Source organism: Battus philenor, unplaced genomic scaffold (genome assembly GCF_028537555.1).
Source record: "Battus philenor isolate CCGP_79_NKW_IND1 unplaced genomic scaffold, ilBatPhil1.0.hap1 SCAF_15, whole genome shotgun sequence".
Lineage (NCBI taxonomy): Eukaryota > Metazoa > Arthropoda > Insecta > Lepidoptera > Papilionidae > Battus > Battus philenor.
Genome location: NW_027181677.1, coordinates 6,868,931 through 7,012,498, shown reverse-complemented (window position 1 = coordinate 7,012,498; position 143,568 = coordinate 6,868,931). Strand labels below are relative to the sequence as shown.

General features: G+C 32.0%; 7 protein-coding genes across 9 annotated transcripts; 3 read left to right on the top strand and 4 right to left on the bottom strand.

The window, feature by feature from the left end:
• Positions 1-33,887: 33,887 nt before the first annotated feature.
• gsb (gooseberry) lies at positions 33,888-52,603 on the top strand. Of its 3 annotated transcripts, none has more exons than XM_068761561.1 (6): positions 33,888-34,452; positions 44,580-44,752; positions 44,898-45,156; positions 46,265-46,464; positions 46,892-47,502; positions 51,979-52,597. In XM_068761561.1, the coding sequence occupies exons 1-6, from the start codon at positions 34,398-34,400 to the stop codon at positions 52,097-52,099; spliced, it is 1,419 nt and encodes a 472-aa protein (XP_068617662.1). In that variant the 5' UTR covers positions 33,888-34,397; the 3' UTR covers positions 52,100-52,597. The 3 variants fall into 3 exon arrangements, with proteins under 3 accessions (XP_068617662.1, XP_068617665.1, XP_068617664.1); XM_068761564.1 differs by having other exon boundaries at positions 33,889-34,452; positions 44,898-45,000; positions 51,979-52,561; XM_068761563.1 differs by lacking the exon at positions 33,888-34,452 and adding an exon at positions 42,389-42,421 and having other exon boundaries at positions 51,979-52,603.
• A 39,685-nt stretch (positions 52,604-92,288) lies between these two features.
• LOC137919051 (acidic juvenile hormone-suppressible protein 1-like) lies at positions 92,289-96,357 on the top strand. Its single transcript, XM_068762014.1, has 8 exons — positions 92,289-92,378; positions 93,228-93,361; positions 93,441-94,262; positions 94,342-94,511; positions 94,585-94,838; positions 94,923-95,135; positions 95,232-95,411; positions 95,818-96,357. Exons 1-8 carry the CDS (start codon positions 92,303-92,305, stop codon positions 96,072-96,074), a joined length of 2,106 nt encoding a protein of 701 aa, XP_068618115.1. The 5' UTR covers positions 92,289-92,302; the 3' UTR covers positions 96,075-96,357.
• A 3,444-nt stretch (positions 96,358-99,801) lies between these two features.
• LOC137918990 (uncharacterized) lies at positions 99,802-112,212 on the top strand. The gene is made up of 17 exons (XM_068761949.1): positions 99,802-99,889; positions 100,149-100,282; positions 100,362-101,183; positions 101,447-101,616; positions 101,690-101,943; positions 102,028-102,240; positions 102,649-102,828; positions 103,259-103,512; positions 105,033-105,138; positions 108,849-108,944; positions 109,175-109,308; positions 109,388-110,209; positions 110,293-110,462; positions 110,536-110,789; positions 110,854-111,078; positions 111,175-111,354; positions 111,762-112,212. The coding sequence occupies exons 1-17, from the start codon at positions 99,808-99,810 to the stop codon at positions 112,016-112,018; spliced, it is 4,353 nt and encodes a 1,450-aa protein (XP_068618050.1). The 5' UTR covers positions 99,802-99,807; the 3' UTR covers positions 112,019-112,212.
• Positions 112,213-116,048: 3,836 nt separating this feature from the next.
• Positions 116,049-120,129, bottom strand: LOC137918922 (arylphorin subunit alpha-like). The gene is made up of 5 exons (XM_068761857.1): positions 119,069-120,129; positions 118,771-118,883; positions 117,579-118,400; positions 117,326-117,471; positions 116,049-117,189 (listed from the first exon to the last, which is right to left on the bottom strand). Exons 1-5 carry the CDS (start codon positions 119,169-119,171, stop codon positions 116,334-116,336), a joined length of 2,040 nt encoding a protein of 679 aa, XP_068617958.1. The 5' UTR covers positions 119,172-120,129; the 3' UTR covers positions 116,049-116,333.
• A 91-nt stretch (positions 120,130-120,220) lies between these two features.
• TpnC25D (Troponin C at 25D) lies at positions 120,221-123,374 on the bottom strand. The gene is made up of 5 exons (XM_068761858.1): positions 123,266-123,374; positions 122,815-122,986; positions 121,594-121,696; positions 121,119-121,267; positions 120,221-120,565 (listed from the first exon to the last, which is right to left on the bottom strand). The coding sequence occupies exons 1-5, from the start codon at positions 123,266-123,268 to the stop codon at positions 120,537-120,539; spliced, it is 456 nt and encodes a 151-aa protein (XP_068617959.1). The 5' UTR covers positions 123,269-123,374; the 3' UTR covers positions 120,221-120,536.
• Positions 123,375-127,710: 4,336 nt separating this feature from the next.
• On the bottom strand, positions 127,711-131,452 carry LOC137918989 (arylphorin subunit alpha-like). The gene is made up of 5 exons (XM_068761948.1): positions 131,326-131,452; positions 130,857-130,969; positions 129,986-130,774; positions 129,779-129,903; positions 127,711-129,427 (listed from the first exon to the last, which is right to left on the bottom strand). Exons 1-5 carry the CDS (start codon positions 131,450-131,452, stop codon positions 127,711-127,713), a joined length of 2,871 nt encoding a protein of 956 aa, XP_068618049.1.
• Positions 131,453-138,944: 7,492 nt separating this feature from the next.
• LOC137918930 (basic juvenile hormone-suppressible protein 2-like) lies at positions 138,945-141,667 on the bottom strand. Its single transcript, XM_068761867.1, has 5 exons — positions 141,548-141,667; positions 141,326-141,459; positions 140,413-141,246; positions 140,157-140,329; positions 138,945-140,052 (listed from the first exon to the last, which is right to left on the bottom strand). The coding sequence occupies exons 1-5, from the start codon at positions 141,627-141,629 to the stop codon at positions 139,026-139,028; spliced, it is 2,250 nt and encodes a 749-aa protein (XP_068617968.1). The 5' UTR covers positions 141,630-141,667; the 3' UTR covers positions 138,945-139,025.
• Between the last annotated feature and the right edge of the window lie 1,901 nt (positions 141,668-143,568).

Here is a 143,568-nt window from a genome sequence, read left to right as displayed (position 1 = left end):
TCGAGGCATTTAAGAAATAAGCCACAAAATTTTATTTTAATTGCGATAAATATCTTACATTGTTTTAATAAAACTATTTTTCAGCATCACGGATAAAATTCTGATTTATGGAACTTGGGGCGTCAGCAAGAAACCGTAAAAGACGGTGAGGTTTAGGGTTTCAAATTTAAAGAAAACAGAGTTTTAAAGTACTTAAAAAAAATAAAGATTATTGTATAATGAATGGATGTTATTGTATAATGCCATGAAAAAATGCATTAATTGTACATAATTAATTTAAAAATTGTTTAAACTAAATTATATTCGTGACCATGCTTATACAAAAAAATTGAAAAACTATATTCCAATCAGTCATGTTTGAAATATTATTTATTAGGTAATTAATCAGGATAAATAGTAACGGAATCGCTTCGTATTAAGTTATATTGTCGATAAATAAATCCATTGTTGAATAAATTCTGTTAATCATGTCTCCCAGTTATTAAAATTTTGTATTTTCATATAAAAGGTTTGTGAAAATTTTTGTCACCCCAGTGCCGTACGAAAATAGGCGCTCGCGCAATTGGAGGGGACGCAGTTCTGCCCACTCATTCAATGAGAATCCACAAAACTATACACATCTCCCTCTAACTAAGTAAAGAATACAGATTTACACAATTTTATTAGTAATAATTTAGAGAAAATTGGAAAAACTGATTGTACATTGCCGAAAATATTTAAGGTATTTTTCTTTTTACAAAAGGTTTATTAAAAGGTGATCGTCATTGTGATCCTTTTTTGCCGTATTCTTTAAGGTTTTATGAAGATTGACATTATTTTGCAAGGACTGTCCTGGGATCCGAGTAAATGTGCTCGAGGTCGCAGGGCTTAATTTACTCATGAAAGTGTAATTAATTTTGTAAAGTAAAATTGTTATGCAAAAATTATTACGTATGCGTGAGCTTTTTTGAGTATATAATTTTGTGTAAAAGTTATTCAACACATACTTTTTTATAACACAGGATGCGGTTGGTTGTTGTAATTTATTATGCTCACAAGCCTTCTTTCTCCTAAAGTAAATTTACAATAGTCATCATAAAAAAGTACCTGTCAAATCACCTGTCAACTTGGATAAGCTTAAAAAAATTGGATAGTTTGAAAAACATACAGTAGTATGTTTTTAGGTTAAGAAAGGCTATAATGATATGTGTATTGATTTTGGTTTACTTAAAAGAGGACATTTAATTAAAATACATAATTGAACTTTATAAGCATATACCAATAAATAGCACAATTAAAAAATATACAGTTAAAATAAAGATCTAGGGTCTCTAAACTTTATTTCAAAATAAATGAAATCAATTAATTTGGATATAATTATTTAATAGCATAAATATCTTCGTTAAGATTGAAATTTAGATCAGATATCTTAATAAAACATCTGACGTTGTCAATCATGTCATTCGAATAACAGTCAAAAGAAAAAGTATTAAAGAAATCTTAGAATTCATTTTTGATATTGATAAACTGCCTTGATTTTCGACCTTCCTTGTAATTAAATTGTATGATTCTGTCAAGCACACGATCTTCTGTCATGGATCAGTCTCTGTTTTATTGTATTACTATATTTTTATCATTTATTAAGTAAATAAATTTTTAAAATATTAATGTAAATTTAAGAGGAGAAAAGAGGACGTTAGATACTTTTATAATAGTTTAAGTACTTTTGTATGATATATAAGTAACCATTGTATATAAACCTCCTTCAAAGATATCTTATAAGGGGATAAACCATAATCGCTACGATCACAGTGTTGTGTTATTGTACGCAGAGGACGCTGCTGCCCATCTATGGAAACTTTCTTATGAGCAGTGGCAACTCTATATAATTAATACATAAAATAGAAATTACAGACACATTTAGATTGTGTCCCGGGAATTGAACCCGTGACCTACGATCGCAAGTCTCAGTCCTCTACCGCTGTGATACCACTGCTAACATATAAGGTATCATAGATTTTAATTTTTGTAACATTTCAGAAAATAACCTAGTTTATTAATATTGGTGCCAAAAGTTATAACTAGTTTAACGTCTTGTTCCATCTAGTTTAAAAGAAATAATATTTTTTTAAATCGCAAAACAATCGTAGGAGTTCTCTGCATAAATAGTTAAATATGTGCCTTACATTATATTATTTATAATATATAATATACAAGTTATTCAATTAGTTTAAAATTTACTTATCTGTATTTTATCAATATAAAAGCTTTGTGCCACACGAATAACCAAATTCCAGTGACTAAGATATGTTATTAAGTTATGTCTGTAATTTAATGCAAAGCAAAAGCATCTTTGATGCTGCTTTGAGAACATTCCGTGTCACGATTTACATTGAGGTTTCATCTAGAAAATGTAAGATTAATGTTTAAGTTTATGCTTGATAATTTTGCCGTAAATTTGTTAAGATATGCTCCCAAATATAAATATTACTTTTTTTAACGGCAAACATCGGCGATTCAATTCATGAGAAGTTGATTAACCCTCTTAACAATACTATGTTATATAACCAAGGATGGTCCATTTAGCAAAACCGTTACACCGTGTCATAAAGCCTTTCCACGCTTGGGTGGATCGAGCGTAGAAGTGAACGTTTCGGACTTCATCAGAGCTGATGACTGACCGCCGTGTAGTTTCGATCTTAATATGCTGTTTTATGATTTATGGTCAGTCTAAGATAGTATAGCATGCTCTAAACGCCATTAAGCGAAATTCTTGAAGCGATCCATAAAACTGACAGAATTATTCCACAAAGAGAGTGCAAGTTTTATTCGATAACATGACAATCTTTAAAGACTGTACTAAACCTAATGGATATGATTTTAAATGAGCTTCAATATTATTTAAGTTGCTGTATTAATGTATAAACTTACAAACATTACATTACTAAATATTTAATGTAACAGAAATATGAATTTTTCCCTGTAAACTTTTTTTTATTTGGAATAACTTTTAAACATTTTAACTTAACTTAACTTTATTTATGTTTGGACTAACTATTAAACACTATAGACAGTTATGTTACTAAAGAATAACTTTTGTCTAATGTTTGTAATTTATAGATCGAGCAAATAATAATAAATAGACGAGGCTATATAATGCGTATGACATGTGACCGCTGGCGCCATAAGGTTCTGGAGTGCAGACCATGGATGCCGCGTAGACCGAGAAACCACGAGGTGGACAGATGGCTATGTTAAGCTCGTCACAAAACATTTGATGCAGGCGGTTTTAAATCGATCTTATTTGAATATTTAAATGATGATGATAAAATGAAAGTATATATTATGGTCAACTAAAAATAAGAATATACGCATGGTTATTATTTTTAAAATAATTTATAATTATTTATGTATTAAAGTTGATATAAAACTAATATTCTATTAGAAAGTTTTCATTGAAATTGTTTGTTCCATGCCTCGGGACCATAACATACACCACATGCGTCATCAGTGTTTAATAAGAAAAAGTAAAGAAATATTTATAACTGTTGTAAAATATGGAATTGGGTCGTGTCTCGAATTACCTATTTGTTGTATATTTGTCAATGTTAACTATTAAGAGGACCGGAAAGAAATGTCGCTTTCTTAAGTTAGATTTACACGACTACATATTTAACAAGTTTTTATTTTTAATCAACAATATATTCACCTTCGTTATTAACAACCTTTTGCCATCTAATATACAAATTTTCAATGCAGGAGCGGTAAAAATCAATCGGTTCTTCTGTAAAATATATCGACTGAAACGATATTACTTTCCGATCCTCCTAATTTATGCCCGGAACACATATAATCTCATTCAAATACATAAAATCTTTTTGTTTTAAATAAAATTGTTTGATGTCATTCCCACTTCTTCACGACACGACACTTGTCGACATTGATATTTTTTTATACCACAAATAAAAGTATAGCTTGATAAACACTTTAACGTTTAATTTGTTTCTGTTAACTATTATTCGTATCTATATTTAGAATATATGTATCAGTCTTCAAAGAAAAGAGAATTAATTATAGACATGAATAAATTAGAAGTTGGAAATCGCAGACATCTAAATTACTTAGCAAGTTTACACCAGGCCTCCCTGAATGAAATCCAATATGTGTTTACTACCACCAAGTTATAAAGATAGTTGTTTGTGTTTAAAAGGGATTTGTTTTATTATAAAAAACAGTAACAAATTAATAAGATTTGAAAATATAGTTAAATTAACTTCTTCATTTTCGCACACATTTGTCGTGCTACATAAATTAATTCTACAATTAAGACCTGCTTTTTAAAGTATCGATTTTTTTAGTTGTAAATATTAATTAAACAGTTGTTATAACAAGACTTTCGATTAATAAAAATAGGTGGTTAGGTTTTACGGAGGATTCGATACCGATATCTAAAAGCAGAATAAATTCTAATTTGTACAGTGTGACCGGTAAGGGGCAATGGATAATCGTTGTAAATCTCGTTAATTAATTTATTCCAAACAGAATCGGATCCGCGGAGTGTTTTCGTGTCATTCAATTTCGCATTAAATTGCTTATTTCCACGGCACAGTAATTTGTAACTGTATCGGTTTAGTTTACGGTTTTTCTCTACAACAGATGAGGTACCTGTTTGACAACTTAGATGATAAATATTTCTCACGGTTTCTGGAAAGTAAAGTTCACTTAGCTTTCATTTTTGCCATAAAAATTTTAATCTATAGAGCTAGATTAAGAGGCGCAAGGAAGGTCAAATGATTTAAGAAGGATTTCTATTCAATTAAAAGTTTCATTGAATCTTAATAAGACTTTAATATAGTTTCTACGAAATCAACTTGTAACAAGCAGGCGAAGGTATTGTTCTTGTAAGCATTACCCATAAACTATTAATTTTAATTACATTATAGAACCTTGAATTAATTTGTAACTACAAACAATTTGTTCATTTACAGTTTCTGTTAAAAAATGTTAGAAATTTGCATTAGAGTTTTTTGATTTGAATTTTTTTAGTAATTGACTTTCTCAACGCTCGTGAGATCAGCTTCTTGTAACACTGGTAGCATCAAACTTATCAATGGATTCCACGGAATGAAATGCTATTGTAAAACATCATTCGGTTACAAAACGAAGCAATGAAAATTTAACGAGAATGCTCCTGCTTTATTCCTTTTCAGTTAAGATATAAATTTGCTTGGCGCGCGTCGATGGGGTTTTTTAGAGACAAACCTACGTCAGAGGCTATCAATGAAGTCCACTATAGTGTTTGTGTTAAGTCATCGTATTTTAATGAACCGTCGATGACATGCTGTACGAGTAATAGACTCACGGCGTTATTCTTTTTAGCGCCGAATTTTTTACTTCTGTCGGTCTGTTCTTGGGTTGTGTCGAGGAATCAAAAATAAAAAAACAACTGTCCCATTTTTTAATTCATTTTTTAGCGCACATTCTTAGATATCCTCAAATTTGGAAGTATACATGTTTAAATTATATCCTGTAATAAATTTTTTATATGCAGATATTGACATTTTTATGGTAATGTTTTTTAGTTGTTGGTCAATTACTTTAATTATGTTATGATTCGATCATTACAAAGGAATATTCGGTCTTGACACATGTTTTTTTTTATTTTAACGTTCCATTGAGAGAGGTGTTCTTAGTTTAAGTATACTCGCTAGGTGGCCTGTTAAGTGCTTAGTTTTTCGTTCAAAAAATCTTGAATCTCTGCTTATTAATGTAAGTTTCTGGTCGTAATTTAAATCACAGCAGGTGTGTTTTGTTTTAAGTTAGGTCTTTACCAGCAAAGCTCGGTTACAGGAAGTCCCCTAAAGTGCACTGGAGCGACAAAAGCTCGTTACTATCCCTCTCTTGATGATTCCTGACTCATTTCCTCCATGTTTTTGTCAGGGATTTTTACAATCTATTTAGATGTTAATGTTATTTCTCACAGATTTGTTAAAAATTGTTTTCTAGATGACTTGCTTTTTAAAAATAATTGCGTAAGTTTTTGTGCATTTTTTAAAAATCGATTTAGACGAAATTTTTGTTAAATAATATTGATCGTATATTTATTTCAAATTGTGCTATCTTTGTATGAACTCTGTTATGCAATGAACACATATTTAAAAGTAACAAACTTTTTTTTTACTTTTCTATTTTTAAAGATGTAAAAACGTAACCAATGAACAAACATAAAATATTTACTGTTTGATATCACATAGATATAGAATAAATCTTTGGCTATTATACCAATGTCGAAATTATTTTAGAGTAAAATAAAAATCTTTGAATGATGTTTTATTTCAATCCATCACAAGAATTTTTAATTTCCGGTGCATAACGGGGTAAAACATTCTTTTTAAAATGGAGGGGATTAAAACTCCTTTGTTGTAAATCTTAAAGGACTTTCATGACTAAACATAGTTTTAATATATTTGATATGTTTTAAATAAGATATACACTGCCATAAGTAACGTGAAAAATATCAACTCAAATTTATAATGAAATAAAATTATTTTAGTACGTATTATAACGTAGTTATCAAATCGATTTCTTCTAAAAAATTAGCTAGATTGTAATAAAAGTAGGTTTGGAGTGCAGGTACCGCGTAAGATCATTAAGACAATCTATAATTACAAACACGAAGTCACGGGAGGTAACGTATTTGTATATGTATAAAAAGTGTTCTATCGGCCGGCCCGTCCTTTGTTAAATAAATTAGTTTCGGTGTCTACCAAATTACGCCTCGATCCTACCTATATGTATAGCATACGCAATCTTGGCAGGGAAATATGCTCTACCTATTATTTTACAGCGAATACATTAACATACGTAAGGACCCCTTAACAAAACGAAGTTGAAACAATAGCAGATTATACATCATTTAAAAAAGTTTTTTCAAACTCTGGTAGCCGAATACTATTTGTTTTCATTGATTTATTCATGGTCACACTGTGGGTACAAGGCGCCGGCAGAGACGGCCTTTTTGAAAACATCTTATTGGAATTGGTAATGAGGCTTTCTATGAGCCTTTATAGAAATAAGTCGTCACGTGTAAGCTCTGGGCAAAACTGAATGCCTGTTTGAAGAGTTTGGAATTTGACATAATTTGAAAGAAAAGAAGCTTAAAGTATCGAATGAAAGGAGGTACTTATGAAGGCCATTGTTTCTTTTAGTTTATTTTCATGTAAAGTTTATCAGTGCGTTCTGTGATAAGGGCGCATGTGATAAATTGCCTGTTTCATAAGGCGTTCATTAGAAGCGTGCAAAATGCGCTCCGTTGCGCAGCGATAACTCCGCCGATAACGGTTTTATTACTTCAAATATTACCTATATGCATCTACCACGTTGCATTTTGCCTCCACAAACGTCATGGAGACAGTGGAAAAACCTAGAAAATATTCGTTGATTATGTTACAATATGATTTATGCTTACTTATAAAGTGTATTGGGTCCATCGTAATTTCAATTCAATTGTTTCTGGTGCGTGAAATAATCGTAACTTTTACACGCAACTTTTCGAATTTACGAATAATTAAAAATAATGTCGCGGATTACAATACAAATTAATGTTAAGCTAATTGCGCGTTGCACGTGCCTTGTCCTCGACGGCTGTATTCAAATTTTTAAGAAAATACGCAAGTTATAAATAAATGGTATTTAAAGTAAAAAAATATTTTACAGATTATTTGGATATGGTTGTAAAAGCTTTGAAAAAAGGTAAACTTGTATGATAATTGTTAGGTTGTTTGGTTAAATATAAAAGACTTAAAGGGATGAAAATTCATTTGCCAGCGAAAAGCTTAGCCTATTGCCAATCAAACATGCAAATTAATAACGATGACATACGATTCCTTTTTTTTTATAGCAACGCGACAGGCTTTTGATCTTCTGGAAATCTAAGTATGTAGAGACATATAGTGAACAATAATTAATTAAAAGTAACTAATTATTAATTACAATTTTTTTTAATAAATATGTATATTTTTAATTTTTTTTTATAATTTACCGGAATTTTTTATCACACATCCATAACAAATCATCTTGTAGTACTTTTGCTGTATTATTTCATGTATTTAATAATTTCTTATTTTAAAGTAGTGACATTAAATACTGACATCTAAATATCTATTATTTTTAATCCGAAATCGATACTGATCGTCAAAATTTTTCAAATTGATACTTTCACTTTCTATAAATATTACATATTAATCTAATGTTGGTTAATACTTTCGAAATCATATAATACTGTTTAATGTTAAGAAGTACTAGCAAAGTTTAATATCATCTAGTGCCGCCATCAAAACTATAGACTACCTTGAAAAGCATGAAAACTTTATAGGAAAATTTATTGTTAATTTTTCATTTCAAAAATATATGGGTCCATACAGCAAACATGTCTGTAAATAGAATAATATGCTATATATATGCAGGCATCTGTGACTTTTTGTTAAGTAGACAAATATACATAGTCATCAGAAATTACTTATTTTTGTGGAATATAGACCACACATTATCCACAATAAGATTGAGCTGGTTTGTTTGTAGTAGCAGTGTAGTTTACTTCTCGTTTTGATTTTCGGAAAGTTGTGTTTTCATTTTTTTTACCTTTACATGTTTTTATGGATAACATAACACGTTTTTTTATGCAAAAAAAGACTATTTTTCAAGCCTCATAATGTAATGAGTTTACTTTTTGTTTATCACTTGTTACACGAATTGTTTTATTTAGTTTACACCCAGTATTTATTTATTTTTGGGACTAAGAGACAATTTCACCCCTAAATAAAATTGAATACATAAAAAGTATGGGTAGAATTTCGCTGCAAGATAATGATTAGTCCAATTTTGTACAGTGTACTAGGATATCGAATCACAAATCTCCTTACAGTAAGTATATTTAATTTTCTAAAAATCTATAGCTAATTAATGCGCAAAGTAGCTAAGCTCGTGTGCTCCCGGAAGTGGTTCGGCACGGGTCGCTAAATACTATTATTTCATCGTTTGGGCGGAATTTGGCGACCTCTACTTGGGCTGTCACTCGTTGATAATATTAGATACACGGGTACCCGAGAGGGCTGAACCTGGACTTGGTCGATCACCAATGCCTGGCTAATAATACTACCACATCAAAAAGTATTTGCGCTGGGAAAAGAAGTGATGGAAAAACTTCTAAAAATTTTCTATCTAGTATGATCGGGTAATGGCGTCTCATGTGATATACGATCTAGCTTCGTTTCCGACGAGACCGGTTGGTTATTAAATGGCGACGACGTCGGCGTGCAGTAAACGTAATAGGTCTGAATGTCGTCGCGTCGTCCGGAAATTCGAGTGCTTGTCTTGGTCATAAGACGGTGCGGCGTTTGAATGCATTGGGTGTAATTGCATTGTAGGCGGCATCATCTACAATCAGTGAATTTTAAGTGGGAAATTTTAAGCTGTAGTGAAAATAAGGTCGAAACCTTCCACTTAAAATATTTTATTTATTTGCAACGTTGTGGTAAATATATTATAATTTTTTGTCATAAGTCTCATGACTTCGTTGTATATTAGAGGTTTTTAAATTTCGTACTCTACGAGAGTGAATCAGGGATAGAGAAAAGCGTTGGCGTACGAAAGTAGCCAATTATAGCCCAGTTGATTGGCAAGTTGAAGTAGTAGTTGGCAGGCCATATAGCACGCAGAACAATGAATACTAGAGCCTTAAGATAGAGCGGTGACTTTGGATCGACAAGCCCAGCGCAGAGTTCACCCACAAGGTGGATACTCAACGTTGTCAAGGTCGCTATAAAACCCTTGTTTGTTGGTCGTTTCCAACGACGGAAATGTTGATGATAGTTTAGTAATCATCATTTGATTTGGTATTTCAAACAAATTCAGTAGTATTTTTAATGAAAAATATTTCCACCGTGGTTAATGAAATACCGGGTACAATAACATAATTGACGTATATGACTTGAAAAATAGTTTACATTTGTTCACAATTAATTAATATAACAGTGAGGTACACAACGTTGGCACTAGGAATAAAGTTAATCTTGTTGTACTAAGCTTCATAAAATTAGTAACTTTTTGTGGGCAGCTATACTGCACTCGCGGATAAAGTCTCTTAATTATCTCGCAAATAATTTAAGAAGCTTGTTAAATAAATACTAGTATAATATCCTAGTGCAGTGTGAAGGACTTTCAACTAACGATGAAGTTGGAGAATGAATTGAATGATGATTGAATGAATTGAATGATTGATGAACTACTTTGATCAATATCCTTATACATTGCTGATTATGATCAAAGTGACGACAAAAAAACTATCTGAGTTGGTTACTATTACTATTCTCAGATCGGGCCGCTTTTGGTATCCTAGCAGCAGGTTTACGGATATCATTACAGCGAAACCACCGTCCACCGAAGCGTCCACCGAAGCGATCTAAGTGCTCAGTGGCCTCCTAATACGTTGTAATTAGTACGTAGCAGTCTAAGCTGATGCTTACTAGGGAGCCCTTGGCTAAGCACCCACAGCGCCCCGCCCCCACGAACCGCTGGAAACTGCAAATGCCACTTGGGCAGGAGTGCAATATAAATACGCCGGTATAGGAGAGCTTAGTCGGATTCTAGTTTTTACCAAGTTAGGCTTTTATATCATTCACGCATAATCTATGCAAGTGGTCGTTATTATTTATACAATCTGTATAATAATATTATGATTAAAATATCAAACAATGTAACTAATAGATTTAGTGTAAGTTGACTAGTTGCATAGAATTAATCCTATTTCGTCTAAATAATGACAACCGACAACTTCCCATCTCATACGATGTCAAAGACAGCGGCCGACTTGCATTACGTTATTCATTTCTTTAATTAACTATCACACAGAGGGCTCTCGATTATAAGATGCGGCTACTCGGCTTTTGTATTAATCAAACACGATCGAAAAGCTATAAGTACGTGGTTTGAGGTAAGCAAATTCCTACCTTAACAGTACGCGTTAAGAAAGATCAAGTAAATCGAAGTTATCTTGGCGACTAGCTGTCTCGCCACATGAAAAGTTCCAACATTAATACTCAAGTATTAGATTTAATTTTATACTGATTATTGTTATAATAAAATTATATTTAAGGGACTATTGAATAAATTGTTTTGACTGCTTTCCATAATAACGTGTTATTTTTATAAAAATGTCACGTAATTTATCATTAAGGCATAACTTGTGACAGAAATAAGAAATATGAGTTACATACGTTTCCAAAAAATTACCAAATAATAGTGGTTAGGTAATAGAAACGTTTCTAATAATACTTAATGTGATCTTAGGCCGCGGCATTGTAACGTTTTTGATGCAGATTTTTGGTACACGTGAAATTAAAGGTAAAAATTTGAAATTGAACCGGTTTAATTAATAAATCACGATACTTGCAACGATGTGTAGCCAGTATACAGAGTGATTCTATGTAATAAAATAAAATAAAAGATTTTAAGGAAGCAAATAAATAGCTCATTTGTCAGCAAATAGTTTTAGAGGTTTTATTACTATTTCTAATCACCCTAGCTTAAGTGATCACTCTGAAATATGTTGTGTTTATTTTTTTTCTCTTAGAAAGTTACAAGCCAGAAATATATGACTACATAGCTACAGACCGATAGTAAATAATAATTATTGTATTTATGCAGTTGTCGAAATTTAAAATCGCTTTTTCGTACTATTTTGTTGTTAAGATATTTATTATCCCTCAATAGTATTTTTATCTATAACCAATGATACCGTATAATTAACAGTTGGAACGCGTGATTCCATTATATTTAGCGCTTCAATAATATATTTTCTATAAAATTAACCTCTAATATGTTACATTGGTAAAAATGAAAACATAATCGCAACACAAATTCTCCCAAGACCATACTGGAACACGATTAAAATAGAATCGAAGTAGACGGCGATGTAATCAAGTGCTCCAGTCATTCATAATAATGTGTTTCAGATAATAACAAAAAGGATTCATATATCAAAGGTGACAAATCAAAATAAACAAGTCACGCATTCTCGTACGGTTGTGGCAGCAAGAAAGCTGAAATCAAAGATCGAGGTCTGAGCTCCTAATGTATATTAAATATGAGTAGACGCCTCTCCACATGGCATTCAAGTGAAAAACAGTGCAAAAACAAGATGGAATTGCCATTATAGCTTATAACTCAATCAGTCTTGTCCTGGCGGTGCGGCGCGATTGGAATTTTACACTTTTTCAACCATTATCTGCATTCTTGCTGTGACAAATACTTTAGCTATTAGAACGAATGTCTCGGTCGAGTTTCGAACGCGCTTGTAGCTTTTAGCTTAGACGCAAAAGAAGATAAATGTAATAATATAAATTCCGCGCATTTCAACGTTTGATGCTAAAACTTATTACCCGTCTACAAAGGAGAAACAAGTCTGTACGTTTTATTGCTTTTTTATGTAGTTTGTTCTCGTTCAATATTAATTTGCATTTTTATCATAGCTGTTGAAAATAAAATTGTAACTAAGGACTTGGAAACTCTTAGTGTTTCCATAAATTACTTTTCGTTATGTTTAATTAGTTTCTTCTTTTGGTAATAAAAAATTAAACATCTATAACTACGAAATATTTCATTAATTTTATATCCTATTGTATTTAATAATGACTTATAGTACTAAATGATTTGTTAAAAATACATTAGATCAGTGTTTCTTCATCACTAACGTTCATGTTTTATTTAAAAATTGACTATTTCGAATCCTCCATTTAATCTTGAATTATAATTATTAAATTTAAAAAAAATATATCCTTTAGCAACCTTTATTAATGGTTATGTTTTGTCTTTTTAATATTGCGATTTAAATTATTTTTAATTTAACGGTAACATATGTGTGAAAAGGCCTTATGCAGAAAAAGCTAAAGATAAGTAATTTATCACGCGTACATCGAAAGGAAAGAAATTTCTCATTGTCCCCTTCATCAGTGCGAGATTTATCAGGTGCCGCAAAAAGTGGTTGCAAATCAACAGCTCCCGAACTCGCTCATATGTACGCGGGCATGTTAAGACAGTTTTGAAGGCATCGTGAAATGATGGACGGTCATTACGATGTCATTGACTTCATTTGTTTCATCCGTTTTCTTTTACTTCGTTTTGGAATGAAATATAGCAGGTATTTGATTGTTTTGGCTGACTTTCAAATATTTTGGACTGAATTAGTATAATTAAAATTTTACTGTTATCTTTGACTGTATGAAATAAATGAACGTCAATTATTTGTATATTTTTGTTAAAACTTTCATCACATTATTTATTTATCGTTTGATGAAGTACATTTATTATTTTAATGTAGATTTATAGCAATTTGACGTTGCATTTTAAGAGACTTCACTTTATTTTGTTCAACATCAGAGGTAAACGTTTAAAATTATTAGATTATTACACAAAACCTATGTATATGAAACTGTTATTGAGTTTAATGTTTAGACACAAGTAGAATTTTGTATTCCAATTTCGGATCAGTTATCCAGCAGTGCTGCATCATCGGTGAACTAATCATGTATCAGACAAGATTAAAACAGGCCGGTCGGATCGCATCAAAGGCGGTATCACACTGTTATTTTGACTGATTGATCTCCTTCGACAAAAAAAGGTTGCAGCGCTACCGAGATCGACAGTAGCCGAGAAAAAACAAATTAGTTGGCTAAACCTTTTCATAAAGCATTGTTATTATCGCCACCTACCCAGACTTGCGCGTCACAACCACGTTTATTTTGCCACAGGCGTTATATACATTACTTTTACTGCGCCCACGTAGAGTTTAAAATGTCTACGATATATTTTTTATTATCAGAGACTTTACAAGTGTATCGGCTTGTGATGCGCTAGTCGAAAGGCAAAAATCATGCTGCGTTGGTGACCTTGGGTCTGTTACAAAAAATGCGATTTATTTTTTGAGTGAAATGATTTTCGGTGTTAGATATAGCGGCTTGAGCTTTGATTGTCGATATTCTCATATTTAGTTTTAATTGGTGGCTTTATCGAGTTTACATTTTACGGTCGGACTCGATGAGAGGTTAATAAGCGGCTTTTTTAAAGGTATCTCAAGTTTTTAGAGTTCCGCACCGATTTACTAAGATTAAAGTACGTTTTGTTTGTAATGAAAAGGTAAAAAAACTGTAGGTGTTAGGCGTTACATAAGCTTTATACAAAGGATTACAATTTTGAAATAAAAATTGTACACCTACTGAAATTACATTAAGAAATATACGCATTATGTAAAACTATAAATGGATTAATTTTTACGGAACCACATATGAAATATAATTGTAATGTGCTGTGCCCAATTTTTTATTGTTTAGGCAATAGCCGATATTGATTTCGGGTCTTTGATTCTATCGCATTATTGCTTGTTTTATTGGTACCTGGGAACATTGTAATTAACCATATCGGAACTTTTTTCTCATCTCTCTGGATCCTTTCGTGTCTATTGGCCATAATATTGTGGGACTCACCTTGAAAGGCGTATGCGCCGAAAATTGGTCTCATATTGTTCATGGAAGATGTGGTTCTCGATGAGTAATCCATTCCGAAGTTTTAATTGCGATCCAATTTAAACATTTTTTTTTCACTTCACTATTCACCGAGAATCACGACCACTACGAAGTATAAAACTGTTGTATTATTTACTGCCTAACAACAACGTTAGTATTATAGCGTTCCTCAGCGCACAAAATCACCAAATCAATTACAAAGTCAGTGGTGGCGACTACATGCATTATTTTGGAACCCCATTCGTACCCCACATTTCAAAAGAATTTTGCTCCACCTCTATGTTCCCCTTCCACTTTTTATGTACTGGTAATAATACTAAATTACACGAAACTGTCACGTATGTAGCGAACCTAATGTTTTGAACAATAACGCATTAAATACTATTATTTAGTTAATTTTGTTTCTTTAAATGTTCATGTTAATTTCTTTCACAAATATATCTTTTGTATGTTGTTCTTTAAACATTTTTGATTTTTTATTCTGAATCAAACAGAATTACTAGATAGTTTAACATGCATCTATCTATCTAATAATATTAAACAAAAGCTTACGTCAAGCTTAAGTCGTTATCGTGTAAATAAATATTAGTTACGAATGTGGTAAAAAAAGTTTTTATCTTTTATTTGATTTTTTTGTTGCAAATGTATTTTACTTGAATATATTTTTTGTTCCACTATTAATGCAAGAGACACTGGCGTTGTAGCACAAGTTATAACTTGTACTGCAGCAAACGACATAGCTGAATTTAATATAATTTTAAATGAAAAAATAAGTCTATTTAACGATGTATTCAATGCATTCGATTCACTCATGTCATCTGTTTTTAGTTCGAAAAGGACGGCTTTTTTAAACAGTGCTATTATTTTACTTTAAATCATTTAAATTCATTAGATTTTATGTTTTTTTTCAATTCAATGTTAACTTTTATAGATTATCTTATATAAATAAACCGCGGTGAATTCTTATGCGATCTACTATCACAAATCTGCAGATAACTCATTTTCGTAATGTTAAATATATGACAGACTTTAGATACTAAGTACATAGAATAAAGTATTACTAAAATAATTATATACACAAACATGAGCTCGACGAGTATTAAGTATAAGTGTCGTTAATAAGCTGGTACATTACCGCTGCAGCTGCCAGTATCACGCTGTCAAAAACTGATAAAAAACCGTCATGCAAATTATCGTCTATTGTAAAAGTGTATTGTGCGAATCAAAAGTACGTATGTGAACGTCCTGCCATTGCTGCTTGATTCGATCCGCATCAAATTTTTAGAGAAATAAATGGAAATTTTCTTAAACAGCTGTTAAGTCCATGCTATAAACATAACACAATGTTTCATACGACATTACGCATTTGATTTTATTTAAATTTTAGTGACGAGTAGTAATTTATTGAACAGTCGTAGTCTAATGCTAAAGGGCTGAGTGAAGTTATGTTTGCAGGGTACGTGTTCGATGATCATGTTCCGACAGATGTACCACGTTTAAAACATGTAACATAGAATCCAGAAAAAATTCGAAATATAAATAACATCCACCAATCTCGTCTAGTCTTGCATTAACCCTGTGTGTACATTTACGGGCCAACCTATTCTCTATCTCTAAGAAAAGCCTGTGTTTCGAAAGTGGAAACATTACGAAGTATTTATTATTATAAGTAATTTATATAATAATAGTTGCCCCTGCCCGCTTAGCATAGCGCATATTAATTTAGTAGAAGACGAAAGAATTATTTATTTCAAATTTCAAGTCTTTTAGCCAATAAAGTTTTATGAATAACTTCTTGTAACTAAAGTTTCAAGCTCAATGAGTTTCAACTCAATGATTTGGTTCCAGCAGGGCTACTTGTTACACTTTTAATGCACGTATAGAGGTCTTACGAGATGTGGTTTGAAGAAAAGTAATAAAGAAGAGAGGGTGACATTGAGGGGCCACCAGTAAGAGCAGATTTGACATATTGACATTTTTATGTGGAAACATCTTAAGAGCAGAAGCTATATATTGTAACATCTTGTGTATTGTATGTAATATGTAATATGTAATATCTTTTATATTGTAACTCTACGAATACTTGTTGTTGAATTTTAAAATAAAACGTTAAGCATTTTTAGTAAAGTAATAGTATACGTATATATAGTAAGTATACGAACTATTACTTACTAATTTTGTCGACAAAACTTAACTGGCTCTGATATCTATTACTTACTTTTTTGTCTATAATATACGTTTAAACAAATGATTTTGCTAAGTTATAGTTGTCCTTAATTATTTTGTTGTTTATAATTAACCTGTTGCTTAGATACATATTAGTTCCATCATATTCTTTAGATAATTTGCCCGTCAATGTAAACTATCCAATTGATGTTGTACCTTGCTTTGGCTATGTCATTTAAACAAGATTTAAGTGATAAATCTTATTACTTTAATGGAAATCGATAGTATTTTTCACAAATTACAGTTAACTTTAAAAATTTACTATTAGGCTTATTACCAATATCATATTTATTTAATTGTTCGCATACTTGTTTGCAATATTTTAATTCGTATATCTTAACGTAAAAGCGCCTTTTGTTTTTGAGCCAAAATTTATAATTCATTCCCATTCCTACACGCCGATTATTGTCAATGTTATGAGAAATATTACATTAGGTTGGATTTGTGGTCAATTGGACCACAGATATGTCAGTTCCTATTTTTTTTATCTCGCCTTCGTACGTCTATCGCCTAATAGCAGAGCCTTTCAAATTAAAGATAATAATTAAGTTTATCGGTTTTATTATTCCTATTTCCACGAATTTTTTTTGATATTAATGATTTTTACACTAGTTTATCAAATTTTAGTATCTTTTTTGTAAAAACCAGCGCTCTATTATTTTTATAATTTTAGATGCTGTTATCCATTCCTTAGAAAATGGAAATGTAGAGTCAACGTTTTTACTTAACTTTTTTATATTTCTACCTTAATTCTATATTTACAACACAAAACTTATGTTGTTGTCTTCTACTAATAATAACGATGTGCCTCAGCCAGACAATATATTTTAGTGAAAGACCTGAATTTGACTTTCTTTATAACCATTTTTTGGGAATAATAATGAATAATACGTTTTTTATGATCTGTGAACTCTGTTTTTACAAATCTATAATGTTTCATGAGTCGCGTCGACAGTATTATTAACACCCTATCTGCAAGTCCTGCCACGAGATTGGCATTGTTTTCTTTTTTATATTTCGTCGCTTAATATAGGTATCTTTGCCTAAGTGTATGTGTTTGTAGAGCAATATTTAGGTGTTTTATTAAGGCGTCCACCATTGCCAATCCTCGCGGAACTAGAACATCATTTTCGCACAAAAATCGTCGGAGGAATCCTTTGCTAAAAAGATTTGCTGATTACAAACACATTACAGAAAATTTTTTTCATACGGTTAAAAGTTATTATGTATGACATTTCTTATTAGTTATGTATGTCAAAGAAAGTAATTTGTTGTAAGCCTTTGTTTGTAAGTCTATGTGATATGTGATTCAAATAAAATCTTTTTAAACTTAATTGTAAACCTCCTGTTGAAAAACATCACATAAGTTGTTATATTATATGTATGTACGCGTGTAATCAATTGGTATTTATCAATTTTGGAAGTTTACGCAGACACAATACTTCCAGGGACGCACGCCACCGACTTGAGGTCGAGACACGTTCCCGAGCTTCCAGACGACGCGACGACAATAATATAAGCAAAAAATAATTAACAGCTCTTCAAAAATAAATCATCCTCGTCGGCGAGGTCGGTTCATAAACAGGGGACGAAAACCACAAATTATTGTAGAAAGAAGCGTTGTTTCTGCGTGTTCGTTAAGGACATTTCTTATAAGAATTGCATTTCTATGCTAGTTTTATTGTTTAAGTAATACTGAAATCAAATAAAACACTTACAGTTCTGAAATACCTATTCGCAAAATAGTCGCTTCTAATCTGTAATACCTAATAAATGCCATATAGGCTAATTAAAAAAATCTTACTTTAAAAATAAACTACCAATTTGTGCGAAGTCATGTTTCGTTATAACTTCCCATTCATATTTTGGAAAAAAAAATGAATGTGAATGAGCATTTCGATGATGTTTTTGTTGTCATTGGAATGTATCAAGAGGCATATTCAGTGGCGACATCGTTTCTGACAGCTTGGCGTGTGTCAAAACAAAATCGAGTGGTGCCTGGGGACGGCTTGAGTGGTTATGTGAAATTTGCCTACTGTGTCGAATAACAATTTCATCGTATATTTGCCTTTGGTTTTGCTTCTACTCAGTGTAATATTTATAGAAAAACGTTAGAATATTATTATTCTACCTTTCAAGTAATACAAATTACATTTCTGAATACACTGATTTTTTTCAAGATCCCACTATAGACAATTTTTATTTTAATTTTGGATAGAGTTTAAGTCTTTCTGTATTATACTAAATGATTTATTTCTTCTTCCAAGTTTATTATTAATATAACATAGAAACTAACAAACATTAGTACGGTACAAATAAAATTGAGAGTTTTAACTATTTTTGAATAATCGTTAAATTTATGAATTTGTTTGATATTTTCTTCAATATTAATAATTATCACCATCATCCCAGCTGTAGGCTAAAATTGGACACGGAATTCCCCCATAGTTTTCAAATAGGACCAATTAGAAGCGGCTTGCATCCAGCGTCTTCCTTGTGAGTGGAGTTCATATGGTTCATTCATATGGTTTGTTTACAGGTTCATGGTCTCTACTTCAAAACCTTAACGCTCTAGCAGCCATCTGTTACGTACGCTTTGTTGCCTACCCACCGCCACTTCGAAATGCCCATCCGCTAGGCTATATTCGTTACTTTCGTTCGAATAAGAATCTCCTTACTAATAATTTTATCTGCAGGAGAGTATCCACGTCTTGTTAAGCGACAGTGAGCTCGCCAATGAAGCTCGAAGTGTTACAACGTTTCACTGCCGTTAGTCATCGCTTTAAGATTAGCAAACTTTCTTAAAAAATTAACATCAATACGCTATATGACCACCATATTTATAGATAATATATCGGTCTATAAATAATAGTTATAAGTATTCATTTGTCTTATTCCATGTTTTACTTGCTGTACTGATGGTATTTATATTATTTACACCACAATCAGTTTTTGCAATAAATAAACATATTTGTAAATAAAAATGAATCAATTGTAACGCTAAAAGCAATGGTCACGGACTCCGTATATATATATATATATATATATATAAATATATATATATATAAACGAATACATATTCACGTACGTTTTTAAAATAAAAATCCCTATTGATACTAATGTGTATCAATTTAAATAAAAATGTTAAGCCTAAAAATCGAAAACGTTTTCTAAAATATTTAAAATTCAATTGTAATTTATTTATTTAATGATATTATATTTAAGGATAAACGCAAAATGTGAAAAAAATTGAAATATAAAGTTTTTAAAAGAAACCTGTAACCAATTATCGACATAAGTAGACTGTCGTAATAACGTGTGCCTGGTGCGGTTTATATCTGTGCAAAGAGCCGTTTTTCCATTGTTCTCTTACGTGCCCGGCTTGCTAAAGGTACACGAAAGCCGGACAACTTTCACCGTTTCATGCAAATCAGTGGAGCTACGCCCGCATTACTGCCATTATGGTTTCCTAGGCCGCATGTTTAGTCGCTATGGATTATGTTAGAACAAAGGATAAATTCCCTTGTTAGGGTACCTAGCCGAGACGTAATCCTTTTTACGTCATTATTTACTTTGATGTAGCGAAGGATTTTATCTTAGGAAACTCATGATCGTTATTTTTTAAATAGCTTAGCAGGTTTTATTGTTTGTTGAATATTAAGAGGCAGAAAGAACGATTATTTAGTTCGCTCCGAAGCATTCAATAAATGTTAAATTTGTTATCTGTTATATCATGTCAAAACATTAACAACCGCGACCTAACTCAACGCACCTAAATTACAGCAACACATAGACGGAATTAATAAAATATGGGAATGTTAATTTAAGTCATTAGCTAAGAGCAAGTGGAGATGCCGAAGTAATAAAAAAACTCAACAAAAAACTTGTGTGATCCGGCCGCTAACACCCTGCCTCCTTTAACCCGTGTTTGAGGAAACAAGTCAAGTCAAATTTACTAAATATGGAACAACAATGATTAAAAATGAATCATTCCCACTAGAATAGCCTCCGCTTTTTAAATAAAACTATCTATAATTATAAATTAACTTTAATCTACTTTTATAAATCTCATGACATTAATAATGTTTATTGCGTACTTACTTAAGCAGAAATTGCGTAGAAGAGTTTAAGTCATAAATAAAACAGCCTCTGCAAGACGTTTGATTTGTCGCTTCCAAGTTTCTATTTCTTTGTGGAACCCATTAAGTTATTCAATTCTCGGCGAGTGAATAGGATTTTCTTTGCTATAATGGACTCTAATCCGTCGTCGCACATGTCTTGCGGGGCGGTCTAATGCCGCTCTTGCATGGCGCGAGTTATAATTTTTCGTAACGGATCATTACAATATCTCATCGTGACACAGAAAAATTTAACATGTCATTTGGGTTCATTTATACGAGTGTTTGTTTTTCACTGAGGACGGTTACCGATTTATTTAGCGTTAAATTGTCGGTCGCAATATATGTTATGCTTACACGAAGATAAAATATTAATTTAAATATTTTTTTAGCTCACTGTCTTATAATTTAGAAATATTTTTAAAAATTATTAAGAACTTATTAATGTTAATTGTTAATTACAAGTTCGAATCTTTGCAAAAAGTGTACTTGCTTAAATTACTAATGTTAAGCTTTTTAAAAACAAGTGTTGTTTTAAAAATTTCCTCCAGCTTCTTTTTCTCAACTTGAGAAGCAGAGTACGGCCAAAAATAAAATTTAATTTAAAAAAAGTTGACGATCAACAAGAGTCTTGCTAAAAGTAATAATTTATCTTATCTTTAAATATTATACCAGCTTTTATATCACCGTGGTGGCGAGAAGGCGCGAGAACTTTCTGGAAGCGGGTAGCGTAAGATGGATCATCGTGGCGATCTTTGGTTGAGGCCTATGCCGCAGTAGACATCTATTGAATTTTTCTGGATACTTATATTGTCACAGAACGCTGAAACTATGTACTAAAGATGATTATTCTGGAACAAAAAGTAATTTTATTAAATAATTCGTCTTATATGCAACAGTTTGTTGTTTATGTGGTTATATGCAGACATTTCTATGTTCTGGCGTGTAGAGCGGTGTTGTTGACTAACGAGACACACAATCTCAGTGTCGAGCGCAGCAAATTTATCCTTCAGATGAAATTAGTATTATTCTCAAAATCTTTGTTATGTTGTGAGAGAAATTCCAAAAAAATTTGCATAGAAAATGCGATTCTTTGTCGATATTACCAATTGTTGTTGTTTTTAGCTTTGTAAAATGTCCACTAATGGGACACATACTTCCTTATAGAGAATGTCTAAAATTAACTATTTACGACGCGTTTAATATTGATTTATTAGATTTTCCATAGGACCGATTGGAACTTGTGTTCTCTACTCTAGAACTTTAAAGGCTCAGCTGCCATATGTTCAGGTCTACGTGACATGCCAACTTATCAATCCGCAGGGCTATTAGTCTACATTTTTGATAATTCCTGATTCCATCTTGTAGAAACAATGAAATACAAATTGACGAACATATTATACAATATTTTTAAATATTGCAACAAAACTAAATTAAGATTTTGCTTATATCTTCTGGCTTTAATGACATTAATTTTGTGCCTAGATTTATTTTATTTTGAGCAGTTATAGAAATATGGTAAAGATTACAAAGTATGATTCTAACATAACAAGGTGAATAATTGCAATACAAAAATAAAGTACATGTATTGATGACATGAGATGAATATGCATAGTGGCGATGCTACATGATTCCCAAAAATTTACTGCCTAGAATAAAAAACCGCAACTAATAATAGTAAGTAACAAGTCCTTACAGCTAGACCAACACCATTTTGCCTAAGATGCCACTAAAACAGGTCGCCATGATCGATATCGACTGATGTCATTATTATTAATAATTTTGTTATTCTCTCATGCTATAAAAATTTAATACAGAGTGTAATTAAAATATTATTTTAAACTGGTATATGCGTTCGATTGAATGAAGCCGGTGTATCGTATCCCCGGAACTCATGAGGCATATCGAATTATTCTAATTACCGGCAGAGCCCACAAAGGCGGTGCGACATGTGGCCTGTGTTGCTTTTGACTTAACGTACGATCATTAAAATTGGATTAGAATTTGTTGGGAAACGCAAATACAAACAAACATGATACAAATTAAGAACATGATACATTAATAAGTTAGATAATTTATCATAGCGCCAAGTTGTAAATTTCACGCTTATTGGTTACTATTGTATGATGTTAGTAAAATTGAGTCAAAAAATTAAGCTGTCGATATACTTACAGGTAATTTAAAAATTGTCATTTCATAAATAAAAGATTAATTGTTTGCGTTGTGTACATTTTTTTATTAATTTAATTAGACAATCAAATTTTCATATGCATACTAGAAAAGACGACAATAAAATATTTTATGCGGAAATTAAATTTTAAATATTTATATGTATATCTCAAATATTGGAATAATCATAGACAAGAGAGAAAACACTACGTGCATATAGAGCCTTTTTTTTTAAATTCACTGTATCATTTTTTTAAAACGTGACATTTAAACAAAAAGTATTATTTTTTCTTTATCTGTTCTCTCACTTCGGGCCTCATTTACAAGTTCGCAGTTTCTCGATGGGCGATGAAGGCTAATGGGCCATGCAAGGTGCGCTATGCGCAGCATTTCTCTACAAGATCGAAACAGGACTTAGGAGATCCGTGGATGAACGACAGGAATTGATATAGCCTAGCGATTTAATTAGTAGAAGTGGCAGTGGGTCGCATAGCGGGCAGAGCAAATGGTCGCTGGGGCCTTAAGGGTCAGAAAGCGACGGTTAACGCAGCGTAGGATATTCACACACAAGGTTTTTAAGGTAGTCGTATAACGATATACAGATTACTTCCAACCGGTCTTATTTAAAATATTAAGACGAGGCCTATGTCCAGAGGTGGACCTCTTACGGCTGAAATTGTATTCATGAACGATGACTTTTAGGACGACAATTGTGGAAACATATCTAAATAAAGTCCAAAATTAAAATGTTAAGTCAAATTATTTATAAATAAAGGAGTTGTAAAGATGAAAAGAAATGATGAATGAAAAGGCAGAATTTGTTACTTTATTAGGTTCAGAGTTTATAACAATGCTATTGACTATTCTGATAATATTGATTCCAGCTTTGTGGAAAACATTTAATTGTATTTGCCAAAAAGTAGAGTCTGGTGTAGCGAGACAGACGGAACGCGCGAGCACGCTAATGGAAGAGGTATTTGTGTGACCCATTACCGCTGCACTAAAAGCTTTGGATTTGCGAACGCTTAAACTAACGGAATGGATTTATATTTTAATCGCTAAAAATGTTTGAACAATGGAAACTTTGTTTTCGTTTAACAGCGACTCAAACAACGCTGTCAATTTTATTTGTATCATTATTATTTTTTATTCATACACAATAACATTTTGTTCTAATTTGTAATAAAACTGATGTACTATTATCGTCATCGGTCACATTTAAAATAGAAAGTTTGATCGAGACACAAGTCTCTCGTGTCATGAAATTTTAAAATTTTATGACTTTTATTACATATTTGCTTTCTTTTAGTTAAATAAATATAAAATTATTTTTAATTTAATTTAAATTAGTAATATTTGGCTATTTACTGAATAGAAGAAGAAAATTTCATTGTTGTTTTTACCTATATGAATTGTCTTTTACGATTAGCTTACCCGTTGAGGGTTATACGCGAGCTTGATATCCCATGAATCTGGCGTTAAGAGTCCTTTACAGAAAATTGCTAGCGGTTAGGAAATTAGACGCAGTATTAAGGTAAAGTCGATTAATTAAATTACTATACAAGTAATACTAACTTCATGTTTTAATATTAAGAAATATTGTTATTTCACAATCTACAAACTTATATAAATATAAAGATTTATACTTTTCGTCCTAATAAAAGTTCACAACTTTTTTGGTTTCTTTGATCCAACTTACTCTGTACAATGTTCGATTGAAGTTTACAATCCTTTTAGAGGATTATTTCGGGATTATAAAACTTTCCAATAATTCTTTCAATTAATGATATGTATTCAATTGCTAAATAATTTTCTAATTATTAGCAAACAACATCAACGTTGCACACGAGTGTTTGTGAGAACGCTCTATGTTATTGGCTACTGCGTTCATCACTAATTTTTAAGTGCTGATTTATTATTGCTCGTCCGATTTCAAATTCGAACGCCGATTTGACTTCGGAAGCTGACAATGATCTTACTGTCAGCTTGCCGAAACGGTTAACCACGATTATAAATAGGCATGTTTACATATATCACAAATAACGTTTATTTTTGAAGAATAAAGAAGCGGGAGGTATTCGTCACGATCATCATGTCAGCCGATAGATGCCTTCTGCAAGGCATCCGTTATTCTCCGGGAGGCTTATCCCGGAGAATAACTTGTTTGCGCTGCCTGCATCCAGCGATTTCCCGCGACCTTGACTATATCATCGATCCATATAGTAGGATCATGGTCGCAAATCAAGAATCTTTTGGCCCCACGGGCCGTCGGTTGCTCATTGATACTCGCAAGACACACATGTTATATATATATATACACATATATATATATGTAAGCAATATATAGTACTTAGTGCTATTACTATTAAAATTACAGATTTGTTGTGTTGCTTTTCATATTTCATATTCAATCCCGGGCTGTCGTTTTTTCTGCAAGTTGGCAATTAGCACATAGTCGCGTGTCTGCGTCAACGCATCCGCGATGATAATTTATTGCAGCTTTGTTGGCCACCGCCCTCATTAGTGCCGTCTAAAAAACTGCTCAATGGTTTTATTTTTGCGACGAGGTCCGCCACGTGTTTAACTCTTGTTCGGACTGAGCCTCTTTGGTTTTGAAATTAATGCATCGCGCACAATGTTCCATTTCATTTTAAATCATCTTCGAAGTGTATTTGAATACTTTAATCCAGATATGAATTTAATATATATATAGTCATGTATATTTATGTATTGTCTTAAAATTAATTACCGTATTTAAATTAAGAATCAAAACATTTGACGTCATTTTTAATTTGAAGCCGAAAGAGTTTAATTTTAATTTGATAGAAATTAGAATCAGATTGAGTTCCACTATTATGGCATTCTTCAGCTTAAAGCCTCGATGGTTCCAAACACGTCTTGAGTATAGAAGAGTTCACAACAAGCTCAGACGGTTTCCGGACTGGAGCCTAGTTCAAAATATCTATCATTCATTCGGATGGGTTTCAAATAAACCGACTGCCTTTTTAGTTGTCACTTTTACAATATTTTTAATTCTTAGGCAACAATATCTTTCATTAATAATTATAAATCATATATTATAATAATTCATTTTAATTAAATACAGTATGTACAGTTATTACAGTTAGTACAGTTATTTCCAAATAGTAATTAATTTATTTTATAGGTATTATAAAGCAATATTATTTAAAAAATAAATTGTTAAATGATTGCATTTTTATATAAAAATTTGACAAACGTCGAGCTACTAACAAAAAAAGCATCAAGTCCGTGAGAACTCAAGATTCCTGGCCTCCCATCTATGAGTCACTAGCCATTCGATTTATTCGATATCGGAGATTTCAAATGACGTCTAACCAGATGCTATTTGTGTCGTTTTCATATTGTTTAAAGTGTCTTTGAACGTTTCGTAGTAATATGATGAACGGTGTACAAGATCGAGAATCATGTATCGTTATACCGAAGCGAATGTTATTACCGGCAACCGATACCTGTATTTATTGGGACATAACTTGATGATGACTTGCAGGCTATAATGCTATTGCGATACTTATGCTATTTTCAACTTAGTTTTAGTTACATATCAAATTTAGTTAGCAATATTCACATTAGTAACATTTACTTTATATTAACTCGGACAAAGATATATGTTTGTAAACATCTTAGATTATTAACAGTAGGGTAATTTCTCCACAATAATTTAAATTTAATAATACAATAACAACACTTTTCTCACACTTATGATTTGTTTATTTGACAAATATTTCCGTGTTGGAAAAATTAGGTGAACTATTTTATGAAGAGTTTGGTTCTATAAATAAAAAATGGTAGTGAAAATGAACATTTACCAAGAGTTAAAAGCATCTTAGTTCTGACCAGATGTTTATGATCGTTAGTCTGCGAGGAAGGCCCATGGCCAACAGCAGATGACTTTCGGCTAAAATTATGTTGTTAAAATCTTTTGTGCTGGAGATTGCCGAGGCGCTAAGACCAGATTTTTTTACAGTAACTAAGCCAGAGGGATTCATGAGGAACTCCGAGAATTCATTTCATTATTCATTTGGAGACTGTATTACTCTTAGATCGCTCAGGCCAGGGTTCGGTATCTTGCGGCTCGCGAGCCACATGCGGCTCTTTGAATATGGAACTGCGGCTCTTTAGTTCTATATGCAAATATTATATATTTTATTAAATTGTTCTCTAAATCGACAAATGAGGATTGGACACCATTTATATCTCTCAGCCCTTGACACGTGTCGTCACTGTCGTCAGTATGTCAGACGTACGATTCATTGTCAGAAAGAAAAAAATTTGTGGCTCTATAAAAATTTTGGAATTTTGTTATATTTGGCTCTTCCGACTCAAAAGTTTGCCGACCATCGCTTAGTCATATATACCATAGAGTAACAGACTTGGGCTGTCACTTCAAACATCAAGACTATGTATCGACCTTATTGAATTATCAAGAAGATATAAACTGCGGTCAAATTTCTGTTACCTTTAGTGTAATTGCATGCTCTATATATCTCAAGGTGGCAAGCTGATATAGTATTTGAAAAAAGATTGGTTTAAATGAGCAATATAAGATTAAGTACATTCTATAATTATCGACAGGTATTCATCTCATTAAGGGGGTATATGCTAATTCTGGCCACGCTTGGTATGCGAGGAATTACAAAAATTTATCTCGATATTATTAGTTAAAAAAGACGATATTTGCAGTCTTCAAATTCAAGTGCAACAACAAAGTGCGTAATATAAATTAAAAGTTTGGCCACCGGCTCACTCTATATCTTATTTGAAGGCTATAGTTATCAACTTCAGTGTCGATACAACAGAAATGAGTAAAAACGTAAGTAAAATCAATATGATCATTTTTACTAATTCATTCTTTATACTAATTTGTTTTCTACGACAAATTAAGACATAATGTCTTAATTTGTCGTAGAAAACAGATTGGAGAAAAGTTTCAATGATTGTAATAACAGTTTTGTTAGCCCATCCAGGCCGTCTGACTCTAAGAGGCAATAAACTTTTGTGATGCCTATTACAAAGGCCTTATTAAGACCTCTTATCTGTACTAAAGTTAGTTTTTTGTAAAGTTATTTAATTATATCCGCCAATGTGTTTTGAACTGTGGTAGATTACGGCACTATCTTTTAAGAGGCCGGGATGTCATAAATATTACAACAGTAACAAAGTAATAATTATCCATGTATTATTTCTGTGACTGTGCAATTTTACTTTACTAATATTTATTACATTTTGTTACTTGTGGTTATAGACTTACAGGATGATTGTATAAAAGCTTTAAAGAGTGAATTTATAGCTCATTACGTGACTATTAATTTATATTACACCTTATAAAAAAATCAATGGGCTTGAAAATTAATATATAACATAATGATAATACCGAAGATAAGGCGTTTTAATAATTTGAATTAACATATTAAATTGAATTGTTTGTTTCGTCAAATGATTTGTTTTAATATATTAAATTTAATTATTCTTTAATACCCTGCAGATTTTGTACTGCCAGAAGTTGTAAGCCTGTCGGAGTCCAATAGAATTTCAGAGTAATTACTTTATACAGAATGGTTGGAAATATGTAAAAGCGTTTTAAAGATACTTCCTGACAAATGAGCTAAACATTCACCCCTTAAAAGATTTTACACCTATAACTAATGAACCTATATACTTACATCCAAGTTTAATTTAGCAAGACGGTAAAACACATTATATATTTTGTAAATGTAATGTAAGTGTGGGTTAATGTTTTATTTTAGCTGATTTGAGCCACTGCTTCTTATCGACATTCTAATAAAAAATCTAAAAAAAACTCAAAACCTCTTTACTCTACATATACCAATATGTAGAGTAAAGAGGTTTTGAGTTACTTTATATATGTTATGTAGTATACATATATAAAGTTTAATTAAAATGTTTTAGTAAAAGTTTTCAATTTTGTTTCAGGGTAAGTTATACAGTAATTTTTTATTTGATAAATATTTGAAGCGGGCGTTGAAATAATTTTTAATAATATTAAACTATTAACTAGTTACTACCAAAAGGTGCGCGTGCGCGACAGATCTGTGGTCTCTACCAGTCTGCGCGAATGAAAAGAATGCCTACCAAAGGTTTAAAAAAGTTTTGTAAGACTACTTATAAGTAAAATGGGTAAATATAAGAAAAATGTTCTAAAAGTATAAATATCATCATTTATCAGTATATCTCATATTACACGTTTTTTGGTACATAGAAAGTAGTTTAGCATCGACGTATTCACTTATTCTATTTTCCTTCGTGTGCGGCCCATCAACGCTTATTTTCAGCGGCGTCTTTGCTGTGCAATGGGCCCTGAAGCGTTTACTCAGCGATTTCAGCGCATTTCACGGCTGTTTTTTTATTCACATAGCGTCCGTATGAAGATTCTTCCAGCGCTTGAAGTGTCAAGCAGTGTGTTAATTACACGGGTAGACAAATTAGCCGTGTGATGTTGATAAATATGTTAACCACACACATAGCACAACATTCTTTAGTGTTGAATAATAATTTGTTATAACGTAGAATTTTAGTAACTCTATTAATAATATAAGCTGACCCATAACATCGTTTTTATTTGCTTTTGAGGAAGCATAAATTTTATTTCACTAAATTCTTGTTGGATTACAGGACCACGGAATATGACTTCAGAAGAAAGGAAAAAACTGTAACTCTGATTTAAGAAGTAGCATACGCGTACATGATTTTTTTTCGCAAACTGATTTTCGTGAAACTGACATCATCATTTTCGTAAAAATTTCTGCCATAAAACTTTCAAGGTTGGACATAGGCTCCTTCTATAGATTTCGTATAATTGACAAATTGCATAAATTTAAGTCCAATCTATTATTTCCTTTGGGAATATAAAATAATTATATAAAATTACCGACGTTTCGCTACAAGAAATTTGTATAGCAACCAACGGTAGGTACACTCCGTAAAAAAATATTCCCTGGTAAACACAAATTACTATCGGGAAAAGCAGTGAATTTGGAAGAAACGTGCTTTTAGACGTATTTCGAAAAATGCACGTACTTTTTTGGACGTTTTAAAATGGACTTTCTTATTTATTGGGTCGATTAAATTTAGTTTAGTTTTAATAGCATTAGATCCATACTCTCTTTAGAGACATTCATTATAAATCAAATGAAGCAACACAAATACAACGGCAGGTGTTTTTTATATAATTATAATTTTGCTTATATTTTTATTAATGATTATCTAGTTATTATGTAAATGATAAATATTTTTCTCTGAAAAAATCCCTTGTTATAAAATAATGGTTTTATTTCATGTATTTTACATCTGTGATAATTTTAATTAAAATTTGTATGAAACGTTATCGAAAGTCAATAGTAGTTAATGTTTGAATCGGATTTCACTTTAGTTTGAGTTCGTTTAGTTTAAACAGAGTTGATGAATTTCTATAAATATTTGGAATTAAACAGGCCAATAACAAGTTAAAGGGTTTTGCAAGCTGTGTGCTTGCTGAAGCGTAACTTGATTTTTAATTAAAATGTTTCAAGAGGCGATCAAGGTTGTCGTTCTAATCATTAGCTATTTACTGTTCTCTCAACATTGCAAGCTTAGTTATTTAGTTTTTGCAAATTAATGGGAAATTACGCAATGTATTTTAAAACCAAAGTCTTACAAATAAATGTAGCGTAATTCGTACAGGCTAATTGTATTTGATTTTATACGATCAAAAAGGATTTGGGAATTTTAGGAATACAAATGTTCTATTGGACAGTAGTTAGTTTTATAATGATAACAGAAGCATCTGAAATTAATTACAATCTATATAACATCGATAATAAACAAGTAAACAGGACAGTCACCAAAAAAACTTTATTGGTGGTAGATAAATTTGCACGAGACCCTTCGTGTGAATGTTCTCATGACGTTCATTCTTATCCGAATCTCCTGCACAAGCAACGCCGTATTCTACATTAAAGGCCGCTGTAACAAGTGTTATCAGTTACAGTAGTAATGAACGTTACCACTTGTCAGAAAGCATCAGAACATAAGTATTGTCATCTCTAACTAGGAAAAATGTCTTTCAGAAGCTAAGTAACACAGAACTATTATTGTATCGTATCGAGCGTTATCATTGGAATGCCATATTTAGTTACTAGTGTAGTCGAATGTAAGTAGAATTAAGTTTAAGATAAAATTACAGGTCAGACGAACATCTAATGTATTAAACTTATTTCTTGTTGATATATACGAATGTCCAGTGCGGATCGGCGTAAGAGACGTCGTTGTTAGCCATGGTTGTGCTACATACATCTATCATACATACATATATATCTGTTTGTGATCCTGTATTGGCTTTTTGCGAGATATTTAATATTGTTCACTTAAGAACCTTAGTTACAATACTAAAATCAAATACCTGGTAAGTACCACTCGTTAAGAGTACAAGTTACAAGTACTCGATACAAGATTGTGTGAATAACATTGGTTATCAAGGAACCTAAATTCCCAGAATGTCATGTAAGAGGAGATCAAAGCTCACGTTAATGCTGTGGAGGTTTATACGTATGCAAATCATATTGTGCAGCAGGGTTTTAACTTCTGAATGTTAATTAAACATAAGCCGCAGAGTTGACCTAGCTGTAAACGACGCCTGTAAAACCTAGACGCTGTTATACATATACGAACTTAAATTCATAAATTTAAAAACTCAAATACTTATATTAGTTCGGAAGCAAAATCTCGAGAACAATTTTCGGACGAGTAGGAGAATATAATCGTAAAATAATTATTCACGAGCTGAACAAGTGGCATTTGCAGATTCCGCAGATGAGACAAGGTGAGTCGCTGAGCGCGCTTAGCTTAAAACCCCTATTATGAATATTTTGATTCACAAGGATACGAGGCTGAAATGAGCAGGCCACTTAGCAAGAATAACCTACTCTTGGGCTTCGAGTGGAGCCTGGAACTAAAAAGAACCTGTTGAAGACTGGACGAGGAAATCGTGGATGTCGGAAGGAAAACATCTTGACAAAGACCGGTGAAAAATAGAGAGAGAGAGAGAAGCCGTGATAGAAGAGGACAGTGGAGGAAACCAAGATTCGCCATAGGAACTAACTATGTAGCGTTGCAACATAACTAAACCTTAAAATAAAATGCTTTTCTAATTTTAATAGGGTGAGGTGCGTCTGTTACAGTTTAGTAGAGACTATGAGAAGGTGTATCATTATTCGAAGGAATGAAAACGACAAAATGTTTTTTGAAGTAAATGATTGAGTAGGTTTTACATTTGAAAAAAAGGAGTGTAAGTAAATATTACTGATGTCTCATGTTTATTGTCTTTTTTCATTGTTGGTACACTCACTTAATTCTGTACTTTTATTTGTGATTATACATTTTATCAAACATTGAAATGCCGTTTGGATCTGTAAATGACTAACAAGAATTAAAACAAATAAGTAATAAAAATTATGTTTCTTTTAAGTTTTTAATTCTGTTACATGGTTCGTACAAATTTAAAATGATATAAATAAAAAAGACACAAATGGTGGTTTTTTATATTAGTTCGTAAATCATTAAAAACTCTGTTGAACAGGTGTCCAAATACTGCATTGATTTGAGTTCCGTACATGATAATAGATCTCTGTTCCAATTCTACGAGTACGTAGGATGTTTCTTGTAAATCTACGATTTAATAGTATATAAAGTCGAAGTTATTCACACGCCTAAAAAAACACTAGAATTAGACAAAGTTATATTGTTAAGTTGTGTTATAAATAAATCTTTTTATATACACACACACATATATTTATATGTATATATATATAAACATACATATGTAATAAGACATGTTTTGATACATGGCAGTACTGTGTTTGAGGGTCAATAACTGATAGAAGCCACGACGTTTTTTAAATAATAACAAAGCCTTATTTGCGCAGAACTCCTTGAGGACGCAAATAGACGCCGCCAAGCTATCTATCTCCAAAGTACTTACCAAGGGCGGCGTTAAATTGAAACTCTGTTTATTTTCAATATTATTGTTAGCAATGGTCCATTGTATCTCTTCTTCTGTAACAGTTTACATGACGTAAAAAATTTAAATGTTTTAATATTATATTAAACTCATAAAACAGTTTCAATTTTATATTAAATCCATATATTTCATTAAAAACTACTCGTACGTTTGTTGCTAGTTTAAAGAATGTTTTAAAGGAAACTTAAGCTAGTAGAGCTTACTCTGTATTTCGGTTAATAGTTACGACTATTATTTTTTAGTTTTTTTATTTTCCTGACCCTGATGCACTTTAAAAGTAACTATTAATGGCATATTTATTCGATTTTTAAAACGACGTCATAATTTTACGTTATTTTTTTTTCATTGTCAATGTGTTCGGTAATAGCATGTGTAAGGCATGTTGGTTTTTTTGTCAACTAACGAAATTTAGTTAAAAGTTGTGGTTAACCGGAACTATTTAGTAAATAATATGTAATAATTGTAACAGAAATCGTAAAACATTCCAAATTGTATATTGTAGGAACACTGAACTACAATGCAATTAACTCACACAGAAACATAATTTTAATGTCTTATGTGTGCACACAAACTCCGCCCTGCACAAAATTTGACCAATCAACGTCCTCTGTAGGCATAGATCGCGGTGGCAACACGCCTCGTGTTTTTCGTCACGGAGCACCGACTCAGGCGCGACTCACACATTGTTAATATAAACGCTCTTCGTTGCGAAGATACTGGATCCGACGTTTCGTGCTGTCCCCCTTACACACCGGTTCGCTTTCGAAGCCCAATAGGGACACAACATTATGTAGATCATTGGAAAAATAACTGAAAAGTTGTATTTGGAGGAAATTTGGGGTTTATAATTAGATAAATCCATCCATTTGTAACTCTTACATGTGAAATTTGTTGGTGAAACAATAGCTTTTCATTTCGAAGTAACCGTATAGAATGACAGCGGTCGGGCAAAAGAAAGAGACAAGCGATCAGGTGGAGTGGTGTTGAAGGCTGCGGAGGCGGCCAGTTTAACCATTTTTTGTTGCACCGCTGATTGTGAAAGATTACACTTGAGAGTCGAAATACATCTTTACATCACACGTCAGTGGGCACTGGGCTGTCTTCAAAGTAACACGGATTAGATACACGCCGTTTACATCAATGTCATCATGCCTGCGTTCGACCTGTGATAGTGAAAGACTGAAATTGTGATCGTTTGGGACTATTGGCTGTGCATGGACTAGGTTGGTGCCTCTTGCTATTACTTCCAGCGTCGTTTAACACGTTTTTGAGTCAATGGCTGTTTCAACACTGAACATGACGCCGTATTTCACAGGATACTCTTTTCAAGGTACGTTTGATTACTACAAACATTATCTGTTTTTCGTCTAATATTACACATATAATATTCAAATTAGAGTTAAAGCTTCTTTATTTAAGCTGACCTTTATTTTTGTTTATTTAAATGTCAATGCATTTTAATTTTGACTTTATTTTTAGTTTATATTAGTAAGTTCTAGTAAAGATACGTGTAATAGAGGTCAGTCTCATTTACTTTGATTAATAATTACTAAACTACATTTATAAGAAAGACGAATAAAAATTTTATTCTCGGTTCTTAATAATAATATGCGATCACCGGTTGAAAATTCAGAAACAATCACAAACGATATAGAAAAACACAACAATTTGATGCTAGGCAAGAAACCAGCAATAAAACTATAAAATTACGAGGAAATTATAAAGTTAAAAGTGCCTTTTATTGCTGCTCATATAACAATAATTCATTCTCACGCGTCGGGACGGGGACTTGTTGGGATAAAAACACAATATATTTAAAATGTTATCGTCACTAAGGGGACATTGCTTAGTCTCAGTTTCTGGAATGGTCAAGGACCGTAAGTCGTAGAAAGCGGTTTGTGCCTATTTCAATGAACAACTTCTGACACGACAACTGTATTGTTTTGTGGACGACATTGTTTAAATGTTCTTGAACTTAAATTCTAAAACAAAAAATTGATTGATGGATTAATGAACCACTGTTAATATTGTGTAAAAAAAAGAAAATAATCTGTTGCAATGTTACTATGAGAGATAGCGCTAAAAAAGCTGATCTATATATATATAACCAAATTAAGCATTCGTTTTTTAATAACATTTAAAATAATTACTACCTAAAATGAAGGCGGATTAATATACTAAGAACACTTTACATTTCTATATTTTATGCTGAAGAGAATGATACGACTATATTCCTTATACAGGTTGTATAAAAGCTTCAAAGGGTGTGATTGAATGGCTCATTTGTCAGCAAAAAGCTTAATAAAATAATTAGTATAAAATATAATTTTATATTTTTTTTATTGTAAAGCGATAGGTCTATAACTTCTGATAGTGCAAAATCTATGAGGTCAGATAGTTAACAATAATTAACTTTTACATATTGTAATCCGAATTTTGAAACTGTTTTTTTACTATATTATTTTTTCGTTACGTAATATTTTCATATCTATTATTTTTTGGATTGTGTATACCATTCGTAATAAGCAGCAGAAGATGTCATAAATGCGCTTCGGTAAAACCATAACCAATTACATTTTTACTAAGTCTAACTTTAAAGTACAATGGTACAACGCATATAACTTTTGACTGTATTGTGACCAGTGAATTAAATGGATGAATTGTGTATTTAAAACTCAACTGTATGAGGAATTACGGATCAATTCCTTGGATTAATTGTATTTTCGAAAATAAATTCAAATTATGTTCGTGATAATTAAACGTTATTATAAAAAATTTAAAATCTAAAAAATCTATTCGGTATGTAATGAACATATTTGATGCCGTTAGTCAATATTTATTTTTTTCAATGTTTAATTTTGTATTAAATTAGTATCATCGTTCATCTTCTTCGTCGTTGTTTCACCCCATAGACGTCCATTGCAAGGTCTAGGCCTCTCCTACAGATATTTACAGGGGTGTACCATAATCGCCACGCTTGGCAGGCGGGTTGACAATCGCAGTGCGGTATTATGGAACGCAGAGGACGCGGCTGCGCATCCTCTGAAAACTTATTTGTGAGCAGTGACAATCTTATATAATTAATGTACAAAGTGCGACTTACATAAGATTGTATAATATGTATAAGGAAACGAATTTGTGACCTACGATCATCAGTTTAAGTGCTCAAGCGCTGGGCTAACACTATATAAGTATTAACTTTATATCTTTTTATGGAAGTTAGTGTTTAACGATATTTCAAGTAAAATGGTATTTTATATAGTTACGTTTATCTATCTACTTAAACACGCCAGTTAAATTAAACTGTAAAAATTTTACTTTGCTGAAGAGTGATTGTCTAGTGTTTAAGTATTGTAGATTGAAGGTTCGATTCCTCGTAGTTCCATATGTGGATTAATAAACCTAACGTAGTCATTACTCAAGAACTCTGAATAAAAATATCGTGTTGCAACTGGCGTAGACAAAAGACTCGAAACATCCGTTAATTTGCATGGATTATTCGAGATAGATTGCGTCTTGTTCCTTCTCTCTGTGTGAGGAAGCTCTTCTTATAATGAGGAAATTACATGTATTATAACAAAAAACAAGTTTTAACGATTTATTTAAGGTGACCTTTTCAAATTTTCGAATGGTAAAAGAAAACCTTTTCTAACACTTTTTAATTTTTTCCTTGAATCTTTGATGCTATTAACCTTGAAACTAGTAAAAATATTTTCTATTCTTTTTATAACTAATGCATTTTAATTTAAACTATCGACATTGTTAGATTAATATTTCTGAAAATGTGCATGTCAATTCTAAAACTGACTCCTATTTTTTCTATCTTCATTTACAAATAAATCATATCAAAGGCTTGCGATGCATAAAATAAATGTTCCTGACACTCACCATTTTACTCATAAATCATTACAATACGAAAACATTTCAAATGTATTGTTAAAAATGTCACCTCGACTTATGACCTTTTTCGTCTAAGTTAAATTAAAATGAAAAGGACAAACGAAAGGAGAGATCTCTGGAGGGCTACGCGGGAAGGAGAGAAGAAACATTAAAGAATGCCGACGACATTCAGATATGTACTTATTTTTCCTTTGACGTTTACGTCGACTTTACATCTGAGCTTAGTATAAGAAAAAGCGAGTTAATTTCTTTTGGTTACTTTACGTCAAGATGTGCATAAAACATAAGTTTCAGGAAAAAATCAACAACGTTTTTCTCTTTACTTTTCAGAGTAAGTTATTGTTTTTTATATATTTCTGTCTTCTAGTTAGTCTGCAAATCCTAACAAGAACAAATCGATTTTCATTTTTGTTTATGGTTCTTTATTTCTGTCCCTACATTAATGTTATATTTATATAATTATTACCATCCAAATTACCTGCTACAATAATTTTACCGTTATCGGTTGGAATGCCATGCATATGCATAGTCAACTGTATATATTAACTTATTTATTAATGTAAAATTTGCAGCGAATAAATATGAATTTTTGTAATGTCGTTTTATGTTAATATTCAGTTTAAAGTTGACTGTACATTTCTTAGCGTTATGAATTTATTACAAGAGTTTAGGATCTTACTCACGTACCGAGGATTACTTTTGCGATGAAAGATATTTACTCTTTACTTAGGTATAGTATTAAATCACAAGCCGTCTTTAAATGTAGCACGCGCCAGCAAGGCGGTCTGAGATACGTACGTTCTTTAGTCAAGTTATTACTAACCTTTATGTTCTTAACTCGTCTTCGATTTAAATATTTTTTAAACATAAATCGGGCTTAATGTCATAAGCTGCTCAGACGTCTCTCGATTGCCAGAAACATTTGTATAAAACGAAAAGCTGAAGGGTGATTATTCATAAATGCGCCGGCTTGTAGTTATTTGTTAATTCCTAATTTTAACGTCATCTCTTTTAAAATTTTAGTAACTTTTAAATATAGAATTCAATTTAAAATGCATTATTTTTTTTAATCTAATAAGAACTTTTTTATATCGTGTTATAAAGAAAACAATTAAATCTCTACTGTAAATTTTCTCCTGTATACTTTAAATTTCACATCTATCTGTGAAATAGATGCTGTAGCATTTTGAAAGGCACATTAGATACTTTTATAAGTATAAGTAGAAATATTTTTTTCTTTTGCAAAAAACATGAAAAGTTTCTATACTTAGTGGATGTAAAGTGGACATCGCAGTTTTATCAGAATTCGCACGTGGTAGATCATAATATCGCATATGGTGGATGGTGAACGGTTGATCAGATGAGCCCCGGGCGAGGTGACGGCGATGAGTTGCGATACGAATCGAGCCCGCGCTTGCGCCTTGTAATTTCTCCGCGAACATGGCTTAATGATTTCACCAAGAAATTTTTACAAGCAAAAATTTGATACGATCTATCTTTTGTGGTCTTTTAAGTATGGTTATCGTAAAAATCTTACAATTATCGTAATGTTATCGAGAAATTTAAATATTTTCAGCTATATGTATAATTTTACAGAATAAAATAAAATCACTATATTTACTCACTTTTATTTCAATTTACTCTCTTAGGCCTTAACGAGTTAAAGAGCGTATTGTAAAGTTGACAATTTATATTAAATTAGGACCAGGAATTGTCCTAAAGGAGCTTAAAGTCTGGTACGTCCTTAAGTCCTAAAGTCTAAAAGTTTGAACATTAAGCCTTCCTTAGCTTTACGAGAATGAAAGTTTATTTTCTTTTTATACATAGTGTCCTAAAATGTTCTTTATTGATTTATGTAGCAAAATGGAATACTTAAAGTACTTTTGATAAAGTTTTTTTTTCAAATATAATTTTTTGGAAAAGATATTATTAAAATTAAATTTTGACCTCTATAAAGAGTTCAGTACCATAATCAAGGTTTAGTCACATTCGTTTGACGGGTGGACAGGCAATGCACATCTCTGCGCGTACGCACACAGAGAAGCGATGCGCGCTCTGGGATCAAAGGCACCGACAGGCTCTTTTAGCCGCATAATATGACGTGGCCACTCCGCCCTCAACCCGCGACCCGCAAAATGCCTGCCCGAACCTCCGGGGCGCTTACTCGCCATTATTTATGCAGATCTATTAATAAACAAATTGATATAACGGAAGTTTAATTCATTTCAGGTGGAAAATCTTGCATAATAAACGAAGTTTTGCTAAATATCGCTCTGATATTTTTAAACCTGTCACATCTTTAGTCTGAGATTATATCTATTGATTTCGTCTTTAGTGATCTAGCGACGTTATAGATAATAAGTGATAACGTCACCAATGTCTTATTTATGTTATTTTCATAATAAAAAAATTGACATATTAAATATATTCAATAAAAAGTATTAACTACGAGTTGTTGCAGATATACATATGTATTATTTAAAATATTACAATTAGAGATAACATTAAAGATGTTTTTACTACGTTATTTTAATTTGAAATTGACAGCTTTTAAATCACAGTAATGAAGGGATCTTCAGTTTTAACCGTGTAACTTACATTTACGTATTATAATATTACGCAGTTATTAAAATGAATTTTAAAATCCCTTCTATAACTTAATGAGGGTCCGTAACTGTATCGGTCCCCTGGTTGTTTGGAAGAAATCGTTATTTGCAATAAGATTGCAGCCAAATCAATAAAATCTTTTAATAAAAAACAATATTTTTTGCGTTTTTTATTTAGTATTTTGTGGTTATATTAATTTATAGTAATGCGGAGGATACAAAATATTTATTTATGTAGAGTGAATATCGGAACAACACCCATCGGCGAATGGCCACGTCAAAGTGAACTATTTCTTAAATGAAAAGAAAAGAGTCCGTCAAATTAGTACATAACGCCTTATGAATACGAAATGAGGTCAAACGGGCATTCTCAAACACACCATTATAACGAAATAAAATATTCAGTTCCATTCATTACTGACGTAGGTACCCATATTCTGTTTGGCGGTGACAAGCCGAAAGGCGTTTCTCCGTTTGAACAGATGGCATTTAGTTGAATGTTAAAAGAGTTCCATGTATTTATAGGTAATATATATTTTAACTATTATTGATATCATATGTATTTTAGATTATTATTCATACTATTTTATACACAGGATCATTGGTTATAGATATAAAAGCTTCAGAGGAGTGAATGAATAGTTCATTTGCTGTCAATTAATATCTGGTAACCCTACCGAAAATCAGCAGTTTAAATAATAAACAATGACGAATATATAAATGAGCGTTTTTGAAATTTGAATTATTACATATTCAAGTTAATTCTTTCTTTATCTCCCTTCAGACTTTGTATTGCTAGAAGTTATTGGCCTGTAGTATTCCAAAAAAATAATGGAACCTATTTTAGAGTAATCACTTTAAGTAGGTTAATTGGAAACATGTAAAACCTTATTATATAATATTTATGTTGACGTATCAGCTTTACATTCAATACTTATAGATATTTTGAACCAATTACCCAGTACAGTATTTTTTGCAATAAAAAGTTTTGGCGTCATAAAGTTTATCAATATTTTTTACTGCACAGAAAATTAAGTAACACAAAATTAAATGAGTTAATTGAGATTAAGTTATGTCAGGAAAATAGAAATAATTTCTTTTTTTTATTACCTTTTACTTAACCTTGGAAAGTTATGATTGCACGTAAGTTCTAATGAAACTTTGTACAACTGAACTTGAGTTTACTAAGGTAACCGACCATTGTTCTCTAGACCTTGTGGCCCATATGTTTCATAAATACGAAGGAAATTCAACAAATGGCTAAGTGCAGTTGGTTTTACAATTTTTAACTAGGAGGCTTGTTGATGGATTTGTTAGTGTGACTCCAGTACTGGTATGAGCATTTAATCTTGTTTTGTATTTTTGTACACGTACAATCGTACAATTGATTACATATTCCATTGCTCTATACTTGAGTTTAGGCCGGGCCACGCGACCACGGGCCACACAGAATAGTTTGAATGCTTGAAGAAGGTTTAATGGAATGACGTAGCCTTTGTAAGTGCCGCCCAATTCTAATGCCCATTCAAATGGCATTTCTTCTCTTTGTTACTTGATTTTGGATAGCAACAGGTTACATTATTAGTGTATCAATGAATTTTAACATGTTACGAATGGGATAATAAATAATCGACAATACTTTAACTTAATAAGTCGTGATTGAATACAACAACATTTTTTCCAGTACTTGCTTTTTGATGGAGGATTTTTCATAATAATCGATTTTCCATAAGATTATAATTAATAATTGTTGTATTCATGAAAGAAGTATTAAACTGAAATAGATTTTCATTTCATGGTACTTCTTTTAATATTACTTTTGTTTAAAATCTCCATACATGTGTAATTATAATAATTCACATGACCCATCAATTCTTCAATTCACTCGGCTTGTAATTCAAACTCTTAATTAATTGCAAAGATACGTGCATGTGATCTTTATAATTAGTTGAAGCCTTGAACTACGACCGGTGTTCGTGGAAATTACTGCTTATTCTTACGGTTATCGCCGGCATAAACTCATGTGGAAGAAAGCGGTGTGAGGTATGACGTAAAGCCTCATATAAATTTTACTATAGGCACATTAATGTCGCTACGTGAAATTGATTTGCAAGCAGAAACATATTATGATTGTGAAAACGGGGTTTACGATTTATTTACACTACACGATATCGACTTAAAACATTTTAAACTGTCTCTGGAACGCTGCGACGAAATGCCTATAAAAAAATTGCGCTCAGATCTTTTTTTAAAATAAATACCATTTGTTTTAATTTTACCTTTAGCAATTCACTTCAATATACTTGAAACAAAAGATGCACGTTAATACAAAATTCGTACTTCGAATAGTAATAAAAACTATCGCTTAATTCAATAACAAACACGGACAAAAGAATCGAACAGCAATGTTATTAAATCTAAATCGGACGAATGGAAATTAATTCACAATTCACATGAAAATCGACTTTGAAAATCGAATCTTTGCTCGACAATGATAACTGGAGAGTACAGCGGAGGTTGATGAAAATGTGATTGCTAATTAAAGTTGACACAGAAATGCGTAGAGTGAATACGAAATCTTCATTTATTCGGTCACGGTTTTCCTCTTGCGTTTAGCATTAAATGATTGACTCTGTTTCAATTTCGTCTAACACGAATGCGGCGGTTGAACGAATCAGAACACGATTATGTTATTGTGAGAAAATTTTATACGTTCCACAGTACGGTGTCTTTATCTTATGCTTAGTTTGTGATTATGTTTCGAAGCAACAAGTCTTGCAATGAATAAAGCACGTGAGTACTGCTCTAACTTTGCAAAAAATAATTTATTGTCTAAATATAATGCTCAGCTACCTAGGTGGTCCTGTATGTGAGCGAATTGATGCATGATCGAAAACTGCTTCCGGACGATTAGGTTTGCCGCCATTATTTGACTTTGTTGTTAAGTTTACCTCCTTTTGCGTTAATAGTGTTACAATATTTGCGAATTCTATTACGCATTGTACACATTATACCTTTTTTGTAACCATTGTATGTCTTTCATCAATAGTACGATAGGATCTTGATCTATTCAGCAGGGAGTATTTGAATGAAATTTTATTTCTTATATACCAACGAATAAATTTCATAACGAGAATTTATTAACAAATTTTTTCTTCTCTAAAAAATGAAATTGATAAATTAGAGGATAGAAAATGTGGTTTATTTAATGAAGTGATACATTATTACAAAGCCACCCACATTTGTATAGCGAAGTTGTTACGGACAGGTTATGCGTCATAAATATTTCGGGTACATAAAATTAACACTCAAAAACATGGGTTTTCGAGGCACCGCAACGTCTGCGGGATCTCACAAAAAATAAAGGGATCGTTTGCGTGAGTCCAGCAAAACCACAAATCAAGAATTGAAAAGAAATATACTGAACTTAGTTTTCAGGATATAAGATTCAAATTAGATTGAACTGCGAAATATTACAATTATTGATTTGATATTTGTAAATCGCAATAGTTGACCATATTTCGTTTATGATACGGCTTATAATAAAACCTGTTGCTTTGAGGATGGCTATACTTTCTGGGAGACACACTTGTTGACATGTTGTTTAATTGATCGGTCGTTCGCGGTAGGGGGCAAGGGCTCTGAGTATAGCGGCTTCTTTGACGAATCATTTGATTTTGATAAACTGTAATGCTAACCTAGCCGAACATGCCACTGTATTTTTGTACAACAAAATGGAACACGGTTGTACCTTTTCAATATAATGCTTTTAATATTACCGTAAAGACATAAAAAAACTTGAAGGCTTGTTCATATTTATGATAATTTTCTGATAATTTTTGCAACAATTTTTTATGCCGTTAAACTTAAATTAATAGAAATTAAAAGGTACGACGGAGGCGTTGCAAAAATTGACGAACGGCGGCACCTTTGATGATAGGTGGTCTTGAACCAATGCCATGATGTGTTTATAATAGCTACACTTTACGCACGTATAAAAATACATATATACCCTGATGCACTTTATTCGAAATCAATTTCAAATGTGTCAAAGTATAATTTCATTTTATTACTAAATTCATTAGTTATGTTTTAAAATTTAATAGTATTTGAAGGAAAATTTAATAATATACAATGTGTATTTATATTTTTATTAGTATCTAAATTAAGGCGTACGTCAATTCGTTCAAAGTAACAGAAGCTGAAAAAAATCGAGTGTTATCGTTTCTGGTTGACTGTGCTCGTGTTAGAAGAAATAAGATCCTCTTGCTTGAGAAGATAGGCAATGGATCGTGAAATTATTTGAGGCCTACGATACGTCCAGAGCGACATAACATGAATGAATGCTATTGTAACATTTAATGTATTGTTGCCATTGATATTATACACGCTACTTGACTTTACTTGAATGGTTAGTTTGTCGATATTATTATATGATTGTACTTGTAATATTTTAAAAAAATTGCATCTTTAGTTTAACATTTAACAATAAATATCTATATATATGTATTAAAATATCACATATAAGATATAAATAAAAAGGACTTAAATCGTGATTGTGTACTTAAAGGTCCTTATAATTTTTAATAAAATATCGGTTAGTTTCAAATTAATGTTACAAAAAAAATATATAATAAGGTATACTTATTATAATTACGGTAAAACGTACTAGAATATTTTATTATAAACATCCGAATAGTACGAACAGTACGAACAGTACGATGGTATGTTTTTTTTTTAATGTGTTTTTGTAATCTATTCACACGACTGGTTAGTATAGTATTTTCAATGAAAAATAAATATAGTAGTATAAGAAAGTGAGTGTAACATGATACATTGAAACGAAATATTACACAAAGTAAAATTTGCAAAAAAAATTTTCGTGACTAAATGTTGATAGTAAGGTTTCATGATATAATTTCTTGTTTCATAAGCATATTTTTGTTTAAAGGACAAGGCCGCATGAATCAGTTGGGAGGGGTGTTCATCAACGGTCGTCCTCTGCCGAACCATATCCGGCTGAAGATAGTTGAGATGGCTGCAGCTGGAGTAAGACCTTGCGTCATCTCTAGACAGCTACGAGTTTCACATGGCTGCGTCTCCAAGATCCTTAACAGATATCAGGCAAGAATTTTTTTTTGAAATATATCGTATTTTAAATTTTAACAATATTTTTATTTTATTATCATTATTTATTATATGTATCTGTCATCAAATAATTAAAAGAAATTCTCCTGAATATTATTTAATATAGTATTTTTGTCCTCAGGAAACTGGATCAATTCGTCCCGGTGTAATAGGGGGTTCAAAACCAAGAGTAGCGACGCCTGAGGTAGAAAACAGGATCGAAGAGCTCAAGAGGCAAAACCCAGGTATATTTTCCTGGGAAATTAGAGATAAACTAATAAAGGAAGGCATCTGTGATAAAAATACGGCTCCGTCAGTCAGTTCCATTTCGAGACTTATAAGAGGAGGCAAAAGGGACGAATCAGACCCTCGAAGAAATCATAGCATTGACGGTATTCTAGGTAAGATATACTTACCTCAGATTTTCAAATGTTAACATTTTCTTTATTTTATATTTGTTTAATAATTTCTTTTTTAAATGCCTTTTAAGTCCATGTGGACTGTATGCTCTCCTCTATTATTATATCTCGCGAAAAATGTATAATATTTTTGAAGTTTGTACATATCGTAACATTTAGTACGCAAAAGTGAAAACAAAAGCTCAAAGGTGTTAACTTTGCCGTGTCAACGTAGAGCTCGTCGATGAGATGATAATCACTTAATTTAAACCAGAGTACACTATTATTACAAATTTGTTGATGTAATGAGACAGCCGGAAACGTTTACAAACTCCGCAAAATGGCGTATAAAGTTAATAATCCACGTAAAAGTAAAGCGGGCGCAGCGCGCGCACGCCACGGCAGCGCCCCTTGTGTCGGCTTCGAAAATTGTAGGTTATAAAAATGAAATTAGTACCCAAAGGTGTTATTATCCCATCGCGTTTGGCCGTGGGGCTTGCATTACGACAATCTGTCCGTACTGCACGTCTTGTGCCGTATAGCTATCCAATATAAAATGGCGCTCCTAATATCCCGGTTCAACGATGGAGTGCGGTTTTACCGGAGAGATTTTGCGCCGCGATAAGATTATGCATATTAAGTTGTGCGCGGCTAAAGTAATGTCTACACTGGGAAAGCGGAACCTTTACCCGCTTTTGTGTTCCAAAACATTCCTGGGCTTTAGTCGTATATATCTTAAAACCATGCTCAATCGGAATATGAGCCAGTGAAATATCTATCTCTATTGGAGTATAAGCAACCCTTTGTTACGTTCCTCTTTCTATTAATTTGAACCAAAGCAAAAATCTCATTAAGGTCCTTTTAAGTTAATGTACAATGTAACAACATCGAACTTAATCAAACTCGCGTGTGGTCCCGACAGCAGCCTAATAAAGTTACATATAATTAAATAAAAAGGGTGCACGTTGTATAACAATGAAATGAATGGGTTGATAACCTACGAATGTAATAATGTCTAGATACTTTTAAGGATTTTAATATCTTTTTAACTAAAGGTCATTGTGGAAACTCTGATTGATTTTCTTCCAATACATTTTTATTTTTCTGTTAGGGCCCTCGTCTTGCGAAGATTCGGATACAGAGTCGGAGCCGGGTATTACGTTAAAAAGGAAACAACGCAGATCAAGGACAACCTTTTCCGGAGACCAACTTGAAGCCCTTGAACGAGCGTTTACAAGAACACAATATCCTGATGTTTATACAAGAGAAGAATTGGCACAGAAAACTAAACTCACTGAGGCAAGAGTTCAGGTAACTGAGAAGTCGCTAATTCATAACGATCTAAAAAAATTTTCTCCAGATTCGTTATCAATTAACTTTCTGTCAATGGAATTAGTATAATGTAAAGGATACATTAATTTCTTTTGAAATTTATTATTATAAGAACGATGGTTAGCCTCCATATGTTGCGCCATGCTACCGTTTCATAATTATTTTGATTAATTATTAACTCCTTAGGCGTAGGCCTAATACGAAAAGTAATTTATTCCCCTACCGTTTAATTACAAGTAACGATTTGTGTAATTGTTTATGCGATTAATGATTTCTTTTAACAATTATTTATTAAATAATACTCCAAAATAATGGTACTATCGTGTGAACAAATAAATCTTAATTATTCTATACAATAAAAAAATACTACAAACCACTAATCTTAAGTATTAATTTTTTTACATAGGTTTGGTTCTCAAACAGAAGAGCTCGTCTCCGCAAACAACTTAATTCACAACAGCTTAGCGCCTTTAATACGATGTCCCTGCAATCTGCATTTCCTTCTGTTCATCAACAATACGAACCTCCTTCTACCTTTAATGCGCAGTGTGCTTCATGGCAGCAATCCTATTCGTCTGCTTTAGGTTCGAGTTCAGTTTTGAATTCCGCATTGGCTCCTTCGCTTCATCAATCACCATTGACACCTTCTGTTTGTCAGTCAGCTTTAGCTGCCTCGTCTCTTCACCCGCCGACGTCAACTGCCTTCTCTTCAGGGAATCTAACACCTCTTTCACACTCTTCAGACCTCCCTACACCTTTACAACCAGCTTCTGATGCAACTCCTCCCAGTACAAGCCCTATAACAAGCAGTCCCTCGGCGAATCAAACTAGTGGAATGAGCTATCAGCACTCTGCTTACGTAAACCCAAGTGAAGCTGTTACCCATCCTTACGGTTACGGAGATTATTCAAAACAAGAACACGCAATGTCAGCACATAATCATTGGACTACCAGACAATTCGGTGGACATCCACAAAATAAGCTGCCTGATGTTGGTGCATGGCCCGAAAATTATAGGTGAGCTATTTCACTTAACATAATTATTTCGCCTTTAAATCTACCGTAGGTTTTAACGGATTAAATTTTAATATTCTGTAGTTGCCTTTAAAAAATTACGATTTAATGATGTTTGACCACTTAAATTGATTTTCGGGTATATAAAACGCTTACGGAATTATAATAAAGTTATTCCTCCCATTGAATTCATTATATAGTTACATGGAAGACGGGTGTTCTAATTTATAATGATTAATGATAAATATATACAATCCTAGTGTCTCAAGAAATGAAGAGATCCGAATGGTAGGATTTAAGTACTAGTTGTCGGGCCACAGAGCGCGTAGAACTTATAACCGCAGGGGCTTTAAGGCTTTGGAGTGGAGACTACAGATCCACAACGAGGACAGATGACCTAGTTAAGGTCGTTGGAAGTCGCTAGAAGCAGAGCAGTTTCCTATCGATTCTTTTGGAAATATTCGGGGATGGCCTTTATCTATTAATGGAGGCTATACGGCTAAAATTATGATGACGTATGATAAATAGTAATTTATAACAATGTTTATTGGATATTCCGACATGGAGCGTTGCAGCGGGTCGTAGATTTAGATTTAGCATGTAACATCCAGTGGCTATCGGGCGGGCGCGGGGTTCGATCGCAAATCGGGGCGCGTTCGTTTTATTTCTTTTCACCTTCCTTTATCATTAGCCGGAGCGGCCGCTAATCAATTAAGAGTGTAAGAAGTCGGCCATTATATGCCGCGCGGGTGGTTATTATAGTCCGCTCTTCGTATAATACACGATGCGATCGTGAACCGAATAGGGTTGCGAAATTTATAAAGGTATTTGATTGATTATTAATCAGCATTTAACAAAAGTCACGTTAATATTTGAAGCAACCGGTTATTATTTTAAATGGATTTTGTGTGAAACATTCAAGTTATATCTTCGGTGAATTAGTCCTAAGAGAATGACATGTTCATTGTTGCTTTATATTCTAAATAGCGTCGACATTTATCTGTGTTATCGAAACAAAGCAGAACATAAACCTTACTTTGGACCACACACAATATGTTGCGTTGTACAATAGACGGCATGCTAGTGATATATGAGCTAGTTACGTTTATATAGTGTTCAGTAATTGCACTTATTTCTTACTAAGTTTATGTGTGTATCATTACAGTGGGGTCATTTTGATGATCGTCTCACTATAAGACCTAGTCCTCCCGAAAATGTCTGTGTGGGGATATAGTAATTGCCACGCTTGGCACGCGAGTACGCAGATGATGCTGCTGTCCATCCTCTTGAAACTTGTTTGTGAGCTAGATCAATCCTATGTATCGATATTTCTCATTCCGATAATTCTCTTATCCCTAGTCGGCCGTAACAATAATAAATCAATTGTTAAAATTTTCTTCATTAATGTAACATATACTCACGTTTCCAAAATTAAAGAAGGCAAACATTTTAAAAATTTTGTCTTAAAAAAATTATTTCATAAAGAGGACAAAATCCTAAACTGTGTCTATATGTAGTATCTTATTTTGAATAAATTAAATTTTAATTGTAATATATACGTTTTCTGTTATAAATATTTCTGTTTTAATAAATACTTAAAAATTAATACGGATCAACTTTTAAGTATTGCAAATCAATTTCTTGGAAATTTTGCAAACCAAATATTATATTTTTAATTGTAGTAAGTATTTATGAATAATTTGCAATTTTGTGAGCAACGAATGTATTAAAATTTTTAACAATAAAACGGTAGAAACTACAGTTTATTTCCTGATACCGTAAGCAAAACTGTACTCTGAAGTGAGGTATCATGTGTTCCAATGGGTACATCTACGAACTGATCAGTAGTTGGTATCGTATTGTCTTCCTATCATCGGAATTGCATACAATGTGTAGGTCGTGGTATACAGTTCCAGTACAATACTCATACATTGCGGAAAACAGATAAACACACGTTGCTTGTAGCGAGCGTAGGGGCAATTAATGAGAGGCCGAACGTGACATTAGTGCAGTGAACCCGAGCATTAAACTAACGCGAGCCTGGTATTAAAACTTATCTGCAGCTATTTGCATTCGACTTCCTAAACTGCAGCGGGGCTCGCGTGCACTCGCCTTTTATTGGTCACTTTATATCGATCGCTCTCGTTCGGTGCTTTGTTCGACGTACTTAGTAACGTTTGATTGATGGATGCAGCTGTGAGAAAATCAATTTTAAGTTTTATATTTCGTAGCTTTAATAGAATTTAGAGCCGTATTTTCAAAAGGTTATCATAACGTTTGGAAATATGTATAGCGTTAGGATTTTATTTGGTTTCTATTTTCGATGTTGGTTAATTCCAATTTATTCTATTAGAATCCTCTATGTTCTCCTATGTTCTGCTATGGACATACTACGGATGAAAAGATGATGACAATGATGACTATAATTTTAGCTTATGGATCGAGCTCTGTGTTCGACGAAGCTGTGAAAGTCGTAAAACAGCTACGAATATCATAGAACGTAAACAAAAATTACCTTAAATTTTATTTTAATGTGCTGTTGTTGTTTAGTTCTATTTTTTCTAAATATTCCGGAAAATTGAAAATTGGTAAATAAAAATGTTTTATAATGTTTTGTCATTGAGTTTTCTTTTAATTCTACTAAATTTATACGAGTTTTTAACCAAATAATCAATAAAACACTAACAGTTAATTTATTCTTAATTTAAAATTAAGATCGCATTAGGAATCTCCGAATAATCACTTTGTAGGTTTTTTTAATAATTAAATAATTGGCGTTGAATTCATGGTTCCTCTTGCGTGTGTTACGCCATTCAATTTAGGCGCATTCAGTAATGACGTAGTTAGTATGCTAATTACGATGTCTGTGTAATCTTTTGCTTCACCTGTTCTGTAGCATAAACATTAAAATTATATTTCCTTAATACAAATTCACGTAACAGTTTATACTTTAATATTAAAATGATTGTTTTTCTTGAATTGCAATTTTTTAAATGTTGAGGAAAACACTATCAAACTATTGTATTATGCACAATGTATATATGAATGTATGTTGTGAATATATGTTATGCTTAGTAATAAAAATACATATTTGCATACAAATATACATATGTACTACTGTAGTGATCACATCATAATTTGAGAACGAATATACCAATTTATTTATCTTTAATAAGTTTAATATTATTTAAATAAATGCAGATCGGGCAAGATCTAGAAAAAATCAAGAAAACTGGGAAATAATTATACAAAATAACCATTTCCTTATGCCTTTGTTAGTTCGTAGCGAAGTTCGTGTGTTTGGCAGTAGTTCTTTTAAGCCTCGCGCGTTTGACAGCTCTCTTTGAAGTTCGTACGATTGACAGTTCAGGCGTTGCTAATGTATACATCGTTTAACAGCTGCATCAATCGGTATTGATCTATCGATTTTTTTTATTTATTTCATATTCAATCAATAAATAAAATAATCATTGTTTTACGCTTAATTAATTAATTTATCGACTGCGAGAGACCAATAACTGGTGTAGTAGGTTGTCGGGACATCAATTTGTAAATGTATGTTAGATATAAAATCTATTAAAATAATTATTTATTAGGAGTTCTTGCTATAGATTACTGTTGTGAATAACTCCCACACAGTCTTCTGGTATATTATACAGGCTTTAAGAAAATTACGTATTTCGGTGGTCTGCAATTACATCGGTTCGAATCATAGAGTTACTACAAAGCCTTTACTCTATGATTAACGTTCTTATGTTATGTTTCTTGGTAGTCAATCGAAGTTTTTTTTACCGGTTGACTCATATTTAGATTTAGACACATTTTTTCTTAGCTATGCTAAAGTACAATAACAAACAGTTTTTTTTTTTAAATCAATGATAAATTTAATATGTTTTCCTATGTGTATAGAGCATGATATGGTAAAAACAGAAAAAAAAATCATACATCAGCCGAAAGACGTCCACAGCTGGGCATAGGTCTACCCCAAAAATTTTCTTTAGGGCTGGTTGGAAGCAGTCTACATACAGCGTTATCTTTTTAAAAGTTAAAGAATTAAAAATTTTCCTGAGAAGATCGTTATTTTGCATCATTATATATTAGTTACCATACTTTTTAATTTTAGAGGTATATGCGTATAAAAATAATCTTAGAAAATAAAATAGATAAATAGAAAATAGATAAATAGAAAAAAGTCAGGTCGCAACACAATTCAAAGATTATTTTTATACAACCTTTTTTGTTAAGGTTTAATTACTTGCTTATCGTAAATGAACAAATGATCGATTCGGATTAAACTTTATCGTTTTAGTGCTTGCAATAAAAGTGGTCTCCATTATTACTCTCTTGTGTTTAGTCCAGCATGGAGTGATTATGGCTATTATGTGTCAAATTGTTTTAAATGCAATGGGTCATTATATTAGGGTTTACACCAACCGAGATTTGAATTTGTAAAGAATAGTTGTTTTTTTTTTCTCGCAGTTCATTTTTCGGCACCAATGCATCACACTACGCGTCGCATGCGCATTCACCTACTGAAGCAAAATCCGGATACCCCTATTTGGGACAACTTGGAGGAATGGACATGGGTAGAGTACATTAAAAAACATATTTTAGTGTACAGACATCATGAAATTTATACATAAAATACAACAAAATTTTATTTTATAAATAATTAACATTAGGTCGTATATAAGAGCCTTTATTGGCACTAAGGCATATATTTGTGCCTTTTAGATTCTAATTGTAACTATAATAATGTGTACATAACATATTTTATAAATTGTTTTCTAATAAATGTACAAGTTATATTTTAATGTAGGCATAAATATTTTGTAAAAATTAGTTTAGTCGTAGTTTTGTATTACGAGCTTTATATATCAAGAATAATGTAGAAATAAATTACCTGTTCCTATTTTTAATGTTATCGTGTGTTAATTTTTAATCTGTTAATGGTTAAATAATAAAACATTGTATTTTCTGAACACATGTATATTGAAATTGATGTAGTATTAAAACATTGATATTAGAAAATCAAAAATGTATGTATGTATTTGTCAATTACGATTGCCTTAAATGAAGTTGTGATGTTTTAATATAGATATATTTATAAAAAATACTTATAGCACGTAGATTAATAATTTTACTTAGTAAGCACTTTGTGAAAAACTTTATTAAAAATAAATTGAGATTTAAATAAAAACATTTTAATTTTAACGATACCCTTTAATCCTTAATTACATTTTAAATCAATGAAATAAAAAGTATATAAGTGAACGACTATAAAAGAATTAGAAATAATTGTTTTTAGATGTTTCACCGGAGCCACTATACAACGTGTTAGGTATATATCCTTTCCTTATAAGTGGTTCCGGTCGAACTATAGCTTCACATATCTTCATCATGCCAAAAGACGCTTACTAAATGGTATATGCATAGTGGAAGCATTGTCTCTCTTTTATGCGACCATGAGTGTCACCCACCATTTCTGAAGTACTGTAAAAAACAATAGACGAGGTAATTGTGACAAATAAAATGAAGAAAATCAGATTATAAATACTAAAATTAATAAAGACATGGGTAAGGCCAAAGAAATGAAAAAATATTTAAGTATGGACAAAAAAGTACTAGAGATGAATAATAATAAATTCGTTGTAGAATATAATAAAATGTAGGATACAAAATTAAAAATACAAGACTAGGAATCAATTATGGAGCGATGATTGAATGACAATAATGCTTATGGAGTGAAAAATTTTATGATAGATAAAAGAAAGAAAAAGCATGATACTGTGAAAGAAGAAAGAAGATATATTATTAATAAATTAAGATATATTATTAATAAAAAAATATGTGTAAAAACTTATTACTCGAAGTTGTAATGTCCCTGTCCCATATCAAACGGGGGCAAGAATAAGAAAAATAGACATAAGCTTCCCGAAGGCTGTCTTGCGTTCCTCGACTTTCCGTGATCTTGACTCTGTCGTCGTTTCATATCATTAATGGCACATTTCACAAATAACGAATTTGTATTCGTGAATTAATAATGTACTCTGTCAATAATTACTCATACGACAGTAAGCCAAGGTTTATCCATTGGGTTATTATTAACTACAATTGTCATTAATAAAGTTATGTATAACAGTTACTTACAAACCTTATAATGATACTCCTAGACCACTGCAGGATAATCGTGACTAAGACGATGACATAACTCTAGCGTCAGTCCTTTGTCATAGTAAATGAATAATATGAAATCAGAAGGTGGCTACAAATTAATGATTACTAAAACAAATGATTGCTGTTCGTAAAGTGATTGTTTAATTAATATATAAATGTTAACTTATGACTGAATTGAGAAAACAGTCGATTAAGCGCAGATATTGCATAGTATAAAACCTTATATAATAGATTAAATTTTTTTGTTAATAACAAAAGTTGTAAGAATAAATTGAAAAAAATATTTTATAATGTTACGAAGAGATATTAGGTGAATATTTATTGAATTTAAGATAACAAAAGATAAGTTCTACTTACGTATAACAGTATACCATAATTGCTTATAGGTAGATAAAAAACAAGAAAAGCCTTTTATTTATTGGAGGATGAAGACCGATATTAGGATGTATAAATGTTTCATCATTATCATTTCAGCCGTAAGACGACCACTGCAGGATATAGGCCTCGTAGAGATTTCCAATAGGGCCAGGTGGAAGCGGCCTGCATCCAGCTCCATCCGACGGAAAGTAAATTAGGAGAGCATATTTTCATAAGCATCCTCTGACTTTTCTTTTTCTGAGTCTTATTCTCTTTAGCAAAGCAGTTTGTACAATTTTTTTAATATAGATTGCCAATTATTTTTACAAACATCAAAATGTAAAGTAGTGATGAAAGCTCATATGAAATAAGCGCCGTGTTTAAATTTATAAGATTTGTAAGGTATGCATAAATGTAATAAAAGAGCTAATTTATCATACTCCGAAAAGTAAAAGAAAAATATGGCTAGCTCATATAAGGCAATGACATATAGGATTTCTTTATATACCTAGTCGTACTCTGCCTATATGCTCACCAAAGATAACATATGTACGTTTCATTAACCTAATAATTCATATTTACTACCGCTTTAGTATTGAGTGTTAAGTGATCGGTTTAATAGAGCTATATTTCTTAATTTAAATATAAGATCAAGCAACTAGTAGTTAACCTTTAAAGACATTTGCTTTGATTGCAACTTGCCTACGTATTTTATGTGCATAATATCATTAAGTTCAATAGCATTCCATCTATAGTAATTTGTTTTGATTTTAAGTGGTAGTTTTTTGTTGTCGTTGCCTCTGTAATCTAATTTAACTCCTTCATTATGTCTTAACTAATTTTCTGCTACATAAAGGCATGCCCTATCTTCTATTTTATGCTGTCTTTTGATTTCTTTATCCTTCTACACCGACAACTGTTATAAGTTGTCGTCGATCTGTCTAAAAGATTGCCATACAACGTTTCTACCTATACATAGCTACATTAAGACTTTATTCTTTTATCTGTCTTGATTGATAAGATCGGTGAGGCCAGCTAATATTAGTTAGTAAATTTCGGTTCTTAATTAGTTTTAAATTTTAAAATTCTGCGTGCACTGTGATTTATGATTTCTCCTCTGACACTCTTCAAAGATTGTGTAGTTAACCGTATATTTTTCAAAGATATTAAAGAAATAATATTTAATATGTCTTACCTAAAAATAACTGTAAGTAGAACATTAAATTTTTAAACCAAAACCTGACATAAATAAAAGGAAAACAAAACAGTTTAAGTACCTATTTTATATAATTTAAAATGAATGCAATAGGTTAAAAAAAAAGTTTCTCAAAAAAAAAATCAGATGTGAAAAACAATCGTTTATTTGATTTATTATATAATGCAGTATTACTTTATTACATACCTCTTATTCTTTTGCATGTAAATTCCTGAAATTCTAGAGAGAACGATCTTAATTCTTACAACGATCAATACTAACGGTCTGAAATGAAGTTCGTCAGTCAGAAATATAGCAAGACTGTCTCATAAAGAGCGTATCTATGGAAATTCAAGACGATACCTTGCATCATCGATATCTCTGTGATACAAAGAATTGTAAAGTTGCAACAAATCCAAACTGAAAGAATAGTAAATAACATATATTTATTACTTTTAAATATAAACATACATTTTCACGGAATGACGTAAACATAATTTAGGCATTTCACTAAACGTTTTGACAATATCTGACGTTGTCTTTATGCACAGCATGGGGGATAATTAGATAGTCAAACGCACGCAGCTCCAGCTAGGACTAACGTACGAATTTGATGGAATTTATGAGTGTCTGCTGTCGCATACAAAAGACGTAAATGATTAATTTAGTTCTAACATTAAAAGTTTAAACACGGCCAAGGTTGACATAAATAGAAGTTTTACAGAAAAGGCGCTATCTTTCTTTAATTTTCTCTAATATTGTTCTCTATTTTTGTATTAAATTATAAGCGAAAATTAAATTTTATTCTGTTAAAATGTACGTAGCTAGTCAATTAATTGTACATATAAGAGAAGATACATACCGAAGACGAAGTCAACGTCACGTGAGTAGCTGGATACAGGCAGCGCCATACCGGTCATCGCAGCGATCGTTGGTGAACACCTATGCAGTGGGCGTCTATCGGCTGACATGATGATGACGACCAACTAGCGGAGTTGATCCGACGCGGTATCCCACCAAAGTTTTCGTGAAATGATGAACGGATAATTTTCTATTTGATCAAATTTTCGTTAAAACAATTGATTAAAGTATATGGTTAAGAAGAGATTATAGGAATTTTAATGATTTTCTTGAAGCAATTATTTGTGAAATAAAACATTTACAAGAGAATTAAAAAAAAATTCGAAATCATTTTCACTTAAACATGTTTCACTTGCCGCGAATTTGAAAAAAAAATTTTGAGTAAATTTAGTAAATAAACTGGACTTAAATTTGAGTATTTATATATAAATTTTCATCATCCGTGTTGTCAACCGATGACTAAGTTATATCCTCATCTATTTGAAAGAAGGTGAATAGAAAACGTGATAGTGCTCCGTTTTTTGTTCAATACCGCAATTTTAGTTTCAGAAAAAAATATCGGTAAGTCACACTCGTGGGAACCGAGTTGTCGCGTTCAGTATAAAATGGCCGCTTTAAAAACGTTTTAAGATAATTTAGTCTAGAAGAATGTTAAAAATCTTATTTTTTTTTTCCAATTAAAAAAAAATCGCAGTTTTTATAGATGGATTCTGAAAAATAATGAATTTAATAATAAATTTAGGATGTGTTATTATTATATTTTCTTTTTTCCAGCTTTAGTTCATAAAAACTGGAAAAGCCATTTGTAAGAAATAATGTTCTCAAAATATTACGTAAATCATTGAACAAACAATATGATTCCGTCAACAATCTGTTTAATGATGTTGGTTCAATTTAGTCATCACGACACGTCACTTTATATTGCGATAATGATCGCATTGACGTCGATAAATTATATTTTTCCTAACGCGCAAATTACTTATAGTTTAACCAGTTCAGCGTTTATATTGGTCTTTGTTATAAAAAAAATTGCCGAACAGAGAAATCGTGGGGTCTACTTTAATTGGACATGACGAATCAAGTCTGTTGGAAAAACTGGGCGGGGATTATTTGAGGAGGCGGATGTGAGCATAGTGCCACTTTTGTGGTCATTATGTGTTACGTCATTACATCTTTGTTGACACTTAGTTCTTTTCATAAGTATACTAAAGAGTTTAAGTACTTTAATCGCTTGTGAAATAAAACTGAGAGATGTTTAATTTATATTTATTTCGCTTAAAACAGCAAGCAATTTTATTTTATTATTGGATGTTGGGCAGTATGGGAGCGTTCATTGTGGCAATGTTTGGGAGAGGCCTATGTCTTGCCGTGAACGTCTGTTAGCAGATATAATGATGACGATGATAATAAAAAAATCGTAAATCAGCGATCACAAAGAGATTTTTAAAAGCAATAAGATTTTGTTTCATCTGTTATTAATGACCTTTATCGTTTTAATAATAAACCTAGTTCGTTACATGCGTTTTGATAGGGAAATAATGGAGGAATTAATTGCAACATACATTTACTTTTTTTTTTTACTATATGGTTCCAATAGAACGAAAGTAAACTATGATTATTTTTATATAGTTTGTTCAGACAGTACTTAAAGCAGTTGGGTGATAGACCAATAAGTTCTGTGAATTTGAAGTATTTTTGACCTCAATATATTAAACGCTACGTGAAAATGGTTTAATATTGAAGTAAATTGTATTTGCGTAACGCATAATAAATACTATTATTAATTCTCTCTTTCACACACAATAGCGCGTGAGAAAGAAATTTACTACAGAATTGAATTAAGGCTAACTGTTCGACAATTAAAACTTCAAATGGCAGCGACAGTTATAGCGGATTGAATGTGATCGCAGGTGGATCGTGGGTTTCGGATTTCGGGGCGTCGAAAATTAACGATTATCGGTCGACGACTTCGAAGGTTTTTCGGAAAAATCGAAACGGAATCTGATCGATTTTCACAGCGCATAGTGCACGCACGTGGCGGCGTCTACTGCAACGTGAATTCGATACACTACTGGTCCGTGATGAAGCTTAATTATTATAGACTTTGACAAGTTGTTTGTCAAGTACATTCTTCGGAAATACTGATTAATTATCGTTACCGATATTTTTTGTCGTTAAAGTACAAACGTTTTTGGATAACATTTTTTTATCTTGCAGTAATAACTTGTAACGTACATATATTCTAACAAACCCGCTTTGCTAGTTTCGAAAAGAGAATTCTTAATTCGTTATTGTTAATCAAAAAAGAATGCGTGTAAAGTGATGTTAACTTTATCAAACCGAGAGAAAAATGTTTAACCGTATATGTTTTCTATCATGACTCATTCGAGACAGAATTCCATAAGGTATTTTTAAAAATCAATTAAAGAATCGAACTGACACGATTCTCAGGACCTTTGCCATAAACTTTCATATTCCAGAAGACATTCAACTTACTAAAATTGCTTCCGAAAGCAATTAGCGGCGTGTCGAAAGCATTTGCTTGGCAAAATGTACAATCACCCAAGGAATATTTGACGACGGCACTTGTAGTCTCTCTGACCTCTTGTCTCTAACAGCCGTTCTCACGAGAATTGATGCGGCGGCATTCCGTCTGAATGTCCACAGAATTCTTTATCAAATGCGAAAGTCGTGCATGTCCATTGACCACTCGACCAAAAAAGTGTTAACTTTAACACTCGATCGGCTTCAATTTTTTCCTTCAATCAATGCATTGTTAAGTTTAGTACGAACAAGTAGCCTCTTATTTAGTTTTAAAGTATAATAATTTATAACAGTGGTCTTAAAAACAAATCTCGTCCGAAATTTTTAATTAAAAACATTTTGGTTATTTTTATCTCCTATGGTTTCAAATGATATGTAGGAGAATCTCTTCATAATGTACTTTAAAAATACGACAGCGATCAAAAAATTACCGCTAATTTTTAATTTTTAAGCTGGGCTATTTTTACTGGATATAGGCAGCACGAGACTGGTCGCCGTTGTGATTTTTTGGAAGATTGATATAGATGACGATGATAATATTTAATATATATAATATAAATAATAGTAATTATTTATATTATATTAAAATTTAAGTAATATTTGTGAGATTTGCATGTAACTTAGTGCTAACATATTTTACAATTTAATTAGATTGTAAGTAATTTTTTTGAGAAAACTAAAATAATGTTGAAAAGACGCGTGTTTAAAATCAGTGAAGACAAATAGAAGTCGTAACGGCCTTCATGATCGTCAGCAGTGATGCTTTCAATAGAGCAAACATTCGTTCCGTCTTTTTGTTTCACAGTCTGCGAGGAATTGTAATTTTGTACCAAATAAATGAAGCGAGGGTGTCGACACGCCGTTTTTATCTTATGTCCCTAAACAATGGAGTAGACTTTCGTCGCTCGGAGACCTCATACAGCGACCCTTTAAACGAAAGCACAGGGTCGCATGTTTTGAACAAATCATTACTCTGGTTTAGCATAGAGGAGATAACAATCACTGGCTGATTCCTGTTAGTAAAGTCGTAGGCTTTTGATGGGACAATGATTTATTTATAGTATCTGAGTCATTGCAACTAATAGCCGTGCGTATTGTCTTTGAAATATTCTACGAGTAGTCTGCAGGGAGTACGTCCGCTCAGTGGGACGGCTTTACATGTTTACAAACATTTTATTAACGTGTTATATTTAATGGCTTCTTTAGAAGGTAATATATTGTCTACAGTACAATGGTCTAGTGCAACTGTACTTATAAGTTAATATATACCAAAGCTTCAAGAAAATATTGTACGATACAGAATGATTGGTTAAAGGTGAAATTGGTATTTGTCAAGAAAAAAAATAAAACCTATTTCCAATTATCTTGTATAAAGTAATCGGACTCGGAAATATGTTATATTAATTATTTTTTTCTCTTGGAAAGTTACATGTCAGTTACTTCTGACTGTAAAAAGTTTATAGGGACAGATAGTAAATAATAATAAATTTAAACATGTAATAATCCGAATTTAAAAATCGCTTTTTCATACATTATCACTATGTTATTTAGTGTACCCTTTCAAAACTCTTACACCTATTTCTAAGCACCCAAATTTACAAAAAAACATTTTGCAAATTAATTTGCGGATATAATATCTTAGTATTAATAATGATAAATTTTAATTTGTTTTAAATTTTAACGCTATGTTTTTATAGTTTCTTATATTCACGAACGTCGTATGATCATGTTATTCGTTAAGGAAGTATTGTGTATTGATTCAAGGTAATAAAATTCAAAGTTAAATAATCTATTGATAATCTTTTTTAACCCAATAATTATCGAATGAATACCGAGCGAAGTCGATTTGCGGGTCCGCAAAACGTTTTGCAGGTGTTTGTTTCGATGTGGTAGTATTAAGTGGCAATATATATTTTTTCACGTATCTATCGGAACTAATTCGTTAACTGGTAATTATTCGTTACCTCACGGACAATTAATTATTTGCTTGTGAAAAGATTTCTACTTACCATTCATATCTATACAAAAGAGGAAAATGGCCGTGTGTAAAATGGGTTTGATGGTAGAAGTTTGAGGTTTAATTGATTAACTCTACACTGTGTGCATTACTTATGATTCGGTGGTTTTGTCACGGTTTCTTTATAAAGAAAAGGTATTTCTGTTAAGACAGTTTCATTTGAATTTCATTGATGTGCTCGCAATTTTAGTGTAAATTGTGTTGATGAAAATAGCGAAGTCACAAATGCCTACGAAGTTGTTCCACTGAGATTCTTGTAGTTAAAACACACAAAAAATATTTGAATATGGTGAAAAAAAAAACTATTTCTTTTAGTGTCTCGTTGTTCCTTATTTACGGAAGCGTTTTTTACAACTGTCCAAAATTTTTTTCTTCGTAGCAGGATGATTTATATTTTTCTCACCCTTCTGTGAATTTAATATTCAAATGCGTTTCTAATCACTATAGATTAAAGGAGCTCTTATCTGACATGTCTGAGGCCGCTTATATATATAGTTATAAACATATCATTTCTGGCTGTCCAGTTGTTACAATTAAATGAACTTTATTTTAAGACTCATTATTTGTCAAGTTTTTTCGTAAACTCTTTGTGTCATGGATTTTTTTTAAAATATACAAGTAGAAGGCCGAAAGCGGCTGGTCTTATGATGCCATAAAAAGTTCAAACAACATAAAGATGATGAAATCACACTAGACCATGATCATATCAACAATAAATTAATTAAATTAAAATCACTCAAAATCTTTGCGCAAAAAGGCATTCATAATTGTGATTATCAGACATATGGCATAGTTCTTTCAAACACTTTGTTTTATAAATCGAATGTTTCATGAAGGAAATCGTAAGGATACCCTAATTAAATGACTATCGTCGAACATACATTTAGGTTGCATAATTGTATATTAAATCTCATCTATAATTCATTCGCTAACAAGAACAAACTTTGCATTGTTCTGCATCTTCATTTGTCATTCGGAAACAAAGACGGGCAGTTGGGGCCAATGACGTCGATTGTTATTGCATACAAAGGGAGTAACAGTACAACAAGACATTTTTATTGTTTTACAACTCAGCTCCTGAAGCCGCAGGAGGCAGCACCCTAAAATATTGTGTAAAAACTTTTTGGTGTTAAAAATAGAGGCAATTAAATAGATTTATAACCGTTAACTATGTTCCCGGAAAGGTGATGAAATGCTTTTAATGCTCCGTTTGTCTGAGTCGCGTTTGTTAAAGGCATGACATTATACAATTTGCTTAATAATTTTCTTTATTGATAATAATAATGATTTAGATTACCTTTTTAAGTGAACAAATATCTACTGGTTAAGGCCAAACTTCTTTTATACGTTTACATATATTAGATTTTCTGCAAATACACGTTTATAAATTTCACCAATGTAATAGTTAATTTTGGGTAGATTTTTATTAATATATACATGTACAATTTTTAATATTATTGATTTAAGTATTCTATACAAGAGGCGCAATATGCATACATTATAGTGCGGTGATGCAATTTTTTATTTGGGGATCTAATATATTCTCCTGTCTGATTATGGGATAGGGCATTTCAATTTTTTTTAATAATTCTTTTCACATGATTTTTATTTCTTTACTCTTCCTTTATTCGTCATATTATCTAATTGTCCTTTTCTCACATATTATAATTCTCTAGCATTCCTCTACATACTAATTTCCTTTCATGTATCGCCTCTTTCCTTCACCTTCCTCAAATATCATATATTTGGATAGTTATCATATTTTTTTTCGCTTTTAGCTTTATTTATATGCTATACTATTTTGTTTTCTTATTTTTATTGCTTATTTAATACACCTGTATTACATACAGGTTATCACATTTTATTTATTTAATGACTTACCGGACCTGTTTTGTTTGTCGGTTTTGTTTCTTTTGTTTCCTCAACTATTGCATTTGAAGAATGCCGGCCTGTTATGGTGATTTTAAAATACGACATCTTACTTTAATAATGTTGAGAATAAGTGAATTATATATTTGCGTATAAAACTGTTTTAAATGTCTTTAGACAAAAACATTGTTGTTTGGTAACCAATAAGAGGCCGTCATTGAAATACTTAGTAGATTTTTTTGGCTTTTGTCTTGATGTAAGTGACTCCGATCAGGCGGATCTTAGTTGGCCATCGTTGAGATCAATAAGAGAGAATTTCCTCATATATTACATCTTTGTTAGTCAAAGCACCATAAAGTTGATATTAAATATGTTAGCTTAAATAAGCTTCAGCCTTATCCACACGCAACACCGGAACCGGAAGGCTGTGCAAAGAATTACATTTTTAGTTGAATTAAGAAATAAATAAATGTTATTATTGTACGTTGGCAATTTTTGGAGTTCTAAAGTGTCAATTAAAATTGCGAAAAAAGTTAAAAGTTAAATTTGTTGAATTACTTTGACATTTGCTTGTAGTTTTTGATAAGATTTTTTAAGTTACTATTCAAATTTTACTTTAGGCAAAGCGCAATTAGCTCATAAGGCGTAATCGATGACGCTTTTTTTATCTTTGACTATTATATTTATATTTGACTGGACACGCAGCTTTTAAAAAAGTATGTTGGTTACGTTCTTCGAAATTAAAACACTTGCTTACAAAAGCTTCAGCTTAATTTACTACGTACTGTTGTCCGCAATAATCAACAAGACTTCTTGAATACGTCACGGTCTTTGCTAAATAATTTAATTATGGAGAACAAATGTTTTAGTGTAAAGACGACCACATTTTGGACCACATACAGTTTTATGGACAAAGAAACAACTCACTACCGTGCAGTAGCAAAGCGACCCCCGCGACGACGGCTCCGTGGAATCTAAACCACAAACAACGCTATTCATGCAAGAGACACGTCTTCGTGACTTAATTTTATTGTCTCTAAACGAAAGTACTTTTAGTCCATTGTGGGGAAACCAAACTATAATGCTACCGGTGGGTGGCGGTTCTTTATTGACGTCGGCTCTTGTTTACTTGACGACAGATTTGCAGCTCGTTATTAATTGCTTCCGAGTGTGCCGATATTTAATGCAAAATTGCCATAATGTTATTTTAAGACATGCATTTGTTATAAATAAAACAATACAGTTATTTAAATTATATTATTGTGGAATTATTTAATATCTGTATATACACTTATCCATACATAAAAGTTGTTTCCACATATATGTACTGACTCATTAGGATATTTTTGCAACTATAAGGGTTGAAAACTAAGACTTGAAATTTGTAGGAACATTTCTTTTACCGATTAGAGGTCAGCTAAGAATTTCATTAAAGTCAGCAGATTACACGTAATTCCACCCGCAAGGAAAGTTGGAGGCGTTCATTGAAGAGTGCATATTTTAAACTAGATCTCTTATAACACTTAGCCAGAATATTTTTTTGCGTTTTAAAAATAATCAAAAATAGATTTTATGAAATCACATCAACTAAAGACGTCTGACGAACGAAAACGAAGAAGTCTGGTCGTTACTAAGCTTAAAGAAAAATTGGGATTTGTTGTGAAATTAAGATCATTACTAAATAAATAAAATTATTCTGGACAATGAATTGTGATCATAATTTATAAACTGTTTTATATTAAGTAGATAACATAAAAAGGAAGAAAAAGATTTTTGTAATCTATAGTTTTGATGCAAAAAGTTAAGTTTATTAGTATTATTAATTAAGGATTACAAAGAAAAAAAATATTTTTCTGTAGATTGGTACAGGATTTTTGTATCATGGAATGAAAAGTAGTTAAAACTGTGCCATTCGTTATGACAATTCAGAAAAAATAACTTACGGTTTGCAACCACCCAAGTGTACCACACACAAATTATGGGCGTTGACTCTTTGTCATCCTGTAAATGTAGTACAGATAACATCAAAGAAAATAATGTTCTGTCAGAGTGAGGGACTGGCCGCCTAATTCGTAGCTAATACATCAAATAGCGGCAGGAAAGAAAGAAAATGAAGACTGTTCGAATTTTGAAAGAGCCGCTGTAGTTATTGACGTTTATACTGGCTTCTTTGTATGTGGCGTCACTCGCATGAATGGAAGCGGGGTGTAACGTAATAGGTGTGAAGTGTCCTACATTGTTGCCCATTTTGTAGGTAGTCCCAGTGTGTGAATCGGTTGCAAATCAAAAACAACACGTGATTCAATGCGAAACATGTAAAAGTTTTAGACGACAAAACGGAAAGTATATAAGAACAAAATTCTGAAATGTTGTTTTATATTTACATCTTCACACCTTTGTTCATCCTTTGTATATCATTCTACCGTTCGTAAAGAGGATTAATTAATATTTAGCAAGTTCTTACTAGCTTGAATAAGCTAAGCTTAACGTTAGGTTTAAGCCTCTTATGCAAATAGGAAGCTTTGTGCAACTAATCTCCATTGCAGTCTGCATTGGAGATTAGTAACAATTTTCTAATATGTATAAACTACTCTAATTTAGTAAAACGTGAATAAATAGCGTAGGTTGTTTATATAAAACATACGCATTAAATAAATCTGAACGTAGATCTCTACGGTAAATATTTTCATTACATTGCATCTACAATATTTTATTCTTCAGATAAATTGAATACACCGTTCGTACCGTTCTTGAATGTAGCAATCGTATGGATTCAGCAGGAAATTACTTCATCTCTTGACTCTTTGAAAATGATATTGGAAACATATCCAATATCTACAGAGGGTTTCCGTTCACCCTATCAGTTTTCAATATTTGTGCATTTATTTCCAGACGATGAAAGTCATTTATATGGGAATATTATAAGAAAAATATGAATAAATGGCATAATGTTTATATATATGCATAAATTTCAATCTTTTCGGGAGATCAATGGCTTAGATTGAGAGTCTATCGGCTTACATAATGATGATATGTGAGATTCCTTTGTTTCGAGGGTAGTCAATCGAGCCAAGCTAATTAGAGTTTGTCACATGTGATAATCATATGAGAATCTAATCATAATCGTTACATCTTAATAAGTTAGAGCAATATTAGTGAAAAAATCGTAACGCAAATTTATGTTATAAAAGTTAATGGAGCTATAGTCTTAACCACGAGCGATATTGACACCGGATGATTGCGCTATAATGGTTTCATATAAAAAAGTATTTAAATTCATATAAATAAGTAGTTAAATCTCTGATAAAAAATCCTATACCAAGATAAATAAGGATTTTATTTAAAAAAATATTATAATGTGCTATTTTTATGAAATGGATTTTTTTTCCCAGTATTAACATGAATTAGGATTTTTTTATAATAAAATAATAATTAGGACTTTTTTCTTATAATCAAAAATTGCAAAACCCATCCGAACTTTAAAATATCTTGCGCTCTTGTATATTTGTTTTTATTACCTTCATACATAACAGCTATCAATAATTGAATAGAGCAATAAGAGAAGCACTCCTTAGTAATTAGGTTACGTATGAAGTTATTAAACTGGATCATAGTAGAACTAACAATGTTTAGTAACTTATATATAGCGGTTATTTAAACTGCTTTTTATTATAGTAAATAAGTGTCAGTAATATTATACGCGAGATTCTTTAATATTTTTATATTTACTGAATTAATTTTTGAGCAGGCGTCGTCATTGTCAAAATGAAAGTTTTAATAATTATTGGTAAGTAGTAAACGAACAACAGTTGAAAAGTGTATGTTAGGACTTGTAAATAATTATTATAATGTAATTCCCCACACACATTTCGTTAACGAAAAGCCAACCCTAAAACTATTATGTTCCCCTCTCAACGAGGCGTAACTGAACGCGTATACCATTATAACCTCACGGGAAATAAATTCAGAGCCACCCTAAGCTAAAATATAAATCGCCAAAAGTAAATAAACGGCTGCCATTACTGCCCTGATTATTTGTTCACCCCTAACGCCGCCATCTTAGTTTTGCTTTTTTAACAAAAGTTCGGATAAGAGTTATGGCCCCATTTTTAATAGCGGAGATCATAAAGTTTAAAATATGCTTCATTGTGTGAATTTAATATTACAAAAATTATATTTTTAATATACTTCTTAAATTCCCGAATGTGAAAATATGAAATTTATTTAAATGAACATTTGTTCTAATTTCTGTCAGTATGTTGTTTGTATGCGGTGGTACCTAAAACTTATAAGAAAGGTTTGCTTATCCGATAAGCTGTTGTATTCATACAGGCTCCATATAAATCCAAGTCCTAAGGCGTTTTATGCGCGGGCGGCTAACGATTTTAATCCCTTTTAGATCTTGTAATAAGGCGTCACTTCGAATAAAAAATACAAATATGTCATTTTGTTCACTTTGTTCAACTTAGTATGGATATTATCATCAGATTAAGGCTCAATGCAAAGCATAGGCCTCACCTTAAGATTGCTACAGTATTCGGTTTTGTGTTGTTTTAATCCAGCGACTGCCCTTGATCCTAAATGTCGTCGGTTCATGGCTGCGTTTACTGGCTCGTGGTCGCCGATAAGAATCTTCCCGTTTATTAAGGACTTTTCGGCCTCAACGGTTGGTCAATCGGTTACACGAGCAGTGGGCCCCACCTACTGCCACTACAGACGAGTAATCCTTCGAAATAAGTCGGTGAACTTGTTTTTCCTGCGAATGTGCAATGTGACATATCATTAATTTTGTTTTAAAGTGAAATGCACTGGGTGTAGTAGTGACCGTTAAATTCAGGCTGAAATTTCTCAAAACAGAACTACAGCGAGCACAGGAACGAGTACGCCCATTAACATAGAGCGGGAACGTTTCGTCTAAATTACTTTTCTCTTGCAAACATTTTAATGAACAAAAGTTCCATTCGCCGTTCGCCAAGTAATTTTCTACAAGAGCGGAGTGTTCGCCCCTTCTTGTGACATTGACCTTGTTGGCAAAAGGGGTCGCCGATGAGAATCGATTTGCTGATACTTGTTGTCATATTGTTGCTTCTATTCTAACTGATGTTAACAAATATTTATTTTAATCAAAATTTAAAATAAAAGCCTCTATTACCGCGATATGCAAAATTCGATATATTCGTATTCCAATTCAGATAAAGCATGTCACAATGCGGCGAAATAATATTGGAAAAAAATCGCTTATAAATCAGTCTAAGAAAATATCTGATATATAGGTAAATAAACTCGGTTTTGCATACCGCGGTAGAAGGTACTTTATCATATCTGACTAAAAAAATCGTTTCATATTATTTGTTTAGTCACTTTACAATATTAGTGCTACCTATTTTGTGCTGAATACCACTGAGATTTTAAGCAATTTGAATATTAAAATAGAAATTCCGTTTATATTTCGCTTACTTATATACAACTTGTCCGCTTTCCTATGAAGTTGTATACATCAGCGTATTAAAAATATGTATAGGAATTGCGTCTTGTTTTTGATATTTTAACGATTATTAATAAAACAGTTTTTTCCAACGTTTTTGTTTAAACAACTGTGAAATTTATTACAATCGCTTTCAGTATAAAAATAAAAAATTCAAGGAATGTAAGGAAAATTAAATTGTTAATAGAGACAGAATATGTTTTATAATTATTAAATATTTCTTTATATATGGTTGACAATAGCCAAGAAAAAAAATTATGAATATACTTTCTGATGCACACAATGTCAAAATTGTGTTTCTAAAGGTAGAAAATAGTTTGTTGTCATCGCTTTTAGTCCAAAAATAGAAATTAAGGAAAATAGATTAATGTTACAATTATATTGTAATGGTTGTTCTAAATTACCAGGAAGGAAGTTAATTAGTACGTTCTTTGATAAATATTTGGCAGTTTCTTAGAACAACCATAACTGAATTTATTGTTTATATAATATGTACGTGTTGCTTATTATTATAAGCGTAGCGTGATGAAAATATGTTTTATTTTAACGATTTTCATTGCTATTCAATGTTTCTTGATAAGTGTTACAAATCAAAAATATTGCTTGTATTATAAGATTAGAAATATTATATGATTGTATTTTATTTTCCATGATGAAAATTTAATAGAACACAAATATATCAACAGTCTTTATTATTGTGTAACCGGAGACGAATAAAACTAGCATCGGATTTCGGGAATCGTATTTAAGCTTTATTATATTTTTTATTACATAAACAGCTTAGATATATAGAATGAAACAGAATAACGGTCTAAGGTTGAATATGCTTATATGACATCGAAGAAAAATTATATTAGACATTTTTAAATTATTAATAGCAAAAACGAGATTATATAATTAATTATAAAAAGGTCAGAATCCAATGTCAGCTTAAAAGTACACTGTGAAATGTACTGGCTTATGAATTCGCTCGAATACAAAGCGATACCGACTATTGAAAAGGTATTAAAGCGGGATTACTGTATTGCATCCATTTCATGTATCAATTTGCGGTACGCGTACACTTTTTTATATAACTAACTTTTTTTTTAAATTTATAAGGCAATGAACAAGACATTGTAAAGGCTAGCGGTATCGTAAATGCAAAACAAAACAATGCCAAGAAAGCCCACAGTCACCCAACGAGACAAGGAAAGGACTATGCTCAGGATTTGTCTACGAAATCTAATTACGTTGAATTGGCAATAGGCAGGCTATAAAAGCCGCTGCGGCCTTAAGATTCTGGAGTATGGACTATGAAACAACAAGCGCAGCGTAAGGCGTACATCCATTAGCTAAAACCTTTTTAAGGTCGTTGGTAGACGCTGGATGTGAGCCGGTTCCAACGAGTCTTGTTGAAACTATACTGAGGAGGCTCATGTTAAACAGTTGTCGTCGTACGACTGGAATGATGAGGTTCCCGTGGGAGTTCTCCAGCATAGTTAGTGTAGAGAGGTTTACGGTAAGCGCCTGTAGCTAGTCACTATTCTACGATAAACCCAGTGGAACTGTAAACGCCATGGTGCAAGGAGTATTATCTTTATAAACATTTTTAACGCTAATTGTTAATAAATATTGATTGAATATACAGAATGTAAAAATTTTCGGACAAAAATTTAAATATAATAACTGTGCCGTTTGATTATACTTAAATCATAATTATAATTAAGTAAGAATAATAATTACTAACTAGTAACTACAACATTAAACATAACAATGATCAATGTTCTTTTTAATAAAATAAACCATTTTTCCTTTCCTAGTGATGTTCGCCTGTAACGGCGCACGAGCAAATGCGTTTGATTCCGTAAAATTGAAAGTATAATGCTAAGATACGTGTAAAATTAAGTGTTAAAAATTAGTGTAAAAATGCTGATTAGACGCAGGTATTTAGTGGCTTCGCCATGGAGCGATTGAGCGGTCACATCTCCACCATAGAGCACAGCCAACGCATCTGACACGCCGCCATATCACAATTGCATGCTTCGTTTGTTCCGTTGTGATAGGCGGTGAATTCATGTCATATGCCTAATTATATCCCACTAATTCTAACTGTGTGCAATTGATAGTTTCGCTTCGACACTTTTAAACCGTTGAAATAGATTGTTTGCGCCAAGTAAGACACTTTATTTTGGGAAATCGATTTCGTCGAATATATTTTTTATTGTTCACATTGTTTTGTTAGAACGACCTTGCACGGACAATGATGGATCTGCGCGCTCCCTCATTATTACAAAACCGACGTTTGCAAGTGGACAATAATGAATAGGAGAGGTTTTTGTTAAATACGAGACTACTAGTATTACACATGGGAATTACCAATCAGGCTCTGACGTTTCTGAGACGTTCGAGCGGTTGTAATCAGTCTTTCTATATTTTTCGAGCGCTGAGCGTATTGTGTAGTCGTCAATCAAGTAGCGGCAAGGTTTATTTTTTATTCCTGATATTACTCGTCTTTTGCTTTTTGGATTTAAGGAATATTGAAATTTAATTAAAATTCCTTAGATCTCAGATTGGTAGATATGATTAAGGTTCTTGATCGACTAGTGTGTTTCGAAAATGAAATCTTGCTCCAGATAAGGAGCTATTAACATTTTGTAATTACTCAACTGTTTTTTTTTTCACATTTAACTTAATACTTGTATTTCCATCATTGTTTTCTTGAGTATATAAACGAATTTAAACTGTATATGTATACAGATGTGACTTATTAGACTTGAATTCACCTAGAGAGCAAGAGATTGAGTCAGAAATGATAAAATTCACAGAAGAACTAAGATTACTGACCTAGCTCGAAGAATTACTTACCTGAAGCGGCAATGACCGGGGCATATCGCACGTGCAACCTTCGATTGTCGTTGTAGTCATCACATTCTGTAGGGAAGACCAAGAGCCCGAGACCAAAAGACCAAGAGTACTAAGTGGACCGAGGACATAATTACGAGATTTCGTGGCAATCTTTGGAGACAGGCCTACGTCTTGCAATGGGTGTCTATCGGCTCATATTATGGTGATGATGATGTATTTGGAATCTACTGTATAATCACGGCAAATAACCTAGGTTCAAATACAAAGCCTAATAATTATTTTAAAATTCCGACATTTACATCAATCTAAATTATCACAAAGGTGAACTGTTGTTGCAAAGAGATATTATATGAAGACCATGTTTAGGCAATGATGATCAATTTAATTTAAAGGTTTTTTATATATACGTAACAACGCTTAGGACACTCAGCAAATCTTACATTGTCTTTATACGGACTCACGAAGATATTGAAATTTGCCATTTATTCAGTACGTAGTCGTAAACCTCTGGGCAATCTATCTAAATGCGTTTAATCGTCATAGTCTTCTTTATTATAATTTAAATAATGTCTGTAACATTTCGGTATTAAATATTTTTAACTCCTTATTTATAAAAAAGTTTCATATAAAATGGCGCAGATTTTAGTGCAAATAGTTCGTTTGTACATTACATAAGCCTTTCTGGTTGCTGGAGTAAACATGTTGTATAAATAACAAGGATTAAGCCTCCACATACACATTACATTTTCTGTAAAGGTACTATCCATTTCATTCTATTCAACGAAGCCTTTAAGCTATAGGTCATTTCATAAACATTTTGCTTTCGAGTCGCGTAGGTGTGATTTAAAAACGTAATGTTTATTTCTGTAATAAATAAGATAACAAATGTATGCTTACTTGTACATATAAGCATACACGAAAAGTTGACACTGTTTCTCAAATATAATATATTACTTAGATTATTATATAAGTATCATTATTAATTTATAACAGATAATAAAAAATATTTGTAAACTTCTTGCATTGCGCTATTTACAATGAGTCTTTTTCATATTAATATAATAAAAATAATTACAAACTCACAGATCATGTTATTAAAATTAAATGTTTTTGTTTTATAATTAGTTTTATTGAATAACCGACAACAAGACGTCAGGCACTAATGCCTCGATTATCAAAGATTGTATAATAACAAAAAGTGCAATTTGGAATCATCAATATCATGATACAACAATAAAGAAGTGAACGTAAAAATTAATTATCCGCCAACGGCACGCTATTCTAATAATCATAAATAACGACGGCAATCGGATCAAACGCGGTAGGTCGCGTCACCGTCGGACAATGTGCGAAACATTAAAAATATCAACAAAAGAACTTTTGACGTTTACAGTATATATGGCGAAACCGATTTAATGCTACTCTTTATAAATCACAGCGCTATAGGATTTTGATTCTTGTTCAGTGTAGTTAAGTGCTATATGATATTTATGGATAGGTTATATTTTAATGGGTAGGAGTTGTCGCTCGCGCCAGCTGGTGTACCGTGGAAAATCGATTTTCACGTGGGCCTGACGGATGTCGCATCTGCGCGGGGCTGAATTGCCGCTTCTCTGCATCCGAAAAGCGCGGCGACCTGTAATAGAAATAGTAACTGATCATTAGTCTTAATAAAGCCAAAAATAAATTAGTCGCTAACAAATAAATATTACATTCGTTACACATACATCGTTCCTCTAATGCGTTTTTTTTTTTTAAGACCTGTATTATTTTACCAAATACTTTTGTAAAATATATCCTACTGTCATAAAAAGTTTTATAACAGTAATTAAAGTTCGACAAGATTTCTTAGACATTCCTTTTAAACTTTTAAATTTAAAAATCAAAGTATATTGTTAAACAAATTATATTATAGCATTAAGGTATATACAGGTATTTCAGTTGATCGAAATGCGTGGCACACGGTTTGCTAATATTGTAATCAAAAGTTGTTAAATTTAATTTAAAAAAGGGCGACTGTTGAGTTTCTGATCGGCTCTTCTTAACAGATTATTATTCCGAGCTGTTGGTAGCTTACTGCTTACATTGTTTAAATTAGATTTAAAAGTAAATATAAATTCTTACTTGGATAATGATATATTTTTATTTAATAAATAATTAATTTTTATTCCATTTTGAGAACGTATTTTCTTAAATTCGTCGATATAGATATAACAAAATCAACGGTGTTATAAAACTATGATAGTGTTGGTGTAAAGAAGTGATGTAGCTAATTTACGTCAAATTGTTGTGAATACAAATAGCAACAAAAACAAAACAAAATCGTGTAGAAAAACAAATGGGACCACACAGGCAACGGGCGGGGGAAATTCACGAAAGCTATCACCGTCACAAATCGCCTTAACGCAAACGTATAATCGGTCGTCAGTCGACCTATTTGTTTTAAGTCGTCCATAACCGGCATTTTAAATAAAAACATCAAAGGGGATGTGTAAGAGTAAAACCGAAGGAGTAATTATGATTGGTCTCGCTTTACCGGAAATAGTTTGTGTCGCTATTAATCGTAGTGGTATTCCGAGAATACAGCGCCCTCTCTCGGTGGCGGAGGTCTCGGGCTCGTGCAGACATTCTGGCGGGTAACGTCATGACGCATTAGCGGGCCCCGTGAGTCTAGAATTTAAACGAAACAAAATGTAATGTACTTTTAACACAGTCACAAGTAAACTTATTCAGATATTCCACTTTTCATAAAAAACATTTTAATATATTAACAAATATTTATTTATACATAATAATTAATAAGCAGTAATGGACTGAGACTTTCGATTGTAGGTCGGGGGTTTGATTTTTGGGATGCGATCTTATATAATTCACACTTTGTGCAATAATTATTAAGATTAGCACTTGTCACAAGTTTCTAGAGGATAGAAAAAAACATCTTTGGCGTACCATAACATCATACCGCGACCACCAACCCGCTTGCTAAGAGTGGCGATTATGGTATATTCCCCATAGGCTTATATGCCTTGCAGTGGCCGTCGCTTGCAGGGGCTGAAAAGAGAAGTGATACATCAATAATAATAACTTAATAACTTTACTTGATATCCTTCGTTTACAAACTATAAAAATAGAAAATTTTCCTAATAAGAAATTTTATGTGAAGTACATAAGTAACTTAATATTAACTAAACTAAATGTAAACCTATATATTTGTATTCCAAGCTTACGACCTAGGTCAAAGAGTTTGGGAACTTGATAATGTTTAAGCAATTTATTTGCGTATTATTTATGTAATGTCTATGTTTATATTTGGAAATATATACGTGCACAATATTTTAGTATTGTGCACGCATATATTTACTTTATAATTAATTATTCATTATATAAATGTGGAAATATATTTTTTTTATAAAAGTTAGAAGTATTTTGTAATTTACATTACGGGCTTGATAAAAATAATTGTTTAACATATCTGGACGTGAAAGCCTGTAGAATGTTTTGTATAATTTTGAACTATAATGCTTTTAACGATGCGACGTTTATGAGTAGCAATTTTTTTAAAATTAAATATTTGATGGCGTAGCGTGCCAGATATACAATTTAAAATAGATAATATAAAACGCCGGTTTTAATCTACAAACAGCAACGTTAGATGATGCAAGGTCCGTTCTACATGCGCGTCGGCAGTCAGGGGCGGCTGCGCATAGTTCGAGCGGGTGCATGGATCACCGTGACGTATCGCGATTTCCACGCATCCATCCCCGCCGCGACCGGCTTTTGTCACAAAGGAAATTAACTAGTTGCGTTCTTCGTGTGCGTTTGATGATGTGTGGTCGTGTGCGTGAGTAGAGACAGCAAAACAATTTCTTTTGAATCAAAGTTTATACCTAAACGACTAGCCGGGGAATATTTACTTATCATTTTGCAAATAACGATGTTTATTTATTTTACAATAATTTTTTTAATCTACTCAATATTAAAAAAATCTTAGTGACTTAAAGTTCAGTCTGAATTATAGTTAATAATGCAGAAGCAATTGCTTGACTTTGCTGTAGGCATACTGATATATTAGCAATCATATTGTATAACCGGATGCGAGCCGCTTTCAACTAGTCCTGCAGGACATCTATGGAGAAAGTCTATAAGAAGAATAATATCGTAGGTTCGAATTCCTAACCATTCGCAATAATTTGTGCTTGAAAGAGAGTACATTAAATTACAGCACTTATAACTGAAGAAGTCGTGCTTAAGTATAGCAATTTATTCTGATAAGATACCCTTTGTTTAAAAATATAGTATTTTTATATGGTTCAATAAATGAGACAAGCTTATAGGCATTTCTTTGCTAACCATACCAGAACCATAATCAACCGTCAGTATGCCAATGAAGGAAGAACTATTGTTGTAATGTTGAATGAAAAGTTCTATTTAAGTAGACGTTGGGTGCTTTTTTGTATTTTTGAAGCAATTTTCAGCAGATGTTCGTTTGATGGATCAGGTCGCCGTCAAAATCGCTATTATTTTTAGATCCATGAAATTACTTTCGTGAATACAGTAACCAGTAAATAAATTATCATCTGAACGTAAATTACATTTTAATTAAGAAGGAGCCGTATATTAGAAGAGGTGCTTAACTAATTAGAAACAAAACCTATTTTTATATTAAAGTGGCAATAAAAAAATTAATATAATTTTCAGTACAAAATAAAATCGCCTATTTTTATAATAGGTTTATAATTTACTTATTATTATATATGTATTCATGAATGTTTTCTCTTCTTTCTTTTAAATCTCCTGTTTAACAAGATTATTATTACTATTTTAATTGTTTTTTACGAAAGCTAAAACTATTGAAAGATTTCTTATAGCTAGGTTAATGATAATAATGTGCCCCGTGATTGTTTTCGCCAAAATCCGTGGGAAAATAGCATCGTTTATTTATTTAGTTCATCACAAATTTATGAGTAATTTTTTTGCAAATTTTGGCTTCGGTTGAAGAAGCAATCTGCTCTGCACTACAGGAGTATCGATAATGTTTAAATGACAAAAAACCATAATTAATTTGCAATTTCACGAATTAGGGTTAAACAGTGCATGTCGAATAGTGTTAGATTTATGCCTGGGAAACTAAATAATGCAAATAAAAAATAAAAAATGGGTGCTTTAGGTGTTTTAGGATAGTTGTCAATTAATTTAGCGGTAACTATAATTTTTTTTTTAAATAACTCACAATGAAACTAATTTTCATTCTTTGAAATAAGATTTGCTAAGCGCCTTTAAAGAGTTCACACATTTATATAATGTACATTTAATAATCTATTTATCCATAGAATTAGTTAAGTGGATAGTTACTCTTTTAATGCCATTTTTTTTCTTTTAATTTTTCCTCGTTATAAATCTTTTATTTATCACGCGAAAATAAATAAATTGCATTAGCTTTAAGGTTGTTTGTTGTTTTAACATGAATTATAGTCATTTAGTAATAATATACTTTTATTCAATACAGATAAAATATGCAATATTAAACTAAAATTATAGCTATTTTTTAAATTCTTTCCGTATCTATATTATAATAACTACATAAATACATGAAAGAGTTACGTGTTTACTATGTATTTTCAACATGTAGTTTTTCGCATCATTTAATATAAGTTATGGACATAAGCGCGTATAACATTGGACGTCTTGGTGCGCCTGTTAAGGACGGCCCAAAATACAAAACTTGGAATAGGTGAAACAAATTTCAAAGCAGTCCCTCAAACCGTAATGGAGGACTGTTCTCGTAAAAGGAACTCCGACAGCTGCTTACAATGCGCCTATAAAAGTTATCGCTTATACTTCCAACTATTCTTGTTTGCATTGAAATTACGCCAAAAAGAAGAAAATGTGTGAAAAATTCTGTGTGAGGCATAGCGATGAACCAAATTACACGTAATTAAACGGTTTCTCTTGAATAGTAACTTAACGAAACATACAAAACAAAATAAAAATCAACCTAATACTTGAAAGACAAATAAATAAAACAAAAAAAAATATTTTTAAATAATGAGAGTACAAATCGCTTGCAGGAAACTAAACAAGGACAAGTAGAAAATTCATTCAGAAAATAGTTTATATTAAAACTATGCATAAGTTTATTTAGAATACACTTATGTTTAAAAAGTGTAACGATAGTCTAGTAAATCAAATAAGATGTCAGAGTTCGATTAAATAAAACATCGTAGTAGAAAGAACATACGATATATGAATTTTAGTAGAAAAAATGTAAATAATAATTAGGTTTTTTTTTTGGCTAGTCTGAATATTGCTTAGTTTTTCTTTAGATATATTATTAAAAATATTGTTCAATATCTATGGGAGAGACCTATGTACAGCTATTTTAGTAAATCGAATATTAAATATTTCCATTTTATTCGTTGTATGTATATGTCTAATTCTTTGATTTTTATCAGTCGTGCTTCACCACATGACAATGTTGTTAAATGCTAGAGTATGTTCATATAAGCAACGCCTCGAGTTATAGCTTCGTGACAGACTTAAAGTGAATATAATGATGTAATTGAAGGTATTAGGCCTTATTGCTAGGACAGTACACGTGATGTCGTACAGGTCGATAAATTGTGCACTGTGCGCCTGAGAAAGTATCTATATTATTTAATCGTGTTTTAATCACATAATGTAATTGTATTACGGATGTGTAAGTTAAATTCCTCTATTGCTATTTATGTGTACCGGCTAATTTATGAATTTCTAACTTTTTGTATAGAAAATGTTATATATAGTGGCTTTATGTAAAAGTCTTACAAAAAATAAAACATTTTGAAAACGTAATGGCACTTTAACATATAGCCAAACATAGACTAATTTAACTAATATAGAGACACTTTTTAGTAACGAACTCTTATGTCAGGGCTAACGTTCAGAGCTTGAAGTATCGACTAAAAGTTGCCAGTGTTCTATAAACTGGAGCGTGCGTCGAAGCTACCTGATTTAACTCTCCAATCTCGTTTCTTCCATCGACCAACAAGATGCACAGATTCATGACATTCTTACACCGTTGAAATCCCTTCAACCCGCACTAAGCGTTACTACTTTTATGACGCGAACAACCAAGGAATGGAACAACCTACCGGCATTATTGTTACATATCCAGCTAGTTATAGCTTAAGAATCTTCAAGATAATAATAAATAGGTATCTTCTAGGCAACCATGTACCATCGTAGAATGTAGGTGAAATGCTTTGCCTATAATCAAAGAAATAAAAACTGGGTTTAATCTGTGATTGGTGAAGTTTTTTGAAGGCTCTCTTGCCATGTTCTCTCGTTACGGTTATCAGTTTAAACCGCAAAATATTTGATGCCTTCATTCGTATATAAGTATATATGTAAAGAAAGAAGAATGTTTATTTAAGCTCTAGTTTAAAACTAACATATTTAACATTTGTGTAATTATATTTAACATTTTTTATAAATATATGATACATTATACTTTTTGGGAGATTTTCCCCTATTTGATACTATTACTTAAGGAAAGCACAGATCGTATAAATAGAATGAAAGCTGGCACCTGTTGTAGGCATACTCGTAACATTGTAAGGTTATAAAGCGACGTCGGTACACACCCGTTCAAAGACTTTGTAATCATACTTTTAATACTTTTCTGTCTCTTTCTGAAATGCCGTACTCGTTATATTTAACGCTTACATTCAACCTAAGTTGTGTATATAAAAGTTATTTTAAAGTAAAAAAAAATCTAACAAATTTAACTCTTTGTTTACTGTACAAACACACGTTTGTTTAAATTTTTAATTCGTTTTTTGCTTGTGATTGCTTTGCATCGTTGATTTCAGCTTTGAAACGAATTGCATTTACATAATTAAAGCAAATAATAATGTACCGTTGAATTTTACACAGTAATAAAACCTTTACACTCTATGAAATACTCTTAATGTTTATTTTAACATTAAGAAATAACAGCGTTGTGTGCAATATTTCCAGTTTGATCAACAGCATATCTGACGTCTTTTTTCTATTTCAAAAACAATTGTCCCTACGTTAAGGAACTCTAAAAGGCATTACAAGCGCCGACGTCTGTGTCCTATCTTATAATCGGGAAGTGTAATCATAATAAAGGGTGATTGTCCCAAACCTAGCGCGTTCGGGTGACTTGCAATATTCGCTTTTCGACGTACGAGCGACATTAGGGTTAATACACTTAATGATGCTGGCCTATTATGAGCTGTTAGGCAAACGACATCTAACTAACCGACGCCGAAACGTATTCGATACGCTGCGTTTACGAAACTCCTGTGACGTCAACGTAAAATAAACAATAAACATATCACATTATTGCAACGAAAATATTACATTTTAGACAGTTTATATTGGGAATAAAAATCTGAACATTGCTATCTTTATCTGATTTTAATCAAATCTACGAAGAGTTTAATGTCACTTTATTTTTATCACTGTGATCATTTTAGTTGTAGGATGTGTCACATAGTGCTTCTAGTATAGATTTCCTCCAGCCTTCACCCTGCTATTTCCGATGTTATTAATAAGGTAATCTTTTGCTGCCGTTACCGGTCGATGGTCACCACATGAGAACCTTGAAGTCAGTTTACTGCAATTTTAACTTAAATATAATTATCTTGAATTAGCTGTTATTTAACAAGGCGGAATAAATATTCTCTTTATTAACAGTTCTGTTATATTCTTCATCATTAGTTATTATTAACATGGAGCTTTATTTTTACCAAGTCACAGAAATTTTCCACTTTAATATCGCTAAAAGTAAAAACCAAGGAAATTTGTAAGATAAAAGATTCTTCATAAAAAATTGTATACCTCGATTTTACAACATATCATAATAAGTTCATCTAATTATTTACGTGTTCCTGAATTTATAGATAGATGAGTAATAAAAACATATACGTATAATGATTGCATGCAAGGACATACAATTATTACATATTCAATACGGACCTTGACCGCATCATAATCTAAATCTATCATTATACATTATCTAAGAATTCAATCAAAAAGCTCTTTATTTCATGTTTTGATTTTTTTTCCATCACATATCTTTATTGATTTTTGTCGGTTTGACGCCGGAAAACAATGTTTCTAGCACTATTAAAAAGCGTGTTGCTGATGGAAAACAGATCGTAGAGCTACTGGGCTTAACTACAATACTCTCTATAAAGTTAAATATTAGTAGTGTTCCCCTATGTGCATATATATATACATGACGAAATTATATTAAATTTTCTAGAGCGGTACCTGCATCTTTCGTCGTCGTAGTCTGTCCATAGATGCCCCCTGCAAGGCATAGGTCCGGCCCGAAGATATCTATGGGGGTTATACCATTATCGCTACACTTGGCATGCAGGTAGGCAATCGCAGTGAGATAATACGGTACGCAGAGGGCGCTGCTGCTAATCCTCTGGATCCTTGTTTGTGAGCGACGGCAATCTCTGTATTAATGTAACAAAGTGTGAATTTTAAGATTTGTATCCCGGGAATCGAACTCGCAATCTACGTTGGCTAGTCTAAATTTTATATTCTGGGCGACCTCTGGAGATATATTTTTTATTAAAATGTATGTTTGAGTGTACGTTTAATTCAAATTTAAATGTATAATATCCTCATTCAATTTTAACATTTTAGGTTGACCTACCAGCGGCTCGGAATTAGGTTTTAGTATAAAGAGTCTTTCAGTAACTTAATAGTTGTTTTTTTTTTCAAAGAAATGTAACAATATTATAACAATGTATACATATATATCTACGATATAAATGAGCCAACAAGTAAGTTCAATAGAGTTAGTTAAAAAATAATAAACTATCTATGCACCACGAATTATTCATATTAATTTATCGTAATTCTAACGCCGACTTCGTTAATTAAAAACTTATAAAATAACATTTTCTGCCAGCTACAGACTTTAAATAAAAATTTGACAGTATTAACAATCATACATTTTAGATTAAGAGGAAATTGAAAGCTAACGAAGTTTTAGATAAAATGATTATTAAATCATTAAAAAATAATTGTTATTTATATTTTACTTGCATGTAAATTAAAGGAAAATTAGTTTTTCATTAAATTGACTCATTGCACCAACATGATTTTCTCTGATTTACAAACATTACTGTACTATTCTGGTTGTTTCCTAGAGTTTAAACTATACACAGGATTTTAGAAATTAATTATCAATTTCGGTATTCGTATATTAAACACTAAGTCAAGTTTTAAAATAAATGGAAGATTAAAAATTTGGCAATTTTTCGTTAGCAAGCGCAATAAAAAAAAACGTTTATAATTTAAACTTCAAAAAATTAATAAGTTTCGACAAAGATCTAGTATAACCAAATTTGAGCCTACCTTAAGAACCTACCTTAGGTTAGTTTAACTCTAAGGCGAACAATGGATCGACGTGTTCTTGAACCATCATGATAACGTCATGTATGTTTCAGGGGTAGTGTAAACAACGCATATCCTAGAACTTTGGAAATAGTTAAAAGTTCCAAAAAAAAAGTTACCGGAGTTCCTCATATCATACAGGGGACGACCAAGGATAGGGTTTGAGTCAATAGGAATCCTACTTAACTCTGTCGTCGGTGGACGTCTGAGTTCAGAGGTAGGGTTTTTTAAACACACTAAATATTAATATCATCACGTCAGCGGATAGACATCCATTGCAAGGCATAGGCCGACTCCAAAGATTGCTACAACGCTTCCAGTAACTTCCCACGACCTTGTCTGTGTCTTCGGTTCACCAAGGGGATGGGGGCTACCCACGCCGGCACGTGGTCGCTACTCGATAATCAATGTTATAATATTATCTAAAAACCATGAAAAATTGAATTGAATATGAATATAAATTTACGTGGTTACTTACTAAATATATTTGCTTATTAGTATAACTAAATTGCTATCAATTAATTAGGCGCTCGCGTCACTCAAGATGCAGCAATATTTTACGAATCTGACAAATGCGTTCGCTCCGTTACAACCGATAAAATATTATTAAAACAAACAAATGAACAAAAAAGAGATCTTTTAGAAGAGCCGAAATCAATGTGCGAGCTCCGAATGCATAGCCGGGATCGAAGTATCAATTTCTAAACGTCATCGATACGTTTTACTTTTCGAGTTGAAATCGTCTTTGGTAACGAACGTTTACGGTTCATTTTTATTTAGTATTGAACTGAATATAAGTATGAATAGTGAGTGACTTTCTTAGCTGTAATTTAACGTAACAGTTAATATGACAGCGGGCATGAGTATGCCAGCGGGTCGCCGGTATATTATATTTATGCACTCACACCTGGAGGTCCAATGCACGAGGGTTTTTTTTTATTTCGTCTTGTTCTCTTGATTTGATAGAGCATACATATGGGGATATAAACTCTGACCGTTAATTATTGATTGAATAATTGAAATATTGTTATGAATGCATATACAGTTTACGTCCCAAAATTATATTAACTTTTGAAAAATGCAAAATTAATTATTCTGAATGTGGAAGAAAAAATACGAGGAAACTTATGCATGTATTAGAAACTGATGCATGTATTAGAAACATGGGTATCTGACTTAATTCCATCCTAATCGAAAAGTTCTCGAATTGCGACTCCGTACACGTAGATGCAACGTGGGTAGGACGCCCATTTATTTATAAGGTGGATCGATGTCATAGCCAAGGTCGAATGAAGTCGTTGGATTTGGGCAAGGTAAGACCATCGTGGAGGCCTCGCAGTAGGCATCTATCGAAGACATGATGATGATGATGATGATATCACACTGTCACGCATTGTATCATCGATTATTTAACTCTTTTTATCTTGTCTTCGTACTCTTTGTTTTTATTTTGCTTACAATTGGTTGCGTAACTAATCCTAAATTACTTTGTAAGCTTTATATTCTATTAAAGCCCATCTAACTTTTTAAAATAAAAACAAAAAAAAAATAGATTCTTTAACTAATATATAATGTGAAATTAACGTATCGTATGTAATGGTCATCAGCCAAACTGTTTCTAGAAAATACATGCTAGTGTCATGAACAGACATCTTACATGGGCATAATATCAATATTATTAAAAATTTACAATATTGTCTTCGATATGTTTCAAGACAGTCGAACGGAGACTCGAGTTCATGGCTAGTAATTATATCCCCATTAAACATTGTATAGCATGTTGATCAAAGTGCTATAAAGAATTTTATTATCTACCTATTTATTGTTGTATTCATATAGAATATTGAACTGTAACAAAAGCCTTTTTAGTAATTTATTTAACTCGGTTGAAAAAGGAAACCTAGAAGGAAAAGAATTAGTAGTAATTGAGAAGAAGAATATTTGCGTTAGTATCTGTACGTTTTTTGGTATTCATTTTTAAATTTTAAAGTTAATTTTTATTTACACATTTTCTAAATTGGGGACACAACAAAATTTCAAAGTAATTTAATTTTTTGCATCAAATATTATAATTTGGAATTTAATTATTTTTGATCATCTATTATACTATTAACATTAATAACTTATTACGTAATCGAATGTATGATGTTTTGTCTTGGGTAGCTATACAGTGTATAATATTTTAAATTCAAAAACAACTTGAGAAGTTATGGTTAGTTATGGATAGGCGGTCTAGTTGGCAAATTCCATGTTTAGTCTCGTTTAAGTGTTATTTATTTTCGTTATAAGATTAATTTAAGCTATTAAACAATTTTCATATATAAATAAATCTATTATTTCTTTGAAATTATTTTTCAGCGTGTGCAGTTAAAGATATTATTAGTTTAGTTAAAAGCGATGATTATGATTTAAGCCATTTATTTCTGAATAGAAATTATTTAAGTGACTATTTTAGATGTACGTCTTAAAATAGAACGCCGTGCTATACGAACCTGCCGCTTGACCCGTTCGAAACGCTTCGATAATTGGTTTTTTACGGATGAATGACACCGAGTTGCCAATTTCGATATCGAGGGATCAGGTGTTAACATCCGTTGGTAATCGTGCTCAAAAACTACTAAATTTACGGTCGACGATTAGTCTTACACTTTCTTTAATAAAAATAGAACGTTCACACAGTTTTTTCGGGAAATAAAATTTTACTACAATTCTCGAGAATTTTCGTTGCCGGAGAAATAAATTCGTGTCCGTACCCTCACTTTGGGAATAACTTAAGGCGAAATTCGCGGAATGTTAAATTCGTGCCTTGAATAAGCTTTTAAGAAAGAATGTTTCTCTGTAAGCATCGGGACTTCAACAATCATGTCCATATACATGAGTAAACACGTATAATTTAAGATGAAATGTGAACCAATTGATGTCTTTGTTCGCCTTCACATACATTTTACGAGTACGGCCAGCCGAAGGGCTGCTGACTAAATTTTCTACATACATTGTTTAAAACAGAGAGTCGTTTAGAGGTCGATGTTTTGTATATCTAATGCGGGAAGTTGTATTTTGGCGAAATTGTTGAAGTTTGTGAGCAATGAAAATGTTTTATGTGCTGTTGAAATATGGAGATGTTGGTGTTATAAAAACAAATGTCCATTTATAAAATACCAAGAAGTTTTAAACAGTATAGTGCAAACGTAACAAATTACGTAAAAATTAAGTTTAGTATACTATGTAATGTATTATGTATATATATAACTTAATACAAATAATAATATAACCGACATAGCCTAGCGCATGATATGTTGAAGTGACAGTGGACAGATAATATAGCGCATAGATAATCGCTACGGCAGCGTAAGGCTTCCCCCTAACGTGGACAGAAGATGCTGGATGCAGGCCGGTCCCAACCAGACGTATTAGAGATTTATATGTGTAGCCTATGTCTAGTAGTGGACGTCTTTTGGCTGTAATAATAATAATGAGGATGCCGAGAAATTATTCTACATATTTTCAGACATATGTGATAGTAAAGAAAGAATTTTGCAATCGTTCCTTATTCTAATGCCTTATAATGTATTGATTATTAATTTTAATGAAAAAAAAATGTTTACAAGCTACGTTGTTATTATATGAACAAAAACTAACAAATAAGTTGTATTTCTAATGATTATTTGATAATAATAACAAAAAAATCTAGTTATATGAATAGAAGTAAGTACGACTCACACTTGCAATATTAATAAAAAAGAATTACAGAGCACCAATAGTGAGCAGCGTAGGACCAGTGGTAGAAGACGGAGACTTGCGATCTTAGGTTCAATTTCCGGGTTACTACTTTAGATAATTCACACTTTTTGCATCAATTATATAGGATTGCCGCTACTCACTAACAAGTTTCCAGAAGATTGGTAGCAGCTTCCTCTGCGTGCCATAATACCATACTGCGATCTTAAACCCGTCTGTCAAGCGCGGCGATAATGGTATATCTCACATAGATGTTTTTAGGTCAGGCCAGGCATAGGCTTTGCAATGGGCATCTATGGGCTGACGACGACGTTGAAAGACGTGGTTTCCGCAGTTGAAAATTTAATATAACTTAGCCCCTTTGTGAAGAAGCCTTGACAAAGCATTTTTGTAGTAATACATGTAGCAGCCAGGCAATAGCAACCAAGAGGAGGTTCATCCATTTCGAGTGCCCATATGTCCGAATGCTTAGCAGATATTATTGACGAGTGATAGCCTGAGCCAAAAAATTGAAAGAGGTCTTAGGCAAGGCGCTTTTTGACACTTCGAGCACACGGAATCTTCAAAGCTGCCATTTGGACAGCAGTGAGAGTCTGGTCTAAAAATTCCTAAGGTCTGTATCGTAACAATGAAATAAGTTACAATGATTTAAAAACGTAAATCTAGTATTAACGATTCCCACAGGACTAAATAAGGTGGTAAAGCAAGTTCGATACACGCGTGAACATCATCAATTATCGGGCAATTAACTCTATTAATAGCTAGACAAGCGTCAATAGGATCAACAAAATATAACTCCGAAGCATTGGGCGGCAATAAAGAAATCAATCAGCGGATTAGGTATTTCAAATCAATAAAATCTGTAAAGGCCATTATTATTGGATGGTTCCGAGGATGTTTAAACTAACTGGATGTGGTCGATTTTAGGTTCTCACAAAACATGTAAATAATATTTGAATTTATAAATACGTTGCAATATAAAATTTAATTATTTTACAATAGAGGTATCTCAAAGATTGTATTTATCAGCATTCCTACAGTAAAAATAATGGATTTTTTTTATATAACGTGTTACTTATTCGTTTAAATATGCTTTATTGTACACGCTAGGATACATTTAAATATTTTCATAATAATGAACAAAAGGTATAATGGGCGTTCTTATGACACGAGGTAATCTTTTACAGACAAGTATAATATAGAAAAAGGTAGAAGTATAAATAATGGGTGTTAGTTGAAAATTACTATTTTTCACGGATAAATTATATTTTATAATTATTTTCTTAATGATGAAGCTATTAAAACTTACGCATCTTTCATGCATATTTTTTTTTTAGTTAATTGTTTCTCTAGTTGTAATTGTTTGTTAATAATGTGAAACAATGTTTTATTACCTAAAATACTTTCAAAACTTAATAATTTTTTTCATGTAGTAATCTTCGTTTTTTTAACTATTTTATTGATTAATAATGTGATTTTTATAAGTGGAGATTAGTAATTGACTCTTAGTTCAACTATATTACTGTTTTGTACATATATAAGTTTTCAAAGATGTATATACGAATAAATAAATAAGTTGTTATTCAGTTAGTTTTAAGTAGTTACGCAATAAATTATACGCAGTCGTATCTAGAATACATTTGTTATTGTTTAGTAATTTTTTAGTTCTCATGAGAGTGTATCATATGCGAGGCGGCTTGTGTGATGAATAGTGGCGAGAGGGGGGGTGAGGCAACGGGAACGGGGAGCTGTACGTTTGTTGCCGCCAGCCACAGGTGTGATCCGAGTGCAACGCGGTTCAGTTCGACGGCTCAGTTACACTGTAACCGCTAATCGTAGTTTAACTTGATTATAAAATAAAATGTTTTCTTACCTTTCTCAGTATAAATTTTTCAGTTGCGTACTACATCGACAGATGTTGTAACAGACGCTAGCGTAACTAAACTAATTAAAGTTAAAAATTATAGATTACAAAGTTTTAAAACGTTTTTTTACAAAGAGGTATTTCTTTCCTTCAATAGAAATATATTAACTGTTTAATCATCATTATCGTGACAGTCTGTGGGGATACCGCAAACTGTAATGCATAGGACTTCCCCTAAGATCGCCTTGATGGTCGGATTTATATTGCCCGTATCTAGCAACTGTTCGCAACCTTGACTATGTTCACTGTTTTAGTAGAAGTAATTTATAATACATGTAGTTAAAATTAATATCGCCTTTGGCTGTACAAATTTAAATTACTAATTTAAGAAGAATAAACTAATAATAAGAAAGAAAACAAATAGTCGTACATGTATAAAAACGCATAAGATTGCATAAAAAATTATAGCCCTGGTTAACCTTTTGTTAAAGTTTGATTAAAATCTCGGGTTAGTTAATACTATGCCACCGGGCGAAAAATTCTCGGGGTCAGCTATCTATAATATTGAACGATATGGAAATACAAGTGACCTGTGAATTGTTATTATTGATTCGATAATTCTTATCAACTTTCAATGTGACTCGAATATTCGGGACCGCTTTATTTAAATAAACTTTAAGATATAAAGGTGAAAGTGTAAATAACAGCAAGAAAAACACTTGCTGTTTTACATTTTTGTATGCGATTCTTTCTTAATTTTTGTAATAAAAGAGTTGAAATGTTTATAGGCATAAAACACGAATGTCGGTCTCACATACGATGAAACGATTTCGTTTCCCGTTGATTTTATGGGAAGCCTTAATGTGTGGTCGACACGACTCGAACCTTGAAATAGTTTCTGTCAATTATACATCAATCTGACAAAATTCTTTTATAGTTGTTAATTTGATTTAAAATTATTACAAATTTCAATAACTAAAATTTATACAGATGCTATTTTTTATTTAGTTTAGAGATGGTATCACATATTGCTTTAGATGTCCAGTGAATGTATTATGAAAAGAGAATAGTTTTTTTATTGTTACCAAACAAATGTTATTTATTTAAGTTAAGCAAAAATGGTATCAGAGAGAAAGCGGTACTCAAGGAAACAAAAGATTATTTTTTTCAATATACTCTCGGCTTATAAAGGGATAAGCCTTCAAAGTATTGTGTTGTCGTTTAATTTTCGTTTCACTTGCCACCCTGAAAGTATAAAAGCGAGCACAATACGCAACAAAGCCGATAAAAGAATTAGACAACCACCAGTTGTGACAAATAATTGACAAAATATTTTGTTGAAAGTTTTCTGTTTGTTGTCATTTGTCTAATCCTATTTTTGGATTTATTTTTGAAAGGATTGACACTTCACTTTTAACTGTCTTTAACTTAATCTTATGAAGCTATCCCTTGATCAAAGTTTTAGTTAGTCGCTTAAACAGTTATTGCGAGGAATATTAACATTTGGTTTATATGAATATTTTGTTTATATTTCATAAGAGTAATTTTAATAGGTGCAGCGATAGCGAAGCGATAGAGGACTGAGATTTGCGATCTTAGGTTGGAGTTGTTGATACTGAGTTGGTTCGATTTTTGAGATGCAATCTTATTTAATTTACTCTTTGTGCATGAATATATAGCATTGCCACTGTGCACAAACAAGTTTCCAAAAGATGGGAAGCAGCGTCTTTTGCATAACACTCACATTTCCCAAAAGACATCTTTCAAGAAGGCCTGTGCCTTGCAGTGGGCCTCTATGGATTAAAACAATGACTTAATGTAATATATTATATTAATTTGATTTATGTATATGATATTGCTATAATTTGTTTATTTAATTATATTTAGAAATAATGTATTTCATTAGACACAAATAATTTTTTTTTAATTTTTATCTGCATATTTCAAAGTACATTTTATTTACGTATTATTTTTATTAGTACTTTTAAGTAAAATAGATTTTTAACAAATAGTCACAAGAAGTGCAAAGTTCAATGAATGCAAGCTCATGCATGGAATAATTAATTCATAGCCATCAGTTAAGTGTCAGCCTGAAACAGCGTCGAAAACAAATATATGAATATTAAACGAGGCATTATTTCTCGTCACTCTTATTAACTGCCATTAATTCTGAGAAAACAGTTTCTCCTTTAACAAAGAGTTCGCATTTTGATATATTTTTATAGACCCAACTTGCATACACTTGTTTTTTTTATAAATAACGACTGAAAAGATATAAACGTAATCTGTACTTCATTAAAACTTATGGTATATTTTTCTTAACTCAAGATTCCACTCGGTGAATATATAGAACATACGCTGTCAATTAACAAAAGTAAAATTAAAATCCAAATATCGATGGTATCAAAAATAATAAATAATGTAATAATAAAGAAAAGCGCCTTCAAAACTAGGTTTACTGTCTTCTGGATCGGAAACCTACTGTTGTCCAAATAGTTTTAGCAGATTTCGTGGATTCACGTCTCAAATCGTTACATATTAATATTTCACCGGATTAGGAGGCCGCCGAAGTTTACATATCAATTTTTTTTTACTATCTATCCTGTATACTTTGTACTGTCAGAAGTCATTGCCCTGTTGCAATACAATAGAATTTCAGAGTGGTTACTTTATAAAGATTGATTGGAAATAAGTGCAAAAGCTTTGGAGCTTTTTAATGACAAATGACATTTTATACATTCCCCCTTTAAAGTATCTACACCTATAAAATCCACCATGTATATACAACAAATCTTATAGGTCTCATTCTTATTTATTTCATTTAATAATTCTTTATTTCAAACGGTAAATTGTTTAGCTGGTGCTGTGATAATTCTGTGAATATCTGCAACGGTCCTTAGTCCAATTAAAAAAGTTAATCTTTCTACGTTCGTTATTAAAGCATTCAATTACAATTTAATAATAATATAATTTCAATTTATTAACTATTTATTAATGAATTTAAAAATATTATAAGCTATTTGGTCGCGCAGTTTCGTATTTTGTGAACTTATTTGTGACCGACCGGTTTTGTCTGATGTCTTAGGAGCAAGTAGCGAATTAATATGATGCTTCGGGCGGTGATCATTTTTTGCGTTGCACCCGAATCAACCACCTTGAGCACAACAAATGTGTGGGCAATCTGGTAATTTATTTTTTTAGCCAATAAATTACTCATACGTCAAAACTTTGGACGCGGCCGGGCGGCATGCTGCGGATACCAAGTGATATATTGGCCCTTGTCACAGCACACGTACCTTTTCTACCAGTTTTAATATGTCCCATCATTAATTATTTTGTGCATTGTGGATAAATCGCTTATCCTAATGAGATTGTCTATTAGACTTAAGAAAATTAATTTAAGCAGCCTACAGGCAGTTTTAGTGGGGAATTTTTTTTAAATATTTTACTCTAATTTGTTCTTTTTTATTCTATTTTGTTAGTTGTACTTTTTACAATACAAGTATTCTATTTAAAAACCTAATTAGAAATAAGGAGAACCGGAGAAGAACCAAAGTTACCGACATGGTCCAGAGGATTAGCAAGTTAGAGCGCCAATAGGCAAACCAGATAGTGTGGAGAACTGATGGCTGGGGCCTTAACTTTTTGGAGTGGAGACCGTGTACTTTCAAGCGCAGCGTACCACGTCTACCCACAAGATAGGCACGAACGAACGAAAAACAATATCATTGAGCAGTGGCAGCCCAGCGGTAGAGGACAGAAACTTGCGATCGTAGATCGCAGGATCAATTCTTGGTATATAATCTGATTGGCACAACTCACAAACGAGTATTCGGAGGATGGGCAGCAACGGCTTCTGTGTACACTGCGATCGCCAACTCGCCTGCAAAGCGAGTCGTTTAAGTGTACGGTCCCTTCAGCTCCGTGAACTCAACTTCGATGAACCTGTAAAAGCACCTGGGCTCACAGCATCAACTTCAACCGAAACCAGGCAAGCGAGGAAATTACAAGAATAAATTATGTAGATATCTTTGGTGATGACTTATGCCTTGCAGTGGGTGTCTATGAGCTGAAACGATGACGGCGAAGAAGAAGATATGTGCCATGATGTATTTACATATATTGTATAATACTCGGTTTAATGAATGTTATATAAATGAAATGAATTGTCTGCGTGTTAATAAAGATTCTGTACAAAGAAAAAAATATGTTGAAGTTTTTTCTTCTACAACATTATACTGAGATTAGTCTAAGATAAAATATTACAGTGTTTTTCCTTAGTTGTGTAAAAAATTAAGAGGCTTTATTATAAAGAATATGGTATATAACAACTTCATTACAGTATTAGGATAGCGGCCTGCGTTTCTCAATTGATTTGCGGACAGAAAAACAATAAAATTTGGTGCATTTTTAATGAAGAATATTTGTATATGTATATAAATACAAAGTAATCGTCACATGAGTTGCTAAGCTAAAAACTCCTAAACTTCTAAACAGAGAAAAACAACATTTTTCTTTTCTATACAAATTATAATGAATAAACTAATAATAGACATTTGTCAAACTTTAAACGTCAATCAGTACTAAAACAAAGCGTGTTAGAGTTACCCTGGTTAACGGAATTATTACAAAAGTTTTGCAGTTTATTAATTAAAATTTATTTCAGTTAGTAATTGTTATTTATAGGAAAGATATAAGCCCAGCAGATGATTTCCGGTTGCTGAAATTATGATGATGCTATTTATTATTTAAACATTAAATCGTTAAATTTAAAGATTAACATAATAAAGTGACCACTTAAGATGATGTGAGAAACATGCTTTAATATTATAATTGTTATAACATTTTTTATACAATTGCATACAATAGGGAGAGCTGTAAATATTTTTTATGAAAATTAAACTGTTTTCAAGCCATCTTTTACAGCTAATCAAAAGAAAGCAAGGCTTGCTGAAAGGCCATATAAATTTCATCAATCGAACGCAATAAAACTTTCGAAAGTTTACTTTTTAATAATAATATATATTGTAAACTGAAGCACCATGTCGGTGTATACGCAATAACCGTGATTTTCCACGGAATACAAAATCATAAATATATAAATATAAACAGTGTCAGTAATTACCGTATCCAGTGAAATTATCCAAATAATTTTGGAATTCATACCTTCAAATGCCACTACCGAGAACTATGTTCTGGGCATTATTAAACTTAGGTAGCAACAATAAAAATCGTAAAATATTTCGACATGTAATAATCACACGAGATGATCAAACATTCGCTGCACATTGTTTACTTACGTGAAATTGAACAAACAACACGTTGTTTTTTTAGACTTGACCTCATGATTTATGATAATATTCGTATTATCTTTACATTTTACTATAAATACTGGATATTGACTGATCACAGGCACTAACGACCATGGCTCGTCTGGTGTTATGCGTCTTGGCTCTGCTTGCAAGCGGGCTGGCGAATCCCGTCAAAAAGCAAAAATTCGGTGAGTTATTTTTATTTGCCTTTTCGCTTAATAGATCTAGAGCATGTTTAAATAATCTTATGAGGCGACAAATAGTCCAAGGGTTATGAAGTTCTAGATATAAAATAACCAGTATCACAACTGAATTTTCAATATGTTAATACGAATTATTCAAGTTATAGGGTGTTTTTATCCAAAGCTACACTGCACTTATAGTACAACAGTTAGTATTTATTCCTAAATTTAAAGTTTGTCTCCCATCGCGTGGTTTACCGTACAATATTCTTCATTATTGGAATGCTGTTAATTTTTTTTAACATTGTCCCTCGAATCACTTGAAGTAAATATTTATAGCTTTAAATAAGGATCTGGCTATTACATATACACGCCTTTATGTATATCAAAATCTTATAATTTCTTTTCTGTAAATAAATTTTGCAATCAAATTATATATTTTATCTTTTATTTACATTATTTGTTCGTTCACAAGCATACAAGTTATTTTATTAAAATTGATGCTTTCATATAATTTAAAAATAAAATTACATTACAATATGTTTTATGATTTGTAAACGTGAAAACCATTTGTTTACCGTTAAAATTAACTCTTGTTGTCATAGCTTTTAAACAATAAGCTATTTTTTACATTTAAGTTAAAAAAAAAAAGAATTTGATAACGTTAAATTTCATTTTGATTTTGATTTCTATAGAACGATACGGCTAAAGTGATGATGATAGCATTTAATTAACAGTGTTTTCATTCGATTTATGGTTGTAAAATTTAAATCATAGTTTTTCAAGAAAAGTATTTATGTCACAATTTAAAGGAAAAGGTGTTTCGAAAAATTAATTTTATATTTTTACAAATAGCCGGGCCAGAATTCCTGCAACATCAAGTGGATGTATTAAATCTATTCTACCACATTCACGAACCTATCCATGAGCCAGAGTTGCAAGTCATCGTTGACACTTGGGACCTCAATGCAAATGTTGAACACTTCAATGTGAGTTATCTTAATACTGAATGAGCATTAAGATTATCACCCAATAATTTTGATTACATTTGATGGTTTTATTTTTCAGAATCATACTGCTGTGAAGTTATATTACGATGTCGTCAAAAACGACATGATCCTTCCTCGGGGCGTTCCATTCTCTGTATCAGAACCTACACATATTTTCGAGGCCAGAATTCTATTCGACGTTTTTTACTCAGCCAAAGACTTTGATACCTTTTATAAAGTAGCGGTCTACTTGAGGAACAGGGTTAACGAAGGTCTTTACGTCTATGTCTTGAGCGTTGCACTGTTGCTACGTCCCGACTCTCAAGGCATTGTTGTTCCGCCAATTTATGAAATTTTCCCATCATTCTTCCACAATGCGGAGATCATGGCCACGGCGCAGAGAATTAACACTCACGGCAAACGGATGGTCGAATACTACCCTTCGACTTATGTTTGGGACGACAACGTTGTGATAAGGTGGAACAGTACTTCATGGCCTTATTATTATGACGATATCCCAATATCCTACTATACACATGATGTTACCATTAACGCACTTTATTACAACGTCCACTTAATGTATCCGTTTTGGCTGGGAGGTGAAACCGTGCCTTTGATTAAAGACAGACGCGGAGAACTTTTCTGGTTTTACCACCGACAAATCGTTGCTCGCTACTACATGGAAAGATTATCCAATGGTCTAGGTGAAATCCCAATACTTGGTGTGGATGTGGTTCAACCAGGATATCAACCTGAAATTTCATATTACAACGGAATCCAGTTTCCTGTAAGGCCCAATCACTTCCATCTGGATCAACCTGAGTTCGTTGAGGCTCTTACCAAGATCATGGACTATGAGCACCGTGTTCGCGAAGTGATTGATCAAGGATACATTGTTAACGTAAGCTGACTACTGTATTAATTATAGTTTATATAACTCAATTATTATTTTTACAACACGTTTGGTAATTCGCTTACAGGAAATCGGTGAACATGTTAACATCCGTAATCCGGAGGCGATCGATGTTCTGGGTAGATTAATTGAAGCAAATGTTGACTCTCCGAATCCGCAATACTACAAGGATTTCATTAGCATGTGGTACCAAGTTCTTGGAAATTCAGTTGGGTATAAGAAGCAATACTATAAAGAGTACGTGGGTTTTTAAGTTTTTTTTAGTTACGTGTTGTGGCCGTATTTATTAATTGTTATGAATATTTTACAGCGTTATACCGTTAGTAGTACCTTCAGTTTTGGAACACTACCAGACAGCGCTGCGTGACCCTGCATTCTACATGATTTGGAAACGCGTTTTGGGATTGTTCAGTGATTGGCAGAAAAAATTACCGCTTTACAAAGTGGAAGAACTGAAGGTACCTTCGGTAGAAATTAGAAGTGTTGAAGTGGATAAACTGGTCACATACTTTGAGCACTCTTATTACAACGTGTCCAACCATTTATACATGAATGAACGCGAAAGTAAGATTATTTTTACAATTTGTTGAAACTAAAGTCCTGTAATATCAATCAATACTTTGATTTCATATGTATCTTCTTTTGTAGGCAAGGCAGTCGTAGACGAGGTGAGTGTTTTAGTCCAACGTCCACAACTTAACCATAAGGTGTTCACTTTCCGCGTCAACGTTTCAAGTGAAGTCGCGAAGTCAGTCGTAGTGAAATTCTTCTTGGCGCCCAAGTACGACAGCAAGGGATATGAAATTCCTCTACACGAAAACTATGAAAACTTCTTTTTGTTCGATCAGTTTGTTTATGACCGTAAGTATTGCGAGTTTAGTAAATTTATAGATTAAATAAAATTTTCACTTGTGTACTTTCATTTTATTGTGCTTACATATCATTTTTTATATACAGTACCAGTTGGAGACTCTGTGATTAAACGCGAGTCGACTGAAAATTTCTACGGTGTTCGTGGCTGGGCACCAGGTTATGAAGTTTATGAAAAGGCTTACAACGCACTTCATGGCCAAGGACAATTCGTTCAAACCTCATACGAAATTGATGGCATTCCTGATCATCTTTTGCTGCCTAAAGGTATAGTTACATATTTATTTATTTTTGTTGGTGGTAGGTTTTCTTATTCCAGAGGCAAAGTGGATAGGTACGAGGCTTTCAGTTAGAAAATATCAAATAAATACTTACTAAAAATCTATCAAAGCAAATGTCTTAAGGCGTCTTTGAGTCAACCATTATATTTTTTTATCAAAATTATAAAGTACCGTATATATACGAGGGAACCTTTTAATATAGAACAAATATATATCAAATAGAGAGATTTAAATTTGATGTTATATTCGACAACCGAATCGATTTTCGGAAAGGCCCATCTCTCACTCGAGAGACTTTTTTTGTATGTAAAGCATTTTAGAATGTTTGATAATATATAATATATATGACTTTTTAATGTATCACTAAAGCATGTTTTCTTTTTTTTATAAAGGTCGTGTTGGTGGTATGCCTTTCCTAGTTTTGGTGCACATTTCTGAATACCGCCCGTGCAAGATTCCATATCAAAGCAACTATGACCCAACTGTTTCCTACGGACTTGGATCAGGAGCACGTTACTTAACTGATGAACCATTTGGATACCCACTTGACAGACCATTGTACCAATGGCAGGTCGATTTAACTCCAAACACGTACATCCAAGAAGTTCAGATCGTCCACAAAAAAGTTCCCGAAGTGACCGTTCTTTAAATGATGTCTGTCGACTCATAGTTAATTTTATATCTCTTTAAAATCTATAGTATGTACTCTAAAAATATCTGGTTACTATTGTTAAATGTAAAAAAAGCTGAAGTAAATGTTATGAATAACTTAAGTCTGAAATACGATGATCCATATAATTTGAAATCCATTCTTTAATTACTTGTTGCTGTTTATTATATTTATTTTATTAGTATATGTATCGATTGTTTATATTTATTCTGTTATAATATTGATGATTCATAAATATATGTATTTTTATCATGTGACTAAATTTGTTTCATTCATGTTAATTCCTTTAAACAATTGTTGGCCTTCAGTCACTAATCGAATAATCTTTGAGGACTATTACACATTTTAAACAATAAACAAAAAAGTAACGTTATTTGAGGCAAACGTATGCTTAAATACTCTTAAAGTTCGACTCTTTATACCAAAAATTTATAGGAGTCGGCACACCAGAGGGTTAAAAAGGGAACGTAAAAATATACATTCAATAGTAAATAACACATTTATGCGTGATTGTAAAAGTTATAATTTTATTGTGAAATCAAGGGGTAGATTGTAAGTAAATAATTTACCAACCTTAGACATCTAAATCCCATTATAATTCAAATAAATACATACGTCGAATGTATCTACATTGATAAGTTCTTTTACTTAATTTTTAAACCTAACAACATGATTTGTTTGGACTACCATCAAGTTATTGTATTCTAAACAAGAGTTTAGAATACATAGAAGTAGTAACTTCATCGAAACTTTACTAGATTTTGTATAAATTGTTTTGTCATTTACCTTTGATGTTTTGTCTTTGTTTTATAAATGTCTTATAAACGAGTTAAATAAATTACAAAGCGATTAGTAAAGATTAAAATATTTTTTGTAATAATACGCACCTTGGAGTTTTTAAGCATTTAAAATAGTCTCTATGAATAAAAATGCATTATCTAAAGTAAAACTTAAAACTGACTTGATTTTCTACGATGAAGTAGACGACTGCAGAAGACCGAGTAGCATTAATTGCTTTACACCGTAGTGAAAACTCGACAGCTACGCTTTTCGTTTTACTTAAAAAATAAATTATAACAAAAGAAAGACTTATTTATCGCACTGTTAAAAGGTACGTTGACGTTGCAAGCTTTGGTGAAAAAAAAAATTTAGCTGGGGACCACTATGGTGCAATAAGGTCAATATCATATCAAAATTCAATAACCTTTTTTTTTAGTAGGAATATTGACATGAAATTTGAAATAGGAATAGACGAACAAGTAGAGATTTAAAATATATTAAAGAAATTTATTTTATATTGTTAAAAATAATTAATATAGTCACGTAAAAAATGTTTATAATGTAGGAATAAACAAAACTTTACAAGCAAGAATAATTTATCATAAATATGTAAAAATTATAAATTTGTTATTACCAACTAGATATATTCACTAAATATGTATTATGAACAAAAATAAATTTAATACCTAACATAAATGTCCGATCGTGTAAGATGTCTGATAGTGAAAAATAGTTGCTAACATCAGTGATTTAATACGAAAATTATAATTAAATAGGTGAATATATTATTAACTTACTTTATAAAAATTACAAAATAATACTCTAATTCATAGTAATATAAAACAATACGTTTAAATAAACATTTTCCTAAATATTACCTAATAACAATTCTTTTGCTTCATCCTCTAATTGTAACTTTTCTTGTCTTTGACCAACTTTTACTAGAAATATACAGATCTGAATTTGGGCAACAAAGATTTTTGAATATTAGCTTTGGTACAAGTAAATTGCGTTTAGGTTAGGTTTAAATTATCTTTAAATAAGACTTTGCTGTCGAAATATGTTTTCCATGTTCAATAAAAGCGATACACAGGTCTTTAATTTTGATCTTTAGTGTAGACATATCAATTCACTTTAAACTCAATTGCACGAAGAAAACTGTCACAATACACGTAAGTATATTTAGTGTACACTTAAAGGGCATTAATATTGAAACAATCATTTTAGAGCTATTTATACGTATTTTAAAGTGACACGGCATAATTTATTGTAACGTTTTTAATTTTGCTCCCGATCTGATATATAAATGAATAGAAATGCGGTAAAAGTGTGGTGAAAGTGATAAAAATTGATAATATATTTTAACTATTACAATTGTGGTTAAGTATGTCTCTACTGTATATACGACTTAGATAGGTACCTATAGTATAAGTATGTACAACATACCAATATATATATACCTATATATATATATATATATATACACATATACATAAAAAAATGTACATAATTTTTATATACTCTTATGCCTTTATTTATACATTTTGAAAACCATTGTTACATAATAATAAGCATGTAAATAAAAAATAAAACTGTAGGCGGCATGATTAATTAGGTAATTTTTAGTCTCCGTCGTGCTCTTTGAAACTGAATTACAGAAAATAGGGCAAATATATAATAGGGCAAGATTTTATTGGTGATTTTGAAAGTAGATAGTTAAGCAAATAAAAAAATCATAATTTCTAATCAGCGGTAATCAGCGCTAACTACTAAGACCTTAACGACAATTTTTATTTTTTTCGGTTGCAGTGTATTTTATTTCTCCATTTTTTTAATATTATTATTGATATTTTATTATAATTTTTATTTAATAAATACACCAAATAGTTTCTCATGCATATAAAAATATAATATTGTAAATATTTTACGTAAAAGATATGTTAACGATTGTTTGAAGTTGTCCTAGATTTTTTCAAAAGACTTCCGTTTAAAAATTCCGCAACTTTAAGGTCTCATTATTAATAAATAAAAATAATTACAGAAAAATACCTTGTAAATAAAAAAAAACTACAGAGTTTTACCTCTGTATACCATAGATTATATACATCGTACGACATATCAGCCGAAAATGAATTATGAGATGATATTAGCCTCGATGCATCATAGTGGAACGGTCCGTTAGAAAAATATCAGTTATCAACTTGTAAAGTATGCATTTCAAAATGTTCTGTCCACGAGTAGTCCTTGGCTAGTCAGATTAGTATGAGTAGCAAAACCGTGAAAAAGTATTTTATAACGACGTAGGATTACACCAAAAAAAATATCATCTCTAGACTCCACAATTGAGGAAACGAGAGAAAATATCTGGAGCGTTGTCGAAGCCAATAAGTTCGCTACATACAGGTGCATTGGAATCTTTTTTAAGGAAAAAAAATCGCTGCAGAAGAATCTTTCAATCGCCAAAACGAAAGATTATACTCTATTAGTTCTCCAAAACCGTTTTTAGATTTCAGTGTGATAATCATCCGTCATCGATGATAATTTTGTTAGGAGTTTCGTACTATGGGATCACGGAGGTACATTTCTGTGAGGAGGTAAAACCAATGCAAATGTTTGTTAAGCCACAATTTAGAAAGTTATCATAAAAGATCTGTCTCAAACTTTCAAGAGCAGCCGAGCATACTCCAGCAGGACTCTTCACCAGCACAAAAGATTAAGTCAACTTAGGTTTGTTTTCAACGTAAAAATATTGACTTTCAATATGACACCATGTTAATTGTAAAAATTAAAGATCTCTTATCTATGTTTATACATGACCCGAACTATGTGATAATATGTCAATTTATTAATGTATTATTTATTGTTGTGTATATTTTATGTTGCATAAATATAATATATAATAGGAATGAACTGAAAAAATTCACAGACAACTATGGCTCTCCTGCTGCTGTGTACGGTGGCTCTGCTCGCGGGCGGACTGGCAAATCCCGTCGAAAATGTTCACCAAAAATTTGGTAATTTTTCTCTTCCTAACTGTTTTATATAATTTCATTCTTTAAAATATTATACATTTTTACAAAAAATATTACAGTTATGACTTTTTGTTTAATTCCACTTTTTAATACACAGTGTACAAACATACTTTTGTTTTCCTTATGATTTGTGTTCCTAGATTTTTTAGAGTTCATCATATAACAGGTCTTTTAATTATTTTTGATGAAGTATTTAATACTAATTTAGTTATGGTATTGCTACGAGTTATTAACATTTTAGCCGACCACGAATTCCTGCAACATCAAGTAGATATCTTAAATCTATTCTACCACATTCATGAACCTATACATGAGCCGCAATTGCAAGTCGTCGTCGAGTCTTGGGATTTGTTTGCAAATTTAGAACACTTCAATGTGAGTTATCTTAATACTGAGTAAGCGTTAAAAGATTATTACTAAATAATTTTGTATACATTTGATGTTTTTTTTTCAGAATCATACTGCAGTGAAGTTATATTACGATGTCGTTAAAAACGATATGTTGCTTCCTCGAGGTGTTCCATTCTCAGTATCAGAACCCACTCATATTTTCGAGGCCAAAGTTTTATTTGACTTATTTTACTCGGCTAAGGACTTTGATACGTTTTATAATGCCGCTGTATACTTGAGAAACAGGGTAAACGAGGGTCTTTACGTCTATGTCTTGAGCGTTGTTCTGTTAAAACGTCCCGACTCGCGAGGAATTGTAGTTCCTCCGATTTATGAAATTTTTCCTTCATTCTTCCACAATGCGGAAATAATGTCCATGGCGCAGAGAATTAATACTCACGGCAAACGAATGCTTGAACAGTACCCCTCGACCTACGTGCGGGACGACAATATTGTCATAAGGTGGAACAGTACTTCGTTTCCTTATTACAACGACAACGAACCTGTTACGTATTATACACACGATGTTACGCTCAACGCGCTTTATTACAACGTGCACGTAATGAGTCCATTTTGGCTGGAAAGTGAAACCGTACCTTTGAAAAAAGACAGGCGCGGAGAAGTATTCTTATTTTACTACAGTCAATTTCTTGCTCGCTACTACATGGAAAGATTATCCAATGGTCTAGGCGAAATCCCGATACTTGATGTGGATGTAGTTCAGCAAGGATATCAACCTGACATTTCATATTACAACGGGATCCAGTTTCCTGTGAGGCCCAATCACTTCCATCTAAATCAACCGGAGTTTGTTGAGGTCCTGGCCAAGATCGTCGAATACGAACATCGTGTCCGCGAAGCTATTGACCAAGGATATATAATTAACGTAAGCTTATTACTATTTTAAATATAGATTTTAATGTTCAATTATTACTCTAGGTAAATTTTCTGTCTTTTCTTTAGTCTTTTATCGACAGTTAAGGCATTTTATCTCACCGGTGTATATGTTATGTAACTTTTACTTATTACATTTTTCATTGTCTTCTGTTATACATCTTATCAGATATATATCTGGTACTATGTACAATAAAGCATAAATAAATAACAAAATATATTGTTCTTACTGCATGTTTATTGTTCGGTTTACAGAAAATCGGTGAACGTGTTAACATTAAAACTTCAGAAATGATAGACACTCTGGGTCAATTAATTATGGCAAATGATAACTCTCCGAATCCTCAATACTACAAGGATTTCATTAGCATGTGGTATAAAGTTCTTGGAAATTCAGTTTGGTACAAGAAACAATACTACAAAGAGTGCGTGGGTTTTTAAGTTTTTTGTAGTTACGTGTTGTGGCCGTATTTATTAATTGTTATGAATATTTTACAGCGTTATACCAATGGTAGTCCCTTCAGTTTTGGAACACTACCAGACAGCGCTGCGTGACCCTGCATTCTACATGATTTGGAAACGCGTTTTGGGATTGTTCAGTGATTGGCAGAAAAAATTACCGCTTTACAAAGTGGAAGAACTGAAGGTACCTTCGGTAGAAATTAGAAGTGTGGAAGTGGATAAACTAGTCACATACTTTGAGCATTCTTATTACAATGTGTCCAACCATTTATACATGAATGAACACGAAAGTAAGATTATTTTTACAATTTGTTGAAACTAAAGTCCTTTAATATCAATCAATACTTTGATTTCATATGTATCTTCTTTTGTAGGCAAGGCAGTCGTAGACGAGGTGAGTGTTTTAGTCCAACGTCCACAACTGAACCACAAGGTGTTCACGTTCCGCGTCAACGTTTCAAGTGAAGTCGCGAAGCCAGTCGTAGTGAAATTCTTCTTGGCGCCCAAGTACGACAGCAAGGGATATGAAATTCCTCTGCACGAAAACTATGAAAACTTCTTTTTGTTCGATCAGTTTGTTTACGACTGTAAGTATTGCTGGTTTAGTCAGATCGTAATTGATGAAGAAAATCTTTTGATTATTTATTTATTTTTTCTTTGTTCTAACTTGATAATGCCAAAAATCGAGTTGATTTAATTTTTATATTTTAAAAGGCACATAAATAAATAAAATAATTCAAAAGAATTGACTTGCAAATTCTCTTCCTTTTCAAGTACCATTTGCGGGGTTAAAGTAAGAATCTGCATTTCTTTTTACTCTCACCATTCAAGAATAACTTAAGTAAAATAATGATCAAGATTTATATAATAAATAATTCTAATAAACATATGTATAGGAATCGATGTTTTTAATGTAAGTTAGTGTGTTTATATATGAACTGTTCTAGTCAGTATTCCAATAAAAATAAACCCGTAAATACAAAATTTATTTGCAGTACCTGCTGGTGAATGTGTGATTAAACGCGAGTCGACTGAAAATTCGTTTACATTTAATAGCTGGACATCGGGCTATGAAGTTTATGAAAAGGCCTATAATGCACTCAATAACAAAGGAGAATTCGCTTATACGACATGCCAAATTGATAGATTTCCTGACCATCTCTTGTTGCCTAAAGGTAAATATACACTGTTTATTAATTAATATTGGAGAACAAAGCTTTGTTTTTTAGTTTTACAGAGACAATTTCTGCTGGTAAATGATACAAGTGTTTCGGTATCTACGGCGCTATAGGGAATTATATGATAAGTGCTGTTATGTCTAACGATCTCTCATTTTTAATGCAACGGGTGCAAATTTTTTGTGTGAACCGGAACTTTTTTATTGTATTACAATTTTTCAATATGACAAAGATGCCTTTCCACAATAATATCTTTAATGATCATCACATTTTGTTTGATTCCTCCAAATAATGATTTTCCTCCATGACGGTCCTTTTGACACAATAGTTTCCGTTTTTGTTTTACAATGGCTTCTATAATGTTTGTTAATAAAATATAAATAGATTGTACAATGTTTTAATCAAACGCATGTTTTTTTTCATTTAGGTCGCGTTGGTGGAATGTCTTTCAAAGTTTTGGTGCACATTTCTGCTTACCGCCCAGATGAGATTCCACATCAAAGCAGTGACGACCCAATCGTTTCGTGGGGTACTGGATTTGAGGTTCGCTGGTTAAATGAAAAACCATTTAAATACCCACTTGACAGACCGTTGTACCAGTGGCAGGTTGACTTAACTCCGAACATGTATATTCAAGAAGTTCAGATTGTTCACAAGCAAGCGCCAGAAGTAGGTGTGTTTTAAGCGTTCTCTTTTCGAGCACCAGTCATAAAGTTTATTATATTTATTTAAGTAGTTTAAATATGAAATGTGTATAAAAAAATTTAAAACGCTTAAGTTTGTTAATTTGGTACTGTATGAGATCAGAATAGCTTCGTGAGTAAGCAGCTGATACAAATAACTTTTTATTCATATTATATTTATTGTATATGTTATATTTTATACTTACTGATTTTTTATGTTCATTTTGTTATAATATTATTGATTTTAAATATATAATATATTTAGAACTTTATCGAGTTGTTTTTTTACTAACCTTAATCCTTTTAAAATACTTTTGTGCTGCAATCAATGTATAATTAAGTATTGATGATTTCTACATATTCAAGTAAAAAGAAGGTAATTAATGTCCACTCGACATTCTTAGTTTTAGTTTCTTAAATAATTAAATAAAACTTTCAAACTCTTGCTAACAACTAAGAAAGGGACTAATATATAGCTACTTCCGCTATGCAGCAGTAGTCGTGCGATGAAATGCACCGTCCGCCAGCCCGCTGATAAATGTGCGCGCGGTAAACAATGCGAAACACAACTACCACTGTTAATCTACACTACACGTATTTCACGCCTTCACGGGGCATCCTCAGGAGATGTTAGACCGACCAGTACCAAACACCGAGTGAGCTCCGTCTTGCTTTTTTTTTGCTTTTTCTCAGATGATGTTGATGCTGTTAGCCCTAAGATTTTTACAGCTAACAGAACTAGATTTAAAAACTAAAAACTAAAGCTGGTAGGATGCCTACCATTTAAACGGTTTCGCTTGCACGTTGCAATGGCTCTTCGCGGTAGAGCTTTCACGGGGTGTGTTGCTGGAGTGTGCTTGCGGCTTGGGACGGTAGCGTGGACCACAGGCGGACCAAAGAGGGATCCGGATCGACGGCCCGTCCACGCTATTCGCGGTTAGGGAGCGGGCGGCCGCTCACTAAAAACGGGTGTTGTGGCGTGGTGGGTTATGTTTTGTTCTGTTGCTGCTACTCCCCAGTAGCGTGAGATGCTAGCTATTAGGGAATTGGGATGTGCGGAGGCGGACTCAAAGTAAGTTTTTGAGTAAGCCAGAAATAACTCTTGGACCGTGGGGAGTTTGAGGTCGCTGTGGAGGTCAACGTTGCGCTAGAACCAATCTCCCCTCCCCGTTGCTATTCGGTTGTGGTTTTGGAGCGTCTGTAGAGTGTTGATATTGGTGGGTGTGGCGTGCACGAATACAACGCTCGCGTCTTTTGTAGGCTTAAGGTCACTAAGCAGATCGTCCCATTTCTTGTTTCTGTGCTCCGCGAGCCGTTCTTTCACCAGCTTTTGAAGTTTGCGAAGGCACAGTCTTTTCTCCTCGATGCGGTACCTATCATAGCAGTGTTTTTTTGTTTAATCAGGAGCCGAGTATAGTCCAGAAGAGAGTCGACAAACATGCGCTTGATGACTGTCCTCTGTGTAGATTCTTCGGTGGCTGAGTAAAAGTGTTTAGCAAATGAGTTTATTGCCTGTAGGGTTTCCTCAGGCGAGTTGAGATTGTCGAGAATATTAAAGAGATGCTGGGAGTTCATGTCCTTGAGTCTAGGCTCGAGGGCATGCCAGTTAATGCTAATTTTGTCTGTAAGAACCTCTGTAACACTCTGGCCCAGTTTTTTTTTTATTTGTTTGGGACAGGGACTTGATTTACAAATAAAAATTTTTTTCATGGTTTTATCTTTATTCTACACTCACTTTCCCTCTTCTCAATTTCTTTTATTCTTTCCTTTTATCCTTCACAATATCTTGCAATTACTCTGGCCCAGTTGCATTAGGACAGGACGGTAGTCAGAGTCGAGTTCGTGAAGCGACTCGTTGCTATTAATTTGTAAAGTGACGTTGCTAAACAGGGCTAAGTCAATAATTGACGCCCTGTGAGGGAGCAGGTTGTTGGGGTAGCGGTTGGGTGATGGGAGCCCTTATGGCTAAACCTAGTTCATCGGCTATTTTGTAAAGTTTAGAGCCGTTTGTGTTGTTAGAGCTGGGATTCCAGCTGTAGGGCTTGCTGTTAAAGTCGCCAGCAATCAAACCTGCCGGACCTAAGGAGGTGAGCGTCCTAATGTCCGAACGAAGTATCTTTTTGTTACCAGGGAGATATGCAAACATTAGTATTAGTGGAGTCCGGTGAGGGAGATTCTACATGCTGAGACTTCTAAGTCGGTAAGTGTTGGAGGATCAAGAGGAGAACAGTGCAAAGACCTTTTGAAATAAATCAAAGTGCCTGCCCTGCCCTGCCCCCTTCCTGAGAAGGCTGTCATTCCTGACAAGGTGGTAGTTAGCTATTTTAGGATTGCGATTGGAGGGCTTGAGGTGGGATTCCTGGATAAGCAGAACGTCGATGTTATGCTCACTTAGAAACTGAGCCTCTTTATCCTTTTTATCGGAGAGGCTGTCAATGTTGAAATAGATGACAGTAAGAGTGGAGGGCTTAATACGTCCCCTTAGCTCGTCGCCGACGATGGTGGGGTGAAGGCCAAGAGGCACGACCTAACCCAGGTGTGTAGAGGGAGAAGGCTTTTAAGCAAAGCTTACTTCGATTGCTCTGATGAGGTGCGCAACATTAGATTCGGTGAGCACCAAAAGCTTTACGCTTCCCTTATCAGCGCGATTTTGCGTAGTAAATGATGTCATCTACTACGTAAAATTATAGCATAGCGGAAGTAGCTATGTATTAGCCCCTTTATTAGTTAGGATGAACTTCCGTGAGGTAAGGCCTGTGTCTATTAGATATCTTACCAACAAATTCCGTTACCAGAGAGGTTTGCTAATTAGATTATTTTGTGTGAAACAAATTTCCTTTGGATTTCTTCTCAGCAAGTCACTTATTTATGGGTGTAATGCTCTTAATAATATCTATAAGGAAGGCGGAACGTGGCGTCAACATTGTTTAAAAACTTGGTACACGCTTGTGGTAGTCTAAAAGTTGGTAAATTATAAAATATCGTCACACCAAAATGATGTAAGCAAGTAATAAGGATTATCGATAAGGTGTAAGTTAGTATCTACGAAGGTGTTGACCTTTAATAGATTTTAGATTTTTCTGTAATACTTGAACAGGATTTTTACATACAAATGTTAATGTGATTTGCTAGCATAATCCTACGTTTTAGCTAGTCCAGAAAAGAAACCATCAAAATTGCAGTATGAAATGTGCTCAGATGTGATAGGTGTAAATTATTTCACTTGTTATGATGATCAAGGTTAAAGGTTATATGGTTGATAATGACGTCATTTGTCCATATGATAAAAAAATGTACATTATTCTTGTCATGAAATTGAAATATACTTTATAATGATTATAATTTCATAGAAAATCAATAATAATAATTATATTCAGATATACAACAGATATTTCGTTTTAATTTTAATTGTAATGAGATTAAGACTGGCGTGAACGTTGATTTTAAATTTTAATATGACCTTTATTTTTATTTTTACACTCGGATTTATATTATGACTACTAGTTTATGATGGTTAATTAGTACACGACTAGTGGCTTTGTTCACTTATAATTACAGTAATTTAGTTTTAGATTTTAGGTTTAAACTATATAAATTATGTGTTATTTCTTTGTAATTGTTACTTGTGAATCAAAATAAATAAATAAAGAAATCCCTTAGCGAGGTTCTCTTGTGATTATCGTTTGTTTTACTTAGTAGTATTGTGTACTTATTAGTATTTTGAGGATTTGCCTGATTGATCTATGCCCTCTCGGGCAACTTCAAATCGAATGATTGAGTTCCTCTTGAAGGCACTTGTGATCAGTCAAACGATTATGTGTTTGCTCTAGAGACCGAAGAGTTTCATGGTCTCCCGATCCCATTGAATATGACGCTATGATCTATGCTAGGGCTCCTGAGGGTGTCTCTGAGTTTGATTACTAAAAAGACGTTGAGGTTAAGTTCCTTAAGCACATTGGCCCTTACAACCAATGCAAATGACACAAACGCAAGCCCATGAGTAAATATCAGGTTTAACTATATATACTAAAGTAAGGTACGAAAACCATGTCAAATGCACTTGTCGTGCCGGCATATATCAGTATTAGGTTTGTTTCTTAAAGTTATTGACTTATACTTGTTCCCGGAGCTAACACACAAACTATGCAACTTTGATAAAGAGATTAATCGTCAAATTTAACTCGTCTGGGCAGTGTTCGGGAAATTACCAAACTTCGTCTCTTCTATAGCTCACAGGTCTTAAGACGAAGGTTTACGACCAATGTGTGTAACCGGGATCGACTTGAGGCTGTTAAACCTGGTCTTTTACTTTATTAATAAGCTCACATTCGCTCAACGAGGCATATACTATATATTTAACTTGCTTTATATTATGATTGAATAGATGGCTAGGTCTTAAAGTTCTGGAGTGGAGGAAACGGACTTAGGTTAAAAGCGATAGACGCAGGCTACTACCTGCCAGTCTTACTGGAAATCTAAGGGAGAGTCCAAGTCCAAATCTTAGGGGATGTTCCCAACTGTGGACGTCCTTCGGCTGAAATGATAGTGATGGTGATGATTGAATACTTGTTTTTTTTTATTTGCCCCTCTGTTGTGGTAAACTGTTCACAGATAGACCAAAAAACATAGAGAAATAAATACTAGGAAACAAAGGACAAATAATATATAAAATGATACCAATCATTTGAAGTGATAGGTAAACTATACAAATTTATAATAAGTATTATTTGCATACAAAAGCATTATTTGGTACAAACCTGAATCGAATCGAATTCTTCTTAATGGCATGCTTCAAATAAAATTACGCGGGCTTGTGAAGAGGGCACAACAAACTTAGAAAAACTGAGGATTTTTTTATTGATACTTAAAAAAATTTTAAAACAAAGCAGAGCAGTTCATTCCTAAATTTCGAGCTGTTACATTTTAAAACAGATTTCTTCCTAACGTTATTTTGACTTTCTTCACATTGTAATAGGTTCACATCGCTTTGTTTAATAAAAATGAAAACAAAATTGAAGAAAGGTAATAGTAGTAGTAGTATATAATGGCGTTGATTACTTTTATCGAGTGTTTTGTTCAAGAGTAGAGTAACCATAGTTCAATGTAAAGTCATCAGATCTTTATTGAACTAAACTTCCAAAATTATGATTTACAGCTGCTAATTATATCTGTAAGTTAAAAACAGACGAAACCTTATAGTAACACAATGTTTATGTTTTCACTGTCTAAATTGAAGATAAGATATTATTTTTTTATAATTGACATAAACTATGTGATAAGTAGTGGATTTATCGCAATTTGTTGCCGTATAAATAGCAGGTGTAGAGCGATGATTGTCACTGACAACCATGGCACTCTTGCCGTTGTTTGTGTTAGCTCTGCTAGCAGGCGGGTTAGCAAGTCCTGTTCAAAATGTTCACCCACAACTTGGTAAGGAATCACTTTATTATTGCCTGGCAATATCTTAAATATGGATCAACACGAATGGAATATTATACATATCTTTATTTTATTAAATTATTTGAGTGTTATTTATTTTATTAAAGTGTTCGAACAAATTTATCGGATAGTCAAAAACAGATATTTTCTATGACATCGTTTTGTAATTCTGTTAACAAGAAAATCTGTACCTGTCCTACTATAAATTTGTTACATTTTAGCCGATCGAGAATTTCTGCAACATCAAGTGGATGTATTAAATCTATTCTACCACATTCACGAACCTATCCATGAGCCAGAGTTGCAAGTCATCGTTGACTCTTGGGACCTCAATGCAAATGTTGAACACTTCAATGTGAGTTATCTTAATACTGAATGAGCATTAAGATTATCACCCAATAATTTTGATTACATTTAATGGTTTTATTTTTCAGAATCGTACTGCTGTGAAGTTATATTACGATGTCGTCAAAAACGACATGATCCTTCCTCGGGGCGTTCCATTCTCTGTATCAGAACCCACACATATTTTCGAGGCCAGAATTCTATTCGACGTTTTTTACTCAGCCAAAGACTTTGATACCTTTTATAAAGTAGCGGTCTACTTGAGGAACAGGGTTAACGAAGGTCTTTACGTCTATGTCTTGAGCATTGCACTGTTGCTACGTCCGGACTCTCAAGGCATTGTTGTTCCACCAATTTATGAAATTTTCCCATCATTCTTCCACAATGCTGAGATCATGGCCACGGCGCAGAGAATTAACACTCACGGCAAACGGATGGTCGAATACTACCCTTCGACTTTTGTGAAGGACGATAACGTTGTTATAAGATGGAACAGTACATCATGGCCATATTACTATGATGATATCCCAATATCCTACTATACACATGATGTTACCATTAACGCACTTTATTACAACGTCCACTTAATGTATCCGTTTTGGCTGGGAGGTGAAACCGTGCCTTTGATTAAAGACAGACGCGGAGAACTTTTCTGGCATTATCACAAACAAATCCTTGCACGATACTACATGGAAAGATTATCCAATGATCTGGGAGAAATTCCGATACTGGGTGTGGATGTCGTTCAACAAGGATATCAACCTGAAATTTCTTATTACAACGGCATCCAGTTTCCTGTTAGGAACAATCACTTCCACCTGGATCAACCTGAGTTCGTTGAGGCTCTGAATAAAATCATGGACTACGAAAGTCGTGTTCGCAAAGTTATTGACCAAGGATATATTATTAATGTGAGTTTTGACTACTATAGGTACTTAATCATCATTGATTTTATTAATTATTTCTTACTGTATGGGTGGTAATTTGCTTACAGGAAATCGGTGAACATGTTAACATCCGTAATCCAGAGGCGATCGATGTTCTGGGTAGATTAATTGAGGCAAATGTTGACTCTCCGAATCCGCAATACTACAAGGATTTCATTAGCATGTGGTACCAAGTCCTTGGAAATTCAGTTGGGTATAAGAAGCAATACTATAAAGAGTACGTGATTTTTTAAGTTTTTTGTAGTTACGTGTTGTGGCCGTATTTATTAATTGTTATGAATATTTTACAGCGTTATACCGTTAGTAGTACCTTCAGTTTTGGAACACTACCAGACAGCGCTGCGTGACCCTGCCTTCTACATGATTTGGAAACGTGTTATGGGATTATTCAGTGATTGGCAGAAAACATTGCCGGCTTACAAAGTAGAAGAACTGAAGGTACCTTCAGTAGAAATTAGAAGTGTGGAAGTGGATAAACTAGTCACATACTTTGAACACTCTTATTACAATGTGTCCAACCATTTGTACATGAATGAACACGAAAGTAAGACAACTTTTTACAGTTTATTAAAACTCGCAATGTTTGTAAAAATTTAATTTAAAATTTGTCTTATTTATAGGCAAGGCAGTTGTAGACGAGGTGAGTGTTTTAGTCCAACGTCCGCAACTAAACCACAAGGTGTTCACTTTCCGCGTCAACGTTTCAAGTGAAGTCGCGAAGTCAGTCGTAGTGAAATTCTTCTTGGCGCCCAAGTACGACAGCAAGGGATATGAAATTCCTCTGCACGAAAATTATGAAAACTTCTTTTTGTTCGATCAGTTTGTTTATGACCGTAAGTATTGCGAGTTTAGTACATTTATGGATTAAATAAAATTTTCACTTGTGTACTTTCATTTTATTGTGCTTACAAATCATTTTTTATATACAGTACCAGTTGGAGACTCTGTGATTAAACGCGAGTCGACTGAAAATTTCTACGGTGTTCGTGGCTGGGCACCAGGTTATGAAGTTTATGAAAAGGCTTACAACGCACTTCATGGCCAAGGACAATTCGTTCAAACCTCATACGAGATTGATAGCATTCCTGATCATCTTTTGCTGCCTAAAGGTATAGTTACATATTTATTTATTTTTGTTGGTGGTAGGTTTTCTTATTCCAGAGGCAAAGTGGATAGGTACGAGGCTTTCAGTTAGAAAATATCAAATAAATACTTACTAAAAATCTATCAAAGCAAATGTCTTAAGGCGTCTTTGAGTCAACCATTATATTTTTTATCAAAACTATAAAGTACCGTATATACAAGGTAACCTTTTAATATAAAACAAATATAAATATCAAATAGAGAAATTTAAATTTGATGTTATATTCGACAACCGAATCAATTTTTGGTAAGGCCCATCTCTCACTCGAGAGACTCTTTTTGAATGTAAAGCATTTTAGAATGTTTAGTAATATATAATATATATGACTTTTTAATGTGTTACTAAAGCATGTTTTCTTTTTTTTTTATAAAGGTCGTGTTGGTGGTATGCCTTTCCTAGTTTTGGTGCACATTTCTGAATACCGCCCGTGCAAGATTCCATATCAAAGCAACTATGACCCAACTGTTTCCTACGGACTTGGATCAGGAGCACGTTACTTAACTGATGAACCATTTGGATACCCACTTGACAGACCATTGTACCAATGGCAGGTTGACTTAACTCCAAACACGTACATCCAAGAAGTTCAGATTTACCACAGACAAATGCCCGAAGTCAGCGTTCTATAGAGGTTTTAAGCAACTTCCACTTTATTGGTTAGCTTACGATGTTTTGCCAAAATGTACAAGCACAATAGAGAGTATGTAATATTAAATATATATAACTACCTTGTTTTGATTGATTGAAACCATTTTAATGCCGTTTATTTTATACTGTTTTATTGAAATCTATGTCAACAATAAATATTTATTTATAAAATAAATGTATGTTTTTATTTCTTTCACTTTTTTATATTATGTTTGATTAATCTTTATCATCTTCTTATATCCTTGATTATTAGCTAAAAACTAATATAAGTTTTAAGTAAAGTTGGAAAGAACGAATAATTTACATGAACAAATACATATTTTTTAGGTCATTTAAAATAGTTCGTACATTTATACGTTGCTAAGTTGCAGTTTATCTCAATTCCTGTAGAGATCTCTCATAAGTATTTCGTATTGAATTGTTACAACTTTGTCAATAATATATCATGAATTTTAGACTGATGGCTTGCGAGCGGGTAATAAAGGAAGAAATATAGTTTTAAATTACTTGAATAAAACTCTAAATAAGATGTGGAAAAATCTGTTTTCAGTCAAATCACTAAAGGTAGTATGAAGTAGGATGAGTGAATTTTATAAACGTTTCAAGTAAAATACATACTTTATTTGAAATTTAAAAGTCTAATTTGTACTAGGTCAGTTACGTTTATTATAATAACGCCAGTACTTATAACATTAGGCTAAAAGCCGTTTTTATTGTGGCACTTTTCGTCCCACGCTGCACTTGCCGTCCCACGCTGCACTTGCCGTCCCGCGCTGTACTTGCTGTCCCACGCTGCATTTGCCGGTCCGTGGTCTCCACTCCACTTTGAGGCCTGAGCGGCCATCTGACCACCCACCACCACTGCATATTGTCAATCCAATTGGCTATGTTATTTCGATTTACGTATCTCCTCATTCAGAATTTATATGTTGTTTATATATTAGGTTGTATTACATTGTCAGTTTTGTATGACTACAATAATATATTCATATAGGCATTATGTGTTTATTACAACGAATTAAAATAGTTGCCTATTAATTAAGATTTCTTTATTTATATTTACGTATGACACTTTAAACATGAAAGGCGAAATTGACGGAATTTAATGTAAAACGACTTCGTTAAATTTCAGCTAGACCTCTCGGCAATTTTTTCAGAAATTGATATGTCAATTACATTTCAACTGGTCAAGGTATTTTGTATTTGTGACTTCATTTATTTTTTTTATTAATCATGTCTCCAGAGGGTAATCAAATAATTTTCTTAACACAACCCAAATAATAATAAAAATGATTTTTTAAGGTTCTCAAAATTTTATTATATTACCCAAACAAAATCATGTACTATCAGTTTAAGATATTTCTTCCTCCATCTATTAGCCAATTTAGATATCTTTACTTTAATTTATAAAAACGCCATCTACAGTTTACACTGTTACATACTGCTCAGCCTTAAACTTTTGCAGAAGTTTCCACAGTTATTTAACACTAGATGCCGTTAAACAATTAAAGCTACTGAAAATTTCCATAATATTGAAAATTAAAGTGAATATCAATTCATTAATTTTAAAATATACTCAGAAGTACTCGGTGTAGCCCTAAAATAATAACAGATCAATTTGTAATTAGATTTTCTTTTAAATTAAAAATGTTTTGAAACCGACAAAAAAAAAAGAACTTGGCAGTTTTATGTTTCAAATTATTGAAACACGAAATTAATGCTTTAAGAAAAAATACGATGATATGAACACACTGATTGTCGTAGAGGTTAAATGGTTAATAAAAAAGCTTAATGAGGTCAAAGTTGAACTGATTATCTACATAAAACATATTTTATTTTCAATTCATAATATCTCGATAACGTATCTACTAAATAACTAAAATCTATAGATTAAACCGGTGTAGGTTTCTTGTGAATCATTGTGTTTACAATGTTAAGTTAACCTAAGTTAATAGTAACACTATCAACTGTACTTGTAAGACTAAAATTGGAAAATACAGAATAATACTTTTAAGTAACATAATATTATTTCAATACCATTGCGTAGGTAACTCACAGCCACAAATAAAAACTAACACATTGTTGAAAAAAATCCTTTTAAAATAAATTACAACACTTAAATCATTTATCATAATATTTATCATACAATACTATCGTCCTAATCCGCAGCAACTTAAAAAAATATATTTTAAAACCTAAAATTTTTCTTGTACGATTTTGCAAGATTTCTGTTGCGTTTTTAATGAGAAACAGTCACAATAGACATTTGAAAATTTTTGGTTATGAAGCCATTTCGTGCTACTTTTTACAACGAGGACGTGCCAATATTCGTCATAATCTGCGTAAGGGTCGTTCTTCAACAGCGACTATAGAAACTTATATAAACGTTGTGGAGCACATGATAGAACCATGGTCTAATACGCTGATAGGTAACTTTCTCCAGTTACATATTATTTTATAATACATGAATACGCTGATAGGGAAGTTATGTGTGTTATCAATTTGCTATTCATGAAAGCTTGGTCATTGGTATTCGTCAGATTAAAAATCATTTAGGGTTAGGAAATTTTGTATAAGATGGATAACTTATAATTTTTCCAAAGCTAAAAAATGCCGACGCGTTGATTGATTAGGAAAAATATTATTGATACTTGTATGCTGTACTTGACGTTGTCAAATATATTGCACAATTGTACAATATCTTTGTTAGCCTGATGTTTCGGAAAAAGTTGGAAAACAACCTCCACGCTAGATCAGGCCAAGGCGTCAGCGGATATGGCCAAACGAACAACTGAGTATTTGACTACGGCAGGTATTAAATTGTTTTCCTCCTTAAAGACCTGACATTGTGCGAATTTCATTTATTAAAAAAAAAAGAAAAACTTCATGTAATAATGGTTTAAGGAGCCGGAGAAGCGGTGGTTGTGTCTAAAATCAGTGTGGAAAAGATCTAAAAGAACAGGGGGCTCTCCTTTTATGACAATGCTTTTACTGGATTGAACGTTGATTTTGGAGGATCGTTAAGGGGAATATTTTGAAAATCAATAAGTCATTTATAAGACGAAACTTTATTCATATTTTGAAATTTTGAAAACTTTTAGTGTTACTCGTATCTTATTACGTTTGTATATAGACATTTTAATAAATTATATTAAAATGGGAATTATTAATTAAGTAGAAAATTCTGCCGTTTCCGATGTAATTTTTTCACGTGTTGTAAAAAGGAATCATTCTAAAAAATATTCTTAGTATTCGCCGAAAAACACAGCAATGAAGTCAATGTTTACATCAAAATTCTTAATCAGTACTTATTTAAGCTTCAGTTTAAAAATTATAAGTGCCATTTATCAAAGTAAATTTCACTACTCCAAAGATTGTTGTATACTTAGTCTGACTATGAATGGTGTCACAGCTAAAAAAAAGAACCAAATTTTACAATTACAAATTTAATTCTTTTATGAATATTTGTTGAGTTTCCCATTTTTGCGCCAAACGGGTTAGTAATTAGAGTAAAAATAGAGAGAAGAGTATAAGTAGATTCAAATGCGGCACCATACATGTTTGTAAACGAACGTTTTGGACTTCACGAGATGAAGACTAGACCTTAATTCGCTGTTTTATATTTATTGTTAATTTTGGAGAGTGTGGCACGATCTAAATGCCACGATAACTTACAGTCCCTAAAATAAACTTTGGTAGTAAAATAATTTCCTGGGAAAAGAGCACGTGACTCTTCATAACTGGGCTGAAAGGTTAAAGGGCTGTATTACACCCAATAGAGATAATTTTTAATGAGCTTCAGACTTCGTAACGTTATTACATTAATGTATGAACGAATACGCACTACTCACTACACAATACGGGTTTATGTAATTAAAAAAGAATTTTTCTTTGTTACAATATTTATGGTTTGGCTAAGTATACACGATATATAATATACACGATAGTTAGCGAGTTAAGTAATAAAATTACCCTTTTCACCTCCAAGTTGAATTAATCCAATAATAAGAAGTTCTTTTTTTAGTTGTTTATATTTGTTAAATAAATAAATTATTATTATATCTATATATATTATATATTTAAAAAAATGAAACGACACTCATAAAAAAATTACGACGGTCTTGCTCTTGAAAATCACACTGCAAATTCAGGTTGAATACGCAATAACGAAAATCATTATGAAGTAATAAAAAAATGTTCATTACATGTATTAAAAGGTACTGCTGTAAAAATAGATCAAAATTTATTAGGAAATATATCACACGTTTTTAATTAATTTTTAATTTATTATTAAATTTAATTCAAATTTGAGGAAAAGTAGCCATTTTCGTCCTCGGTTCTCTTCTTGTGAAGTATACTGATGTTGAAAAATCTATAATTATTAGCAAATGGTTTAAAATTAGCCGCCTCTCTATGAAATGGAAACCCGAACGGTTTTTTATCAAATTGCTCAGGGAGGAATTTTCGATAATTAATGTAATAATCTCTAGGTACTTCCACTTGCAATATGTCTTCCTTAGGCGTAACTATGACGAATAATGAAAGATTTAGTCCTTTTTCCAAACCTCTTGGAAAAACTAGATTTGCAGGAAATTTAAATAAGTTGTATTTATTCACTTCACCAGACTGCTCTTCTATGTTGTAAAAGTTTTCATATGAAAATTTCGATGAACGATCGTTAGTTGACCAGGTTATATTATTTAGTCCAGATTTTAGGTAATAAACAAAACAATCCAGTTCGAAGAAATTTGGAAATAAAACCCAGCAGTTTTCAAACTTGCACTTTGGTCCCAAAAATAATCTTACAACAACAGGGGTGTTAGTGATCGATTCTAGTGTAAAAGCGAATTCAAATTTTAGATGGTTCAATCTTTTAAGCCTTGCCGTTATTGAATATGGTATTTTAGCTGGATCATTTTTTTTCAGGCCTTTGTTTAAAATAAATTGATAATATGAAAAGTATGACGTAATTCTTGGAATTTTCGCATGAACTATTTTAATATCATTTAACTCATATTTCGATAAATCAAACGGCTCTAATGTTCTTTCGTATTCGTTGAAGTAATTTAAAAGGTTTTGCATGAGATACCAATAAATGGGATCTCTTAAAGAAGTTTCAGGATGATGTAAAACTGAAGGTGCTGGATTATAACTGGAACAAAAAATAAGCAATTTTACTTATATTTATAACGTAAACTATACAATAATTGAAAGCAAATATGCTATATATTCCCTTCTTTAAAGCTTTCACGCATTATTCGTAAAAATTGAGAACTTTTCTTTCTTACCTATTTAAGGGATAAGTATTACCACCGTATCCAAAAAATGATCTTATAAACTTTGCGGACTTTATACCATCTAAATTTGCACGCAATATTTTGGCCAAAAGTTCTATATAGTTATCTTCAGTCATAGCTATTTTTGTACCATTATCCTGAAAATTTCGAGCAGTGTTTATTAAATCACAGTTTATAAGCACTATCTGTGTTTTAAATTGAATGAAGGTTTTGAACACAATGGTTAGAAATTTAGTTGGCTTACCATAAAAATTACTTTTCTTGAAATACATTCTCTTATTGCAATATCAATTGACTTGATTCTAGCCTGTTCCTCATTCCATTCCTTTAGCGTTGACGATCTTATTGGGAAAGGAAGGCCGTTATCGTAATATAAATATGGATTATAGTCAGTGAAACACTTTTCAACTGGTTTATCTTTGTTGAATTTTGAAAATTCTCTTTCTAAGTTGTAACGGGCCAGCAGTTGTTTATGAGTGTAATAGTAATATTCCGCATGTTTTGAATTTATTTCTTCCAACTCATTGTTTGACATCCAAAATGGATGTAATAATTGCAAGCCGTAATAATAACTGTTGAGACCAATATCTTCCCTAAAATAATTAAGTTCCTCATGACAACCATTGCTTGCTAAATTCCAACCAGAGTAATTAGTGTTTATTGCTATGACATCACCGTTTTTAAAAATTTGGTTTATTTGTGCTTCTTGGTCACTAAATTGTCCATTATCTATTACTATCTGCATGGCTTTTCTTATTGTTTCTCCATTTATAAAGTAGTTAGGTTTGGTAAGATAAGGTGGTTCATTTTCAAAGGCGTTCATGAATTTATTTTTCTCAGAATATACTCCAGTAAGTCTCAAGGCATATGTAAGTAAGTCTTGGTTTACGTTCTCTTGAGCCCATGCTACAATTCTTTGAAGTGTTTCGATGTCTGAACTTTGAATTAATCGAAATAGTGCTACGGCAGCATTCCTTAAATTGTCATCGTACAAGGTAAATGTTAATCCTTTATGAGTAAAACCTTTTTCGACATATGACATGAATATTTGATACTGCTCGTTTTTCTGGAAATTAATTATTTTGTTTACTAAACAAAAATATACACTTAAGGGCAAAAAAGAAATAAATTACAAAGCCTGAATAAAGTGTGCGAGTGAATAAAATGACTAAATTTTGTGTTAAGAAAAGTTTTTTGTTATAATAATTTATTCATAAAAATATACAATGTAAAGTTTTTCTTGGAGTACCTTTATTAAATAAATAGTAAACAAGAGTTAAAATATATGTAAGACATAACTATATTAATCATGTAATTTTACATAGGTAAAATTTTGCAATTACGACTCATCGGCATTGGATAATATAACGTATTAGTGGATATCCAATGAACAGAAGAAGTAGATAGTGAGGCAATGAATTTCGTTGATAGCTTACCTCTCTTACTAAATCAGACAGTCGACCATCATCACTTTTGTCGTATTTGTGGGACGGATAACCATATCCGGGTACGATTTGCTTTAAATTTCTTTCATCCTCAAAAGCCAATTCTAAAAATACGGTAGTAAATATGTAGTCATATTTATAAGCTACAGATATTACTTAAAGCCTAAAAATTCAATGATGTACCTCTTGGTAAGTATAAAGTTTTTGTACTATGAAGAAGTACTAATTTTTTTTTTGTGAATGATGTTTAAATTTAAAATTGATATCAACAAGAAAATATTCGACGTACCTCCTTCATTAACAAACTTTCTAAATTCATCAAAAGGCAATGCGTTGACTGTTGTCAGTAAAAGTGGCCACAATAACATCACAAGAACAAAACGGAACACCATCACTAAAGATTTTGTTTTTACTGAGCTACTTAGCGAATAACAATGCAGAAGTTTAATGTAGTTACAAGTCTGTCTTTTTCTCCTGGTCCAATTGAGCTACTGAGGTCACATTGTACCTATTAAAGGTACAATTTTCTTTGTACAACCGAGAGCATAACTTACAAATATATATTAAGTCATAAAAAATGTTTTTGTTATATGCACATGGTATGTTTTTCAATAATGTATAATCATTTTTGAGTTACGGAGTAAAAAGACATTTCAATGATTATTTTATATTTATGATTATTCTATTCATAATTTATCTTAAAAAAATTAAATAACAATAGAAATATTATTAGGTTAATAATAATATTGCAATAGTCTTTTAACAAGCTTTGTCCGAAACCAGGATACAAAGTACTTAAATAGAGATACTTAGTGGATACGGACGGTATAATTGATGTGACCGAAGACTTGTTAATGAGTGTTGTGCATGGGTCATATGAAAACTTGTTAGCGTAACGCCCATCAAAAAATTTTTTGTTGTTCCATAATAAACTAGCCTGGGATGTTTCTTGTATTAAAAAATAGTACGCAATTTTGGTTGACGTCTTTCACAACGAGTAATATAAAGTTTTATGTGGGAAACTTATGTGTTATAGAATATAATAAGACATTCCAATTATTTAGATTACTGTGTTTCGTAAGCAAAATAGTTCAATGACTTTTTTTTTGTTTCCTAATAGGTATTGATCAGTATCATGCCTATAGATCGCATATGTTAATGTTAAAAATAAAACAAACACATTTTTAATGAACTATATGCCTGTTCGCAATAACGTTTCCAAAGCACAATAAAAATAATACTTTTTGTAACTAGCAGTACACGATGCTAAGGAAGCTCAACGAAATTGGTCAATTTTTCAATTGTGGCCCTTGGAATATATCTAATTTTGCTCCAGAAGTAATTGGTATCTTACAAGCACTATAAAGTGTTATAGTGCCTCGCGCGCATGTTACATGCACTCCGTGATTATAATAAATGACGTTAAATTAAAAAAAATATGTAATAATATACTTTATATAATACTTTCAGAAAAGTTATACATATAATGCGTTATAAATATTAGCACAATATTGTTTACATATTATCGTTCTAAGAGAGTTATTACTGGAATAATTTCTAAGAACGTAATCTTAAATGAATATCACAATCGTATAAGTTATTCAACTAGTGCCTATCTATAATAATAAATAAACCACCGAGTTACTTTATGTCACACAACCATGCTAATACCGCATTAGTTTGTACTTGCAACGAAGTCTCGCAACTTCTTATAATAAATAATGTAAAATATATTCTAAATATATATTAAATTCTGTTTAATCGCCTGTCATCATCTCCATGAACTCTGTAACAAAAGAAAAATTTGTTAATTTAATTATAAATGCGTAAGATGTTGACTAAAATTAATAACAGTTTAATTAAGTAAATCAGAAAATCTATTTTAACACAAAATAACGTTATTACTAAAAATTAATAAAATAAATTGGACTGTGGAGTTAAATTTAAGAAAAATAAGTGAGAGTATAAAAAATAGTTACAGAACGAAACTTTATGCAAAATTTTTTTTTCTAAGTATGTCATTAAAATTATTATTTATTATGCACATATATGATTCCTAGTGTCACTTCTAACAGAGGCTTGTTCTTTTCATTCATTCCATTAATTTAATTGTTTAACTTAACTTTAAATTATTTTATTTAATTTTTAGCACAAATATGTCAGAGTGATTTCTCATCCAATCTACTTTATAAAACTATAACCACTCTGTAATGTTAAATAAATTGCAATTAATCTGATATAGAAAAATGTTAAAAATTAAGAGTCTATTATATATAAATATTACACTCATTAATGAAGATTTTAATTTGAATATTAAAAGCCTAATTGTTTTAAATTACCATCGAAATCAACAGTTCCAGAGCCGTCAGTATCAATCTCAGCAATGATTCCGTCTAAGTCAGCGTTGCTAAGTTTGTCATCTAACGCTGCAAGGATCTCCTTCAGTGTTGAAGTTGTGATGTAACCGTTACCTTCACGATCGTATAATCTGAAATCATTTACAAAATCATGAAATTTTGCCGTGCGTTTATACAACTGGTAAGCTTACGTAACACTATTTTATGAAATACCGTTAAAATGTTTACGTTTGTGTATTTAAATATTTTCAGACTTTGACCTCTCCCAGTTCGAAACGGTATACCATGAATAGATTCGCGATACGCGTATTACAAAAAAAAATGTTTTTGGATGATTCTCATTATTCGTATATGTTAATTTTATCTGAATGATCTGTCGTTACAAAAAAATATTTGTTCTGTTTATCTAAAAAAAAACAGTTATTGAAAGAATTATGAAGGAATTATTATTAAATACCTGAAAGCTTCTTTCAGTTCTTGTTGCATAGCTTCAGCATCTTCTTCTTCTAAGAAGTGGGAGGCGATGTTGCAGAATCCATCAAAGTTGATTTTGCCTGAGCCTGAAATGACAATATTTTCTCTCATCTTGTGTATTTATATTTCAATTTAACTAGTTAAGTTATGGTATGCTATATGTATCTTTTTAACATTTTATTTTAAAAAAAATGTAATTTTTTATTTTAACATTATGTTGTTATCAAAAAGTAAGGTGAATTTGTTAGGAAAATGTAATATTTTTATTTATTCTTTCAAACCAATTTCATCTCCTGCAAAGTACGATAAAATTCGCTTTTGCCAACTCTTTAACCAGTCCTCGCAACAATTGGAATAGTCTCTTTTTCTCTTTCCGCCATGGCGTTCAAGACCTCGTTCGATTCGGTTTCTATCCCCTCAATCGTGTCATAATTGCGTCCCTACATTGGCCTTCTGAGTTTGCAGAATAGTCAGAAGTCAGGCAGATATGGTGTTTGTGGAACTATATGATTCGAGCTTTTGGCGCAAAAGTTGCGAAGAATCAATGCAGTATGACATCGACAAATCAAGACTTAACGCGTTTGAGACACAAAAGATCCTTCAAAATCTTTTGCGCTGTCCCAAGTGATATTTCAATACTATCAGCCAGGTCTCTAATTGTAATCGACCATTTTCGTGCACTAAATTTTCGAATGTTGTGGACGTGGCTCTCTTCAGTCTTAAATGACCATTTCACGTTACTGTTTAATCACAGGTTTTTTTTTAAAATACGTGGTCATCATTAAAAAATTTAAGTTATCATAATGATATTAATACTTTTACCGCAAATCTAAGATTGAACCTACTTTGATAATATATCACTGTTATGTCCTAAAAATAACGAATGCTTAACAGCGTGAAAAATTCCAAAAAAGTGACATCTTTAACTAGTGACACCTCCTAACCGAAATAACGTCGTTAGCACAAACACAAAGTAAAAATATTCATGGATAATATATCTTCGCTGTCATCATCTGACACGTGCGCAGTGAGCTAAAGTGACGAAAGTTATCTACGAAAATGTTACATTTTTCTCCATTTGTCTTAAATTTCCTACGCAATTAATTTAAACATTTCTCAATTCGTTAAATTTCAATACAAATTATAAATTCGTCTAGACATACAAATAAATAAATAATGCATAACATTATCATGCCTGATTTACCTTCTGGGTCATTTTCATCAATTAGGGCCTGGAGTTCAGAGTCGTCAAATAGCTGACCCATAGTGTTCAGGATGGTTGAAATTTTAAGGACGTCAATGTAACCAGACTTAGTGGTGTCAAACATCTGGAAGGCTTTGCGCAGCATGGCCATTTTCTGATCGTCGTCAGTGTCCTATAAATATATAAATATGATAAGGAGTTATTTAAGTAATGTTTTACTTTAAATTTTATCAATATATTACCACATAATTAAATGGAATCTTTTTAATTATTGCGAAATTATTTAACTAGTATTTTAATAGATAAACAGTAAAAAAAAGTCTAGTTTAAGTTATGTTTTGCTATATCGCCTGAATCACGAATCACATTTTTTGTCTTAACATAAAACACTTGTAGCACATTGTATATCAATATTTTTTCACACAATTATTAACATGTCAATTATCCTCACCATGATTATAAATTGCAGACGTACAGTAACAAGAACCGAATCTGAGTGCGAGTGTTGTTACACTGAAATTTAACTTCACGAGGATCCCATATTTATAGATCATTTCAGTCGGACGAAGGAACACAGAGATACAAAATTACATAAAAATTTGTATGTCTTTCTCTATCGTACGATCGCCAATCGTGACTCGGCGTCGATGTCGTTTCATGTGGTACGTCAGAAGCAGAAAATTTTTATTATTGCAGGAAATGCTCCGTTTATTTTCAGAAATTTATTGGTTCAATATGACATCTGCGTTTTTATTGGTTTTTAATGAGAATGCGATCTTTTTATATCTAATTTAATTTCAATAAAATAAACATGTCATTTTGTAAGATAAACGTTTTTAGGAAAAAATTTATTACTCTCTATTGTCATTTATGTTTGATTAATGACGTAATGAAACACAAATACGGGTAAGACTACTACTACTACTACTACTACTACTAGTAGTTATGTCCATCCTCACCATGGCATCCTACAAATATTCTTTTCTTTTTTATGACCGTAACAATTACTCAAAGCTACTGCTTGAACTTTATATTATCTTGATTATCATCTAAAGTCGTAATCTTATAACTCTTGAACAAATTAACGCAAACTTTATCCTATAACCCAAAGTAAAACTTTTATAAATTCATAGTTTAGTCATAAAACTTACATGTAAAATTTATTTTATGTTGTTTATGTATGTTTACGTAAGTTTTATTTTAAATAGAAATAAGTCATATACCATTAATTACTGGATTTTTTTTAAAGTGTGATTATTATTTATATCGAGACATTTCTTTCATTAGCACTATTTAATGTTAATACATTTTTACAATCATTTCAGCTCTAATGAGCTGAAATGATTTACAAAATTTGATGTTAACGTAACATTAGAAATATTTTATTATTAGTTAGTTACAAGCATTTTAATAACAGAGATGTTTATTGTGAATACTAAAAGCGTATGCGCCTATTAAGAATTTTCTCGAATGGGAACAGGAAATTCCTTTGCGGTAATCGCCTATCCAAAAGCATCTTAATGAAAATATTACGCGCATTTACGTCACAGCATGTTGGAAGCATCAACTTCAGTTTCCAATTTTGTTCAGCTCGCGTATTAAATGGATCATTGTATTTAAAAAGATTTTTTGGAAGCAATGTTAATTGTAAAATTTTAGTAATTTATTATGAAATGTGAAAGAGTTTTAAAAGCTATGTAATTAATTTTTGAATAATGGCGTATGATTGATTTAAGTTATTGATTGCAAACAACAATAATATGATCAAATGGTCGTGATGAGTTTTCTATTGTCACATTGATTTATAAAGAAGGTGATTCGAAACTGGTTTTGGTATGCGCTGCTAATTTGCTACTAGTGGCGCGTGAAACGGGTTATACGGCGAAGTCCGCGCAGATATAGAATGTCGGTGATCGACTATAATTTTTGTGCTCTCTAGTGAATAGTGGACGTCACAATAACAAAGACGTTTCACGCATGGCGAGAACATCTATGGACGCGTGCTCGTTCAATGATCTGAGAATAACCATCATCTCTTTGTACTTTTTACATTATCGTACAAACATACAAACATGGTTAATATTAATAGTGTTACCGTATGTGTCTATTGATATTTTTAAATATTTCATTTTATCGCTTATAATTCACTGCACGTTTCCTTCCTAAAATTATAGTACTTTACAATATCTGTTTAATATCATAGTAACCTTAAAACCGTAGTCTTTGTGATAGAGTTACGTGTTGTGTACAAACATTGTAGAATGTAATACACATCCAAACAGTCTTGTTGAACATACGCGCAACGACGTAGATACATTTAATTTTATTAGATCGCTTCTCGAGTAGGAAACATAAGACATTAGCCAATAGAGACGATATTTGGAATACCTTGGCTTCGCACGTCCTAAACTATTTTTGAATTACGCTTGTGAGCATTGTGAGTTACAAGTTATTTTTATCGATTCATCTCAAGTGTCTGTGTAACTGTTTGTGAACACTTTATTAATTCGTCTAGAATAGAAATCCTATTATGGACTGGAGAAATATTCAAATTTACATGTACTATATTCTGATCGTAAATTTACGCCTAGATAGTTTTTAATTGTAATTAATTGTTAGGTTTTTTATTACCAACGTAGTTAATTTCTATTTTATTAACGATTTAAATAATCGTAAGAGAATAATGTTGATTTTTTCTTTTTCTTAAGAAGGAACAAAGAAAACGATTTATTTTTCGTCAAAGAAGGTATTGTCCGTCTTACCGACCTATTCCCATGTCTTCTGTTTTCCTTAGGGTTGTATAAATAAGGAGTCCCGTTAATGACTTGATCTGTTACGTCGTTAGTTTGAATATTTTAATTAATTATTTTTGCAATCTGCTAAATTGTTTAAAAATTTTTTGTCAAACTTTTTTATATTTTCTCTTCATGAAGCACGATAAATGCTGTTTTGCACCTAACAGCATTATTCATGCTTTGAAAAAATTAACATTATAAAATTAAAATTATTTACGATATATTTAATTATTTTTACTAACCATTATTATAATTGTGTCATAATTTTACTTTTTATTATCTATTGATGTTTGTGAATTTCTATAATAAAAGAACTAAAGGTGTATAGACCAACCTGGGAACGATTTAAATTTAATCGTCTACAATACTATGTAAGAAATAAAGGGATTCGTTTTATTTAAAATTGTTAATGTAGATATGTACATATAATTTGTTATATAATATTTAGATCATAAACATTGCAATGTTAAATTTAAAGCGCAACGTTTAGATTGAATTGAAGCTGAACCCTGAGTCATTTGTGTCAATGGAATAGGAATATAACTTCAATTTGGCACAGAAACGAGTGTTCTCTGCGGGAACTACTCGTTGCATCCATAGCCAAACATGATTATATTGATCTTCAAATGTGCCCTTCACATGTATGTTTTCATTTAAATAGGATTAATGTGAAATAAAGCATTACGATTGCATATGACGCCAATTATTATTTTTTTTTTCTTAAATAGACCAAATTTAAAACGAACAAATATGTAATCTGTATTCAGTGTTATACACACAAGAACTAAATTAATAACACAGTACATAAATGAGCCTTTTTTGGAGTAGCTCATTTAGTCGAATGATATTAAAATGGTGGTCGAATGTAAATTGATGATTTAAAAATAATAAATTAAAAATATTTCATTAATTTATATTAATTTTATTAAAAGATACCAACGAACTGCATAAGTATTAATAATTAAGTTTTGTATTAATCTTACAATATTATAGACCCTCTAAAAAAACTATAAATTTGCTTAAAAATATTTTACGATGTACATTACTTTTGCAATGTATGTTAAAAGTTATTTGTTAAGTATGTTCACTTATTAGTTGTATTAAACTAGATTATCCGAAGAACATCTGTGCTTTAAATTTAAAATGAATATATATTCATTGTTACATATTTTAAATGATAAATAAATTGTTAGAAAATTAACTTAAATAAAACTATTGCATTACATTTGTATATAGTAGCCAACAGAGTTTCAGGCTATTAATTACACTTAAAAATATTTACCGTAAAACTAACACGACAATGTTAAAAAAGTTATTATCATTAAACTGGAGCCAAGAAAAAAAAAACAAATTATGTTGTTCTTTGAGGTAAACGGGAATAATAAATGTATATAGATACTTCTTTCAAAACCTTGTAAGCGGCTGTAAAAATATTCCCGTTTGCATTCTAGTCGTTGTCACTGTGGTGAGCGATGGTTTTTAAATTTCTGCGATGAAAATAGGGAAAGCGTAACATCGTCGTAAACTTTTTGGACTGGTTCCAAAAATAATGATAGGAAATTGAAGAAAATATTTATTTCATTGCAATGGGTTAAACATGTTTGTTATTTACTGACGACCAGTTTCTGTAATTCGTCAGAAGAGCTTTCTTTTTATTTTCATTTGCCACTGTCCTATAATATAAATTTGTTTTGATACAATACGCCATATGTAACGATGTTAACCAAAATATAAAATAAAAGAATTTATCTTGATTACTATTCGCTAAAAATTACTATATTAATATATGTTGCAATTTTTTTTATCAACAGCACTAAATAAAGTCAAATAAGTTTCCTTTTGTATTCCAACATCCTATTAAAATAAAATAAAAGCAATTTTTGATTCACTATTTAATTAAATAAATATAAATACACAGAAACTGTAACTATTTGATAAACAAAAAAAATATAACTTATAAATTAACAACAAAAGACGTTAATAATATTTTTAAATCAACAGAATAATTTAGTTTCGGAGTAATCAATTAATATAAAAATTAGATAAACTTTTAAAATATAGATTACTTTTTTCATAACTATAGGCGTCAATTTTAGTAAATTTATTCATAAATTTTCACTTCTAGACTCTCATATTTATCAATAGGATTTTTGAAGAGATAATCATACACAGTAGGATTCCGTTTTTTTGGACCAGTTGTCACGGTATTTTGGTATTTATCAGAATCGTTGTCATATTCAACTTTCGTAATGTGTTTTATAATGTTATCTGTTTCGTTATTGTCGTTTTTATAAAATATATCTTCAGAGACTATTTCATATCTAGTTTTATCTCCATCGTCGACAATATTAACTATCTTTTTCTTATTTATTTCTTCATTTGTGGGCATATTTTCTGTCGTGGTTATGATATTATCTGTAGAAAAAGGTTCAGAAATATTTTGTATATTTTTATCATATTTTCCTTTCTGTACCCAATCATTGTCTTTTTTACCATATTGAGGTCTTTTTGATTTGTAATCAAAGGGTTGCTTCCTAATAGTAAAATCAGGCCTTGCGGATAATCTTAATAATCTAATAGGCGCTTTTTCCTCACTACTTGTCTTTTCAAGATTACCAATATTCTGTATTTCGTGCGTACTTTTATTAAAACCAGTCTCAATTGAGTTTTTGTTGTAAATAGTTTTATCGAAATTATCATCATCTAAATGTTTCTGAATATCTATTTCTTCATAACGTATTATTTTATTGTCCATGGCGTTTGTATTAGGAAAAGGTATAGAAGTCTTGTAAACTTCTTGCTTTTCTGTGCTATAATCTATATTTTTTGCGGAATAATCTTTTTTAGCATACTGCCCGATTTTTGATTTATAATTAACAGGTTCTCTTTTTATTGTATAATCTGAACCAAGTGATAGCTGCAAAGGTTCAATCGGTCTTTCTATTTCATTGCTCTTCCAAGAGTCATTGTAATCCGTTGTTTTACCAGTTTCCTTTACAGGTTTGCTTTCTATTTTGTGTGAAATTATTATTTCCTTGAGAAAAGCATTGGGAAAGTTAAGTAGTGTATGCATATCGATTTTCAAATCAAGGGGAAAACCTGGTGTTGAAATTGCATCAATGTTATATTCTATTTTTGAAAAACGTTCTGTTGATGGTTTTATGTAAGGTGCAACAAAAACGAATATTTGAAATGGTATGCCATCTTCGGATCCTTTGGGAAGAATTAGCCTCGAAGGAAATCTTATTTGTGATTCTATATTTGTTGCAGGTAATGCATTTAATCCAAAGTCTGTATTTTCTAAATATTTTCTTATTATATTTAGGGATGTTAAGTCCTCAGACATATTCATTTCGTTCGAGGTTCTAGTAATTATATTCTTTCCTTTCTTGAGGTTAATTTCGAAAGAGTCGAGTAGAAAATACAAATTTTTTGTACGAGCTAGTTCACCGGGTAAAACTTTCGGGCCTAAAAATATCTTTGCAAAGCCCTTTTGTGTTACTAAAGACGAAATATTTAGTTTTATTGTAAAAGGTTTGTGGTTTAATCTATGCTGCTCAATTTTAACTCGGAACTTGGCATCGCTATTTGAAGTTTTGAGTGCATCAGTAACGTCAAATTCAAATAGTTCGAGAGAAGTTAACATTTTTTTAACATCCACATTAACAATTTCAACTCCTGGGAATATAAGTTCATTTCTCGTGTACTCTGGGAATACACTTAGTGCACAATCCACTAAATTGACTATTTTTTTATTAATTATCCAGAATGCAGGGTCTCTCACAATTGTAGAATAATGTGCTAATACAGATGGTGACCTGTAAATTGAAATGGTGGTTATGAGACCAATATTTACGAAATTTTCAATTGTTTAAAATTACAAACATTATTAAATATCGTTAAACATTAATATTTAGTAAATATTTATAAAACCTTGCATTTTTAAATATTAAGCATAAACAGGATGTATTTACTAACTCAAGTTTTCATGTTTGCAACTAGTTATATTTTGCGTAGACTAATTCTAAATATAGCATTTATATTTGTGAAGCTTCTAGTTTGTTGACTGATTATATTAAAGAAATGATAAACTCCCATTCAAATTGGTATAATATACGGTAAAAAACCTTTTCGTTTTATCTTATTATAACACTGTATTCATATTTCACCTTTGTCCAGAAGAGAAGTCATTAGCTAATAATTTGTATGCAACATTTTGATAGCTGTTTTTGCCAATTACTAAGATGTCCATTAAGTGGTTTATAATCTCTTCTTTGGTGTATCCTTTATTTATCTGAAAATAATTTGTATTTTGTTTAAATCTTTAAGCACTAAAATTAATACAAATTCAGTCAATTAATACGAAATTTAAATACCAGGTTAGCAGTAACTGTGGCGATATTGTCTTCTATATTTTGAAAGAACGTCAAGTCTTCACTGTTAAGTACAACAGTCGTATTACTTTGAGTAAAATCATTTCCGTTTGAGTAAATTAACATTGGATTGTACGGCATTATTGAGATCGAATTCCAGTTTAATTCATCTAAATCTGGTAATCCATTGGAATACCTTTCTAAGTAATATCTAGTTGAAAGCTGTTTCAATATATGATAAACGTGTTCCCCATATTTAGGTTTTATACCTACTGAAACGTTAAGCCATTGAAACATATTTAATTTTTGGAAAAAATAAAAAGTATTTAATCCTATATCTTCGTTAAAATACGTTAAAGTTTCTATATTATTTTCAAAAGGACCATTTGAATAGGATGTGTCAATAATATATGAATTTCCTTGCTCGCGAACGTTTTCCGTATCGAACAATTCGACATTTGTCAATAATAAGGAGGCTTTGATAATAGCATCCTTATTAACGAAATAATTGGGAAGTAGTTCATACGGTGGAGGAATTAAAATGTTTTGTGTGTCTTTTCTGTTAAAAATTGCAAGATATATTGCATCCACGTAAAGACCACAGTTTACGTTTCGCCTCGCCCACGCTGCTGCTTTGTAAAATGTATCAAAATCATTTGCAAAGTATAAAAGTTCAAAAATTATCTGCAATTCGGTTACACGATTTTGGTCGTATTCTGAATAAATTTCACCTTTTGGCAATAAGCCATTTTCGTTTATATAATTCTTAAAATTTGTAACAACGTCAGGATTCTGAAACGAATATAATTATACATTATTAGTGTGCGGAGTAATAACCTAAAGATATTAAAGAAAAATATGCATTTTAGCTTACCATGTAATTTCCAATTCCGAAATCCTTGTTAAATTCGTTACTCAAATTAATGATGATAGGATCAGTGCTATCTTCGCACACATTCTCAAATAAAGGCATTAATCTTTTTTGAATGTAAAACCATTCTTGTTTTTGTACTGGAACTGAAAATACATAAGGTTATTTAATATATTTGGGTAGTTTTTTGTTGATGGATTAGTTTCACCATCATGATCATCAGGTCATCTTATATTTGTCAGTGAGAATTTTGTAATCCAACAAATATGGATATCTCTAATTTTTTGGTTTTAACAGAACGATATCATATGGCACATAACTATTTATTAAAAGATCGGATTTAATTTGGAATAGGCCTAAAGTTTTATTGTTAAATCCCTGTTTGATTTAATTTTGGAAAATAAATTTCTCGTTGAAACACCTTTTACGTTATCTCAAAGGTAAAATAGTCATGCCTGCTTAATTTTAAATTCCCGTACTTCTCTTATAATTATAGACATACCTGTTTGAGGTTGCCATGCTGCCGTCGGAATCTTGATGAGATACCCTGATGTTCCAATAGAGACTGCAGCGACCACAATTAACGTAACAAGAAACATATTTGTGAATATGATGCATTACAATTTTTGTTGGCTTTTATATAGATTTCTAAAAGGGCAATGAATTAAATAATTGCCATATAAAAATTAATAGATAAGTAGTTTAATGGCTCTATTTATAAGGTAAACAGACGCTGGATTTGTTTATTACAATTAATAGCTAATGTTACGAAAATGTCATAAGTGTAACGGTCGCTATTATTCAATTCGTCGTGTTAATTTACTACTTAATCCATGCATTAAATTAATATCTTTCAATGTCATGAAAGATTATTGCCTTAGAATTTATACACTGGTATCTAATGTATTATATACATGTAATCATGATTGTCATCATCCTTTGTGCCCGTCCACTATTGGAAAGAGATTTCCGATAGGACTAATTTAAGGCGGGTAGCATCCTGCGCTTTCCATCTTTACTAGGACGTCTGTCCACTACGTGCGTGAATGTCCTGCGCTTCGCTTGCGGGTCCGTTGTTACTTCTCTAGAAACTTAAGGCCTTACCGGCCTTATTATTCTGCGCTACCACTGTCATTTCAAGTTGCCAATACACTAGGCCACATCGGCTACTTTCGTTTTTCTATTGATCTCCTTATTAATGATCCGAACTTACAGTAAAATCCTTACCACAATCCTATCCATTGCTCGTTAAGTAGCGGTACGCTTTTCCTAAGGGTAAGACCACCTTTTGGTGCTGTAATGACTTACAACTGTTAACAAACATGTAATGAGGCAAAAACATCCGAGAAAAACTTAAATAAGCGCAAAGAAATTAATGTGAAGTATTTTTTGCCTCAGATGCGTATTTACCCTGATTTAATTTTTTTTTGGATCGTATTTGCCAATATAGCTCCGTATATACATAATTGGTGGTAAAATACTAACGAATTAATAGTAAAATGTCGATGACCGAAAACGAAAAAATATGTTTACGTTTTGGAAAATTCCTTAATTTGTACACAACAACCATTTGTTTTAAAATTATGATAGTTCAACAACCTTGCAATATCAGTTATTGAATAAGGTCATGTTATATCATTGGAAGGTATTAAATAAATATATTAAGTGAATATCAGTGACTTGACCTGTCTTCAGAAGTTATCACTTTGTTTTTTCGGTGAGTTGCATTTGAATACATCATTTATACATGCATTTAGCGAACACGTGTTTTGCTGTTTTAGAGATGAGTGAATTGGCAATGGAAAATTTTCAACAATTAATCCGCTTATAGAGTAAATTGAAGATTGACGTAAATTTACTCTGAGTTGTTTACTTAAAGATTATACCCATTACATGTTATATTTTAAAGCTTTAATTTTATTGTTTGAATAAGATCATCCAGAGAGTAACGGAGAGAGTTATGCTCCGAATTTCATCGCGAAATCTAATTAAAATGAAGAGATCCACAGATGAACCGGAGTCACTGGTAGCTTAAAGAATTGCTCGTCTAAAGTGACAGTCGGAGGGACAAGCGTCCCTTGTGCAGCCATCGGCCGTTAGGGCGGAAACGTTCTCGAGTGGCAACCACGAATTGGTATGGAATGTTACCCGCGGCATGGAATGTGTTTGACGTTTATTGCTGTTATGCGTTAAACCTCGTACAGCTTCATCTAAATTTAGCTTGCAGAACTTAGGTCCGCAGACTAAAAAAAATCTTGTTAATCGGGTTTAGTTACAACAATAATGTTTGCATTTACAATTCACCGATCTTTAGGGGATGTCCATACTTTGCAGTGAACGTTAATCCGCTGAAATGATGAAGAAGAAGTAATTATTTTAGAGTAAAAATAAATTGTTTATAAAATCCTTCATTGCACGATTTTGCTACTATTAGGTGATGTAATGCTTCTATAGAGATAAATGTGTTTCAGGTTTCCGTTGTTGTTTATTCTGTAATAAAGAAGGAATTCTGGTTTTTCTCAGATCAAGCCCCAATGTTCGTGATTAACACTTGCAAAGATTCGTAATTTGTAAATGTTTTGCACGTGTAATCTCGTTGTAGTGAGTAATAATTTACTAATATTTTACATATAAAGAGACTGTAGAAGTAAGTAAACTAGGGTATTGTTTAAGTAAGAAAAATACTTATTTTACATTAATTATTAATAATAGATTGGTAGTAATAAAAGTTCCAAGGCCTTCATAATAAATTCGGGTCGTGATTTTCAAAATTTATAAATTAATTATAATATGCAGATGTCATTTTGTTAAATGATTAAGATCATTTATTTGGTGCCATTATGCCGATTCTTAAGAAATTTAAGAACATAAATATTTAAAATGTATTATATTTCTACTTACTTATTTTAACAGAAAGAACAACCAATGACAAAAAAGAGCTCTAAATATGTCACTTAAACCAGCCTGATACAAAAAGTACAGCCAAAGAAATGTTATTAAAAGCCTATACATACTAAACGTGAAAGTCTGTTTCCCCAACTTAATATTAAATTAAGAAAATCATATGAAAATCGATTCTGTAAAAAGTGTTACCGAAAAAGCTATCTTGTATTGGTAAAAAATTGCACATTATGATTTGTCATCATAGCCATTTCCATTTATTTTCACAGCAATTCAAAGAGTCACGCAAATTATCTCGTATTGACGTAACTTCTACTTTGACGTTGCGTTAATTTATACAGAAATATCTCGCTTAATGGAAAATAATTTCATAAAATAATTTAATTTTTTGCATTATAAAAAATTGCGCTTACATAGAATATTTAAGCATTCTATTTGCAATAACTAAAATCTTGCTAAATGAATATTATTTCTTCCCAAAACTTATTTCAATTCCAACCACATTATGGTATCTGTGTAACCATAATAATAATTGTTACATTTTTGTCATTTAACGGTCTTTTTTAAAGCCTCTTTTTAAATATTTTCATCTTTTTTGTTTATTTCAGCCCAAAAACGCTCACATCAAGGCATAGTTCACATCCAAAAACATCTAGGAAAACAGGTTGAAGATCGCAATATATTATTCTGGTACGCAGAGGACGCTAATAAATGAACGAAGTGTGAATTATTTAGATTGTATAACAGGAATCGAATCCGCGACTTATGATCGCAAGTTGTTGTGATATTTTTTCTTAAAACAGGATTATTATTTGCAATTCTTTGACTCAACCCGAGAGAGAAATCTACGATCGTCTAATGAATTTTTACTGCTTCATCATTCTCACAAATCCGACTTCTTTTATTCTTTTACTCATTTTTAAACCGAAATTCGAAAAGAAGTTTGAGACCTATCGCCAAAAGAATCGTCGTAACTTCCTGTTATTAATTATGTGTCATTTATGAATATATAATATTCTTCTATTGAAGTAAATGGTTATAATTAATTATATATAAGGTAAAGTATATACTGTACTAGCTATCCCCCACCCGCTTCGCTTAGTTCATACTGCATTTTATGAGTATAATTTCATAAAAACAATTCTTGGTAATTTTTAACATGCCAAAAAAATGATGCCCAGTTTTATCATTATAACCACTCATTGATAAAATGCGTAATATTCGGTCTTTGCTACTTTCTGTTTGACAATAGAAATATATGTATCAAATTTCAAACCTCTCAATCTTATGGTTTGAAGAATATCGTGATGAGTTAGGATATAGGTGGGAACCTCTCATGTGTATAGATAGTATATAAATATTCCGTTTTATTTTTCATTAAAGACATTTACACAGCTGCCTATTTGTTATCTGGCTACTATAGGTGGACTAGTACAGAATGCTTAGAATGTATTTAGTCCGCCATAACACAAAGTGTAAAAAGTTTAAATAAATAACCAAACTATTTATGGATGTTTATTTTTATAATACTAGGCTTAAAATATTCTATGAAATAGTGGTATGAATGATAAAATACGGAGTTCTATTGCGATGTTGGAGAGACAAACGACTTTTATGATCTGATTGACATCAAATTGATTTGAAAAAGAAATCACTGTCGTGTGTTTTATAACAATGATGTGTTGATAATTAAACTTTGGCAATCTCGTTAATTGTGCTAAATATAATAAGTGTCGCCGCTAATGTCACCTGTTTGTAAGGGATTTAGGTCTGCCGCCAAATATTCATGATTAGCGGGCCTTGTCACCGTGCCATACTTTGATTTGACCGACTGGTAATGGAATTCTTCGACGTCTGTATGCCAAATGTGATTTAGCAAATAAAGTGAGGCCTTTGGTTTTAAATAAACTTTATTTTAAATAAAAAGTTGGCATGAAAATTTGAACTTATTTTAAAATTGAGTTTTCTTATTCCTCCATCTACAAATTAATCTAAATTTGGTAAGCTTGTATATAAAACTCTTTAATTTTCATTGCGTTCATTTAAGAGTGAGTGAAAATTGATTTTTGTATGGTAGACATATATTTTCTGAGTACGGGAATGTTAAAAAGTAATTATTGAGTATTTATGATTACCATAAGTAGCTTTTGGTGAGTATAAATGACGACACACCGACGGCACAAGAAGAAAGTTGATCTATGAACATGTTATTAAGCGCGATCGGATCGTATTTCACAGAGGACGTCAACCCCCGATCTTACTAAGTAGAAGCACTGCTGGAATCTCATCAACTACTTCTTCTCCCAGCGCTAACGCTTTCCAAAGTGGTATTAATGTTATTAGCCAGTAATTGTAACTGACCAAGTAGAGGTTCGGCTATCTCGGGAACCCTTGTTAAGGCCCTTGAGCCTCGTCAATAAACACAGAGCATCCCCCGAAGCAATTTAAGAGCTCCGTTGTCTCCCAATTCGGTAAAATAGTAAAATTAAGCGGTAGAAGCCAAGCCTACCTCGGGAGCCCCTGAGCTTCGCAACTTTAAAAGATTGAATAGGCTGCACCGTGCCAATTCAAACCCACGGAATCTACAAATGCCATTTGGGCAGCAGTGAATGTCCGGACAAAATAGCAATTCAGTTAGTCGAAAAAAGAAAGCGAACTGGCAGTTTCATATAAACCAAAAAATAGGTATTCGTTCTGTAAAAATTATGTTTAAATTATAAGAGGTAGAAAATTTTCTGATGAACTCTGTTATGAATTTGCAGAATCCTAAAACCGTGTCCATATATGGTAGATATATGGACACACGTATGCGGTGTGGTACATACGTTTGATATCTCTGTCATACATTATTTAATTTAGTTAATAAATTTTAATGTCGGTAAAATGTCGGTCTTTTCATTTTCGGTCTGATTAACGAATTAACGGTTTTAAAATTCCAGGGCTTTGTTCTTTCTTTATAATGTAATTATTTATGCTTTTCATTAAAATTATTAAATAGGGAACATAGTACTTAATGTACAAAACTGATTAAACATTTAATAGCGAACAACCTGATACGATCTAATTGACCAATTATTGTTATTAATGTTATAATAAATACTAATTTGCTTTACTACTTTTTTGACATAAACGAGCATATTCTTCATAAAAAAATTATTTGGATTTCACGCCATCTGTTGCAAGTTCTTGTTATTACTAAATCTATTGTGCGTTCCTGTGGTCCTAGAACTGAGTTCAGATGTAAAATACCACTAGGTAAATTACTGTCACAACTATCAGTTTCCACTAGTGAGCTGTATTATTATTAACTTTTACGAATTATTGATAATACAGTTCCTAAAAATAAAATTAAGAAACTTTTTACAAAAAAAAATACTGTTGATAGCAAAACCCTTTGTCTTCGATAGATAGCAGCAATTTAATTTTTTTTGTATAAAATCCTTGCGACAGTAGCCTTTATGACATATTTATGGTTTAAGAAGAGTTACTTTTTTATGCAGCAAATATTCAAAGTGAATTTAATATCAGGAAAAAATATGAAATATTGGTTGAAATTATTTTATGAAAACTAGAACCGTGTTTTGTGAATAAATCTTATTTAAATAATTAAAAAAACAATACATTGTGTTGCTATTTTATGAGAAATTTATTAATATCGTTGGTAGTAAAAATTAATGAGTTCTTTCAAGTTTTCTAGCATTTGGTCAAGGTCCTTATTAGTTTTAACAATTAGTATGCAATAGATCAGAGCAATTGACTCGTCTGTTTGAGTGGTTAGCTTATCCACCATTGTTTGCAATAGTGGACAAATATACAATTTACATGTAAAAAAATGATACAATTAACAATGCTATACAGGTCGGAAACGCAAGATATCATTCGTAGCGTATTTAGCTGACGTTCTGTACTTAATTTATGCAGTATATTTTTTCGGCTCTGTTTTCTTTTTCGATTAAACGTAAATGAATTGTTATTTTATCATTTACACCCAAGGCACCTAGAATGCTAACTATATGATCTGTTTTTAATATCTCTTCCAGATATTTATTTATTGTTACAGTTGGTTATCATTGGTTTGTATTTACGATCATCCATCATCATTAGTGCTGGTATTAGAAATTATGTTATAGTGCTACTGAAACCGGTATGCTGTGCCTCAGTAATCAATGCACTTGGTGAGACCTAGAGTTGCATTGGCCGCACCGCCCCCTCAGTCGCTTATGCTCTTTTTGGCTCCCACTTCACAGTAGTTTCCTAAGGCGTGGTACAGCAATATCCGTAGCTGCATAAAAAATGTCGCGACATTTTAGTTTTTCCGTAATTGCAAGCAGAACGAGGTCAAAGAAAAACGATTAATTAATTTCGTAACAATTTTGTATCATCATTAATTCGATACAGAAAATCAGAAATTACAAAGGTATGTTCAAAACAAAGAAAAAAGAATTATTGCTACAGCATTCCTTTGCTACGTTTTATACTTTTTATACTTGTTTCGTATAAGACAAAACAAAACAGAGAACAAAGTTTTCTTTATTTATTGCACACTAGTTTATTGACAATTTCTTTTTTAGCGATTGAAATTCTGAAATAATTCTACATCGGCCCAAAACCTATGGTAACTTGTGCCATACGATCAGAGAATCTTTTGTAGTCCTGATATTTTTGTGTAATTACATGAATAATTTTCTTTGAATTTAATCCTAATGAATAAAAATATTTAGTAGCAGTTGTATAGAAGTACTAGTTTTGGTGTGGTGTATTATTTTAGAACGTCAAAAAAAATTATCAGAGGCTGCAGACCCCTCAATTTATCGGTGGAATGGCTCTGTTGACAAGTGAAACGTGTCGAGTGTGTAAATTAGATTGAGAGGCATACGCTGAATTTAGGACATAACAAGTCGATACAACTATAGATACTAAAATTGATTCAATCTTTCTGGATTAAAATTTATAATACTTCAATCACTTTGTCATTTAAAGTTCATTAAATATTTTAAAAATTAGTAATTATTATTTTTCAAGTTTAGTTAAGAATCACTATACATCACCACAACTATTATTTCTTTTAACAAAGGTGACATGTTTTCCTAGACGATTAAATATATTTTCTGAATTTATATATAATAATTATAAGTTAATATTTTAAAGAACTTTTTGAAACATGAACAGGAGCTTAAAATTAAAAAAAAATTATCATGAAAATATTTTTTATTTATAGTTTCCCGTTAAGAACATCGTGTAAAAGTAATAAACCATATTGAAGTTTTCAAATTAGAAGTCAAAAAGGTTTACATCTCTGTCTACCTTAGTATTGATGTCAACATCTACGTTGTAGTCTTCAGCTCCGTATGTATAGTCAAACATGTTGTAGTTCTTCAAGACATAGCGGTCCCATCTTGTCTTCATATCACAAACTTGTTTCTTATGGAAGATGACTACATCGACGAACTTCATATTCGGAGTAAAGAACTTAGTATAATCAATATGACGATCAAATGGAAAGCCTAATGGCATTTTATCAAGTAACACAGTCGATCTGAAGTCCATAAATAAGTCCTTGCGGTTAATATCCAAAATGTTTATGTCTACGTTATCAACTAATTTTAATGGAGTTACGATAACATAAAGCAAGAAGTTCATACCACCGATACGACCTTTAGGAAGTAACAGTCTAGTGGGGAAACCAGTGTGGTAGTTTCTCAAATCCTTCACGAGTAAGTCTTTCATGTCAGTGATTGTTTCGATCTTCTTCCAGAGATCACGAGTCATGATACGATCGCGCACCAAGTTATGCATTTCAATGGAGTTTCTGGTAATAGTGTTTTTGCCAGTGTTCAATTTGTAGAGGAACGAATCCAACTCAACAAAGTTAAAGCGGTTAACATTTAAGTCAATCAAACGACCTAAGTAATCTTCTTTAGGTCCTAAGAAGAACCTAACCACACAATCGACAGTTTTATCGGATACAACATCCAGCTTGATTTGGAATGGTTCATGATTTAGGCGACGCTTGCGTACTAAGAAGACCATGTCAGATGTCGTCTTTTTAAGCTCATCTTCAGTAAATGTTACAGCGTTTGTCATATCCATTAGGTAATCATCGAAGTAAGTCACTAACTTATCAACCACAATATTATCGATTTTTACTCCAGGGAAATAGAGCTCCTCTCTTGTATAGCTTGGCAGACGTTTTTTGAAGTGGATCAGTAAATCGCATAACCGTTTCTGTAGTTGGTAGAAAATTGGATCCCGTAGAGCTGTTTGATAAATATCAAGAACAGTTGGTGTGACAAAGTACCTGTAAAATGTTAAAAAAATTTAAGTACAAAGCGGCGATTAATATTTGTTTTCAAAGATTATGATTGGTTGATTTATTAAGAAGATTAATAAAATAATACTTACTTATCTGAATCCCAGGTGTTAAAGCCCATCACAGATTTCATAATAATAAGCAGATAGCGGTAAGCGTCGATGTGGAATTTGTCAACATCTGTCTTGTCAACTTTTCCAAAAACAATTTTTCCTAGCATTTCAATGTCATCAGATTTCATCAAATCGAGTCGTACACCATTAATCTATAGGTAACAAAGTATATATGGCAATTAAATTACTTTCTCAAATATATAATGGAATCAAAACTAAAGGATAAAATACTTACGTCAATATATCCCTTGACAATAGCTTCTTTAATAAGCGTTTCATAGTTTTCAACTAAACGAACGACGTTGATATTTCTGTCTCCAACAAGGTTATAGTAATTTGGTCGAAGTGGGAATTGAACACCGTTATGAAGCAGCATCCAAGGCCAATATCCGTTCCTGACGGGTTTGTTCCATGTTAGCGTTGATACTTCTCCTAAACCATTAGACAGACGCTCCAAGTAATATCTGGCAAGAATTTGCTGACAAATGTAGAAGTTCAGTTCCCACCTTCGTACTTTCAATTTGTCGAATATTTCGTCCCTCATCCAGAATGGATAATCAACATGGAAGTAATAGTAGTAAGTATTTAAATCGATGTCCTCAGTGAAATATCTAAGCCTCTCGTCTTCATTCAGGTAAACACGTTTGTCGAAAACGTTCTCGTCAATAATGTACACGCCTTTGTCAGTCTTTTTAATGCCATAAAAGTCGCATAGCTTGGTATCAAGCATACCCTTTTTCATTTTCAGTAAGTAAGCTTTTTGTATAACATCAGCGCGAACGAAGTAGTAAGGGTAAATTTCATAGGGAGGTGGTAGTATTATTCCTTTGCAATCTACACGATGTCTGACAGCTACAGTTAGAGCGTAAACAAACATGCCTTCATTCAAATGGAGACGCATCCAGCAAGCGCACTTAATAAAGGTGTCGAAATCCTTTGCATAGTACAGCAAATGGAACATCGAAACAACTTCTTTCAGTTGGCGATCAACGTGGATAGTAAATATTTCACCACGAGGTAGCATTCCAATTTTAACAAAATTGATGAAAGTCTTCACGACATCAGTTCTCTAAAAACAATTATTATCCCTTGGTAAGTGAAATATAAAATATGAATGAGTACTAGCATTTTACTAAATAACAACTTACCGTAAATAGTTCGAGATTTTCTTCGATTTTGAAGTTATTGCCAATTTCTTGTATGTCCTTATACATGACGGGATCAATGATGTTGTTAAGCAGTTTCAAAATGAATATTTGTCTTTGTTTGATATCCATGTTGACTAAAAATTAGTAATTACAATTAATTAATGTTAAAAAATATTTAGATAAATAGGTTGACTCTGTTATAAAACTATAGCCAATGCTCACCTATGCTTGTTTGGCCGTCCATATCGGGTCGAGCCGTAGCCATGGCGGCTAGGCCGAGCACTAACAATACGATCGACTTCATCCTGGAGTCGAGCCGAAGCCAGTGTGACTGTAAATTGTCTCAACTTGTCTTCGTATTTATACTAGAAGGATAACCCTTTATAATTGACCTTACCTATGATTGTTTTGTTTTTAGATAAATGTTTAAAAAAATAATGACAACATTAATGCAACAATGTTTCTTCGTTGATAACGTATCTGGCTAGTAACAAAGTTACAAAGTAAGTTTTGTTAACACTTCAATATATATTTTAGTTTACATTAGTGTTAGCTTCTGGGCTCATTGGCAAGCTTACAGTCGCTTACAGCGTTTAGGGAGGGCTATTACATTTCTCTATGAGATCTAAACAGGAATAAAAAGATTCGAAGACGACATAAAAAAACTTAAGTAGAGGGTTAGCAGTGCGTAGGTTTTGTAACGCTTTAGATTATATTACCACTGGAGCTCAAATATTCTGGAGTGGAGACCATTGACCGTCAAGCGCGGCGTATATCATCTATTTCCAAGGTGGACAGGTGATCTTGTCAAGTTCTTCAAAAAACGTTAGATGCAGGCCGCTTCCAACTAGTCGTATCAGAAATCTATAGAGTAAGACCAGCAGTAGATGTCCCACGGCTGAAATTATGAAAATATGACTAATAGTCATTAAAGTGTTTTAATACAAAGCGATTGGTTAATTATCATGGTATGTAAACCAAACCATTTTCAATCCTTACGTTTAAAGTACGATGCTGAAGAGAAATCGATATAATATTACTTATCTATAATATTTTTTTATTGCTGCAGTGTCTGTATTATTCATAATTGATTATGGAAGAGCAGGCATATATTTTGTAAATACTTAATTATTAAAAGGTATTTATGGAAGTTAGACAAATATTAATGAGTTTTGATGGAGTTCGCTTAAAACGCCGGGGTGTTCAATTCTCTAAAGACGATGATTTTAGTAAAATATAAAAAGATTCTCAGAAACTGTTGTTTATTGTAGTAAAACGTTGGCTGTAATTACAGAAAATATGTTAGTGATTTCGGCAAAGACATTTCCTTTCTTTTACAAAATAAGACCAACAGAGTTTTTAGTTCGTATAAGTTTAATATGTACATTAATATACACCACGTAATTTTGGGTGTTATCATAATAAAACAAAAGACTAATGAATCTCAGACAATTTAATTGATCAGTCAAGGTTTACTTATATTATAGATTGTATGACTTTATTATAAAAAAGTATTAGATACACTTTGATTTTGAAGTGATTATGCTTTTGGAGAACCTTTATCCGCTAGCAGTAATTAACTGGTATTAATTTCCTGTAGACATCAACAAAAGAAAAGCTTAGCATTAATTGGTAAAGTATAGATTCACCACATGTAAAAGCTATTTTCTAGAAAGTAAATAAAATAGTTGTAAGTGATTGTATTACGCAATTATGATATTATTTGAAAAAAAAAGAACTATTTGTCGTGTAAACAACCAATCATCATGTATTTTTGAAGATTTAATTTTTTATCAATATTTTTTGGTGTTTGATATCGTTACAAGGTTATAAGTTTAAGGAAAAAACAACAGCATTTAAAATATATATTTATTATACCAGTAAGTAGAAAAGAGATCCATTATCATTTCAGCCAGGACGTCCAGGGCCGGACCAAATCCTCCACAGAACAATGTTGTTTGTTTGTTGATACTTATAATTCCATTGGGACACAAGGCGCATGGGCTCCGGATACGTGAGCTTAGTCCAAGTTATCACACGAATCGCTTTTAATATTCCAATTTGACGATGCTGAAAGTTCGAAACTCAGCTCGATAAGATGCTTTTGTCGAGTTATTACGAGAATTTATAAAACAATCATTTCACAATTTTGAAAACCGTTAGCTATGGAATAAAGAAATTACTGTAAAACACCAGAAACACCTATAGCATTAATAAAGGAAAACCTAGACGTGGAAATATGA

Excerpts from the sequence above, each read along its gene's own strand:
- LOC137918989 (XM_068761948.1), bottom strand. The coding sequence starts at position 131,452 with ATGTTTCTTGTTACGTTAATTGTGGTCGCTGCAGTCTCTATTGGAACA. Across the intron at positions 130,970-131,325 it reads AATTATAAGAGAAGTACGGG|TTCAAAAAAGATTAATGCCT; the intron begins AATTTAAAATTA and ends AATGGTTTTACA. Across the intron at positions 130,775-130,856 it reads TCGGAATTGGAAATTACATG|AATCCTGACGTTGTTACAAA; the intron begins GTAAGCTAAAAT and ends TATTCGTTTCAG.
- LOC137918930 (XM_068761867.1), bottom strand. The coding sequence starts at position 141,629 with ATGAAGTCGATCGTATTGTTAGTGCTCGGCCTAGCCGCCATGGCTACG. Across the intron at positions 141,247-141,325 it reads AAAATCTCGAACTATTTACG|AGAACTGATGTCGTGAAGAC; the intron begins GTAAGTTGTTAT and ends AATTGTTTTTAG. Across the intron at positions 140,330-140,412 it reads TTGTCAAGGGATATATTGAC|ATTAATGGTGTACGACTCGA; the intron begins GTAAGTATTTTA and ends TGTTACCTATAG.
- LOC137919051 (XM_068762014.1), top strand. The coding sequence starts at position 92,303 with ATGGCTCGTCTGGTGTTATGCGTCTTGGCTCTGCTTGCAAGCGGGCTG. Across the intron at positions 93,362-93,440 it reads CAAATGTTGAACACTTCAAT|AATCATACTGCTGTGAAGTT; the intron begins GTGAGTTATCTT and ends TTTATTTTTCAG. Across the intron at positions 95,136-95,231 it reads CGATCAGTTTGTTTATGACC|TACCAGTTGGAGACTCTGTG; the intron begins GTAAGTATTGCG and ends TTTTATATACAG.
- gsb (XM_068761561.1), top strand. The coding sequence starts at position 34,398 with ATGGCTGTTTCAACACTGAACATGACGCCGTATTTCACAGGATACTCT. Across the intron at positions 44,753-44,897 it reads AGATCCTTAACAGATATCAG|GAAACTGGATCAATTCGTCC; the intron begins GCAAGAATTTTT and ends TTTTGTCCTCAG. Across the intron at positions 46,465-46,891 it reads TCACTGAGGCAAGAGTTCAG|GTTTGGTTCTCAAACAGAAG; the intron begins GTAACTGAGAAG and ends TTTTTTACATAG.
- LOC137918990 (XM_068761949.1), top strand. The coding sequence starts at position 99,808 with ATGGCTCTCCTGCTGCTGTGTACGGTGGCTCTGCTCGCGGGCGGACTG. Across the intron at positions 108,945-109,174 it reads AAATGTTCACCCACAACTTG|CCGATCGAGAATTTCTGCAA; the intron begins GTAAGGAATCAC and ends GTTACATTTTAG. Across the intron at positions 110,463-110,535 it reads AAGAAGCAATACTATAAAGA|CGTTATACCGTTAGTAGTAC; the intron begins GTACGTGATTTT and ends AATATTTTACAG.
- TpnC25D (XM_068761858.1), bottom strand. Across the intron at positions 121,268-121,593 it reads GAACTGAAAGAAGCTTTCAG|ATTATACGATCGTGAAGGTA; the intron begins GTATTTAATAAT and ends AAATGATTTCAG. Across the intron at positions 120,566-121,118 it reads TGGAACTGTTGATTTCGATG|AGTTCATGGAGATGATGACA; the intron begins GTAATTTAAAAC and ends CTTTTGTTACAG.
- LOC137918922 (XM_068761857.1), bottom strand. The coding sequence starts at position 119,171 with ATGGTGTTCCGTTTTGTTCTTGTGATGTTATTGTGGCCACTTTTACTG. Across the intron at positions 118,884-119,068 it reads AAAGTTTGTTAATGAAGGAG|AATTGGCTTTTGAGGATGAA; the intron begins GTACGTCGAATA and ends CCGTATTTTTAG. Across the intron at positions 117,190-117,325 it reads AATACTTATCCCTTAAATAG|TTATAATCCAGCACCTTCAG; the intron begins GTAAGAAAGAAA and ends TTTTTGTTCCAG.